This window comes from Cavia porcellus, unplaced genomic scaffold (assembly GCF_034190915.1).
Source record: "Cavia porcellus strain 051 isolate PalLab524CR breed Dunkin Hartley unplaced genomic scaffold, mCavPor4.1 scaffold_27, whole genome shotgun sequence".
Taxonomy (NCBI): Eukaryota; Metazoa; Chordata; class Mammalia; order Rodentia; family Caviidae; genus Cavia; species Cavia porcellus.
Window position 1 is genome coordinate 18,263,035 of NW_026947510.1, and position 142,106 is coordinate 18,405,140.

The following is a 142,106-nucleotide window of genomic DNA, read 5'->3' on the forward strand; positions in this document are numbered from 1 at the left end:
GGCTCTGGGCCAGTCCCCTTTCCCCTGGGCTGCTCTGGGGAATGTGGTTCTGGGCCGGCAGGACTCCGATCTTCCGGTATGGCTTTGGAGCCTCTGACCTGTAGGAGGACCTGAGACCGCCCCTGATCCCAAAATGCCCTCTTCCTGCCGTGCCTGTTCCTAGCGCAGGCACAGGTCTGGCGAAAGTGGGGAGCCCAGCCAAACTGGGGTGTCCCCCCACCCCGCCTGCCTCAGTGGGGGGCCGGATCAGCGGTCAGTGTTCATACCAAAGGCAGCATTGTGATGGGAGGCCAGACTGGCCTCTAACAGGATTGACCCTTGTTCCTTTTGTACTGGAGGGGCCCTCAGGCCACCACAGGGTATCCAAGCCAAGAGTCCTGGGCCTCCATCCAGGTGGGGACCCTGAGGCTCAGGCTGGCTGTGGTGGCTGGGCCACAGTGGCTGATGGTGACTTAAAGTTTAGAGAGGGCGGGAAAGTGATGCACCGAGGGTTCTAAGAGGGAGAGAGATGGGGTTCAGGTAGCTGCACGCATCTCCACAAGGCTCCCGGGCCCTGAGGGTGCAGACTCCGCCCCAGGAGAGGGGCTAGGGGGAGGGACACAGCTGCCCGCCCCGCCCCGCCCCGCCCACACGCCCACGTTCTCCGGCTCCCACCGCCTCGCCCGGCCCCGCCCCCGCCCCGCCCCCTCGTCCTCTGCCCCGCCCCGCGCCCCCCGCGCTTGGGGCCCGGGCTCTCGACGCCGACGGCTGCTGGACGGACTGAAGCCACCGAGTGGAGCGCACGGCGGTGAGTGTCGCGCCCCTCCCGCCCGGGACCCGCGTCCCCGCTGGGCACCCCTCTCCTCGCAGGCTGACACGCAGGGACGTCCTAAGGCTCCACCGCCCACCCGCCGGTCTCGTGGTCCGGATCCCCGCTGCGTGGGGGCTGCCGCGGGCGGGCGGGTCCCCCACCCACCAAGGCTGTCTCTTCCTCTCTTGCCCTGGGACCTAGTATGCCTCAGCCCTGTGCGGCAGGGTCCCTTGCCCCACTGGATCACGCCACGGATTCCCTGGGTCACTGCCCCGGGGGCAGGAAAGACTTGGACCTCTGCATCTGGTACTTCCCAGCTCTGATCCGCCTACCCCATCACACTCACGGCCACACATAAGTTTCAGTATGGTGTGTGTGGACGACCCAGCCCCCTCCTCCAGTCCACGATCTCTCCCACGCAGGGGCCCCAGTGCTCACACGTGCTTCCTACACACGTGCCCTGCACACCAGCGTCCCTCAGACACAAACAGCCCTCTATCAGATAACTGTGTCTTGATGGAACACGCATGCCTAACATGCACACGAGTCAGCCCCACGCCACTATCCATCACACACAGATCTCCAACACATGTGATACACGTGTTTCCCACACACGTGTATGTCTCTTACATATGCGGAGACACAAACAGCCCCACACTAAGAGTGCCTCACAACCCAGGACCTTAAACACAGTCACACACACCAGCAACTCCATGGTCCCCAGCCCTTTGGTCGTCCTGGCTATTCTGGTGGGCTGGGGAGACCCAGCCTTGGGGGAGGGCAAGGGGTGGCTGACAGGCTTTGTGCATGGTGGAGGCTCCTATCCTAGTGGGCCTGAGGGGCACTGGGGAGCACTGGTTGCAGGGGAGGGTGTGACTCCTCGCCTTCTCCACCCCTATTCTCTGCCCTCCCTGCTACGGCTTCACCCTTAGCCTAGTTTGCCTCTTTCTTGCTGTCGTGGTCTCTCCCAACTCAGCTCTGTGATGGCCACTTGGCCAGTCTGAGCCAGCAGGTGTCGCTGAGGAAGGCCAGAGAAAGAAGAGGAAAGTGTGCAGCCAGGGTGCTTGCTCCTCGAGAGGCCCCTGGAGAAGGGGGCTGACCCAGGGCCCTCCTGGAGGGAGGCCTGATGGTTTGGGTGACAGCCAGGCATGGAATGGGTTTCCTGGGACTGGGCCTGCAGTGGGAGCCAGTGCTGTTTGACACTGAGAGATTGAGACTCTGTGCCTTTGCAAAGTGGGGGTGAAGATGCCCCTTGGAGAGAGGGCTGGACAGGATGGTGCTGTTGCCGTGGGGTGCTCCCAAGGCTTCCTGCAACCTCCCCTCCCCCCATTCCAAGCCATGGGCTGGGGACAGGGTGGGCAATGGATGAAGTCAAAGCCTCTTACTCTGGAGACTCAGACCTGCCAGCCGTGGCTGTGGCTAGCCCTGCCTTTTTTGTTTGGCTCTCACTGTATTATTATTATTTTAAAAAAATCTAATTAGCTGCCAGCATTTACAAATTGACTGGATTCACATAGATGTCCAGATTTCCATCTTCTCTTGAAAAATATCATGAGTTCTGGTGGTTTGGGGTCCACATGCTTCCGTGACACCCCTTGGCTAGGGCTGCCACCCACCTCCTTGCCCCTGAGATGGGCAGGCATAGACTTTTCCTGCAGTCTCCACCCAGCCCTCTCACTGTTCTCACTTCCAGCCTGGCCTCTGTGGCTGTGTCAGTCATGGAAGTTGGACTCCTTTGGCTGCTCTGTCTACCTTGAGGGTGGGCCCAGGCTTGGTGTCCAGAGTGGTTGGGAATCTTGGTTACCTTGGGGACAGGAGCAGTGAGAGGTGTCCAGGGCCCTGGACCACAGGCATCTCTGCTGGGCCATAGGTACAAGGATCTGGAGCCCCACAGGAGGAAGGCAGGACTGAGTCTGGTGATGTTGTCTGAGTTACACCCTGTCCCCTGCTTCTCTTCCCAGATCTGCTGACCATCCTGCAAGTTAAGATCTGACACTTAGTTGGTAGATGGGGAGGGAGGCTTAGAAAGCTGGTGTGGAGGTCTTTGTCTGGAATCCTAGCACTCCAGAGGCTGAGGCAGGAGGATTGTGAGTCTGAGGCCAGCTCAGGCTGCATAGTGAGACTCTATCTCAAAGAAAAAAAGAAAGAAAGAAAGAAAGAAAAAATTTCCAGCAAAGAAGTGAGGAAGCAGGGATTTTAACCCAGGTTCTTTGAACCCTAAAGTAAGTATTGGGAGAGAGGTGAGGCTTGTGCCACTGACCTCGAGCCTGCCCCATAAACCACACACAGTGGGTGCTCAATACATGCTTGTAGCTCAGCTGGACTAAGGTCATTGAAACTGCTCAGGCAGAGAGGTTAGGATGGACTCAAGTTCAAGGTGTGAGGATTGCTTGAGGCCTGCATAGCTGTTAAGGATCCTTTTAATCAGCCAGAAAACAGGATTCTTGCCACAAGGTGGATACCCCTGAGTCCCAGGGAGTCACTGTGGCCCCAGAAACACCCAGGTTGTTCCTCCTTACATTTATTTAGAGGCTGCGGGTTAGGCACATACTTTCCATAAGCCCCCACTGGTGGTGGCAAATGAGATACCACACAGAGAGGAACTCAGGGGACCCACTGCAGTCAGAGGAACAGCTGGCTTCCACTGCATCTTGTGTTCCCCCAGGCGGCTGCTTGCTGGGTGGCATGGGGTGGGGTGGCCCTGTATTATTCTCGGACCCTCCGTTCTCCAACTGCTATATAGTGTGTGCCCAGAAGCATGTGCTTAAATGAATGGAGACCAGTCCTGGCCTCAGTGTGTGAGACCAGAGCTATTTTGGGCCTGGCAGCATGACCAGGTACAGAGGGCACATGGCCCAGGTTGGGTTGCTGTTGACCACTGTGTGCCTTGGGCCAGAGTGGGGAAGTGGGAAGGGTGGATTTTGGGAACCTACTCATGAACTCTGAGGACTTTCCCAGGATCTTCCGGCCAGGAGGAAGTCACTTGTCCATTCTGGACCAGGCATAGTCTTGGGGTCTCATAGGAGCCGCTATCTGACAGTTTGAAAGCTACTGAAGTTTTGAGCTAGGGAGTCAGGTGATGCAGTTTCCACTGAAAGACACCCTAGCTGGCAGCAAACTCAAGTCTTTGTGCCTCAGTGGAGATGTTGGCAGAACTGCCAGGCTGCCTGCTCCTTTGAGCCAGTTCTGTGCCAAGGGAAGAGGTATACCTCTTCCCTGCTCCATAATCTACAGGTAAGTGGGGGAGACAGGCCCTTTGACAGATCCTGCGATCCAAGGTTGAGTGCTGGTTGAATAGATGCTACATGACCTTACTGTGGATTATTATGCAGCTGTAAAAAAGACCTGAGGAAGCTCTCTATGGAAAGATCTTTAAGATCTACTAAAAAAGAGTGAGGAGCTGACTGGTGTGTAAAATGTGTTACCTCTTTTATAAAATCAGAATATAAATTCATGTATGCACCTGTGCATCCACAAACCCAAATGGACACACCGAGAACTAACCTCAGCGTTTCTGTTTCCCTCTGCTTGCCTAGGGAGGGGACAGAGGGCCAAAGGATAGTGAGACTTCCTGCTGGGTTCTTTGTTAGACTTTTTGGGTTTCCAAGGAGATCAAAATTATATAGTGCCAAAGTCCTTGTTGCAAAGTTTGGCCAACAGATAAAAGAAACAGCCCTGCCCTTTTTCTCTTCCCCTTTCTCCCACCCTTCTCCCGTGGGTGTGCCTGCTGGACGCAGGCCTGTGGGCTCTTCTGCAGGGGGTACCCCCTACTGATGGCCTGGTGGGAGCTGTGGGCCTCTGTTTCTTCATTCATTCAGCAGGTACTCAGTGAGCACCTCCTGAGTGCTGGGTACTGCTGTGAGTGCCAGGGAAGATGCCCTCCAGCACCATGGAGTTCCATCATCGTGGGCGACATGGACAGGGAGCAGATTAGTGCACAGTGTGATGTCTTGTGCATATGACCAGGACAGGGGCTGAGAAGGAGGGACCCATCTCTGGGCATTACTGGGGGAAGGGACAGTAAGACAGAGGCCATGGCAGAGACAAGTTCCCCAGGAGCATCTGGGGAACAGGACCCTTTCCCATGATTGTGGAAGTCCCTTGGGATGTGACTTGGAACCACTGAGGTGGGGATATTAGGGAGGAACAAGGTCTACTGAGGTCCTAAAGGTACCCCTGCTCCTGAGAAGTGGCGTGCAGGCTGGAGTGGCAGCGGAGGTCCTACTCTCAGCAGCACTGGAGGTGTGTAGCAGTCAGGTTGTGGGCCTCTAAGGAGACGGGCTGCTGGGATTCTGGCTGGGCTGTAAGCAGAGTGAGGCCAAGGCTCTGGTTTGAGGACAGTTTGATGAACACCTCACCCCATTCCTGGGAGCACAGGGGGCAAGGGAATCATGCATTTGTGGGTCCCTTTGGAGAGAGTGGAAACCTCCCTGCATTTTGTGGGTGGAGCCGGGGAGACCCTTGCAGGCATTGTGAACTGCCAGTTCCTCGGAATTCCTGGGCTGGAGTCAGCCCAGGCCTCGGACCTTCTTCTCTACACCACGATGTATGTGTGGGCTTGTTCTGGACAGGGGCTGGTACGTTGAGGGAACATTATGAACGAGGTGACTCTGTGGTCACTTCAAGGGCTGGGGGTGCTGCCCACCCAGCTCTGCAGTGCTGAGGTTGCTGGAGTCTGGGGCGATCAGCGAGGGCTTCCAGTATGAAATGGTGCTGGTACTCTGGTGGGTGGAGGAAGAGATCTAGGGATGGGAGAAAGTGTAGCTTCTCTTGGTGAATGAATTGTAGGGGAGATGGGAAAAAAGATGGGCAGGACCTTAAATATGGAGGACTGCCCCAAATGGAGGACTCCTGGTTTTCATATGAGGGCACAGTACTCTGAGCAGGAAGGGGCCCCAGCCAGACTTGTGAGGTTGGAGGACCAGGAGTAGGGTAGGACTTGGGGACAGCAGGTGGGAAGCCTTTGTGGGTGCAGAACAGGGAAACAGAGGGACCAAGAGGGGCTGCCTGCCTGTAGTCCCACTGCAGGCAACAAACAGGAACCTGGCTGGGTGTCAGCTCAGTCCACTTCCCGGGCCTGGAGTATGGGGCACTGTGGCTGCCCTGTGCTACTGTTCCCCTCCTCTGGGCACGTCGGGCACATCCTTTCCCAGGGCCATGAGGCTCAAGCCTTGCATGAGTTTGCGCTATTGCCTCACAGTTTCTGTAATCTGGGAACTGGGAATTTGGAACGTTAGAAACGTGCTTGTCTCCACTCCTACAGGGCAGTTGTCACAAAGCCAGCACTGGTCTGGGGAAAGGTTATTTCCTTCCTCCAGGGTGGGGAACCTGGCCCTGCTGAGAGGGTCTGTATTGTCCTTGGCCCGAGCGTTCCCACCCAGGTCTCAGAGCTGATGAGGAAGTGGTGCCACCCCAGGCTTGGGCTGGGGCCAGAGGGATGGTGGGAGCCCCTGGCCGGGTAGAGAGCCAGAGCAGGCATTGAGTGCCAAAGGCTGGGCCCGGCCCACCTCACCCTGGCCTCCGTGTGTTCCTCTCTGAACTGAGCACAGCCTGTGCCTCTGCTGATGGTTGGTGCCCAGGCATAGCCTGACCCATGCCTCTGAAGTTAGGGTGTATGGGAAGAATGCTGGCACCTGCCTGGGCCTCAACTCAATACTCGGGATTAGGGAGTTTCCCCTCCCAACCTGGCTTCCTGATCTGCAGAATGGACCTGGGCACAGTGTCTTCTCTGGGGGTTTGGGGAGGGATGGGGAACAAACAGGGAGCTGTACTTATACCCTGGCAGGAAACATGCTGGATTGTGTCACCTTTTACTCTGAGATGCCACTGCCTGTGTTGGGCCACACTAGGGTTTGGTTCTTCTCTCCTGTGCTTGGTTCCACATGAGCTTTCAGGCAGTTCAGGGGTAGGGGTTGTGAAATACCTTTACCCCTCAAAGGCATAACCCCACCATGCCTCCCTTGGTCCCCCCATCATGCATGTGCACACATACACATGCATAGTCATGCTTATGCACACAAACTGAATAGCCCATTCTCTGATGCTCTTTCTTCAACAGCATCCCTGGTCCTCTGTCACAGGGCAGTAGACAGGCTCTGTACCCTATCTTATCTCTGGAAGAAAATTTATTTCACTACCTTGTCTGATCTGACACCTCTGGCTTGCTATCTGATTACAGAGCTGGCAGAGGGAGGCGGGGTTGCTTCCCTTTCCGATAGCAATAGGGTGACTTCTGTCACCAGCCTCCTGCCTTCTCTGCATGCTGAGATACCTGGTATTACTTAGAAAGCTTCCACCCCTGTTTTGCTCACCCTTATTTTGAAAGGAAACCTTGATCAAAGCTCTGTCTATTTCTGGACCACTGCCTGAAATCCATAATCCCTGCATAGATAACACAGCACCCACAAAGCAACTCTTGACAGCCTGTGTCACCTTCTTTCTCCTGCCCCAGAGTTGCCCACCATTTGTTATAAAGAGGTGGCATGTATCCCAGGGATGTTAAAGGCACACCAGGGTCACACAGAGTCATTCTCTTGTGCCCTGCTACATTAAGAGGATGGAAGATCCTTTCTCACCAAGAACGAGGTTCCTCAAAGCCTGTCCCTGAAGCTGGGCATCCTGGACATGGCCGTGTCTAGTTGGCTGGGAAGGCCCCGTGGTGGGTAATCAACACCTTGTGTCTCCCAGAGACCCCTGATGTGTTTGTTGTGTGCTGCATTGGGCTCTTGTAGGCAGGGTCTTGAAGAACAGGACCCTGTTCCCGGGCATAGTCCGGTCCCTGTGCTCATGCGGCCCTGGAGTTGTCTTCTATACTGCATCCTCGCCCTTTTGAGCTACCTGGCAGCGCCCTGAGGGTCGAGGTGGAAGGGCCTGGGATCTCAGTCAGGGACAGGTCAGGGCTTGGGGCCTGAGGAAGAGGGTCGCAGGCCTGACAAGGAGAGGGCATTGTGAATGGTAAAACGTGGTGCCAAGGTGAGCGGAGGGTCACTAATGTTGCTTCTTGGGGGTTTATTCCAGTAGCACTTACAGTGAGGACACCCCAGAGCCCCTTCCTGCAGGTTCTTTGGAACTGAGTGCCTGATCTGACACTGCCACAGGAGAAAGAGACCATGCCTTAGTCAGCTTGGGTGGCTGTCACAAAATACAACAGGTTGGGTGCTTGGGTCAGCAGGTGCTTATTTCTTGTGGTTCTGAAGCTGGGAGTCCCTTTGCCAGGGAGTCCCTTTTTGCCAGGGCTACAAGTGGTGGACAGGTGACCTCTGGCTCTTTTCCTCCTTTTAGAGGGACGCTGTTTCTGTCATGGGGTTCTACTCCAGTGGCCCAGTTGGAGCCTGGTAACCATGTTCCAAAGAGTCTGCCTCCTAACATGGTTTCTTGGGACAAGACTTCAGTAGGTGAATTTGAGGGGACACAAACACTGAGTTCATAGCAGATTGGTTTAATGAAGTACTGTCCCCTAGTTGGCCCTCTTGGGCCCCCCAGGTAAAATGTGTCTACCCAGTGACACCCTCTTGGGATGGCTGGATGACCCTTCTTCGGCTTCAGATCCTACAGGGCTGATGGGGCCTCTGTCTGTAGCACTGTGGCCCAGTTTAGTCCCCACTGCTGGCCCCACCCTCAGCCTGGAACTCTTGGAGTTCCTGCCTCTAGAGATGGTCTGTGCTTTCTTGTAATTCCATCCCAACATTTGAGTGGAAAACCCTGATGGCCTAGCTTGGGAGAGACGTCCATCCTGACCAATCATAGATAGCAGTGTTCCCACCCAGGGGGTCACATGATTGTGATAGTGCTGTGTGGCCCAAGTGCTGCATACTGAGCCATTCCAGAGAATGCTGGGAGAAAGTTTAGTAATTCCTGAAATTCAAACATCATGGAGTTGAGTCAGCAATGGTGCAAGACGGTTGTTATTCTGCCTTTATTGTTATAAGAGTCAGGATTATTTTGATTGGAGGGGATCGAACACACAATTTAAGCAAAAAAATGTGTTAGCTTCAGGCAGGGCTGTATCCAGAACTGGAAAGATGCCATCAGAGCTGTGTTCCTTTAGGGTTGCTCTGTGTTTTTACATGTATTCTCGGACAGGTTCTGTCACTCAGTTGTCAGGTGGCCCCAGCAGCTCCAGGCTCATATTCTTGAGCAGCAATGGGTCCTTCCTTTCCCAGCAGCATCAGCATGGGCCCCTGTGCCTGGATCATGTAACTGTCCCTGCCTGGTCACTGTGAATGGAGAGAGAGACTTCTCATTGGCCACTCAGCAGTTCAGGTAGCCAGAAAATGGGAGAGGAGGCCTCCCCAGAGGAAATACGGGGACTTCTAGGGGGGAAGGGTTGTAGAGGTCCCCAAGTATCTCATAAGCAGCCAACTTGTTTCTTTTCCTGACCTGTCTTGCATGGAGGCATGTTCAAAGGGAACATGAGGACATTCAGGTACAAGTAGCTGCTATGTGTGGTCTATGGTAGCTCTTGATAAAATAAGGAGCCAGAGAGAAGGGGTGGGGCTCAGGGTCCCCAAATGATTTGGGCAACATTTCTTGCTCTCTGAGGGTTTGGTCCAAGCTTCTCCTTTCGTCCCTTTTGTCTGTGAACTCTGAAAATGCAGCGTGAGAAGGTCACAGAGAAGTAGTAGTAAGCTGCGAGAGGTTTAGAGGAGCTAAATCTCATTTCTTTTCCTCATTGAACACGACGTGTGGTTTGCTGGGCATGGTAGCAGGGTCCCTGTACCGTCTTTAAAGCCTCCAGATGGCTAGAAGGCTGTGGTGATCAGGCCCATCCTGCAGATGAAAGCATTGCTGTTCGGGGCATCCCAGGGTGTGCAGTGCCTGGCAACCGTGGGGCTGGATTGGATTTTGTGCCAGGTCTCTGGGAGTGCACATCTTGGTCCTGTGTGCAGATGCCCCTTTGCTTCGTCCAGGACGGCTGAGGACTGTGGGGGCCTCTGAGGTTTGGACCACAGCCTGGGCCAGACCCTGCCACTCTCTATACTCTGGCTGCCTTACTGGCAGCTCTGAGAAATTCCTAAATTTCAGGTCCGTGCAAGTAAATTAGGGCACTGGCACAGCAAAGGCCCCAGGGAGTCTCAGAGAGCCCAGCTGCCTCTCCCTTGGCCGGCGAAGCCTTCCAGATGCTGCTGCTGCAGCGGTGGAGCTGAGGGAGCTGGGTCTGCACAAGAGGTTGTCCTGCCTGTCTCTATCTCTCTATCTCTGTAGCTCCTTGGCTCTGTTTGGCATTCCATCTCTGCTTCTGTCTCTGTCTTGCTCATCTCTTTCCATCTCCCTGATGTATATCTGTCCTCGTTCCTGAGCCTTTCAGTTTCAGTCTCTTTTTGCTTGTCTCTTGTTCCTGCTCCATCTCTGGGACCTGCATCCATCAGGTTAGAGGGGACAGCAGGTCCACAGTGAAATAGGTGAGTGACAAGTGTGCTGGGCCTGAGACGGTGACATTGGCAGACTGACTGCACTGAGGTGGGGAATGGAGTGAGGCCATTGATGACTTTGGAGAGTGTGGTCTGGACAGAGGCGAGCGGGGCACAAGTAGGAGGAAGTGGTTAGGGTGCTGGAAGTCAGTCACCCAGCAGCCAGCTCAGACTGACAGAGGAGAGGTGAGAGCCACAAGGTGAGGGAAGTCTGACACAGGTATGTGTACATGCACACCCAGAGACAGATGCTGGGACATCTGTGTACACACCCATCATTGAAAAGGGCCTTGGTCTTCAAGATTGCCTCAAAATAAACTTTTTTTTTTAAAAAGGAAAAGGAACAGCAAAGCAGAAGGATTGTCTGGGCTCAGAGATGGGTGAGACCTGGACTGCACCCTTCTCAGGGTCCCTTCCCCTCCCTGGAGCGGGCCAGTCTTGCTTGAGCTCTGAGCACAGATGACTCTGTGCTGGCTCTGCACCCTGCTTGGGGTGGAGTGGGGCACTGATGTGCCTTGTCCAGGAGACCTATCAGAAGCTCAGGAGGAAGGCAGCTCTAAGGTCCCCATTCTACCACACTCCTCGGATCCTGTCCTCTTGTTCCTCCAGAGAGGCACTGAAATCCTCTACCCCGTCCCCAAAGGTACTAGTTCACGGCCTGCCAGGCATAACTGGACCACATAGCAGGTGGTGAGCAGCAGTCCAGTGAGTGAAGCTTCATCTGTATTTCCAGCTACTCCCATTACCCAGTTACCCTGCAAGCTCCACCTCCTGTGAGATCAGTGGTGATATTAGATTCCCATGACTATATGATACCTGCTGTGAACTGTGGACATGGGGCATCTCGGCTGTGAGCTCCTTACAAGAATCTAATGCGGGGGGCTGGGGATTTAGCTCAGCGGCATAAGTGCCTGTCTTGAAAAGCAGGCAGTCCGTGAGTTCGATCCCCAGTACCGATAAAAAGGAAAAAGACAAAAAAAAAAAAAAAAAAAAAGAATCTAATGCGGATGATCTGAGGTGGAGCTGAGGTGGTGCAGATACTGAGTAACATTAGTTAGCTGGGAAGGTTGATTGCAGAGACCATGATAAATCAGTCGTATACAGACTCCTATCAGAACCTCATCAGAGAGCAATGAGTGACAGTAAAGCTGCATCTGGTGACAGGATGGATGAGTTGTGTACTTCAAGTGAACAGTTGCATTTGATAGACTCTAAGCCAGAAGCAGGCACTTTAGTCTGCATGTCACCAACTCTTTTTGCAGTGTCCCCTTGTCACAGTCACAGTTTTGGTGAATGTGCAGCCAACCCGAGCTAAAATGAGTTTTAAAAAATTACCGGAGAGCTGCTTTGGAAAGGGGCAAAGATCCAATGATAAGACAGCAGAAGACTCATTTAAAACAGAAAGCAACAGAGAAAGCTACATTTAAAAGAAAATACCAAGAGTCCTTAAATTACAGGTTCATTGCACCAGGTGATTCACATCCTCCAACCTTACTTTATATAATATGTGGCTGTTGACTGGTTGTTCAGTGAAGCCATGAAACCTTCAAAACGGTTTACCCCGTGGAGACCAAGCACCCTGCATTAAAAGATGAGTCTTTGGAGTTTTTCAAAAGAAAACAAACAAAAACCCCAATGAACTCAAAGTACAGAAGCAGTTGCTGAAGGCCACCATGTCATCAAATGTGTCTGTAACAAGAGCAGCATTCTTACAGTGGGCAGCCCATTGCTAAAGATAAGAAGCTCTTTACTGTTGGTGAAGAGTTGGTACTGCCTGCTTCTGAGGATATTTGTCATGAACTTTTAGGGAAGTCTGCAGTTCAGAAGGTCGTGTGTGTGCCTCTTTTGGTCAGCACCATCACTAGATAAACGGATGAAATAGCAGAGGATTTTGAGGTACAGGGGTTAGAAAGGATGAGTCACTGTTGTGTGCTGTCCAAGCTGGGGAGTTGGCCAATGTGGACAACAAGGCAACAATGTTTCTGTTTGTGTGATACACTTTTCAGGAGGATGAACCTGATTATGCTATGTATTACTTTCTTGCCAATATCATAGCTGTAGAACTATTAAAGTTTTTGAATGATGACATATCAGGAAAACTGAGTTTGTCAGTTTGTATCTGTATAGGATCAACAGAGAGCCATGACTAGACAGATTTTTGGTTTCACTACTCAGGTCAAATGTCAGACTGTACACTGTGTTACCCATGTCAAAATGCTGATTAACCAAAAAATGTCTCTGGAAGTTAGTGTTCTCCATGATGTGATTATTAGCCACACAGAAGTACACAGCCTTAACTCACATCTATTCACACAGCTCTGTGAGGTGATGGATGCTCAGTACACACACCTTTTAACACAGAAAAGCAACATAACTTTCTAAAAGTAGATCACTGAGCAGCCTTTTGAGTTACAAGAGCCAACCCAGAGCTTACTTTTAGAACACCAGTCACCACTGGTAGCATGTTTCAGTGATACATAACTTGCTTACTCATGTGACATATTCTACCTGCTCAGTGAACTCACCTTGTCACTTCAGATGAGAATGACAGCTGTGTTCAGTTGTCCAGTAACATGGCTGCATTCAAAATCAACCTGGTATTACGGGGTGGATGAGCGAGCATTGGGACTTTTTGCTATATTTCAAACATTAGCGGAGATTTTGAAAGAGCCTGAGTCAGGACCTTCTTTCTCCCAGCTTGTGCACACTCACTCATTTCAGCTTTTAAAGAAGTTACAGCATTACTTCCCCACCACAAGAGACCCCTGAACTGGGAAGGGGTGGATTTATGACTCATTTGTAAATAAGACAGGTGAATCAACTGGTCCATGGCAGAAGAGCATCAATTGCTTGAAGTCACTGTGGCCCCAAGTGACTGTGACCTTAAAATGTTTGAGACAACTGCAAATCTCCATAGATTCTGGACTGAAGTCGAAGTGCAATATTCTGAGATTGCCACAGAAGCACGAAACAGCCCGCTTTCATATCAGCATCCATTTTGTAAAGCAGGCTTTTAGTGACAGCAACTGAAATGGAATTGTAGGGCACGCTGGCCATAAGCAGCATGCACTTGAGGTGTCACTGTCTCCCATCACCCTCAGATGGAACTGTTCCATCCCAAGCTCAGGACAGATGGACAGATGGCTCAAGCTCCACTAATTGTGCATTATGGTGAGTTACAGAATCACTTCATTATATACTACACTGCAATAATAGTAGAAATAAAGTGCATAGTAAATGTAATGTGCTTGAATCATCCTGAAACCATCCTCCCCTAGTCTGTGGAAAAATTGTTGCTATAAAAACCAGACCCTGCTGCCAAAAAAGGCTGAAGACCACTGCCGTAGGAGGGGAGGTGGGTGTATCCTTCTCAGAGGCTTTTAATTCCAAGATGTTGAATTGTATCACATACATTTTTCCAGCACTCATGGTTAGGTAGAATTTTTCTTTTAGCCTTTATTGCTGAATAACAGTGAATAAAAGCTACTAACAGTTTAAAACACTACTAAAAGCACTGTTGTCTTTTTTATTATTATTACTTATTAACTTTTAATATTATTATTAACCTTTTAATATGCTGCTGAATTCTATGGTCTACTAGTTCAGTTAGGATTTGGCATCTGGATTCTTTTCTGGTACTATCCGTACATTAGGTATCAGGATTTTCCTCATCTTTGTAAGGAGAAGGGAAGGCACCTTCTTTTTTCTGTGCCTGGAACAATTTCTTCCAATAATTTTTTATAGGGTCGAAACTACTGCAGGCTCTGGCTGGGCCAGCCTTGTCCCTGCCTCTGGACAAGCTCTTCTTCTGTTCTCGAAGCCCCAGAGGTGTGCATGACTGTTCTCCTTCCACAGATGTGGAAAGCCAGGTTGAGAGTGCCGCAGTCCCTGCGCTGTGGTCACACAGCCAGGAAGTGGCTCCACTGGGATTTGAACATGGGCCAGTCTGACTCCAGGGCCTGTGCTTTCTACACTGTTCCCCTCTGCAGGGGACATATTTGAGATGCTGGGCTGTGAGAGAACCCTGGACTTGTCCTGGGATGTTTCATGGGGACTGGGAAGAGTTCCGGCTTGAGAGTTTGCCCAGCTCTGCCTCCCCATCCTTTGGGCCGCTTGTCCGTACATCTGCTTGGCCACACATCTGGGACCTACCTGGTCTTCCTTCCTTCCCATACTGCTGTTCCCATCCAGCCAGACACCTGTCTGTTCATCCTCCAGCTTCTCACTCACTGATCTACCCACCACCCACCTGTCCACCCACCAGTTACTCATTTATCCATAGATTTACCTTCGCACCCATCTGTCCTCCATTTACTACTGACCTTCACCAATTTATCCATGATCTGTCTACCATCTACCTGTTCACTCATTCATGTCATCAGTTCACCCCATACCAGTTCACATATCCATCCACTAATCCACCTTTCATCTCTCTGACCTACCAGTCCACTCATCATCTTGTACTCACCCTAGCTGTCTACTTCCCCATTCACCCATCCATGCAGCCATCCATCCTCCTTCCATCAACTTGCCCAGCCATTCACACATCCATCCATCCATCCATCCATCCTCACACATACCACCAATCAATCCATGATGCAGTCATCCATCCACCCACCCATCTACCCATCCATCCATCCATCCATCCATCCATCCACCCACTTACTCACCTATTCACCAGTTCATCCCTTTACCCACCCTTGGAGTTTGACCCAAAAGCAGGGGGTGGATTTGAATGTTCAGAGTTTTAGGAGAAAGGGTAATGACATGAGCAAAGACGAGAGGCTGGGAACCAGGTGATTCTTCCTGTTTTGCAGAATTTGGAGGACAACAGAGGAAAATGTGCTAGGAAAGATGGATCAGGGACTAGATTCAGTGATGGTGAACTTTTTAGAGCTCTCAGCAGTGGTAAGAAACAACTGGTTGCCACTCAACACCACTGGTAGATGGTGAAAGGCTTTGGCTGCTACCTTTAGACGTTTTTACTTTATCCTTGGGCTATGTCTTTAGCCAAGGATTCACAGTTTTAGGTGTGTCTCTTATGCCTGTTAAGGCTTTTGGTTGCAAGTGACTGAAAATCTGTCCAACTTAGTTGAAGCAAAATGGGTTCCTGTTATGATGCCTAGCTTTTCCGATAGTTTCAAGTGTGATGAATCCAAGTGCCCAGTAACTGTCACTGTGTGTTTCTCTGTCTTCCATCTCTTGGCTTTACTCCAGAGACTGAGCTGGCCCAGTGCCAGAGAGCTTCTACCTGAGAACAGGATGACTTCAGGACCCTGAATGTTAATCGTCATCTTTTGTGCAGTACAGTGAGAAAGAGAGAAGTTGTTTGCCACTTACTTGCCTGAGTTGAGGCTTACTTGGCTCGGTGTCCCTCCCTGGGCTGGCATCATTCTGAGGGTTTTGGAAAGCACTGGTTAGCACTGCAGCGGGGGTGTTGTGGACCCTGGGGTGGAATCTAGGGGATGTCCTTGGAAAGATGCTGAACATGTGCTGGAAGGTGGACAGCTAGTGTCCACTACACCACTGTTTTGTTGTTTTTGGTTTTTGGTGGAGATGAGGGTGGATCATCCATAGCTCTTCACAGATTCTCATGGGGCCAGAGCTGATGGAGAGAATTTAGGGTCTTGAACAGTGGTGAAGGGCGGCAGGCCATGGGGAGGATGCTTCAGATGTCATTGGCAGGGAGGACACGGGTGTGCCCAGTCCCAGCTACGCAGAGGGTGGGGGTGCAGAGGGCCAGGTGGGAGCCTGAGCTCAGCCTTGGCTGCCTCCACAGGGGCAGGGCTGTTGCTCAGCCTTCTGCCCTGGGACCGTTTCCTCTCTGCAGAGTGGGGATGTGGGGAAAGAAAACATCAGTCCCCTCTGGTGCCAAAAGCAACATTTTGTTTTCTCAGAGGTTGATTAAAAGTCATGGGCATTAATCTTTAATTTGTCACCTGCTTGTGCTGGTAATGAGCTTAGTGATTACACAGATATTAGAAATGTGGGATCAGCTCTCACCTACCATACAACGAGACTGCTTGCTTTTTCTTTTTTCTTTCCTAGGGAGCAGTGGGAAGGGAGGGGTGGACAACCTGACTTGAAGAATTATTTTTCCCCATTCTCATGAGCTCACCCAGACTTCCAGTACTCGAAGTCTTGTGTGGGGCTGTGCTGAGTCACCACTTACTTTTTTTTGTTTTTAAAGAGCATCTTACTCTGTTGCCCAGGCTGGCCTGGAGCTTCAGGCTCAGGCGATATTCCTGCCTCAGTTTCTCAAGTAGCTGGTACTACAGGCGTGTGCCTCCATGCCCAGCTCTGGGTCGCCCCAGTGTCTCCCTCCTCCTCCTCTTGGATCTCAGGCACCACTTGCCTTCGCCTGCCCACGCTGTCTGACCCAGAGGATCAGAGTGCTCCCAAAGCCCGACCCTCAGCCCTCCCCTCCCGCTGGTCTCACTGCTGTCACAGATCACGCCATCCCGTTATTAAGACTTTCAGCCCCAGGAAATGAAGGAAATGAGGCTTCCAAGATGGAAGCCAAGCTCTGCCATCACTTGGCTTTCGATAATTTGTGACCTTCACATCCCTTCTCTTTTTCTCTTTCTCTGTCTGCCAACATCCTGCCCTCTCTGGCTTTTGTTGCCTGTTGCTAAATTACCACAGCTGTTTTTTGGTTTCCTTTGTCTTTCTTTTCTTTGAAAAGGCTCTTTTCTAGTGAAAAGGGACACATTCAGTGTGCTTTGTGGTCCCTGCATGGTGGCTGGACAGATACCTGGTAACCACTGGCTGAATGAAGCCCCACCCCTAGGAATCTGTCACAGATTTTGCTGTGACTGCTTAGGCTTGGCTTTTGGTTCTACCATTGAGATCTCTAAACAACATCTTAAGGGTTTGCCCAGGTTTTCTGCTTTCTGTGGACTGGAATCTCCCACTGGGACAGAGGGTTGGCCCTACCATCCTGTTGGGAATCTTGCATGACACCACTCTACCCGCCCTGTTTCTTCTGTCCTGTTGAGCCATGAGTGAGCCAAGGACTCTCTAGCCTCTCTCACCTCCACAGCCCGACAGATCATTTTCCATGTCTGGGTTTCGGCTTCCTCACCTGTACAACATGGCAAAATGAAACACTCATCTCCGGAAACTTGCAGGCCTGTGCCTGGGATGCTGTCAGCACTGAGGAAGTGATAATTAAATACGAACCCAATCAACAGTGAAAATCCCCCTGAGATCTTGTGCCAAGGACAAGTTTATTTTTCCTAGTGAAGTAGATGACTTCCTCTTACCAGACAAGGAGCACAGGGTCACCTGCTAATTTCCCTTTTGGCCCTGGATGCCAGGAAGCTTACTACCAAGGGAAGGTCTCAGGAGCGCCCCTTATTTCCTGTTGGTTATTCAATGCCGTTCTTTCTTCTTGTTCCTTTCCCTGCAATGTGAAGATTTCTGGCTGTATAGTTCACATGTACTGTTACTTTTTGAGTCAAATATACGTACAGTTTGCCATTTTTAAGTGCATGGTTCAGTGTTATTAAGTAAATTTAAACTGTTGTGCCACCATTGCCGTTACCTAATTTCAGAGCTTTGTGATCATCCTGAACAGCAAGTGTCCCCGTTAGAACAGTAGCACCCCACACCCAACGTCCAGCCCTGGCAGGCTCGGCTCTACCTTCTGTCTATGAACTTAACTACTGTGAGCACTCACATAAGCGGAATCATTCATATTTTGCACTTTTGATGGCTTAGGATACCATTATCGAGGTTCATCCATGTGGCACCTTGTGCCAGAATTCCCTGCCGGGCAAAGGCTGATACGATCCCATGGTTGAATGGACCATATTTTCCACATTCATTAATCCTTGACAGACGCATGGGTTGCTTTTGCCTTTCATCTATTGTGAATGATATGTAGATATTATTTGTAGTAAATCACATTCTCACTCACCTGGGTGATTGCAGTGGGTTCGAAGCAGGTTTCTGCACCACTTCTAAGCCCCGGCCCTGTGTGCTCCTGCTGGGTGTGTGTCTTTGTGTGTGGTTCAAACAGTGCTGCTGCTGTGTCCTGAAGGTGCATGTATGTTCCAGCTGTGTGATGTTTGGTGACTGATGATTCAGACCTGTATCTGCCCAGCTGCTTGGCCCTGGATGCAGGTGTGGCCACTCTCCGGTGCACCTAGGAGCTCACTCTGTGGTCTTCATTGTGAATGCAATGAGCCCTCACTGTGGAGGGCTCCCTCGGGTGCAGACTGCTGCCTGTTGCCCTTCCTCCCCAGAGTTCTCTGCCTGTGTGCACCTGTATCCCTGTCCCAGGCTGGAGGCGCATGAGAGATTTGTCACTCATTGGTCCCTCATCCTGCGATGGGGCTTATGAAACTGTAGACTGGGTGGTACTAATGAATGAGGGGTGACTGGACTGTGTGGCTAGACACGTGGCCCCTTGGAAGAGGGTGGGAGTGCCCAGCAGCTGCCACCTGTAGAAGATGCAGTTCTAAACCAGGACCCCAGGTTGTTCAGAAAGTGACTCAGGTCTGGGGGGAGGATTGTGGGACTTCCACCTCACCTATGCCCTTCTCTCTCCTTTGAGTGTAGACAAGAGCCTGGGGCCTTGGAGACCCCAGCCTGGTAGACAAGAACTGGGTAGCTTGCTAGTGCCAGCAGAGAGGGGTCCCCAGTGCCAGCCAGTGTAGAATGTCTTGCTGTTGAGTGGCCCGTCCATGGTGTGGCTGCTGGTCTGCATCTGCCCTTTGGCTGGACTTAGGGCTGGCTGGAGTGGGGAAGCTGATACTCATGTTTGGTCCCTGTACATCACCAGCATCTTCTGTGTTTATTTCCCCGCTGTCATCCTGGCTGTTTGCAAGACCATTGTTTTGATGTAGCTGCCTGCTGTTTAAAAGAGATTCCCTCCTGAATACTCAGGAAGTTTTAAAGCCATACTGGGGCCAATCTGGGGACTTTCTTCTTGCCCGATCCCATGTAGGCTGCCCAGTTAAATCAGAATTTTAGACACAGTAAATGAGTGTGTCCTGAATACTGCCTGGGGCATCCTTACACCAGACACTTACCCATTGTTATCTGAAATTCCACTGGAGCTGCACACATCCTGTATTTTTACTTGCTAGATCTGGCAAGCCTGTTCTCATCGGAATCAGAGATTATTTGAGAATCAGAGAAGGAAAAAGCATTTCTTGTCCAATGGTTGGACATAGTATGTAGTAGTTCCTGCCCTGTCCATGGTTTGGCTTCCCATGATTTAATTATTTGCAATCAATCATAACCCAAACTACACTAAGTTTTCATTTGACTGTTCTGAGAAGCATGGTGAAATCTGCAATCCCACCTGGGACTTGACTCTTGGTATGGAGTATCCCCACTGTATGTGCCACTCCATGTTAGTGACCTGGTGGCCATCTCAGCAGCTAGATGGTGGTGGTAGCACAGTGCTTGTGTCTTTGTAATCCTTAGTTTGCTTAATAGCAACAGTGATACAGCACGAGAAGAGTGACACTGGCCTTTGGATACATTAAAGAGAAATCATAAAGTGCCTCCTTGAAGTGAAAGATGAAAGTCCTCAAGAAAGAGAATAAAATTGTATGCTGAGGTCCCCAACAGCTACAGTAAAAAGTGACCCATAGTACATCTGGGCTCAGTATTCTCCACAGCTTCTGGTGCCCACTGGGCATCCAGGAATGTTTCGCTGTGAACCTGATTGTGGCCCCACTTCCAACGTGGTGGTTATCCTCAAGGCTACTTTGACCTTGTCGTCCTTGCCAGCCCAGTGAGTGTTTGCTAGGGGGCTACACTAGATGATCATGGGGGCTGATGGATAAGGGAGGTGATGTCACCCTCCTAGAGGGATGAGGGGTGTGAGTTTGTGGATGGGTTAGGGAGCAGTGATAACACTAGGAAGGGGAGCTGCACTCCGGATTCAGGAGGTCAGCATGGCTGAGCACCAGTCTGGGTGCTTTGACTCTGATGTGCCCAGGCCACCCTATCCCCCCGCCACCGTAACCTATCCAGGGTACCATTGTAGGAGCTATGAGGAGAGGTTGAGTCTTAGGGAGCACATATAGTGCTCTCAGTCCCCTGTTCCTTCTGGTATCCCTGAGGGTGCACCCTGCTGAGTATGTCCTCTGGTCCTGACCCACTGAAGGTATGGTCCTCAGAATATAACCCACTGCCCATCTTGGAACCCCTGTCCCCTCACCCAAGCAGGGGTTTGGTCCACACAGACCCAAGATGCCACAGCCCAGATGGGTGACCTCAAGCACCTTCTGGCTCTGTCTCCCCTATAGTTGCACTGTCTGCACCCGCTGCCATCAGAGCCACCCGCACTGGCCAGAGGCATGCCCAGAGGCTGCTCTTGAATGCCAGCTGAGGGTGGCCTGATGTCCTACCTAGTCACCTAAATGTTAGTTATCTGCGTGCTTCTTGGTTAGCAGGCCCCTCAGCAGTGGTGGGGAGGTGAGGAGACATCCATTGTCCTGCCTTTGATGCTCCGTGTAAAACGTTGTAGGATATGTCATCGATATAGAACAAGTCAGGTGGTGATCTGTTTAGAAATTCCAGCGTTTGTTGCCTGCAACGTTCCTAGGAAAAACCACTGTGCCTGGTTGTGTCTGGTGCTCAGTCAGGTCCCATGAGCTTCTCAGTCATACCTGGCTGGCTCTCATACTCCTGAATCCAGCCAGAACACACATGCCTCAGGAATATGGTCTCAGATCTCTCCTTCCCTTTTCCTGGTACCCATAGGCTGTACCATGAGCCCTGGTGGGTGCTCCATCCCAGCATTGCCTGCCTCTGAGCACTAATATTTCAGGGGCCTTAGCAGGAGCTTTGGGTGGCAGACTGCGCATGTGGACTGTCCCTCAAAGGCTCTGTGTTGAAGGCTTCGTCCTCTGCACAGAGGAGGGCTTTTGGGAAGGGACTGAATCCTGAGGAGGCCTCTGCCTCCTACATGAATTAATCCATTGATGGTTCACAATTGGGTTGTAGTGGAGACCAGGAGGAATGGGCTCCTGTGGCCCGTCCCACAGGGTTGGTCAAACCTCGTACTTGGTGGCCAGGGCGTCCCAGAGACCAAAGTGCAGATGTCAGGCCTTAGCATCATTTGCCTATCTTCTGGCAGAGTGTCCACAGCTCTGTGTCTCATTGGCCAAGTTTTTTCACATGTCCATTTGTAAACCAATCACTGAGGAGGGGGATGAGCATTGTGGCTAGGCTGGATGTGGTCCTGTCCTGTCCCCCTGAGCCCTCCCTAGTTACTCCCACCTGTAGGCATCCAGTGGGGACCTTCAGGATCCTGTTGTTTTTAATTTGACCCTGGGGACTAGGAGTTAATTATTTTGGCCTCTGCAGAGTCCTACTTTATTAGTTTATTTCTTCCCTGCCCTGTCCCCTATTAGACAGGCATCTATTTCTGTGCACCCATTTGTCTGTGTTATATAGTTTATCTCTTATCTTGGGGATATAGTTACTGTTTTTATGTTTAAAATTTTTTTGATACTGAGGATTGATTGGTACTTTGGCCCATCCTTTTTTATTTTTTATTTTGAGGTAGAGTCATAGTGAATTGCTAGGTTGCTCAGGGAGGACTCAAACTTGGTGACCCTCCTGCCTCAGCCTCCCAGAGTATGAGGGTCACAGGCATGCACCACCATGCCCATCCAGGTGTGTGCAGGCTGATCCCCGTGAGTGGCAATGGTGTACATTCTGCCTTTCCCACTCAGTGCTCTGGGTGGAAGCAGGTTGAGTCATGACACTTCAGGGTATCTAAGGAGTCAGAAGCCTGTATTTCTGTCTGACTGCATCCACCATATGAGGGCTGTCTGCAGCATGTCCCAGACAAGTGTCCCTGAGGTCCTGTCCATGATCTGAGGCATGGGGACTTGCCTTGTGGTTGCCGAGCCAAGGCTCAGAGAGGGCCAGGGCCTTATCGAGGGATGCACAGCAAATGAGAGACTGCGATCAGGCTCAGACCTGGTGTTCTGTATTCTTCCTGGATCTGAGATGGGGATGGCAGGGAGCCTGAGGCCTGGCATTGCCTGAGTGTGGCCAGGGTGGGGGTGACCACAGACCTAGGTGAATAGAGCAAGGGGACAGGCTTAGTGGGACAGGATGGGGGTTAGAAATCTAACCCTCCCCTTTACTTGTCCTCTCTGCCTGCCTATTGTTTACTGCCCTGCACACTACCACCTGCACCCTCCTGGGCACGGAGTCCTCAGCCATCTTTGGACTCCTGGACATGTATGGTGGCCCTTGCCTCCACCAGGAGCCTCTCCATCTGCTATCACCCCTATTGTGCTGGTTCATTCGGCTCCAGCCACTGTGGTCCCAGCTACTCCTCACTGGCTTCTGCCTGTCCTGCCGTAGGCCCTTTGTGCTGGCCCGACACCGACACAGTCTGCCCCCAGCTGGACCTTTCAGTCTCAGCTTATCATCGCCTGTCCTTGGAGAAGCCTTCCTGCCTGCCCGGCTGACATGGTCTTTCCGTGCCCAGTCCTTTCCTGTCTTCCTTCCGTTGTTTATTTCTTCCCTGTGCTGATTCGTGCCTGGTACGGATTTGCACGTGCACTGATTATCTGCCCCCCACCCCGGATTATCAGCCTTGGAAGGCAGCCAAGTAATGCTAAGAAACCCTGGTGTCTGGCGGCCCTAGGTTGATGCTGATGCTACCTGGCTACTGCTGCCGGTGGTGATACTGGCTGTCACTCCTTTGCAATCCTTGGAGCTCTGTCTTGCATGCCTGCCTGGTCTAGCTGGGAGGTAGTGTCCACTGGTGCTTCCTCTGGAAGTCACAATGGCACTGTTCTCACTTTTCCCTCTTACCTGAATCTTTTGTTTTTGAGACAGTATCTCGCTATGCAGTTTAGGTGGCCTTGAATTCACTTTGTAGCTCAGGCTGGTCTCAAACTCACAAGGATCTTCCTGTCTCAGCCTCTCAAGTGCTGGTATTACAGGTGTGTACCACCATGCCCAGTGCCTGAAGTTTTTAAAAAGCTACTTTAAAAGCTTTTTAATATGACACATTTAAAAAGCTAGATATACCACTTGCTTGTGTTTTCTTTTTTTAAAAATTGGTGATTTTAGCAAGAGAACTACTGACATTAGTACTGCCTCAGGGGTGGATGCCGAGACAGCCCTTGCCTGTGATTTCAGGATCCTGGGGTGGGGACTGGTCCCCTGGTCACCCGTGGGCTGTGGGACCTGTGACTTTTTAAGGGTGACGTGGAAGATGGGTTGAGGATAAGAAGGGGCATTTGAATGGCTTGTAGAGGATGATGAGGGCCTGGGGGAAGAAGCACTTGGAGGGTCCAGTAGAGAGCTGGCCTGGGGTAGCTTCCTCTGGCCCTGAGAGCTGGGCAGAGGCGGGTCCTGAGACAGTGGAGATATGGGTGCACTGTGTGGCCTCATAAGGCAGGACCACCTGCTCCCGGCTACCCTGGCCTCCAGGGGAAGGGAGGTGCGGGGGTGTTGGGCTGGAATGTTTCAGGGCAGAGGGGAGCAAGGCTGGTGCTGGGGCAGGTGCTGGATGTAGGGTGGGGCAGAAAGAAGGGACAGCTGACAGGGTGAGCAGGGCTGTACTGAGGGTGTCAGTGGCGGTGAGTTGTCCAGCATGTCTTTGGTGGTGCTGAGGGAGGGGGGCGGTAGTGTCCCCGGTGCAGAACGTGCAGTCCCTAGGGGTCCCACGGTTGTGGTCCTGAGCCCTACTTCTCCAGCCAGGGCTGTCATCGGAGGGTGGAAGGCTGGTTCCTGCCCAGCACCCCTGACCGTATCTCCTGACCAGCAGCCATGGGCTGGGAATTGAGGAGTCTTGGAAGGGATTGTTTTGGTGATCGTGTGTGCTGGGACATGGGAGGGACAAGGTGGGCATATCCCGCAAGGGCTGTGAGTGTCTGTGGGTGAGAGGGTGCAGCTGCAGGGAGGACTGCGGGGCTGGGTGAGATCCTGAGTGCCCTAGGAATGTTCAGATGGGTGTGTTTGTCCCTGTGTGTGTCTGCGGGCTTTGGGGTCAACCAGAGGGTCTGAGGCAGGCATGGTGGTGTTTGCCAGTAAGCCCAGTATCAGGAGGCTGAGGCAGGAGACCACTGCAGGATCCAGGCCAGCCCGCGTTACGTAGTAAATTCAAGGCCAGCCTGAACTACACTGCAAGTTCCTGTCTCAAATAGCACAGTCTGTGTGGGTCTGCCACCAAGGAGGAGTCAGGTGGCCTTGAGTGATCAGATGTGTGGTCATGTTAGGACCCCTGCAGCATCTGTGTTGGTGACCTGCCTGTGTGTGTGTCTGCCCTCCATGGTGCAGAGTTGCAAGGGCACATACTGGGCACATGCTGACCTGGGCACATGCTGACCTGGGCACATGCTGACCTGGGCACATGCCGTAGTGCTGATGGGCTTCCTTTCCATCTCCAGGAGCTTGCAGGACCATGGCACTGCTCTCGGACCCCGCAGGACTCTGGCTGGTGGTAACCTTGGCTGTGGTGATAGGCCCGAGACGGGGCATGGCAGGACCATGGCAGGACTGCACGGGTGTCCAGTGCCCACTGCTGGAGAACTGCATCGAGGAGGCGCTGGAGCCAGGTGCATGCTGCGCCACCTGTGTGAGGCATGGCTGTGCCTGTGAGGGCTACCAGTACTACGACTGTGTGCAGGGTGGCTTCGTGGATGGCCGTGTGCCTGCTGGGCAGTCCTACCTTGTGGACTTTGGCAGCACTGAGTGCTCCTGCCCACCAGGCGGTGGCAAGATCAGCTGCCAGTTCATGCTGTGCCCTGAGCTGCCGCCCAACTGCATTGAGACCGTGGTGGTGGCTGACAGCTGCCCACAGTGTGGTCAGGTGGGCTGCATCCACTCCAGCCGGAAGTACCCTGCTGGCCACACCATCCACCTTTCAGCCTGCCGGGCGTGCCACTGCCCTGACGCAGGTGGGGAACTCATCTGCTACCACCTTCCTGGCTGTCATGGGAACTTCTCAGACACTGAGGAGGGGGACCCTGAGCGACACTATGAAGATCCCTACAGTTATGACCAGGAGGTGGCTGAGGGGGAGACCGTGTCAGCGCTGGTGAGCGAGGCCCAGGCAGGGGCAGGGGGTGCCCCAGCTGCCCTGGGAGGCGGGATCCAGCTACGGTCCACCATGCAGGCAACTCCCTGGCCAGCAGCCCTCCCCCGGCCCACAGCGGCTGCTGCCTTGGGTCCGCCAGCTCCTGTGCAGGCCAAAGCTAGGAGAGTGACAGAGGACATTGAAGAGGAGCAGGAGGAGGGAGGAGAGGGGCCGGAAGAAGAGCAAACGGCGGCCACTGAGCGACTGGCAGCAGGTGGCCCCAGGGTGCTGGGTGATCTGCCTACCATGGCCCCCGCCAGGCCCAGCCTCGTTGTTCAGGAGAAGGGCGCAGAAGCCAAGGCAAGGCCTGAGGAGAACCTCATCCCGGATGCACAGGCCACCCCACGCAGCTCTGGGCAGGAGGGCCCTGCGCCCCTGCCTGGGTCAAGCCCAGCCCGTGGTGTCCCATCCTGGGCTACGTTGAGCCCTCTTGAAGGTCCTGTCAAACCCAGCACCCAACCTATCCTGGTCATGCCCCTGCACAAGGAAGCCCAGGTCCTGCCCACCCAGGAAGTACCCAAGCACCGGCTGGCTCCAGCCCATTCTCGGGCAGAGGACGAAGACCCCAACTCTGTCCATTCTGTCCCCAGGGGCAGCCCTGAAGGTAAGAAGATTTTTTCCTGCTTCCTTTACAGGTGCAGGTCACCGTCTTGGCTGTGAGCATTTCAGCAGGTCACACAGGGCTGTGTAGATCTTCCTCCCCTTCTTCCTCCCCTGGCCTGATCTGCATAGCCCCACTGGCCCCAGGGCCTTTGTATCTGCTGCACTTCTTACAGATGGCTTTTCTCTGCTCCAATTTCCTCCCAGTGTCTCCTTTCCTGGCCATCCATCTTTCTTCTTAACCCTGTTTAGATTTCTCTGAGCCCTAGCTGACTTGATGGTATGTACTTCCATAGATGCTTGTTTACTGTTAGTGTATGGTCTCCGCACTGGAAGGGAACCCGGTCTGTCACACTGAGCCCCAGGGCCTCCAGGAGTGCTGTGTACACAGTTGATGCTCCATAAATGCTGGAGGAGTGGATCTTTCAGGCTGCCTCTTCACTTAGTCACCCCTCCTCACCCAGGTTCCCTTGCTGCCCACACTTCCCAGACAGCACCTCCCCTAGAAGCTGTCTCGCCCCTCCCCCCACAGTTCTGTTTTCTTCCCATTCCCTCTCAGGGCACTCTGGGAGGTGTCTGGTTTCCAGAGGTCTGTCTCCTGTCACTTCCTCTACAAACCCTGCTTAGATGTCCAGCAGCTCAGCAGCGAGCAGGGCCTGGGAAGATGGGGTGTCCCGAGAGGGTGTGGGTCCCCTGGCTGGGGCCGTGTGGGAGGAGAGGGAAGCAGGATCTCTGGGCTTTCTCTAGTGTCCCACTGCTGTGTCCTGCTGCCCGAGCCATGTGGCCTTGGCTGCTCTCTGAGCCTGCTTGGACACTGCTGGGTGTGGACTGTGTGCAGCCTGTACCCATGCATTGCAGCAAGAGGGGCAATTTGTGGAATCCCAGCCTGGTGCTGGGTTACAGGTCCCCCCTCTCCTGTTCCAAGTTCCAGCTGCTCCCCAGCCCCAGCCCAGAGCTGCAGGGGCCTGCAGGGAGCCCTGATGAGGTGCATGTGTGCTGTGTGCCTAAAGGGGTGCAGCTGGTTGGGAAGCAGGCCTAGCTCCTGCCTTTGCACTGCGGCCTCCTGCTGCCAGGGTCATCTGGAACACTGGGCTGCTTGATCCTGGGGGCTGCTTACTCTCAGGGCCCAGGTTCACTTTTTTCTTTCCCCTGGGCTGTCTTGGGGATGAAGGCCCCTCACTGGGCCAGGGCTGTCTTAGAGAGGATCCTGACCCAGCTGCAGCTCTCAGTGTACAGAGAATAGAATGCAAGGTGGTGGTGGGGGACGGGAGCCAGATAAACATCCTTCACCCTTCTGTCTGTTTCCACTGCCTGGTATTCACCCATCATGCCTCCACCACGTGAGTACGCAGGCGGCTGGCTGCCTTGTGCCTCAGTTTCTCCATCTGTCAGCTGCAGTGAAGCCCCTGTTTTGAGGATTAAATGAGCTAGTGCATGCCGGGTGCTTGGTGTGGAGCTGAGTAATTGGAAGTGTGAGCAATTATTATCCACCATCTGTTCTTCAGAGACGTTTAGGGAGCACCCTATCTGGGCCAAGTCATGCAGGGAGCCCTGCAGACTCAGCTTCCCTGCCCCTGGGGTCTGATGGGGGTGGAGGACACTGATCTGTGAGGGTGGGTGACAGGAGGCGTCATGCGTGTGGATCTGGCTACCTGATGGAACTTCTGGATAGAGAAGTGGCATTTGGGCCTGGCTACTATTATAGAGGAGAGCTGGGGGTGGGGTGTCTCCAGTCATGATGAGACCCTGGATAGAGAAGCTGGGGCAGTGGTACCAGGGCAAACCCTGAAAGAGGCTGCAACAGGCCGGAAACGACCCCCTGTGTTGCCATGGCAGCCTGGGGCCTGGGAAAGGCGGTTTCCAGCCATCGCCCCAGGCCCTGACTTGGATTGGGGGTCTCTTGTAGGAGTGGAGCTGTGCCAGGGATCTGGGCTGCCTGGTGGGGCCAGCACTTCCAGATGTGGCCTAATGGAAGCCGCATGCCCTACTCCCTGGGCAGGGAGAGGGAGCCTGATGTGTGTTGTCACTTGGGGGTTTGGAGAGCACAGCTTTTCCTTTTGAGCTGGCAGCTCCCACCTCTACCATAGAGAGACCTTTGGGGTAGGCTAGGCGGCCCTTAGGAGGTCCTGGAGGTGGCCCCCCACCTGGACCTGGCACCTCACAACCTCTGTGTGACAGGAAAGTAAAGCAGGAGGGGACCCATTCCTGAGGTCTCCAGTTCCCAGATTCTCCAGGGCAGGGATCTCGGGCTGCTGGGATGCCCTGGAGGCTGAGAAACACCACATAGCACTGTGACTTGTGCCAGGCACTGTTGTGAGAACGGTGGTGAGTAAGCCCTTCCACCCCTACAGCAGCCCTGATTGATTTCTGGGAGTGGAAAGAGAACTTCACAGAGCTCAGGCCACTTGCCTGTGGGCACGTGGGAGCAAAGTGGTGGCACCAGGTTCCTCTGGCATCTATTCTCTGTGTCATTTCTGAGTGCTCAGGCTGCATTTGTGCTGGGCAGATGCAGACACAGAACCTGCTCTCGGGGAGCTCAAAGTCTGGCAGGTGAGATCAAGACCCCCCGCAGTCAGACAGGTGTGGCATTGGAGCTATGATCCTGCTGGGGAATGAGGCGGGCGCCCAGTGAGCCCGCTAGTGGGATGGAGGATGTCCATAGATTCTGTGCAGATGTTACACCATTTTCTGTGAGGAGGTGGGCAGGTCTGGGAACCTGTGGGAGAATCCTGGGGGGAAGTAGGATTTGGATCTCAGAGCCTCCCAGCTGCTATGAGGGAGGTGCCTGGGGAATCCAGAACGCTCAGGCAGGGTCCAGGGCATCTTCCAGGACCTACCTCTTGGTGGCAGTCACTTAGATATCACCTCCAATCCCTGTTACTTCAGGGGATGCTGAGCACTTGGGGCTGCAGCTTTATTGAGGACCAACTGGGAGCCCATTCATAAGTTACCCAAGTGAGGCAGAATGTGAAGTAGAGCCACTAGCTTGGGGACAGTCACAGATGTTCACTGTGTGCTGCTGCAGTGGTTGCCGGCCACTCTGTGTTACCATGACCATTTGTACTGTGACAGTAGAGCATTCATACTGTGACTGAGGTGGGTCCTCAGAAGGGAGAGCTGGTCCTGGTGGGGCTGGGAATGTGGTAGCCATGTTGGTGGGAATGCGGCCTATTAGACACCATCGGGGCCTGGGGATGAGGTGGGAAAAAGGCTTGCTGTGCCACTGAACGCTGAAAGCACTGCAGAAAAGCCCCTGCCCCTGGATGACATTTGTCCCCTCCATACAGTGGGCTGTCAGGGTCACCACTGGGCAGAATTCTATGATGGTTGTCCTGAGCAAATGATCAGGACCCAGCTGCCAAGCAAGTGGGCTGGCGATGATACCAAGGAGATCACAGACTAAGTCTTCCAAATGCTTCTTACTTTAAATTGATTTTTTTCAGGTGTTTTGTTCCAGTGATGAAAGGCTGACACCCACAGAACCCCTTCCTTTGCCAAGTGTGGCAGTGCATACCTGTAATCCCAGCAGCTGGGAGGCTGAGGCAAGAGGATTACTGAGAGTTCAAGGCCAGCCTGGGCTACACAGGGAGACAGGGTCCCCAAAACAGGAAGAATCCCTTTCTGTAAGGGCAGAAACAGGAGTCCCACAGCCCAAGTGTGTGTGGGCCCAACTCTGAACCCAGATCTGTTGGGGCCCTAATGTTGTGTTTCTTGCCTGGCTCCTGAACAGACACCCCAGGATGGATGCTGACCTGTTCCCTGGCTCACTGTGTGACCACTGGGCACATGGCTTAATTGCCCTGGTCCTCACAGCTTCTTGGGTAAGAGGGCTTGCACCAGCTGTGTTCTCTGTTGAAAGAAGCACATGCCCACCGATTGGGCCTGTCACACAGTAGGACTCTGCTCACAGCTGGTGCCTGGGGGCACTGCTGAGGCTGGGCCAGGCCTGGTTTCCTTGGCTTCCTGTGTCCCGGGCCTTGGAGGATCTGAGAAACCCTAGCTCCGAGCTGCGACTTCTGTTTTCAGCACGTTTGTTTGCCAGCATTGCCTAGGCTGGGCCATCCTCCAGTGGTCTCTGGCTCTCATGTCCTGCAGCACTGAGAGTCTTCAGGGAGTTTCCCTCTGGCTGATGTCAGTGCTGCTTGGGTTAGTGCTTTGCTGGGACTTCTACCCCTGTGTCCATGCTGGGAAAGGTAGCTTGGGCCAACTCACAGCCTGGCTCTCAGTGGGTGAATTCTCTCCTCTGCCTCCCCAGCTGTGTGCCCCAGGCAAGTGATGCACCCTTGCTGAGCCTCAGTTTCAGGCCTCCTAAAATGCTGGTGATAATCTCAGGATTGCTGGCCTGTGGGTGAGACTGGATCCAACCCAGAGCAGCACCCAGGGCCACAAGGCCTCTGCCTTTCTCTGCCAGAGGAGCATCACTAGGGCTGGGTTTGTGTTTTTGTTTAAATGAACAAATGTGTGTCTTTTCTGTGGGTCAGAAGCTGTCTAAAGAGCCAAGGACCAAGCCCTCTGAGGCTATGTGGGAGGTGCTGTCTTTGCTTCCTGCCTCCGCCCCCGTTTGTCCTGCAGCTGCACCACAAGTTATTCCCAGTGGGCCCTCCTTGTGTTCTGTGCTCCCTCCAGCCTCTGCCAGCAGATCAGCAAAGGCCTGAGCCAGCACCCAGTGGGCCAGGCAGGAGTGCTGTCCCCTTCCGTGTCTGCATTCCGCTGGCCTCTGTGTCACTGCACAGGGCCAGCCTGGGGTGCAAGGCGTATGAGTGTTGGTCCATGAAGCCTCGTGATGTTCCTTTTGACCCCTCCAGAAGGGCGCAGTAGCCACCATTCTGCCCGTTTCACAGTTGGGACTGAGGCCCAGGGACAGTCTCTGGCCTGTGTCAGGAAGGGCAGGGCAGGGATGCAGGAACAGGCTCAAGAGCTTAGGGCAGCCAGGGCAGTAGAGAGGTTCACAGGAAGAATCAGGACCAATGGGTGCCAGAGACAGGTGCCTTGAACCCAGGGGCAGCAGCTGCCCAGCTCTGATGATCGCCTGAGGGCTGTGGATGGCTAGTGTGACCTATAACTTTGGATTTCCCAAAAGAACTCTGGGATCTGGAATTGCACGCACAAGCTCCCAATTTGTGCATATTGGCAATTAGTTGATATTTCAAGGTGCCAGCAAAGTGTGTAATGGACACAGACTTGCCATTACAACATAGGCCTGAAGAGCGCACATCTCCACTTCTCCTGCCCTGATTATTTCATTAGATGACTGGGACTCTTCAGAGGGCCAGGACTGGATGAGGAACCAGGAGACTTAGGAGTCCTGACCTCCAGCCTGGTGTTCCTTGCTCAGGCATGGCAAGAGCTGAATCTGTGGCTGTGGCCTTAGGTAGAGAGACAGCTGTGCTGTCCCCCAGGACAGCCTCCCTGGGCAGGGAAGAGCAGGCTGAGCAGGAGTGGGTGGCTCTGGGCTGTGTGGGGTATCATGGCTAGTGCAGCTGGCAAGGGACAAGGGACCAGCTATTGTGCTACCTCCCGGGCGTAGGTGTGACCACATTTCCTGGAAGGGCAGCCCAGGCTCCTGTGCAAGGGCTGTTCATGCCAGTGTGGTGGCGTGATCAGGGCTAACAATTCCTTGTGCATCACCACATGGTCCTTGGTGTAGGGATGTAGAGAAGCTAGAGGTCTTGCCTGAGGTCACTTAGCCATGGGGCACACAGCAGGGCTCTGAGTGGGGCTCCTGGCATTCTAGACCAGCTTGTGGCCTATCAGCAGTGAATATACTGACCCTAGGGATATGGGTGTGGAGCTTGCTACCCTGGTCTCTCCCAAGCACCTCTGGCCATTGTGACCACTTCTCAGTGGCTGCTTGTCTTGCAGCCTGCAAGGGAATAGATTTATTTTAGGTCAGTGCCTGGTCAAGGTGTAGGGTACAGGTCTGGACACAGGCCCAAGTATGGAGGGAAGGTGCCAGGTGGCGTCACTGGGAGTCCGGCTTAGGAAGAGCCCCACTCTGGCCCATGGCTCCTTTTTGGGAACCCCGTACTCCCAGACTCACAGTCTTCAGACCACTACCAGCACAGGAGAGCCACACTTGGCAAATGTGCCCAGCATACCTGCTGCCCCTTCTCCAGGCAGCATTTTGGAGGCACTGCTTCCTGGGCCTGTGTAAGAAGCCAGCCTAGGCGGCAATAATCCCTGCTCCCTCTCCACCATTAGAAGAAAACAACATGTCCAGTTTCCTAATGTGATGTTAGTATCTTTATTGTTTAAATAAGTCACTACTTGTCGTATGTTAAAAGTGTGGTGATCCGAAGTTGTAGCTTCATGGCACAGCTCTTGCCAACATGTGAGAAGCCTGGGGTTTAATCCTTAGTACCACACACTAAAAACAGTGTTTACATCTCTCTCACAATTAAATCCTAGTTAAGTAGCTCTTATTAAACTGCATGCACAATGACCTGGGAATTACATTAAAGTAGAATAAATGAATGGTACACAGAATTAGGTCATAAGATTCATCCATAAATAATACTTACAAACACTCTGCCGACAAGCAGAAATCCATCCCACTTCAGTTTGCACAGAAATAGTTTCTTAGTGAAGGGGAATTTACAGAATTGCAGGAAGGTGAGGCTCGTTCCACTGCCTCTGTCAACTTCCTAGAGCAGCTGGAAGCCGGGCACTGGGGCCTGCATGGAGCCCTTTCCAGGAACTGGGGCTCTGTGATCTCAGCACCTGACACCCCCAGATACCCCCTGGCACCTGGCCCACAGCAGACAGCTAGTTGGACGGGAGGCGCTCAGCAAACAGTCCCAACCCCGTTATTGTCCAGTGTCTCCCTTGTTTGAGACGCACACACATATATATGTGTGCATATGGGAACTTAAGTACCCACGAACACGTCCTTGGTCCTCAGTATCTGCAGGGAGTTGTTTCCAAGGGCCTCCTTGAGTGCCAAACTTCAAGAATGCACAAGCCCATGTATTTGTGCACTGCCTACACATATCCTGTGAACTTTAAATCTAGTACACAGGACAGCTAGCCCTGGACAACAGGGGAGTTGGCCACATGAGGCCATATATTTTTAGCATTAAGTGGTTTTTAGTGGCATTTTTCGTGGTGTGCTGCACGGTGCTCAAACACTGACTATGTAGAGGAGTGATGAATGGGACAGCAAGGCACAGCGCTGACCCCGCTTCTTGCTCCCATTGAATGGGGACTCCTGTGGGTCAGACTTCACACACGCCCGTGCAACATGACACACTGATAGAACGTAGTGATGGCTGGTGGCAGTACTTCAACTCACACACGTGTGTGCCTGTGAAGGCAGGTGTTTATTAAGTAGTCATGTAAGTTTTCTTATTGAACTTTATAAAAGTTAAAACAATTTTTTATCAGTCCATGTTTGCAGTGCATATTGCTCACATTCCTTGTGTAACGCTGGTCTGTGTAACGCTGCGTAATGCTGATCTTGATTCCTTTTTCATCCCCTCCCCTCCTTATCCCTCTCCATCTCAATCCCCTTCCCCTATGAAAAAGCTCTGTTTCTCTACTTCCTATGTCTTGATGTCTTGCTCTTTATTTATAATTTGGCTTTTTAAAAAATTTTTTTAAGAGCGGAGTATATTTATTGAGAGAAAAAAATGCTTTTGTCTGAGAGAACGACAGAAGAGGTCCAGAGTGGGTTGCCAAAGGCTTCATCTTTTCTTTTTTGTCTTTTTCATTTTTATCGGTACCAGGGATTGAACTCACGACCGCCTGCTTGGAAGGCAGGTGCTTATGCCGCTGAGCTAAATCCCCAGCCCCTGGCTTCATCTTTTCTAGGCACTTTTATAGAGCAAAACCACGAGGTGAGATGGGTACATAGTGGGGGAAAACTGGGAACTCGCAAGGCAGGCTGGCATGAGGTGGGACAGAACTGTGGTCAACCAATAAGATTAATTGCTCAAGTAAAATTAATTAAATGACTCTTCCTGTAAGGGTTGGTTGGTGACTGCTGGCTTCCTTAAGATGATACATACATATTTAGAGTATCAATCCCTGATGTTTATCCATAGAGTGTGGTTACATTTGTGTCACTTTTTTCTGGAGATCCGGCCCACAGCAGAGGTGTCTGTCTCCTCCAAGGTTGCAAAGTATCTGGTCTTTTGCTTGGCTCCTTTGAGGTCCTAGCTCTGTCTGACTGCTTATAACATTTCTATCTAACTCATTAATCTGTAACATTGCCCTCTCTGAAGAAGTAACCCAAATTGCTGTGAGGGAGTAATGGTGATGACCTACCTGGCTTTTTCAGACTGGGGTTGTAGTTTTTGATCAGTAGTCAGGGGTGGTCTGCAGAGGGTCTATCTAAAGGTCCTCGAGAGACACCAGGCATTTTCATCTTGGGCAGTTGCACAGCTTTAAGTTTGGAAGAGACAAAGGCAAAGAAACAATTAAATGCGCCTGTGCCAAATGATAGAATTATTAGGGTAACTATGAGTACAGTTAACAAAAATTTCTACCAAGAGAATCTAGTAATGGCTTTCTATAAGGAGGATAAGGAAATTTTAGAGTCTGACATGTCACTGATTTGTTGTCTAATATATTGAACAGCTATTAAGATATTAATAGAAGGATCAGGAATGTACACACATTTAATTTTTATAATTGCGTAAGTAACCTCCTGTACTGCTATTAGAATGTCTAATGCCATCCAATTTGGTTTTATTAATTTCACTTATTTTTTAATTTTCTTTTTATTTAGGAGAGAGAGACTAGCTGTGGTGTAATGTAAGGCCCACTGAATGTAGTTAGTTAAGGCCTCAATATGCATCAGATAGCCTTTTCTCTGGACAAGAGCTGGTGGATCCTAGTGAAAGGAATCTAAAAGGAATGTGGCGTATGTTATTGGTTTCATCTGTATGATGCCTTGTGTTTAGACAAGAACAAACTTCAATCAAAGCATGTATAATCAGAGTATGTATACAAAGGCATGCATAATCAAAGCATGAGCATTAGAGTTGCCAGGTAAGTTTATAAACTGTTTCTAAGGGATAGCAGTTGAAACCGATTGGCTCTTAGGTTCCTTTATTGATGGAGTCTGACATTTTGTCATAAATCTCTATAACTAGTTATAATTATCTCTACTTTTTATGACATATGAAGAACCAGATTATTATTTTGAGCAATAAAAAACTCTTAAGTTTTTATGTATGAACAACTGTATGTACTGTATTTGAAAAAATCAGTCTCAGCCTTATTTTGAATGGTTGGCATCCTGGGTATATAAATTACAGCATTTAGACAGGGTAAAATCCCTCCGGGACTGGAATTGGGCTTTTAGGCAAAAGGAAGAGAACGTTATCCCAGTTACGGTTTAAGCAGCATATATTTTGATGACTGTTAGTGAGGTGCAAGGCCTGCAGGAAGACCAGAGTTGAGAAAGTCAGAGACGTGCCAATGTCCAGCAATTCGCTGCTTTTTATCTCTCATCATGATTACTTAGGTCTCCTCTCCAGAGACGACAGGCAGAGATGACCATCTGGCCAGAGGGAGGAGATGAGTGCTCAAGGCCGGTTAGTCCTGCTGTATACCTGGGACACAAATTTGAGTTCTGGGGTCTCCGCCTCCCAGTGCAGTTTTGTTTTCAGTGGCAGCCTTTACATTCAGAGTGTGGCTTGAGGGATCTCTTAAGGTGGTCCCTCTTAAGGTGGCCTGGGTTTTTACAGGAGTTTCGTCCCTGGATCTAGTCCTTGAGTTCTTGGAGCCCCAAGAGTCAGACTTACGGTCTGTTTCTTTTAGGGCTGCAGCAAGAGCAGCTGCTTTTTGTCTCTTGTTTTCTCTCTTTGACTTTCTCCCAGTCCTGATTATAGAATACTAAGGAGGCAGTTTTTACTAAAGTATCAAGTGAACTAGCTGGAGCGAAGGCTATCTTTTGTAACTTTTTCCAATATCTGAGGCTGACGGGGTAATACACTTCTCTATAAGAATAATTTGTCCTTCTATGGAATCAGGATCAAGGGAAGTATGTTTTATTAATATATCCAGCAAACGATCTAAGAAGTCAGAGGGGTTTTCATCTTTCTCCTGAAAAATAGCTGACAATCTAAAATATCTAGAAGGCTTGGTTTTTGCCCTTCTTAGACCTTCAAGAGTATACACTTGAAAATGTCTCCTGCTCCAATCTCCTGTCTCGCTGTTAGGCCACTTGGGGTCTTGGGTGGGAACTGCTGGTGTACCAGTGGGAAATGATAGTTCCCCTGGCTGTCAATCTTCTGGTCATTTAAAATTAACAATATGATATGCACCTCCAAAGGAAATAACAGTTTGTAATACTGTTTGTCTCGCACGAGACGTTTAAGATTAATATTACATCTTTTCAGTCTAGTTTATAGGTTTGAATAAACCCTCTAAAGATGATGTACTTATGAGTCATCTAAAATTTTTCCTAGTTCTAGCTTAGTTTGCTTTAAGTTGTGGAGAGAAAGAGACCTATGAATGAGGTCAGTCTCATAAAGATTGTAATTTTACTTAGAGCATAAATAATTATTTTTTAATGTTAAAAAAGTTTGAATATAAGATAATTTTGACCATTTTCCCTCTTTTTAGAGTATATCTCTAGACGTAAAATAGCATCGTAATTAATACTTCCCTCTGCATTCCATTTTGGCTCTAGGGGGTGGAAAGGCCGTGCACACGTGCAGAGAAATATCCAACGAGTCTTTTTCAACATGGAAGGGTTGAACATCTCCCAGGGCCTAAGAATGCATTCCAGAGGAGTAAGGGGCTTTGGCACTGAGTTGCCTATATCTCCATCCAGTGATCTCGGTGGAAGACCTCGAATGATATAGGGGAATGAAACTCCCAACGTGCTAGATATCTGGTACAAGTTCGTGTTCTCTAAAATCAAAGAATGAATTTTAGGAACAATGCAGGTTAAGAGCAGAATACATTTGTTGAGAGAAAGAAAGCTTCTGTCTGAGAGAGAGACAGAAGGAGTCCCGAGTGGGCTGCCGTATGATTTGATTTTCTTATATGCGATAGATATTTCAGCTTGTGCATCTATGATTTATTTCCCTCCACATTACGGTGGCAGGATGCAGCCATTCTCCTACAAGTTCTCAAGTGTATCTTAATGGCAGAATTGGACTCCATGGTGTATAAATGCATTTTTTTTTTACCCATCTATTGATGGACATACAGACCTCTTCCAAGATTTAGCTGTTACGACTTTTGCTGCTGTAAATATGTGGGTGCACCAACCACTGTAATGTGTTGTCTTTAACTCGGGGGAAGATTCCTAGAAGGGGAACAGCCAGGTCAAGTGAAATTTCTGATTTAATTTTCTGAGGAATCTCCATACTGATTTCCATAGTGATTGTACTAGTTTATATTCCCACCAACAGTTCCTTTTTCCCGATTTGTGTTATTTCATAAAAAGGAGCTTTTATATACTAACTATATTAAATATTTTATGTATGGCTTCAGACAGTTCCTCTCCACTCAGGAAAGCCACACTTTTGGACACATATTCCAATCACCTTTAAATTATTTATAATACCTAATACAATGCATATGCTATGTAAATACTTTTCTAGTAGATTGTTGATGGAATAGTGTTAAGAAAAATACCAGGACAGATGGAAGTACAAATATTTTTTCAAGTAGTTTTCTGTACTGAGTTGGTTGAATCCACAGATACAGAGCCAGCGGGTGTAGAGGGTTGTGCTGATGCATATATAGTGTACATACACATGTGCATGGTACACACCTACAAATAGCATGTGTGCATGCTGGAAACATTTGAATCTGGATGTTAATCTTTAAAAAAATAAAGACGTTCTCCCATAGTATTGCCACCTACCTTTACTTCACACCTAACACAGTTATTAGCTCCTTAACTTGGACCATGTTGGTTTTTCTCCACTTGTCCCGAAACTCTATTGTGTAGCTCATTTCATAAAAGTAAATAGGATCTTTAGTTTTACATAAGGGAAATAAATGTAGCGCTCAACCTGTTAGATGTCTCATACGCTGAATCTGTGTTCCCCAAAATCAAAGAATGAATTTTAAGGAGCAACAGAGTAGGCAGTTTTGTAGAGAGAGAGATAGCTCCTGAGCGAGACAGGAGGGCACACAAGTGCGTTGCCAATGAGCCCATTTTTAAAAGGAAGTTTTTATAGAACAAAGTCACGAGGTGGGTACAATGTGGGCTAAAGCTATGATCAGATTATAAATACAGCTGCTTAGGTAATAATCCATCCAATGGGGAAGCAGGTCACGTAACAAGTGTACATGGAAAGAACAAAGAATTGTTTAGGAAGGGTTGGGTCCAGAGGTTTTGGTCTTCGACTGAGGCGATTGATGTTTATCTAGACTTGATTGACAAGTGTTGCTACTTATCCCTTGGGGAAGCATGTAGGGTGGTCATTCCAGCTTTATCTTAAGGCCTGACCTCCAACTGATATGCCTCTGGCCACAGTTGTAATGCGTTTTCATCTTTTCTGTTGACTCACTCAAGGACCTAGCCCTGTCTGACTGCATATAATACTTTTTCCTAACTTAGCTGTCTATAATAGAGGTAGTATCTCGTTGAGGATGATTTAGCTATATCTTGTTTACTTTTAATAACTCCTGGGTTTGCTCCTTTCTTAGAGTTTCTATTGAGGCATAATCTGCACACTCTTGAGTGTCTTGTAACCTAGAATCATGTAAGTATGCCTTTTAATGTGTAACTATTAGACCAGCCCGGTGAGTTTATCTTCCTGGTGTAGTCCTCAGGCGCTACCTCCAGCTGCCTGAAACCATTCTGAGGTCTCAGCATGTCCCAGTGCCTCTTCCCAGCGAGATCTCATCTTCCCTCCCACTGAAACGCACTTAGCAGAAACTCAGTTAGCAGTCTCCCCTGCCGGTTGGTGAACTGATCCTGTAGAGTGGACCCACTGCAATCTCGGTTTCTTTAGCATGAGATAGGGTACTGGGGACTCATCAGAGTGCTGCACAAAGCGGTTATATCGCTGCTAACACAGTTCCTGGCAGTTAAATTGCACATTGCAATTACAGTTGCTTTTTCCTGTTCCAGTGTAGGAATAAATCAGTTAATTGATCTACTCAGGTGCTGACAGACACTCGGGTCATTTGGGGTTCGGAGCCACAGTGGGTGTAGTAGCTGGGAGTGATCCTGTGTGTGTCTTGGGAGGCCCAGGCATTCCTGGGTGCTGCCTGGGCCCCTGCAATAGACCCACGCTTCAGAGTTGGTGTTCGGTGTTAGTGGATTCTGCCACACGGTCACTGCCAGTCCCAGCAGTGGGTGCGAGTGCCAGTTGCTGTGCACCCCAATTAGTTCTGGGGGCTGCCTTGCTTTCATACTGGTCTCCCTGGTGGTTTTATGTGTCTCCTTCACAGTTAGGGTGCTGAGTGCGCTTTCATCCGGCTGTTGTCACGTGACATGTTGCTGCCGTTCACTATTCTTAGGATTAGCCTCTGCCTGGTTGCTGCCGGTCCGGTGGAGTCTCTCATGGCTTCGAGTGTCTCGCCCCATCCTGGACCTTGTCTTCCTACTCGGTGCTTTCTGATGAACCCACCACAGATGTTGTGTGAGGAGCACAAACTCCTGATTGTAGTGAACTGTTTATTCATTTTTACTGGGAACTGGGCTCAGGGCTTTTGTTCTGAGCTGTTGTTTATCCCCAGCCCTTTTCTTTTTTCTTTTATATTTTGAGACAGCCTTGCTAAGTTACTAAGTTGCCCAGGCTGGGTTCATACTTGTGATCCTCTAGCCTCAGCCTTCCAGAGTACTAGGATTGCAGGCATGCACCACCACCCCGGCTGATCTTGACTTTTATGTTAGTACATTTTATGTTCTGTGTAAGAAATCTTTGTCTTCCCTCATGTTATATTTTATTGATGTCATTATATTCTAGATGTTTTACTGCTTGACCTTTAGTGTTTAGATCTTCTGTCCATCTGGAGTTTGTTTCTGGATATAGTATAGAAATCAAAGTTCAGTTTTCAGTGTAAGAAGCACATGCTCTCCCATGGAGCGTCATGCCCTGCCCACAGCCCCAGTTTTATTTTATTTTATTATTGAATTTTTTGGAGACAGGGTCTTGCTTTGTAGTTCAGGCTGGGTTTGAACTCACTATAGTTCAGACTGGCCTCAAATTTGCAATAATCTTTTTGCCTCAGTATCTGAGTGTTGGGATTACAGGCATGCATCACTGTGCCCGACCTCACATTTTAAATTTTCAAACAGTGCACCCCTGGATGCTCTGCCCCAGCTCTGCGAGCCTGGGCAGCACCATCCCTTCCGTGTCTGAGTAGCTCAAGATGAGCCCAGACCAAGAAGTTGGTGTGTAAAATGTATAGGCCTTCTTTGGACATACTTCCATTTCTGTTTGGTGGTTTTTCGTTTGGATTTTGGCATATTACATTTTCCCTCTAGGACCTTTAGAAAACTCGCAGTCCCTGGGTGGGCATGCTGGAGGGGGCTGAGAAACCTGCCCTCCTTGGGGATCTTGGGGCCACTTTCGTAAGAGGCGGCAGGGGTGGGGCCTCCCCCACCCTGAGCACATGTCCAGAGTGTGCCTGTGGTAGGGGCAGAGGCTCCTCGAGGCCGAGCCCATCCTGTCTCACCTCTTTCTGCTCACTCTGTCTGCCACCCTTCCTCGTCTCGTGGGATCTGTGACTCTGTGACTTGGGCCCTGCTGCCTGTGCCCGGAGTGAGCGTCATCTCATAGAATGAGTCTGTCCTGTGTGTGACTTTGGGCATGTCACTGTGCTTCTCCAGGGCTCAGTTCTTCCTGCTGGGGGGAATGTGGCCAGACATCCAGCATCAGAGGTTGGGGAAATCCCAGCTGCTCACCCCAGCCTCAGCTCTTCTCAGATCTGGGTGCCTTGGTGAGGCCTGGTTCTAGGTGGCCTCTGCAGGCGAGGCAGAGTGATGGAGACCAGACATACCAGGGGGTTTATTCCAAAGCTGAGGGATAGTGCCATGGGTGCAGGCTGGCATCTAGCTAGTTATGGCCAGGGCCAAGGTCAGGTGGTCCGCAGGGGTGGCCAGCATGTCCTCTGGGACAGGATCCAGTGGTACCAAGTCTGTGAGGGGTATGCTAGGCACTGGGTGGACAGTCAGTGCCCAAATGAATGGGCAAGGTGACAGGAGAGGCCAGACAGGCAGTGGGGATTGAGAACCAGGTGCTGAGGGTGCAGGGGAGGGGCTGACTGTTGGTCCCAAGAGGATAACCCCAGGGCTGAATGGAGGACTCATTTGGGAGCCCAGCCAGCGGCTCCTGAGGCTTCTCAGCCATCCTGGCCTGTTTCTGGGATCCTAGATGACAGTTAAATTCTGGACTCTGGCTTCTATGTCCACTTCACACACCCCATAAACAGACTAGGGCACCTGGGTGGCTGAGAAAGGCCACTACCTGGGGCCATCAGGAGTCCCCCCACTCCGCAGGGCATCTCTATGCTAGCAGAAGGTATTTTTGTGCTGTTTACTCAGGGCCCTCAACATCCTGTTCAATGGGGCTCAGTGGAGGGAGGCGTCCTCATCTACCAAGTAAAGGTCCCCCCCCCCCCCGCATTCCCTAAGCTGGTATTCTTTAGGGTTCTGACACCAAGCAGAGGGGCCTGGCTGGCGGGTCATGACCCTGGGCAGGATTGTTTGGGAGACCCATTGTTCTGGGATCAAAGGGGTAGAGACAGAATCCCTGCAATTCCGGAACCTTTTTTTATAAGGGAACAGTTTTATAGGCCAGGGCTCTTGAATGGGTGAAACCTGCAGATGATAGAAACAAATGCAGAATACAAGAGGGTAAACAGAGACAAGTCAGTTCCTTCCTCTGTGGCCAGCACTGGGCCCCTTTGCAGGACAATGGCTGTGACAGGGTCCTGGGTCTCCTTCTCAGAATGCTCTATGCTGGCCACACATTCCTCCTGAGGGAGAAACAGACGCTCAGTTATGGGTACTCTGAGGTGGACTCAGTTAATTTAAGAGCATCTAACTCTTTGCAATACCTGCATGAGACTGGATGGCTCACCCTCGGTTACTGCTTTCTGGCGTGGAGACTGTCTCTGGAACCTCTGCCAGCAGAGAGCCAGCAAGCGTGGGGCCTCCTGTGTGTGCCAGGTGTCATCTCTCAGCAGGGTGGGGTTCCAGAGGGTGAAGCGCTGGGCCACAGGTTTCTTACTGTGCTTCAGTGCATTTTAAAAATTTCACAGCATGATATTTATAATGAACTGGGCGTGCAGCTCTGTGGCATTGAGCACCTTCCCAGGGTTGTGAAGCCATCACCACTAGCCAGCTCCACAAACTGAAGCTGTGCCCATCCAGCATGAGCCCCTCCCTCCCCAGCCCCTGGCACCCACATTTCTGGGCCTTCGATACGGCTTCTGCAGGAACCTTCTGTGAGGAGAGTCCTGCAGTGTTGGTGCCTGTATGTCTGGCTGGTTTCCTGAACTGGGTTCTTATTCTCTGACAGTTTTGGTTTTTAGTGTTCAGTTAGTTTTCTAGGCATGTTGTCACCTAGAGAAGCTAATCTCTTGTTTTCCAACTTCACGTGAAAGTACCCTGTGTCCCTGGGACTCGCTGCTTCCTCCAGCGTGTGCCTGTGTGACTTGGATGTGTCATCTGTGTGGGCCTGGTTGCTGGTCCCCGTCCCCTGCTGGCAGGGACTTGGCTGCTTTCCAAGGCAGGGCTGTCATGTCGGCCTGGAGACCTGGGGCATGATCCTCCTGCACCTGCAGATGACATCGCTGCCCGTGGGGATCGAGTCTCCCTCTGTGCTTCAGGAAGGGGACAGTGAGTTGTCCTTAGAGTCCAGCCTTGTGCTCTCCCACTGGAGGAGGTCCAGGTGACCTAGGGGAGGCTGAAAGGCAAAGCAGAGGTCCTTAGGCTTCTGCTGCTCAAGGGACGATAGTCCTGTCGTGCTTTGTCGATGAATTCACTCCTGTGTTCACGCTTACCAAGCCCCTCTTGTTTGCCAGGCTGTGAATCCTTCAGAGGTTATTTGGCCATTTCACAGGTGAGAAAGCAGAGGCTCAGGTGACAGATGACTTCCCAAAACCTGCAACAGTGAGTGGGTCCCTCTGGGCTCCTGTGCTTAGAGGTGACAGTGACACACATGGGTAGAAACTGCCACCTACAGGCAGGCAAGGGGGAGGGCAGGTGAAGATCTGGGACTTGTGGTCACTTCCAGAGGCTGGGCCTTGCTTTCCCCTTCTCACTCATGGGAGGGGGCCTGTCACACAGACCGTGGATATGGTGAGCTGGCAGCAAGAGGCACTGTGTACTCTGTGCCACCTGGACTTCCTGACACTCCCCGTCTGTGCTGCCCTGTGCTATCCTCCAGGACCCAGAGGTGCTGGGGCTCACTCTTGGCACCTGAGACTCTGCTGGGCTGGTGGCTGGGACAAGTGTGTCCCCCAGTAGGGATGTCGTGGAGGGAAAAGAGAGGGAGGAAGCCAGGGAGGCTTCTCTCACCCTCTGTAGTGGAGGTGGGTGTTTGGCTGCTAGCTGGGTCCCATGAACCCATGGGTAAAGGGGTGACAGTGGTGTGTGAGGCCTCTCATTGTCACACTTTGTCCTCTGCTGGCTTCTGAGTGGATCTGCGGAGCCCCTAGGTGACAGAGGGTGTTCAAGGCCAGGCCATGATGGAGGAGGCTCAGTGGTGTGGTGTGGCGAGGTTGGGTGGATGTCAGTTCAGAGACACAGGTTGAAGAATCTTGCTCTGAGGAAACAAGACCCTCCCAAAATACGAACTGCCAGGGAGACAGTGGCAGATGAGGCAGAGTACAGAGTACAGGGAGTGGAGGATTCTCCACTGTGTGGCATGCAAAGGTCCCAGGGGCAGGAACAGAAATAAAGCTTTCAGGGAGTGAATGGTGAGAGTGAGAGAACGGCTGGAGGAAGGAAACAAGGTGGGATGTCTGTGGGGTCACACACATGGGGCTTGTCAGCAAATGGGGACCTGTAGGATCATTCCTGTGCTGTACCGGAGGTGACTGGAGGACAGGAGTGGGAGCAAAGGGCCAGGGGACGGGAACCAAGCAGGGGAGAGTGTGGCCTGGGATGTGCTTTGGAAGTGGCCTTGGAGGGACCTGTGGGTCCTGAGCAGGAGAACCTGGGAGCCCAGCAGCCATCCTGGTGCAGTCCTAGAAAACTGGGGCCTTGGGAGTCCTCATGGGGTCGGTCGGGCTTTGGGGGCCCTGCCTCCCATGTCTTGGATGGTAGCGGGCAACTCCACAGATGGCATCAGAACGAGTCCCCAGTCTTGCTGCTCATGGGTGGCCTTCCTGGCTGAGAAGTCTTAGCCCAACATGAGGGAGGCCAGGGTGGGAAAGACCAGGAGAGAATGGCAGGAAGTCTGCCAAGCAGGAATGAAACCCTGCCGCTGAGCAGGGGTGGGGCAGGAAGAGGTCCCCATTTAGCATACTCAACAGCAGCACCATCTCTCAGGCTGCTGATGGTGAGATGTATCCAGGGAATCTTCAGGAATGGCTGCATCAGGGTACCCATATCACAGGTGTGGGGGTGCTGAGGCCTGGAACAGAAGGGAAGTGGAACACTGAGCCTTGGGACTTGTAATTCCCCACTTCCTGTATAAAACCAGAGACATGACAGACTCACTAGTAACCTTGGACCTGGGCCTGACTCATAGTTGAGCGCCCAGTCCATCTTCAGTAGTCATTGTTGCCTGGCGTGGACATCTACTGTGTGTCATCTGGCCGGGATTCCAGGCCCTGTTGCCACCCTGATCTCTTTAAGGAGGTCCTGAAGGAGGACTGAGGTCTGTGAATGAGAGAGCACTGAGTAGGAGCTCTGAGAATAGAAATAGGCTGTGTTGGTGCTTAGCCCCATCGCCAGAAGTATTCATGCAGAGTGTGACAAGCAGAGAGTCAGTCTGATCCGTGGCATGGCTCTCAGCAGCCACAGGGACTCAAGTCCGGAGTCTGGCAGCAGCAGATGGAAGCAGAGATGCGCCTGGCATCCAAGCCCTGCGTGCCAGGTTGAGGGTGTCAGATAGACAGCATTGGTCCTGGCTCCTGACCCCTTAACTCCAAGGTCTCAGTAGTTCACTCAACAAACACCCAAAGTGGACCCCAGAGCCCCTTCAGGGCCACGCCCCCAGTGACCTCACTTCCTGCCACCAGGCCCCACCATTTCGAGGTCCAAAAGTCTCCCAAGATGCCACTGGCTTGGACATATGGGTGTCTGGGGCACAGTTAATCTCCACGCCATCACACTGGCCCTGCTGTGCTCAGGGTGCACCCTCATTGTAATTCAGAAATCCTGTCATCTAGTTCTGTCTCTGAATCTGATCCACGGCCCTCCATCTCCTTCCTTTTTTTTTTTTTTTTAATGCTTAGAGTTTCAAAGTGTATTTTTTATGCTAGTAGAGAAAAATCTGCCCTCCTTCCCTTCCTTCCTGTCTGTTTTTCTTTCTTTCTGTCTGTCTGTCTTTCTGTCTTAAAGTTTTCTTGGGTAACCTTAAGCATTTCTTCACTTTTTGTGTGGATGTCAGAATCATCTCCACAAGTTTTGTAAGACATGCTGTTGGGCCTGTGATTAGAACTGCTTTGAAGCGTGGTCTTGGAGAACTGACATCTTTTGGGTATTGAGTTTCTTATGCAGCCACATGGTATGTATCTAGAACAAAGCCTACTGTTACACCCATTAGACAATCAAATATTTTTTCTTCACGTAAGTCAGAGGTCTTTATTGTTGATTTATTTCTAAGTTTGTGTATTTTGCAAATAGAATTTTCCTATATGATTGTTTCTGAGACACAAGAAAGCTACTAATTTGAGTATGCTGGTTTTATTTTTGGCTGTTATGTTCATTAGCATTAATTTTAATACTTTTTAAGTAGTTATTTCCTTGGGTCATCTAGGCCTTGCACATGCTAGCCAGGGCTCTGCCACCAGCAATCTGAATTTTAAGACATTCTCTCCCATCTGATCCCTCCCATTGTCTTCTTTTCCATTGTTGAGTTGGGCGTGTCTGTTGCTGATAATGCACCTTCTTTTCTCTGTCTTCCTCTTCCTGTCCTGTCCCCCCCTTTCTCTCTGTGTCCCTCTCTCCTTCCCTCCCTCTTTCGTTCATTCATTTTTACTGGGGAGTGAACTCAGGGCTATCACACTGGCTACATCCCCAGCCCTTTTTTGTTTTTCATTTTGAGATGAGATCTCAGGAAGCTGTCCATTTTGGCCTCAAATTCGTAATCCTCTTCCTCAGCCTCTTGAGTAGCTGACATTATAGGTGTGCTTCAGCCTGCCTGGCTACTGCTGCCCTGCCTCGGTGACTCAGATTAGGTTCTTCAGAAGCAAAGGCAAGGTCTCAGGAGTCGGGGGTGGAAGCTGGAGGGCCTTGGCCCTGGTCTCTGGGAGCTCTGGTTGTTCCTCAAGGCTGAGCCCTTGAGTGTGTGGTGGCTGCGCTGCTCCCAGTAGGTGCAGGGCAGTGGGGCGGTGCCCGGCTGCCACTGAGGGTCAGGATTTGACTTCCGCCCTGGAGTCCCAGGTTGTGGCCTCCTCTGCCTCTGCTGTCTCACAGGCTCCACCAAGGACCTGATCGAGTCTTGCTGCGCGGCTGGGCAGCAGTGGGCCATCGACAACGACGAGTGCACAGAGATGCCTGAGAGTGGTGCGGAGGGTGATGTGTGCAGGTGAGATTTGGGGGAGCCCCTCACCCCTCCTTTCTCCAGCAGCGCCATCTTTTCCAGCCTGCCCATTTCCCCAGATAAGGAGGTAGATTGAGTTCCAAGAGGCCCTGTGATTCCCCCCCAAGCTGCATGGTCAGGGGCACTGTCAGAAACAGACTCCATGCTTTCTAGTGCCCAGCCTGTGTGGCCCTCTTCAGGGAAATTTAATTGGAATTCTAACTCACTTTCCTATTCCTTTCCCCTTTCCACTGATTCAGGGGTACTGAGGGGCGTAAGAGCATACATCATTTGGACCCCTGGAGTTTGGGCTTTGTGGCCCTAGTGTACACTTATATCCCACGTGTGACAGGGAACTCATAACTGAATAACTGGTCACTGAATAACCATCCCTAGGATATGCCCACTTCATACATTGCTGAGCTCTGTGCCCTGTGATCCTGCAGCCCTGGCTTATCAGCTGCCTCTGTCCCTGCCCGAAGGCCTTTCTGGGGCTGGCTTTCCCTATGCCAGTCTGTCCTGGCAGTGGGCAGAGAATGGCTCTGCCTCCCCTCAGCAATCAAGGACCCACAGCTCTGAGTCCTAGGAGACTTAGGCCTGCGTCTCCTTGTTTAAGCCAAGAAACAAACCCCCATGACATACTGAGCTGGCATCTGCTCTGCCAGCCACACTGGCCTACCATGCTGGTGTCCTGGACAGCCCACTCTGCCTGTCCTCTGTGATGTGGGGACCATCATCATGGCAGAGGGCCCACAGCGGGATGGGGCAACTGGGCTGATTCCCATCTTTGCAGGACGGCCCAGAGGCACTGCTGCATTTCCTACCTGAAGGAGAAGAGCTGCGTGGCCGGTGTGCGGGGAGCCAAGGAGGGCGAGGCCTGTGGCACCGAGGACAATGATACCTGCAGTGTGTCCCTGTACAAGGCAAGTGGCCATGACCTCACTGCAGAGTGGGAGGGTCTCCTGGGACACCAGGCCTCCCACCTCCGGGGTCTCAGCACCTGTAAAGAAAACACTGTTGGATGCCTGCTGACCCAGGATGTGGAGGCCACTATCTTGGGCACTGGGATGCAGCAGTGAATATGTGATGACAGGTCTTGGTTTGTGAGTGTCCCTGTCGGGAGGACATGGGAGGAACATCATTACGTGTGCTGTCAGGAGGTGATAGTGCCACAGGTGATAGTGCTACAACAGAAGAGATAAGAGAGGAGGCATAGGTAGTGACACCATATAGGTGCAACTGGATTTCACCTGGTGGCAGCTGCCCATGGGCTCACCAAAAAGGGGACCCTTGTATAAAAGCCTGGAGGAGGTGGAGTGAGGAATGATGTCCGAGATGCTTGCCAGGCAGGATGCTTGCCAGGCAGAAAGCCTGTACGGCATCTGCAGAAGTCAGTACATTTAGCAGGATCCAGGAGTGGCAGAGAGCTTGTGTGGCTGGGTTGGGACCAATGTGGGGAGCTGAAGGAGCTGAGGTCATGCACATGATGTGGCAGGTCTTGTCCATCACTGGCAGGACTGGGCTTGGCCTGAGGTAGAGAGATGAGTGCCAGAGGGAGTTTGGAGGCTGTCATCTGGGTCTTCCTTGGCAGGGTGGGGACCTGTCTTTAAGGGACTGCTTCCCACATGAACAGGGGAGTCAGGATGGGGCAGAGGAAACAGCATGAACTGACAGTGGTAGGCAGTGGATTGTGCCACCAGGCGTGTGAGGAGACAGGCTTTGGGGATGCTGCCACACTGAGGTCTCTGGGCCCAGCAGGGAACTTTGTGGATGGAAGTGGCTTGTGCTGGAGCTCACACTCGCCTTGAGGCATCAGTTTGGTCTGGGAGCTCCACAGAAGCCTGGTTTCCTCTCTCACATAGGGCCTGGAGGTGGACAGGGACAGGGACAAGCTTCTGCCGCCTGTGTTCTGCTTAATGGTCCAGGATGGCTGTGCAGCCTCCAGGCAGAGGAAGGAGAGGGCTGGGAAGAGACTGTGTTCTCCTCAGTTGCTTTTTGTTGTGGTCAAATGCATATGACACAAAGTTGATCCCAGCATCTTGAAGTGTGTCATTCAGGGCCAGTAAGCACATGCACACCATTGTGCAACTGTCACACCGTCCTTGTCTAGACCTTGTCCTTGTCCATTTGTCCATTTTCTCAGACTGAAACTCCGTCCCTGTTCACAAAACTCCCACTCCTCCCCAGACCCTGACAGCCCTCCCCTCATCCCTCTTAATGAATTAGGCCGTTCTGGGGACCTCAAGAAGTGGAGTCACCCACTGTTGTCCTTTTGTGACTGGTTATTGCACTTAGTATAATGTCCTCCAGATTCATTTGTGTTATCACGTATGTCAGAATTCCTTTCCTGTTTTCAGGTGTTTAGGAATTGAACCCAGGACTTTTATACTACACTAAATCCCCAGTCCTTTTTGAAATTTTGAGATATGGTCTTGATAAATTTCCCAGACTGGTCTCAGACTTGTGATTCTTCCAGAGTCCTGGGTTTGCAGGCAAGGGCCATGGCACCCAGATAGAAGAGCCCATTTTTAAGAGCAGAAAGTTGGGGCTGGGGATCTAGCTCAGCGGCATAAGCGCCTGCCTTGCAAGTGTGTGGTCGCGTACCAAAAAAAAAAAAAAAAAATTGTTTTCATTAAGAGCAGAAAGTGCTTGAGCTTAGATTTCATTGGCTCGAACTTGGTTATGTGGCCATCCATCTGCAAGGGAGGCTGGGAAATGTAGTCTATTCTGGGGAGGTCAGGTGTCCACTGAAAACCAAGAAGGAGGACAATAGAGTAAGCGGTGACAGTGAGCTGTCTTTGCAGCAGAGGTTAGCACAGACAGGCTGGGGAGTTTCAGAAGACCTCTAAGAAGGGGCCTGGCTATGACTGGGGAAGAGGGGAAGGAGTCAGAGAAGCCCATGGGTCCCAAAACTGGATAATGGTGACAGGTCTCTGGAAAGGACAGCACTGGGAAGAGGATTTTGACTTTGGGTTTTGTCATTTGGGGTCCACATTTCCTGATGTTAGGAGACGTTGTCCATTGTCGGTGTCGCTCCCGGCCGGCAGGAAGAACACACGACAGGATCTGGCAGTGGCAAGGCGCTTTTATTTTCTCTCCCTTTCACAGTCTGCCCCGGGAATCCTCCCGGCCGAAGCCTCTGTTGGTCCGCTCCCCGCGGCTCCTTCCGTGCTTCTCTTCCGCAGGGTGGAGGCGCTGGCTTATATACCGATACAACCTCCAATCATATCGAAGCAGTTCGGGCGAGCTGATTGGCTAGCGTCACTGGTGACTAGGTAGACTATTCTGCTGAGCAGGCGCTTAATGCAGAGATACAGATCAGGAAGCAGGAAATAGGCGCCATCTCGGCGTGCTCGATGGGAGGGGTAATCTCAGGCTTTGCTCTTTCCTACGGGCCTCGCGACCGTCACTCAGGGTGACCTAGTGGTGCTGTGGCTCCCAACAGTCCATTTTGTGGACAAGCAAAGTGGAGTCCCATTTTTTTTCTTTATGTTAATTACTAGTCTGATCCCAGCTCTCAGCATTAGCTCCTCTGTCTAGAGAATGGAGCTAGAAATCCTTGACTTTTGGGGTGTGGGGAGGACGAGGGACAATGCCAGGAAGAGGTGCCATGTCCATGGTATGGTTTCAGTAGGTGGGAGGTTCCAGGCTGGGAGATCTCAGCCTGGAGTGTAAGCTAGCTATTGCTGCATAACAAAGCGCCCTCAGTATGCCCCTTTCCCCCCAGTTTATGACAAGCGCAGCACATCAGTCTGGTCAGCTGACCGGGACCCTTCTCAGATGATCTCTGTGGTCTAGCTTATATGGCACCATGAGTCATGAGCCATCTGTCTAACTAACCCTGCAGATTACCTTGGGCCTGGTCAGCTAGTAGCCAAGCTGAATTCTAAGAAAGGGGATGAAAGCATGCATGTTGGTCAGCTTTCTGGCACTGGGACAGAACATCTGTCATAAATGACCTATAACTTTCCACCAGACCTCACCTTTCAAAAGTTTGCTGCCCTGCAGTAACTCAAGCTGTCATGACACTGGACTTGCACACCCAGATCCAACTGTGTGTAAGCTGCCATACTGTCACTCTGCCTCTCTGTGTGGGCTGAAATACCATACTGAGAAGACGTGTACACGAGGAGGAGGGAAGAGCTGGGCCTCTGACAGCAGCCAATCTGCCACCATTGCTGAAAGAAATTAAACCTCATTTCTTTTTGGAAGTGTGAGGTGGGGTAGATCTAAGGACCCACATTTCTAGTTTTCTTTTTAATCTTCCTTAGTGGTGTGGAGCCTCCATTTTCAGGGATTCTTCATGGCCCAGATGGCTGTAAAAGCTCCAGCTATCACATCTGTGCTCCAAAAAGGAGGAAGGGGGAGAGCAAAATAGATATACTTCCAAGAAGAATGAGTTCCAGTTAAAAGCTCTCCTGAGAGCTAAGCGTGGTATTCAGTCCTTGTAATCCTAGCACTCTGAGAGGCTGAGGCAGGAAGATTGCAAATTTAAGCTCAACCTGGGCAGTTTAGCAAATTAGCAAAATCCTTTTTCAAAGTAAAAGATAAAAAGGGCTCAGGAGCTCAGTGTGAAGGCCCTAGGTCCAACCCTTGGTGCTGAACAAAACAAAATAAAACCAACTGCTATGCACTCTGCTCTGAATCCAACCTGCGGAATCTCCCTCCAGCCGTGCTGTGACTGCTGTGGCCTGGGGCTCCGTGTGCGGGCCGAGGGCCAGTCCTGTGAGTCCAACCCCAATCTGGGCTACCCCTGCAACCACGTCATGCTTTCCTGCTGTGAGGGTGAGGACCCCCTTATCGTGCCCGAGATCCGCCGGCCTCCAGAGCCTGAAGCTGCGCCGCGCAGAGGTGGGTGTTATCTTTCCTGGGCTGGAGGCTGGGGGCATTTTGGGGATGAGGGGAGCTGTGAATTTTGGGGTTCCAAGCCCAGGCTGGATTCTGCTGCTTTATGGGATGGCTTTAGGTTTGAGCTCTGCTCTAGACAGAGTTCTGTGACCTTGGACTGGACTCTGCCCTGTTGATTTGGAGATGTGGGTCTCTTCTGGTTCTCTATGTGTTACCCACTCCATCCACTGACCACCAGCCACCATCATTATCCCTCTACTTGTTCACTCCCCACCCTCCTGTCCCTGTCCATTTATGCATTGTTATTCCTCCTCGCCATGCACTTACTCATCTACCTACCCATCCACCCTCCCACCCATCCACTCAGCCACCCACCCATCCACACAGCCATCCTACTACCCGCCCAACCAACTACTCACTCACACATCCGTTCACCCATCCATTCACCTGTCTACCCCATTCACGCACTCACTCTTCACCCCTCCACTACTTATGCACCAACTTACCATACACCCATGCACTCACCCATCCATATCTTCACGCATTCACCCATCCACTGATTGACCTTCCATTCACCCCTTCATTAACCCTTCCATTTACCCATCTACCAATCATCCACCACCCATTCACCTATCTGCCTGCATGTTCATCTACTCATCCTTCCATCTATTTTATCCATTCTTTTACCTGTCCTCCATTCATCCTTTTACTCCTTCATTTATCCTGTCATCCATCCATCATCCTCAGCCACTCACCCATACATGTTTCCTCCTGCCCATCTGTCCACCCACCCATCCAGGGGGCTGCTTGAATGCTGATGTCAAGACCAGCTTATGACTAGAAGAGTCTGTTTTGAGGTGGTGTTGGGAGGAAATCCAGCTTCAGGGGATGAGGACATAGCTCAGCAGCACAGTGCCTGCCTGGCAAGTGAAAGGTCCTGAGTTCATTCCTGATACCAAAAAAAAAAAAAAAAAAAAGGTTGAGGAGAAACAGCCTCAGAGATCAAAAGGCAAGTGGGCAGGCAGGGAGCAGGTGAGATGTGTGAAAAACAGTGGCAGGGCCAGTGACAACATGTTCCTTGGAGGAATTGCTGGTCAGCCTGGCTCACAGAGGTGTTGGCAGTGGGGCCAGGCTAGCTGATGAATGTGAGCTTTGAGCTGTGGGGGTATGGCCTGGCCTTGGGGTGGTGGGGGTCCTGGGCCAGATTTGCCTCAGCCCCCTGCAGGCCCGACAAGCTGGAGCTTAATGTAAACACTGTCACATGCACCACGTTCCTCCCTAGCGACTCCATGCAGCTGTTCTGGAAGGGGGCTTGGCTGCCTGTGGATGCTGGAAGCACTGAGACCTCCAGTGGCACAGAGCTTGGAAGGGCTGCAGGCCTTGCCCCTAGTCCTGGCCCTGGCCCTCCCTGCCATGTTTCAGAGCCTTCCAAAGCTGCCCAGCCACCCTCTCTATCTCTCTCCCTGGGCTCTCCACAGTGCTGGGAGCTGGTGCTGCCGAGAGCGGTATATCCAGGGTTCTCATCCCCACCCAGTGGGACCCAGGTTTGGTGAGTAGGGATCCTTTGTGGCTAGGAGACATCTCCCTGATGTCAATGAGGCTGGGGCTCAGAATCTAATTTAGCACTTTAGCACGAGCTTCCTTGGGAACCTGGCTTGGTCCTCTTGCAAGGGACTCAGGTAATGAAGACTTGGACCCAGCTCTCATGGGTTCATTTTTAGTACTGCAAGACTATTAATTCATTTGCCCATCCATCCACTTATCCATCTATCCATCCGCCCATCTGTCCATTCATCAGTCTGTCTGTCTGTGGCCCATTCATCCATCTGGTCATCTACGCACACATACATCCCTGTATTCATTCATCCTTCTGCTCATCTGTCCATCCATCAGTCTGTCCATCCATCATCCATGCATCTATCCATGAAAGCATGCATCCATTTATCCATCTGTCTACTCATCTATCCATCAATCTGTCCATCCAACCATCCATCCAACTGCCCACCATCCATCTATTCATCCCTTTCTTCCTCCCTGCAGCCTTCCATCCATCTATCTTGCGTCTGTCCTCACTATCTGCTGGACCTGCATTGGTGTGTGGGGCTTGTGTGCCAGCCACCTGCTCAGGCCAAGCTGGCTCTGTCCTGAATTCTGCTTCCCATCCTAGTTTCAGAGCCAGAGATGGGGAACCGGGAGGCTCTGTCATTAGGCACAGAGGCTGAGCTGCCCAACAACCTGCCAGGCGATGATCAGGATGAGTGCCTGCTGCTGCCGGGTGAGCTGTGCCAGCACCTGTGCATCAACACTGTGGGCTCCTACCGCTGTGCCTGCTTTCCCGGCTTCTTGCTGCAGGATGACGGCCACACCTGCCGCCCAGGTGAGGAATGGGCAGGGTCGGGGCCTTCTGAGTCAGCGATGGTGTGGTGCCTCACCACCTGCCACTGCTGATGTTGGCACTGGTGGAAGGCAGCCATGGAGCCTCTTGAGGCTGGGCAGAGAGATTCCATCTGGAATCCCACAGTGAGAGGGTCTGCCCAGACCCTCTGTGGCTCTGTGGTGCTGTGGTGTCCAGCCCTGGCACAAGGGGCTGGATTCCTTTTTAGCCTGGGCACTCTTCCTCCTCTTCCTCTCTCCTTTCTGCCTACCTCCCCTTCACCAATCTATGCCTCAGGTAGCTGTGAGATGGCTGTTACCTGATGAGCATCTGCCCCCTGAGCCCAGTTTCCCCTCTGAGGTGTGGGAGGGGCTTCAGTGAAGCCAGCAGCAAGTGCCCAGGATGGTACCTGGGTATGAGAAGGACTGGTGCCCATGAGTACCTGAGATCTGGCGAAGACCCAAACTCCACCTCTGCTCTGTACTTTGCCCTGGCAGCCAGGATTGCGTCGCAGCCAGAGGCTCCACGGGAGTCTGCAACGGGACCTGAGCCAGCCCAGGCAGCCCCCAACACCATCCCGCTGCCTCTGCCACAGCCCAACACCTGCAAAGGTGAGCAGTGGGGACAGTGTCCCCACATGGGGCCCCCAGGTCACTGGATGCACCTGGATTGCTAGGTGCTGGCAAATAGCTCTGGCAAAGGGATGCTTCTGCTTGTGGTTCAGTGGTTGTCTGTGTGCACTGGGTGAGGAGCAGAGAACATTGCTGTTGGGGAGAGATGAGGAAAGCCTGGGGCCTGGGCGTGTGGCCCCCTAGAAAGCCAATTGGCTGCTTTCTGCATCTTCCTGTAAAATTGAGCTAGTGCATTGTTTGGTGAGCGGAAATAGAGACCAGACGCAGTCATGCTTTCCTCATTGTTCTCTTTTTGTCCCATCCCTGTTCCTTCTTTTTTGCCATGCTGGGTACTGAACCAGGGCCTCATCCTGCCTGCTGAGCTGCATCCACCCATTCATCCTGTCTGTCAGTCCATTTATCCATCCAAGCGTCCATCCATCTTTCCTCCCTCCCCTTCTTCCCCTGTGTCTCCCTGCTTTCTGTCTCTTCCTTCATGTCACTAGAGGAATGAATGGGACCTGAATGCTGCGGAGGGGTCACCCAGGAGTCCATGTAGCTGGTGACCCAGGACAGGGGTTCTTGCATCCCCGTTTGTCCGCCTCCCTTCTCCTCTGCCTCAAGATCAGAGCCAGGGTGATGGGAGCCATGTCTGACCCTTGTGTCATCTCCCCTAGACAATGGACCCTGCAGGCAGGTATGCAGTGTCATCAGGGGCTCGGCCGTGTGCTCCTGTTTCCCCGGCTATGCCATCATGGCGGACGGTGTGTCATGTGAAGGTGAGTGCCTTGGGCTACCCTGCTACCTGTGGTGGGGTCTCCGAGTGACAGGTTTGGCTGCATGGCAGAGCCCCTCCAGGATGGCCCCATGCCACCTGCATGCTGGGCCTGGGATCTTCCCATCGACTTGCTCTGCTCTTGAGAACAGTGCTGCTCAGATACGGCTGTGCACCTCATCACTGACCTTCACCCTTCCCCTACGGACTTGAGGGAACAGATCCTCGCTCAGAGGGTCCAGCAGGATGGAGAATTTGTGTTTCTGATAAGTCCTGGGCCACACTTCCACTTGCTGTGTTCTTGTGTCATCCATGTCCATGGTGGGAGTTGGTCTGTGAGCAGCACCCTGTCTGTCCGTGTTCCTGTCCTGGATGGAGAAAGGGAAGCACGGAAGTGACACCTAGCAATGGCCTTTGTCTTGTGTTGGCCTGCTGTGAGGGGCTGGTAAGGAGGCCCTAGCCAGTCTGTGGTACCAAGATGACAGAGGCAGGACGGATCTTGGTGACAGTGAGCTGCCACTGCCATTCACAAAGAGGCCCACATCCCTTTCACCTGGGCCCCACCAAGGTGGTGTGGTGTCCCGAGGTCCTCTGCGAGTCCAGCCCTGTCTCCTGCACAGTGGTGGCTTGTGTTGAGTGACATCTCAGGGACAGCCTGCACAGTCCCCAGCCTCTGCCACCTTGTGACAGACAGGAGGTGGGGCCGAGCATGCTGAGGGTCTAGGTGAAGAGGCTGGTCCTAGGCCAAAAACATGCTGTGAGCCCAGACAGGGCAGCAGACTTGCTCAGGGCGCACAGCACAGTGGCCATTGCAGCCAGGCTGCTCTCACATCTCTGTGCTGCTCGGTTCCCTGTGCTGTATCCCCTGCCATGTCCCAGGGCCCTGAGGACACATCACTCTGGAGTCACCGGCCTTGTGACCTGGCCAGCGTGCCCATCTCTCCATCCTGCCTCCTTCCAGGGCCCTGGCAGGAGGAACTGTGTGCATGGCAGAGGCTGCAGTGGGCTATCTGAAAGTGCGTGCAGCCTGCTTAGCAGGGGAGTCCAGCTCTTCTCCATAGTGTCTAAAATAATCCAGGGACTCCTCAGCCGTGGCCAGTTCAAGCATTTTTACAGCATTTCCAGCTTGTGGGCTTCTCTTGCCCTGTCCCGTTGTGTATGGGCCCCAGCCCTGCAGCACAGCACAGCACCTCCACTGTTCATTCATGCCCTCCCCTGAAGCCTTGAGTGTCCAGTCTTGTGCTATGGGTTCCTTGCTGCCTGTGGCCAAGGGATTGGTACACAGTATGGGAAGGAGGCAGACCTGGTTCTGTGGTGCCGTGTGACCCTAGGCCACCTGCCTGCCCTCTCTGAGTCTCACCTCCATCTGTCATTACTAGGGCTCAGCATTGACATCGTTGGGTTCTACAAACTCAGGCTTGGGTGTTCCCTGCACTTTTTTGGGTCTTGGCTGGCCCTCTGTCACTGGCTGCCACAGGACAGGCCCTGCCCCTCTAATGGCCCCTCTGTTTTTCCTTCCGTGGCTGCCACTAGACCAAGACGAGTGCCTGCTGGGCACTCACGATTGTAGCCGGCGCCAGTTCTGTGTGAACACCTTGGGATCCTTCTCCTGTGTCAACCACACAGTGCTCTGCGCCGAGGGCTATATCCTCAACGCGCACAGGAAGTGCGTGGGTAAGCGAGGACCCCACCTGTGCCCACCCCATCTCGCTCTGCGCCACGCCCAGCCTGCCACAAAGGTCACATGCTAAAGGCCTGTCCTTTGCATGTGAGTCCTCACACAGCTGGCCCCGTGCTCCGTGTCACACCCCCGTGTCCTGGTGTCTTGTCCCGCTTGTCCTCTGGGAGGCTGCTTTTCCCAGGGACGTGCCTGTGTGTCCAAAAGCACTCAGGGGATGTGTCCCCAGCTGGTCACTGACAGGGCAGTGGGATAGGGTGCATGGGGTCTGCAGGCAGGTGGCTTGGTGGTCTCAGACTGGTGACTTGTCTTCTCCCAGTCACAGTGTCCCCATCTGCGAAGAGGTGGCTTCTTGTCCCCTCTGATGGCTGAAAGTCATGGGTGCAGGACAGCACACAGCCTGCAGACAGCATGGTCCCCAGCGGTCACAGTGTCCTTAGGTACAGCTAGAACCTCTCCAAGGATAAATGGATGGGATTGTGGCTGACACTCCTGGCTTTGTCCCCCAGTTTGGTATTGTTTACTGAGTGATCTCAAACTCCTCTCTGAGCTTCCACAAGGATCAGAGGATGGGGACAGGGCACACCCGCCTGTGCCTGGGCTGGGTCAGCACGGGGTCCCAACTCTTCCCCCTGTGCCCTGTGCTTTGGGGTCTCCAGGGCCTCTCTGTGGGCAATGAGGAAGCCCTGGTGCCCTCTTGGTTCTTGGCCACCTGATGTTTTCACAAAGGGGACATGAATGCTTGTCTCCTCCCCTCTTCTCAGATAAACCCAAGATCACAGTGTGCAGGAAGAGGTAGAGGGAGGCATCTTTCCACTGGTGGCATCTGCATGCCCTTTCTAGAGAGGTGGAATTTGTGTCTCTAAGGGTGATGAGGAAGTGCAAAAGCGAGAGGCAGGGACCAGAGCCTGTGTTTGGGGACTGTCCAGCGCTGTGCTGTGGGCAGGTGGCCCAAGATACTGGCTGAGGTCTGGCAGATATACTTGCCTGGGCGTTCTGCCTTGGGCACAGAATGTGTCCCCTGACCTGCCTGCCAGTTAGTGGCATCTCTTCCTAGCTGGGGGGGTGGTCTGTGTATCTCTCTGGGAAGGTGGCCATGTTGAGGGTTTGTGCACCCCTCTTGTGCTCCATAAGCAGGCTGCCTAGTGGCCCAGACACAAAGCTTCGAGGCAGAGAGGGTGGGTCCCTGACAGCTTGAATGGGTGCTGGGGACACTGCAGTTGGCACAGCACCTGTGTTCATGCTCATTCTTTCTCATCCTGCACAAATGCACACATACTCTTTTGTACTCAAGTGTCCGTGTTAGTGTCCCTGCTCCCTTTCCAGCCCTGTGTACATCTGCAGACGTCTCCTGGGGCTCCCAGCTCATTAACCTGATAAGTGACAGGAAAGTGGCCTTAAAGCTGGACTGCCTGAGTTCAAATCCCACCTCTGCCACTTTCTGCTTAGAAGATGTTGAACAAGTTCAGTACAGTGATGCACCCCTATAATCTTAGCACTTGGGGAAGCTGAGGCAGGAGGCCTGCAAATTTGAACCCAGCCTGGGCAACTCATCAAGTTAGCTAAATCTAAAAACAACAACAAAGGAAAACAAAATAAAGGGGATGGGGACATAGCTCTGTGCACTCCAAAAGATTTGTTAAAAAAAATGTTAAAAGCACTTAAATCAGTTCTTTTAACTTCTTGGTTTCTAAATCTGTGAATGAAATTGTGTAGAGATGAAATGAGCTAGTCCACACAAGGAACTTGGCTAGTGTTTTGTTGTGCTAGTATTATTCTACAAATACATCACACTGAGGCAATCTCCAGAGGTAGTGAGCTCCTCATAGCTGGAGGTTTGCAAGCCAAAGAGGGACAGTATTGGGTATGACTTCTGCCAGGTACTCCCCTGTACTTTTATCATTTGCCTTTTTGTGTGTGTGCTGCAGTTTGAGGACATCTTGGCCCCTGGGAAAAGTGTTCCAGGTGGGCGGGGCTGCAGGAAGATGGGAGGAAACCACTTACCTTGTACAGGAAGTGAACTACGAGACAGGTGTAGCTGGGGGCTGGGCACTCTGGCTTTCATTCTGGCTGCTGCCTGTGACTTTAGCCTGATGGAACAGCACTGCCTGGCCCAGGTGAGCCTGGGGAAGAGGTACTGAAATACCGCTTGGCTCTGGTCTCCCCCTTCCCCACTACCCATGGTGGATCTCAGGGTTCTGCCTTCTCCATACTTCTGGAACTAGACAGCTTCCCCCACCTCATTATCCACCCAGATTATTGTCTTTGTCTAGGAGCACTCAACCACCTAGCTACTTTGCCAGCCCTTTTATTTTTTATTTTGAGGCATGAGCTCACTAAATTGCCCAGGCAGGACACTAAACTTGTGATACTCCTGTCTCGGCCTCTCTCAGTGCTGGGATTACTGGCGTGTGCCACCATGCTCTTGCCAGAGCCCCTCTGCCAGAGGGGCTCCAGCCACCAGCTACCTGCCAGAGGCCCTCACAGAGCTGTCCCTGAGAACCCTCCCCACAGGTGAACTCCACACTCCTGCTGACCCAGCTTTCCCACAGCCTCGCCTGCACTGGTCAGCACAGCACTCGTGACGGCCTCTCAATCCTGTGCTTTGTATCTGCATATCTGGCCTGAGCGCGGGGATTTATGTACGTCTTGTTCACTGGTGTGTATCCCTCTTGCCAAGATGGGTGCTTGGCATTTCGCTGGTGCTTCCTAAATCTTTGTTGAATGAAGGGGTGCATGGATAGGGGTCTTCAGCTGCGCATTTGGCTCCTCACGGTGAGTACCTCAAGGGCAGGGCCTGTGCTCCGTCCCTCCTGAAGGCTTGAGGACCTCTGGTTGCTCCTGGCAGCTGTCTATCTCCAGAGCATCCTGCAGGCCCTAATAGCCAGCCTCCCTTTCTTTGCAGACATCAACGAGTGCGTGACAGACCTGCACACGTGCAGCCGGGGCGAGCACTGTGTGAACACTCTGGGCTCCTTCCGCTGCTACAAGGCCCTCACTTGTGACCCAGGCTACGTCCTCAAGGATGGGGAGTGTGTAGGTGAGAAGGGCTGGCTGGAGCCTCGGCCCCGCCCCTCACCCCCCATCCCAAGCCTAGCCCCACCCCCACCCCCCGCGGCTTGTGAGCTTGCTTTCTTGCAAGTTCCCAGTATTTGATTTCTTGGTAATGGGAGGACCCCTCAGGTAGTGTGGAGGCAGAAGTGGAGGAGTTCAAGCTGAGTAGGGAGTCCAGGGTCTACCTCCATCTTTCCTGCTGCTCATTAGCATCTGGGTGCCACACCTTGGTTTCCATGTTTGTACCTGGGGTTGAGAGTCCAGGAAAATCACATGAGTTTTTCACTGGGAAATTCTAGCTTCTAAGGGAGAATTTTCATCCCACTGAACAAATATTTCCAGAGCTGCCCTTGTGTGCCTGGCAGGGTTGAGGACTAGAAGTACAGGATGGGGAACCGTGTCCTTCCTTCAATCATGTGGTAGGGAACATGGGGAGCACAGTAACAGATGGGGATGGCAGAATGGCCAAGGGTTGGGTGCTGCTTCAGGTGGGGGGTGCAGGGAGAGTCCCAGTGGAGGTCACACTGCAACTGGGAACCGAACAGTGGGTGGCTGTTGGGAAGGGAGTTCTGGGCCAAGGGAGCAGCAGGCCATGAGCCAGGGGGAGGAAGCAGAGTCCCAGGGGTTGGAGCCTTTGTACTACCTATGCCACCTCCTCATAAGTGTCACCAGGTAACCTTCCCTTAGGGACATAACCACTCATTCCTACCTCCCTCTGTCCTCACAAATTCGAGACAGTGAGCTGTTATAAGTACAGATCCTGGGGGCCTGACTGCCTGAGCTCTGCTCCTAGCCCAGTGCCTTGTGCCTTAGTTTACCCTGCATGATCTGGGGCTGGTGTAGCATCTATGCTCTAGGATGGTTGTGAGGGTGAAGTAAATCAGTGCATCTGGCAGCTCTCAGACCACAGGAGAGCTCAGTCCGTGTGGCTATGTCATGGTAACTCCTGGGACCTGGGCTGTGCTGGTGACATGGTACTCTGAGCTTCTGGAAATGCAGAAGAACTTTGTGACTGTCAAGGTCATGGTGTCCTGAGGACAGGGAAATGAGGGCTGGGGCTTGCCTACCTCTTACACCCAGCCTTTGTGTGCAGATGTGGACGAGTGTGCCGTGGGCTCGCACACTTGCCAGCCTGGCTCCTCATGCCAGAACACCAAGGGCTCCTTCTACTGTCAGGCCCGGCAACGCTGCATGGAGGGCTTCCTGCAGGACCCTGAGGGAAACTGTGTGGGTGAGTCAGCTGTGGGAGTGCTGGGGCTCCTAAGGGCCCCTAAGCCCAGGCAGGCCTGGCGGGCTGGCTGCTCTTGTCTGTCCAGCTGTGTGCCTAGTGCCAGCCCCAAGAGACCCTGCAGAACGGTACCTACTTTCTTAACCTGAAGTGTCTCACCTTGACTTAGTTTGTGTCCTTAGTTTACCATCTTAGCTGACTGGCCTGGCAGAATGCAACCTGGCCAACAAGACTATACGCACACATCCATGGACAGCTGTCATACTAAGTTCACAAAACAGTAACTCACATGCTTACTGAAACCTTCATTTTTAAAGAATGCTAGTGAGCCTTGCAGTGATTCCATGCTGCATTCATGGCTTGAGGCCTGCAGTTGGACAGATGCTGGCCTTCTTGCGTCCAAAAGGCCTGAGATTCTGGTGTCCTTGTTCTTCATTGGCCAGGAGGGCCTACCTGGGAGGTCATGGCCACCCCTGCCACAGGGGTGAACAGTGCAGAGAGACAATGGGGAGAGCAGGGGCAGACAGGATCAGGGGTGACCTAGGGCACGGAGCTCTTGCCTGCCCTTCCAACCTCAGGGAGGAGGCTGGGATTCAAAGGCCTCCTCAAGCTTCCAGGGGTTCTGCTGGCTAGTCTTGGGAGCCATCCCCAAGACACTGCCTTTAATGTCTCCTTGTTCAGTGACCTTACCAGTGTGTCACACAGTGCAGGGGACCCCTCGAGACCTTCAGGGTCTCTGTGGTTTGCTGTAGGACCCTTTCTAGTAGGGGTCAGGGAAAGGTGGGGAGGGGTCTGCCTGATTGGACAGTCCTGCAGTGATTCTGTTATGGGGTAACTTTTTATGCCAGGGTTCTAGATATTATAGTGGAGCTGCAGCAGCCTGACAAGGAAGTTTAGAGAGAAGCACGCAACCAAGTTTATAAAAGTACCAATAATTCACAGGCCCTTTGGTACGTAAGAAAAAAAGTAGGGGATAAAAGTATAAAGGAGAGTTTTTCTACTCATATGGCTCCTGGGGCCTCCCAGAGCAGGTGACACTGGGGCAGAGAGCTGAAGAAATGTGTGCCAAGGAAGCTGGGCAGCAAGTGCAAAGACCCTGGGGTGTTGGGTGGTGTGTAAGGGCAAGTGGGGAGGGGCTGGTTGGCAGGGTCCCACTCACTATGTAGGGTGGCGCTTTTGGGGAAGAGCAGCTATAGTTACCCACGCTCAGCTTTCATTTCTCCTTTGCCTCCAACAGATCCATCAGATGTGAGCAGAGTTTAGCCAGTGCAGCTTGTGTGGGGGGTTGGAGGCACACCCCTGGGGTTGTGGGACACAGGAGTGGGGTAGTCCTGTTCAGGGTGGCCTGGAGATGTCATGCCAGGCTCCTGGTCACTTGTGACCCTTCTACAGACATCAACGAGTGCACATCGCTACCTGAGCCCTGCCGCTCCGGCTTCAGCTGTGTCAACACGGTGGGCTCCTACAGGTGCCAGAGGGACCCACTGATGTGCAGGCATGGGTACCACGCCAATGAGGACGGGACGCAGTGTGTGGGTAAGGCGGGTGCCCCAACTCCACCTGGAAAGGTCAGGGGACAGGGTGAGCGCGTGCTCAGGGTGGCACTTCTTCTGCAGACGTGAATGAGTGTGCCACAGGTGTGCACCGCTGTGGCAGCGGCCAGGTCTGCCACAACCTGCCCGGTTCGTACCGCTGTGACTGCAAGGCTGGCTTCCAGCGGGACGCCTTCGGCCGCTCTTGCATCGGTAAGTGGAGGGCCTTGTCCCCGTTGGGTCCGCGCCCCTTGCTGGGGCATCTGGCATAGAGCGTCTCAGACTTGGGCCTCCCGCAGGCTCCTCCCTGCTGCTGGGCACCCTCCTATGTCTTCTTTGCTTCTCCGAGCCGCTGTGCCCTTTTGCCCTTTTGTCTGGTTCCCGCGATGTCTGTCCCTTCCGTCCTCATTCCCTGTCATTCTCAGCCAGGGAACCTAGATGGGCAGGGTGCTGGCTTCTGGTCAGCTCTGCCCTCCCTGCGCCGCCCACATAGTGCCCAAAAGGCCACCCCTTACCCCTCTTCACAGACGTGAATGAATGCTGGACCTCACCGAGCCGCCTGTGTCAGCACACGTGCGAGAACACGCTGGGCTCTTACCGCTGCTCCTGCGCCATGGGCTTCCGGCTGGCTGAGGACGGCAAGCACTGCGAAGGTACTGCTTCCGATCTCGCCCACGCCAGCCTGTAGTCCTGCTGACCTCTGGCCCAGCCTACCTAGCCATTGTCTGGACCTGACCTCTGGCCCCTCCCATCGTGGCAGCCTCTAACAACCTTGGTCTCTGGCCACGTCCACCCACCTCTGGCCCCGCCCCTGCTTCTATCCTCTCCATGCTTCTCTTGTGGCAGACTTTGATGAGCACTTACTGCAAGTGACTGGAGCTCCAGGCAGGAGAACTGAAGCCAAGAATGCAGGGACAGATAGGGAATTAAGAGAGGCATGAAAGTAGGTGTTGCAGCAGAACACCCACACATGCCACCAAGGGTGGAGGTCCAGGGCAGCCTTGTGTTCTTGGCTTTCCAGGAGCCAGAATCTCAGTATTTGTATAAAAACCGAGTTGTGTTTACATATTACAGATGGATTCCAACTTCAGAGAACACAGTTGCAGCCTGGCTGTGTTAGTCACTTTTGTTGCAGGGACAAAATACCTGATACCTGCAATTTAAAAGAAGAAATGTTTGTTTGGTTCACAGTTTCAGTGGGTTCAGTTCATGGCTGGTCAGCTCCAAAGTAGAAAATGGCATGGGGGGAGGACATGGAGGAGGAAAGCTGCTAACCCCATGGCAACCAGGAAGGAGAGGGAGAGAGGGAAGAAGAGAGAGAGAGAGAGAGAGAGAGAGAGAGAGAGAGAGAGAGACCACCCAAGGGCTAGAATTCATGGGCCTTGCCTCCACACAGCACATTTGGCTGTGAATTTAGTTTTAAACCATAATACCACCTGGGGTCCCCACTTCAACCCCAGGGCCAGCTAGCCCCACCCTGCCTCAACTCAGCCCTTGCCTTGTCCCAGTCCTTTTTGGGGGGTCATCTGGTTGTCTGTCACCCCCCAAAGTTGCCTGAAACTTACATTCTGCTGAGACAAGGCTCCCTGTAAGCTGGGGGCCTGAGCCTCATGCATGGACTGGGAGGGCTTCCCCTGCCGTGACCAGCGCCTGGTCTCCTTGCAGATGTGAATGAATGTGAAACCCAGCGCTGCAGCCAGGAGTGTGCCAATATCTATGGCTCCTACCAGTGCTACTGCCGTCAGGGCTACCAGCTGGCAGAAGATGGGCACACCTGCACAGGTAGGCCCCTCCTCTGCCAGGGGCAGGTTGGATGTGATGTTGGAATGTGGAGGATGTGCCTGGCACCTGATTGGTCCCTACTGGAGAAAGAAGTTATGAGTCAAATCCACAGAGCACTGGAAGGGGAGCCCTAATCTGCCACATGGCTTTAGGGATCTCACTTTTATTTTTAAAGGCCTCACGGCCTCCTTTGTAAAGTGGCTCTCTAACTCTGTGGCTGTGATGGGAACAGGCTGTCTGTGGTGGGTTATGTGGGTACATGAGGCCCATGGTGAATGGTGACCCTCTTTCTGCAGACATCGATGAGTGTGCACAGGCTGCTGGTATGCTCTGCACCTTCCGATGCCTCAATGTACCTGGGAGCTACCAGTGCGCATGCCCAGAGCAGGGCTATGCCATGATGGCCAATGGCAGGTCCTGCAAAGGTAAGCAGTGACAAGGGCTGGGTTGGGGTGGGACCTCACATAACTTGCTGAGCGCTTGGAATGCAGCATTAGTGCATGGACACAGAATGCTTTGTGCCTGGGGACAGGGAGTGGCAGCTCAGTCCCGCATAGAATCTTTGAGCTGGACTCCCTTCCCTGGGAGGAGGGCACCAGGGTACTGTGGGGGATGCTGATGAGGCAGGAGACTTCCAAGAGAGAATATGGGGCCTCAGTCAATATTCTTGAGTCTCTGCAGTGCTCTCCAGGGGTGGGGACTGGGAGGGACTGGGAGGTAGGACCCCCAGGGAGGAGGGAAGAGGGTCACAAGGGCTGGGCAGTCACCTGTCTGATTTGAAGTAGAGGGGACTGGGTGGGGCTAGGTCCTGTGTCAATTGAAGAGAGTCACATCTATATTTGTAGCCATTGGCCACCAAACTCAGAGCCTGGCAAGCCAGCAGGGCTAAGTGGAGGGGCAGGATGCAGGGAAGGCACTGGCTTTGCTTCAGAGAACTGATGCTGAACCTCCTGGTGTTCGAGAACCTGCCCCCCCCCGACAAGTTTGGGGCTGTGTCACCCCAGACAGTGGCACTGAGAGCCTGGAGGCCCGTGGGCTGGAGTAGGGGACAGAGTAGTACCCAGAAGGATATGGAGTGAGACAGTGTCTTGCAGACTTGTGGTCCCTACCAAGGACCCTGAGATCAAGTTGGGTGTCATCAAATAGAATGCAGGGTGGGACACGGAAGCGTGTGGCATGGTGCCCACCGATGAGCCCTGGCTCTGTAGGTCTTCAGGGAGTCCTCAGTGAGGACTCCAGTCCTCAAGGAGGCAGGTGTGGAGCAAAGGAATAAACTAAGTCCTGAGCCCTAGGCATACTCATGTGAATGGCAGTTCACAGCCTCTACCTTTCAGCTTGGGCTTTTTGGCTTCGAAGCCTCTGCTGTATGATCTGTACGCTCAGGGGAAGCTCAGTGGGTCAGAAATTATGACTTATATTCCTAGAATGTGATTTCTGATGTGACAGCAGCACTCGTGTGCTCCATAACAGAATGACGTGTGACCACTTCCAGGAGAATAGGTTGGAAACCCATCTGTGTTCAGGACAAGCTGTCCCCAGCCCATCGCCTCATGCACAAAGCACCGAGGGTTGAGAACCCCAGGTATCCTTGTGTCTCTGTGCTGATCATAGAGGGATAGGGGTCTTCCAAGGCCCAGCACACCCCACTCCAATTTGGCCTTGCGTATCCCAACTCCTGGACTGTGTCCTGAGTTGTTCCAGGTCTGCAGACCTTCGAAGCTGAGCATCTGTGCCTTGTGTGCTCTGGTTCTGGGCAGACCCAGACCAAACTCTGAGGTGTCAGCTCATGGGAAGAAGGACAGGAGGCTGGCCATAGGTCAGCTGTGTGCTGATTGAGACCTCACGAGCACCCCATCTTCAGGAGTCACAAACAGGACTGAAAAAGAGGAGGATGCTTGGCCTCAGCCACATCCTCTGGAATATGAACCCCGTGAGGACAGGGTTGGTCTGGCTCAGACAGTCCCGTCCAGCTCAGGGCACTGGGCCATGGTGCTGAATGAATGGAGAGGACTTGCTGCTAAATGTCCCTACACACACACACACACACACACACACACACACACACACACACACCACTGGCTCTGTGTGTCTTTAGATCTTACATTTGCAGATTCAACCATGAGTTGAGAAAAATCATAAATATAAAAATTGCATCTCCACTGCACGTATATGGGATTTTTTAAAAAAAGTTATTTCTAAACCAGCTGTGTCCAGCCTGTGGCCCACAGGCTCTGAGGGCCTGGGACAATTAGTAATGTAGCCCCATGTAGTGGTAAGCTTTTAACATTTTTCTGTGATTTTTTTGTTGTTTTCTTTCTTTTCTTTCTTCATTTTTGGTGGTAGTGCTGGGCATTGAACCCAAGTCCTTCACACTGAGTCCTTTTAAAGCATTTTTTCCATTTTTGAGATGGGGTCTTGCTAAGTTACTTAAGTTTCCAGGGGAGGCTCAGCCTTGTAGTCCTCCTGCTTCAGCCTCCAAGAGTGCTACAACTACAGGCGTGTACCACTGCCCAGCTAATTGGATGATTGTATGATTCCTTCATGTGGTGCTCACGGGCAGACTACACAGGTGACCACTGCACAGTGAAGGACCCAGAGCTGTGGTGACTCGGCCTCCTGTACCTGCCACACGCAGTCCAGTGGGATCTGGGGTGTGTCAGATGGCACACATGTGCATGTGGCTTTGCAAGTGAAATGCAGTGATGACGGTGACAGTATCTCAGCTCACACGTGTGTGTGCCTGTGAGGAGAGGTGTTTATTGTGATTAAGCAGACATGCAAGTTTTCCTAATTATTACACTTGGGCTTGCTGTGTGGTTTTATAAGATAATGGAAGCTTTGTTACTTATAAATGTTAACTCTTTTCTATATTTGCTATGTGGCCTCAGACAATTCTCCTTCACTCTGCGTGGCCCGGGCCAGCCACAAGTTTGGATGTCCAGGCTCCAAGCCACACAGTGTAATAGCTACTGACAGGGCGTTTATGTAGTATGAAGCACAGACATCCTCTAGAGACGCCTTAGAGTGGATGGCTGGGTGAGCAGAGGATGCACGGACGCTGTCACTTTATGTGAGGGGCTTGTGCATCTGCACATGCCTGAATCTTCCGGGAGCCCTGGAACCAGCTGTGGCAGATACCCAGGGGTGGCGCTGTGTATTTATATTAGCCGAAGTGTTGCTGAAAATAGAGTGTTTTCTCAGGTTAGGGCTTGGGTTAGGGTTAGAGCAGCCTATCGTGTCCCTCTGCCCCTGTGTTCTTTGTTCGCCTGCAGTAACCCCCTGGTACGGGGCAGCGTCCTGCCCTCACTTGCCTGACCTGGGCTCTCCAGGGAGTCTGCAGGGCCAAGAGCTCCTTGTCACAGGAGCCTGATGGCCCCTGTAAACAGGCCCCGGGGTGGCAGGAAAGTCCCATGATTTCCACTGCCCTTCACAAGGAGCTGGCTCCCCACAGTCCTGCCTGCCCATTCTCAGGCCAGTGCCATGATGGTGGGTGACCGAGGACACAAGCTAGGGAGCAGGCAGGGCCCCTCTCATATTGAGGAGTCAGTGGCAGATCTGTAGGAAGTCATCTCCCTCAGCCTGGGATGTGTCCCGCCATGGCCTCCAGCCATGCCCTGCCACCCACCCAGCTGTCCTAGGGAGTAGAGAAGATGACTTCTTACAATGGAGAAAATTGAGGCCTGGAGAGGGAGCAAATCCTGGCTGGGCCCTGAAGAGGGACTTGGGGGTCCACAGCCCACATTCTGGGTTGGACTGGAGGAAGTGGGGTGAGGGCAGGTCTTGTCCTAATGCACCCATGTGACTTAGGACGCATCCATGGCATCCTGAGGATGGCAGGTGATGGCAGTGGTCCCCTCTGCATGGTTGGTGGGGTCGTCATTGCGAGGTTGCTGTTAGGAGTCAGTCCAGCATCTGATAGATGCCACAAGTGACCATATCAGCTTCATTCTGCTCCTTTCATATTTTATCTAGGCTACTCAGTTAGGATGGATGTGGGTGCAGTAATCACCATACCCTTAAACCTAGCATCGCATCCTTGATCCCAGCATCACACACTCTAGATCCAGTCGCCTCTGAGAAGCCCCCTGTGAGCGCATGAGGCTTTGGGGGGACCTCTGGACAGAAGGTGACATGACAATATGGTACAGACTGGCAAAGCAGCTGTGTTCCCAAAGCCAGGATGAGCTGTAGGGCTGGGGTGTCCTGGCCTCAGGGTTCCCCTCCTCATCCCTCCTCTGCTCTCCAGACCTGGATGAGTGTGCACTGGGCACACACAACTGCTCAGAGGCTGAGACCTGCCACAACCTTCAGGGAAGTTTCCGCTGCCTGCGCTTCGAGTGCCCTCCCAACTACGTTCGGGTGTCTGAAATGTGAGTGCCTCCAACCCCAGGCGGGAACCCTGGGACCCTACACTGTGTCTATGCTGCCCCAACCAAATGACAGGAGCCTGCCTTGACCACTTTCTGCTCATGTTCCTATGCACACATGCAGATAGTGTATTAGTCACCTACTGCTGTGTAACATTTCTCCCACCACTTAGCACCGTCATATAGCGAACACTTATTAGCTCACCCTGTTTCTGAGGTTGGGGACCCTGACAGCAGTGTCACTGGCATATCCCAGGGCTGCCATGTCGTCCCTCAGGAGTCACTCACTCACATGACTCCAGGCCTTTCCAAGGGCCTGCTTGTGACCTGACAACCCCTAGTGTAGTAGGTAGGCTGGCTGAAGATTGAGTGACAGTCCTTTTACCTAAGCTAACCTTGGAGGTGACTGAAGATGGCTTTTGCTGCCAGCCACACAGCTAAGCACAATCAGAGGGATGGAGAGGCGAGGGTATGGTGGGCAGAGGAATGAGCATGCTGGAGGATGGGTGGGAGGGCGGCAAAAGTGGAGAAAGGGCTCCGGAGAAGGGAAGGTGTAAGGAAGAGGAGAAGCTGTGCCTCGTACTGTCATACCCCAGGCCCACCAGGCTATCAGGAGCCTTGTCTCACGTGAAGATGCTGGGTGGGGCTGTGTCTCTTTGGTCTGGTGGTGGGACCCGACGAGCCCCACCATCTGTCCCTACCACCTAAGCCTGCTCACAGCGGTCAGGGTCTAGCCTTGAGAGCTCCGCCAACCGGCCAGGCCCCGCCCCTTGAGCTTGGCCCACTGATCTGGCCCCACTCTACAAGCCCAGTCCACCAACAAGGCCTTAGCCTGTGAGCCCACCCAATGAACAGGCCGCGCCCCACAAACCCTACCCATCAACCAAGCTTGGGCTTGTGAGCAAGACCCACTGTAAAGGCCCCGCCCCATGAGCCCCATCCACCAACCAAGTCCCTGCCTATGAGCCTGCCCACTGAGTAGGCCCCACCCCACGAGCCCCATCCACCAACCAGGTCTCTGCCCGTGAGCCTGCCCACCCATTGATTAGGCCCTGCCCCATGAGCTCCATCCACCAACCAGGTCCCTTCTGTGAGCCTGCCTGCCCATTGATTAGGCCCCGCCCCACGAGCCCCATCCACCAACTAAGTCCCTGCCTATGAGCCGGCCCACTGAGTAGCCCCCACCCCAGGAATCCCATCCACCAACCAAGCCCCTGCCTGTGAGCCTGTCCACTGATCAGGCCCCATCTCGCTCCGCAGGAAGTGTGAGCGCACCACGTGCCATGACCTGCTGGAGTGCCAGAACTCGCCTGCACGAATCACCTACTACCAGCTCAACTTCCAGACCGGCCTGCTGGTGCCTGCGCACATCTTCCGCATCGGCCCCGCGCCGGCCTTCACGGGCGACACCATCTCGCTGACCATCACGCGAGGCAACGAGGAGGGTTACTTTGGCACACGCCGACTCAACGCCTTCACCGGAGTGGTCTCGCTGCAGCGGCCTGTGCTGGAGCCCCGGGACTTCGCCCTGGATGTGGAGATGAAGCTGTGGCGCCAGGGCTCTGTCACCACCTTCCTGGCCAAAATGCACATCTTCTTCACCGCCTTTGCGCCCTAGGATCCAGGGCTGCTTGCTCTTGAGTGCGTTGTGTGTCCCTGCCCAGTCTTGAACTCTGTAAATTGAGTCTCGCTTTTGGTTTTGGGCCTCTCCTGCACCCCGAGGGTGGGAGCTTGTTAGCAGGAGGTCCGTCTCACAAGTTTGTGGTCACCGTGGTGCCCTGCATGTGGGGACCAAGGCCGGACAATGAGTGCGGATTGGAATGCGGCGACCACATTGGGGCTTCTGGACTCAGCTGAATGACCCACTTCTACAGTTGACCCTCTGTTTCACGATCCACTGTGATTAGTTCTCTTTTTAAAAAATCATTTTAAGTTTTTAAAATAATATTGTTTTAATTATAAAAGTAGCACATGTACACTGTAAAACAAATAGTACAAAAGGGCTATAAAGGAAAAAAAATCGGCCCCCTCGTCCACTTCCTTTCTGACAAATGGCATTTGATCGTGGTGTCTGAATGAGACAGAACTGCCAGCTTGACAGGAGGGTCCTCCGTGCCGCCCAAATTCAGTCATATTCTGAAAGCCCCACCTCTGGACACACAAGATTTGGGGACATTTTAGACCTAAGCCATACTTATGTACCCTAATGCCCTGCACCAACAACTGACTCTCAAGCCAGGGCTGTCTTGGGGTTGGGAATTACCCTGTCACCTGACACTTTGTGATCTTACTTTTATTGTTCTTGCAACCCCTTTTTCTGCTTGTCCCAAATTTCTGCCTTCCACTTTCTAAAATTTGGACCTCAGGCACTGGCTTGTCTCTCCGGATGTCATTTAGGCTCCAAGAGTCATTATTGGCTGAACTAACCTTGACGCTTGGCTGTGATTGTGCGAATGAATGGTTTTTCCGCTAAAGTTCTTTCCCTGCCTACTCTGTGCCCTTGTGATTGCTAACCAATGTTTAGTGATAGATGTCCTGAAATTGCAGTCCTCCTGCCTCAGCCTCGAGAGTGCTGTGATTACAAGCAGTACCACCACATTTCCAATGTGTGAAGACTTTGGTGGCTGGTAGTTTTAAATGTGTCATAATTTTTTGATGTGTGGATCCAGGCTGCTGCTGCTACTCTCCCCTCACAGGGACCCTTACACTTTGTGGAGGGCCTTTGGCATGCACCAGAGATGTGCCTAGGGTGCTGTGGGTCCCCACTGCAGGGAATTGCACCTGTTTGAGGATTTCTTTGGATACACAGCCAAGAGGGCATTGCTGATCTCAGGGGTCTGCACCTCTATTCTGAGCTCATTGCATCAGGTGTCCCCTGGAAAGGCAGCACCTTTGGGTTGGTGACCTCACTTCCCACCAAGAGTCACAGTGCGGGGTGACTTAAGTTCTCAGTCACAGCCCTGTCCTGTGGGCTGAGGCCTGGTTTTATGGGAGTTCTGAGCTATCATGTAAACAGCGAGTAACTTCCCAATAACATTTGTTTTGCGCTTTTCTAAAAATCTTAAACTTCCTCCTTGTGGTTTTCGGAGTGAAGTTGTTCTCGCGCACGTTTTGAACTCAGCGGGTGCTGTGATCTCTGAAGGCCTGGTGGTGTCTGCCTTACTTTGCAGCTCTTTTAACAGGCAGAGATGACTTGAGATGGCCCAGCAGGAGATAGTGAGCTCCCTGGCACTGAAGGTATGTAAGCTCCTCCGGAAGTTCCTGAGCTTGGGATACAGGCCTTGAAGCTCCAGCTTTCCCGTGTGTTAGGATTTTATAAACCTGCATCCTTGCTGCAAACCAGGGAGAGTGTCTCCTTTCCTCTTTCTCTCTGGCTCTCTCCAAGTTCCAAGGTCTAACCCATCTGCACGGCAATGGCGCCCCCTGGTGGCTGCATCTGTCCAGCGACTCTGCCTGCTGCTCTGCAGGGCCAGCGATGTAGGCAGGTGGACGTGTAAAGTATTTCAGTGGCGGGCACCCTGGCCCACCTGCCACAGCTGAGGCTACCACGGAGCGCCAAGGGCGGTCACGGACAGAAGGGGCTGGAGAACAGGAGAGACGCTTCGCCCCGGCCGACCCACAGCAGTCACAAGGAGTCGCCCAGCCAAGAACAACCAGACACCGCCACAGTGAACCCCTTAGCCCACGCTTCGCGCGCCACAGTTTTGGTGATTTGCGGTCAGCTGCTGCCCATGAATATTAAATGGGAAATCCCAGACTAAGTAACTCCTAGGTTCCCACAGGGAAGAAAGGCCGTCCCTCTGGGCCTGTCCCGAAGTGACCCACGCGCATCCTATGCTACTAGGCACTGAGTGGCCGTAGGGGTGATGGGCTTTCTGGGTTGTGACAGTCCCATTGTCACAGCATCTCGGCCCTGGTGTTCAAGTGACCCCCTAAGGTACTTGATAATGCCCTGTGTAACAATAATAATGCCAGTGATTCTGTAGCCTCAGAGAGAAACAGAAAACGCCTCCTGTAGGTGAAAAGGTGCAAGTACAGTAAGAAACCACACACGCACCTTATTACAGTACAGTTAGGATCTTTCTGTTTTGTTATGGCTGTTGTCGATCTCTTTGTGGGTCCAATTTATAAATTAAATTTTTGGTTTTTGAGATAGGGTCTCACCATGTAGTCCAGGCTGGCCTCGAGCTTGCAGCCTCTGGAGTGCCTCAGCCTCTGGAGTGCTGGGATTACAGGCCTGTGGCATCACACCCGCTTAATTTGTAAATAAAACGTTAGTGTGGGTATGTATGGGAAACATAGTCTCCATATGTGCACCTTCAGGACCCACTGGGGTCTTGAAACGGGTCCCCACCGACATGGTGCCTGCTCTATACATCTACTGGTATGTCCAAAACCAAACGTCATGGCGAGGGTGAAACAGGGGCTCTCTGCCACTGCTGAGGAGGGTGCAGAAGCCACTTTGGGGGACAGCTTGGCGATTTCTCGCAGAAACAGAAAACCCAGAGATCACACCCTGAGGATTTATCCAAATTAGCTGAGCGCCAGGGTCCACTCAGAAGCCTGGCACAGATGTTTATGGTAGGTTTGTTCATAACTGCTGGAGCTCGCTAGGCACTCTTGTCCTTCAGAAGGAGAGGAGATGAACCCCTGGGGGACAGCAGGCCTTGGGTGTCACACGCAGACATGACCAGACAGGAAGGGACTCCAAACACACATTCCTTTGCGCAAGAAGCCAGACAGCAGAGACTACATCTGTGCGGCCCCCAAGAGCAGAGGCAGCTGCAAGCGGACAGGGCTTGCAACTAGGAAAAATGCTGCCCGGGGCCCGAACGGAGGGACGTAGGGCTGGGCAGCACAGGGCGGGGAGCGCAGCCAGTGGGGGAGGTCTGTGGTGGGACGAAGGCCCACAGGAACTGTCTCCACCTTTTGTTTAATTAGAAGTCTAAACCGGGTGTGGTGGTGCACATCTGTGGCAGGCAGAGGCCGGGGATACCAAGGCAGTTTAGTGGGATCCCGTCTCAAAATAAAAAGGGCTGGGATGTAGCTCAGTGCGAAGGCCGTGGATTCAATCTTCATTCCAACAAAAGTAAAGTGACGGGCAAGAGGAGTGCTGTCCGGCGGGGCACCCAGGATCCCGCACAGTGAGCGCAGCACAGTTGAACTCCGGGTTCTGGTTTGAAGGTTGCCCCCAGCCCCGTGCGTGCGCAGCGACACCTGGCGGCAGCATGTAGCATTGCTAGCGGCTGCGCAGGCGCAAGGCGGGCCGGGGCTGCCACTCGCTGGATCCCAGTGGAGAAAGGAACTCAAGTGGGGTCGATGTGGGCGCAGCGAGCCCGAGCGACATTTTTGGTTTGTGAGGGCCCCTGATTCCATCGCCAAGAGCAATGGGAGAACAGAAGGCCCGCTGCTGCCCCGCATAGGCCCTTTTTGGTGTTTTGATGACTCTCATTTCACAGAATTGGGTCTGTCTGGAAGAACTGGCAGACATACCCGAGTTGTCTGCGGCTGGCCCGGCCCGCGCGTGCACGCAAACGCAGACACAGAAGCGGGCACGCGCGTACGCAGCAGGAGGCGACGACGCCTTGTAGGTAGCCCTGGACACGAAAAAGCTCTGCTGATGACCCAGCGAGGGCTGCCCTTTGCCTCAGGCCAAGGGCACGGGTAGCCGTGGCTCTGTGTACATCTCTATGAAAGAGGGGCCGCCATGGAGCTGTCCCCGAGCTGGGCATTCCCAGGGTGACAAGCAGTCAGGATTGGTCTGCCTGGTTCACCCAACTACTTCCCTCCAGTGTATCCCTTCCAGGGAAAGTGCAGAAAAACCTCTCAGAGTCCCCAGCACCTAGCACCAGGGAAAGCCCACAGGAGGCACTGATACTCATCCTGTGGAGTGGATAAAGACCACCTTGCTGGGGCATTGGAAGCTGTTCAGGTGGTAGTGACTGTTCGTTCGAAGGTCCGTGCTGGGCAGAGCTGGGTGGCGGCGGGGGAGGGGGCAGCTGAAGGTCTGCGGTGGCAGCGGTTGGAGGGGCCCGCCGTTGGCTGTGTCCAAGGTTGGCACAGGGACAGGCTTTATCCTGTCTGCCCATTTATCAGATCGGAAGCTCAAGGCCACACTGACATGGCAGGGCCCAAGGTTTCTGCGCCTGTCCTTTCCCCACCCCAGTTCTGACCGTGTGAGAAGTACCAGAAAGGGTGAGGACAGAGGAGCCAGGATTTATGCCCGTGTCCCCCAGACCTGGCCACAAGCCCACCCTCTCCCGATGGCAGGAGCCGAAGTCCCCAGGGTAGGGCCACCAACTCCACGAAGGAAAGACAGTGGCCAGCCCAGCCTTACTTTCCCCTGTGGATGGCATCATTTTGAATGGTGTGTACCATGGGCGGAAGCCCATATGATACTTCCCCTGCCCCCTTTTCTCCCTGGGTGCCCCCTCTTTGACCCGCACAGCCTTTGCCCAGGCTGGAGGGCTAGAGAGGAAGCGTCCCAAGCCTGTGATCTAAGCACTCAGGAGGCCGATGCGGGAGTAACATTAGGAGTCTGAGACCAGCCTAGGCTGCAGTGAGACCCTGTCTCAAAAAGTCAAAGCAACAATGAAAAACAGGAGTCCTAGGGAGCGAATGCCAAGGTGGAGGTGGCCTCCAGGGCCAGGAGAGGTGACACTATTGATCAAGTGGCAGCTAACTTTTCTTCTCTCTCCTCCTTACCCAAATGGACAGCCCTGCCTACTGGACCCCAGAACATTTCTGAACCCTTCCCTGCCTTTGTTCTCTCACACCCACCCCAGACCAGATCACTCGCATTCCTGCATCACCAAACCTCGGAATGTTCTGGAACCTGACCTTTCCCCTCTCTGCTCCTCCTCTGACCCTCACACCCAGCCATGAGTCAGCACTGTGCAGGACCTCTGGATACTCTGGGTCCCACCATTGCCTGCCTCTCTTGCCTCCAGTCTGGTCATTGCCAAGGCCTCCTCCCTGCCCTGTACCCCTGCAGTGCTCACAGCCCTTTGGCCCCGGGGCCTTTGCATCTGATCTTCCACTGCTCGGAATTGGCTGGTCCTCAGCTGCTCAGAAGGAGGTGTCCCCGATCACTCTATCCCTGACCTCCCTGCCTATGGCCCTATATCCCTTACACAGTTGGCCTGCAGGCGCGCCCATGTGCTAATACTATTTCGCACCTGAGGGGATCATGAGAGTCTGGGTCCCTGGGAACCAGGTGCTGTGGTGTCCCTGTGTGCTCGGATGGGGAATAAACCTGAGCGTTCTGGAAGGGGTTTGGGGAGGGGAGAGGCTTTCATATCCGTTTCTGTACCCTACGGCTGGCTCCAGCTGAGCAGTGTAGATGCGGAAAGCTCAGCCTTGGGGTTGTCCAGGTGGCCTTGTTGCCATGGGAATGGCAGAGTGCGCAATGCCTCTGATCCCTGCTGGCAGAGACCTGGGGCTCTACTCTGGAGTCGTCGGCAACTCCAGTTTGGGGGACACAGGAGGAAGACCCTGAGGAGGGGTGTGGTCAGGGCGCAGACCCTGGTGCCCCCACTGGAGATGCAGGTGACCTGGGGACTGCAGGTATTGCGCCCGGGTCCCCAGTGTGGGTCTCCAATCCGAGCGTCCTGCCGCGGCTTTTTCCCTTGTGCCCGCCCAAGGCCACCGCCAGGGGGCGCCCGAGCCCACGTCCTCTGAGCAGGGAAGCCAGGGCCACTCCCTCCCCCTGGCACTGCACGTCCGCGGGCAGCTCCGGAGAGCTCCCTCCCTCGGCGGTCCCCGAGTTCAGTCCGGAGCCAGGCCCCGCCACCCGTGGGCCTCACGGTACCGCAGCAGCTCTCGGCGGGGGGACCCCGGCGGTCTTTTTCCGTCCCATGCCTTGGTTTCCTCCCCTGGAACCGAGGCTGCTGACAGTACCAGCTTCCCGGGGCGGGGACCAGGACAGCCGCGAGCGTCCGTCGTGGAGTGGGTGGCGCTGTCGCAGGCGTAGGACCCCTGGGCAGAGGACGCAGTGTCGCTTCCCTCCGGGTGACTGTGGCAGGGAACAGCTGGGACCACAGCACTCTCTGTCCTGGAGCAGTGGCTCCAGGCTCACTGGCCACGCTGCGCCAGGTCAGCACCGTGACCTTGGGGACAAGCGGCCGGCCGCTCTGGCCCGGGTCCCTTGCTGCAAAAAGGAGCCACGGACCCATTTCATGCACCTGGGACCATGCTCGGGGGCGAGAGTGCCATGCTCGGGGGCGAGCGTGCCATACTCGGGTGCTCAATGTGTGTGCACCGCTGTCTGTACAAGGGGACCTGGGTGGCGAGGCTCCTCAGGGATGTACCTGCACCTGCATCTGGGGACCTTTCCTTAGGCCCAGCGCTGTCTCCCCGGTCCGCGACGCTCCGAATAGCTGCGCTCATCTCTCTGGCCACACGGGGGCAGCAGAGGACGCAGCTAGGACCGAGTTGAGTTCTACAGACAGGGCCTCTCCGTCGTCTCTGTGTCACTGTCCGGTCGGTCGTACTCCTCTTCCCTGCCACCCAGAGGGAGCAGGCCACACTACTCCGTTCGAGGTGCCTCTGCCCCTGGGTGTTGCATCTCAGAAGTGAGAACGTTTGATCTAGAGGGGACACGTTGTTGGTGCTCAGGGACTTTGCGGCTTGCAATGCTGGGTGTCTGTGGAGGCACCATGTTGGTTTCTGAGTCCCAGTGTCCCCACCTGTGCCCCGGGAGCGATAAGAGATGGGCGGTGTGGCAGCCTGGTGCAAGACAGGTGACAGAATGCATGCCAGATATCTGGCATCATGCCTGTTTCCTGTAGGCAGCTGATGATAATCAATAAGGACATTGGCGATTGTGACTTGAGGGCCTCGGACCAGGAGAGATCTGCTGCTCAAATGAGCTTTGCTTGGGCAGTGCCCACTGGGAGCCAGCAGCTGTGTGCCCTGAGACTCAACCAGCTCCTGTGTCACATGGGGACATCCAGCCCAGAAGTGTGGACAAGGCCACCCACGGCAGACACAGACCTGGAGCTGGGGACACCTGCGTCTGGTTGTGGCTATGCCACAGCCTCCCCTTCCAGGGTGGCACCTCTGTGTCCTTGGTCATGCTGGACAAACGCCTGCATATCTTGGGGGCCACATTCACCAGAACCTGGTGGCCAATTGTGAGGTTTTCGGGGGCAAGAGCTGCTTTGGGCTCAGGACCTTGGCTTCTCTCTTCTCTGTGTCCCCTCTCGGCCCTGTCCCAGCAGCTCTCCTGGACTGAGTCACCCAGCAGCATTACCCGGGGGTTCTCTTGTGGTTAAGATAGCATTGACAGTGAAAGCAGCCCAGAAGAGCACTGCAGAAATAATGTCAGCATTTCCACTTTTGACAAAAAATGGGAGGCAGGTGGTTTCTTGTCCAAGCTAAGCGCATGTACCTCAGCCATAATTACTATTTGAGATAATTATGAAAAAGAATTTAAATACTCAAGGCATGCACAGGGCCAGCACAGCTCGCTTGGGCTTCTGCCTCACTTCTGCAAGTTTGGAGATTTATCCTGAGGGATGAGATGGGGGACAGGGCATTGTCCCCAGGGACACATGTAGGACTTGTGAGCTGGGCCACCCTAGGAAGCTTGCCTTCCACCTCGTTTCCCTACCTGTAAAGCAGAGCTGATTGCTGGATGTGGTGCTGTACACTCAGAAGCCGAGTCAGGTGGGGTGCAGGTTGCAGCCCAGCCTGGTCCCCTCCTCTGCCTTGTGCTTTCATAGCAAACCCCCACCCTGCTGAGCTGGAGGGGATGCGGGGTATTTGTATTTCTCCCCAGTGTGAGGATTCAGAGTGACCAGGTGGCAGGGGAGTGGTGGGGAGAGGCCGCCTTCTGGGTCCTGGTCTCTATCCCCTGTCCCTACTTAGCATAGGGGCAGGGCTGGTGTCTACTCTGTGGGTGGTCCTGATTCCCAGTTTGAGCTCAGTGGCACTGGACTGACTGCAGAGCAGGGAGCGACCTCCCCACCACGTGTAGTATGGAAGCAGCACTTGGGACAGGGACAGGGCTGCACTGGGAGACCTCGGAGGACCTTTGGCCCTGAGATTGGAGGGGGAGGTCACACCAACAGAGTACATGGGCCCAAAGAAGGGAGTGCCCCTGCCAGGGCCACACTGGAGTCCTGCACAGCTAGGTGTCCCAGTGCCCATCACGGTGGAAAAGAGGCAGGGTGTGGCCACAGTACCCCGAGGGCAAGAGGACTTGTGACTCATCAGGAGAGGATGGAGCAGGTGTCCTGAGGCATTGTCTGGCTTTGAACAGATGGGTGCCCACCGCGGGCCTTTTGTGCCCCCTGGATGCAGCAGGCGGGTTGAACAGTAGAGGAAAGCCCAATAGTAATGGGTTATCCGGGAGAAGGTGTCACATCTCCTCACATGAAGAGGTGCGTGTCTGACAGTGGGGCCGGCCTCCTGCGGCTCCTGGTTCTACCAAACCTAGATTCCTGGTTCTGTGGTCCGAGGTGGCTCGCTGGAGTTCCAGTCACTTCTGAGTTCTGAGCAGCAGGTTGGAGAAAGGTGGGAAGAAGAAAAAGGAGCAAAGGCTGGGTTTCCAGTGTCTTTCCAGGAAGGTTATTGGACGCTGCTGCGGGTTGTGTTTGCTCGTGATCCATTACCTCGAGCTTAATCAAAGAGTCGCTCCCCAGGTACAAGAGTGGTAGAGGAAGGGACCAGATTCAAACTGGCTTCCTCATGCAGGGCTCTAGGCCGGGACTCAGCATGTGCTGTGTACTCTGTGGAGGCAGCATCATAGGCCCAGGCAGCAGTGGCAGAGGAGGTGACGCATATCGTGGGAGATGGCGGTGGGGACCATGGAGCTCTAGGTGCAACCTCCGCTCACCCTCCGTTTCTCTCCCAGGTGTTCCTCCTCCTGGCTATCTATGCCTTCTCCGCTGCCACAGCTCTGGCCCAAGACTCCTCCTGGGTGATTCTCCTTCTCTTGGCTTCTGGAGTTTCAGCTCCCTCAAGATGGCAAAGTGGCTGCAGTGGCTCCACCTTCACTCAGAGGATTTCCAGGACAGTCAGCTGCAGTTCTAGGTTTTGCAGTGATTCAGGCCATTTTCTGTGCCGGTTCCTGGTACAAGAAGATGTTATGCTGAAATTGACCCCATCCTGATTTATGGGTCCCATCTTTGAGGTGAGGAGGCAGTGTCGAGATCAGTCTGAGTGAGTCAGGCATTAGCCCTGAGCTGGAGGCGTCAGGTCCTCCCAGCCAGCGTGTCACCCATGATGTCATGGGGGAGGCCAAGCCACCACAGTGCCCACTGCCGCCCAGATGCAGCCCAGCAGGGAGGGCAGTGCCACAGTCTCTCTGGAGTCCTCACCTCAGCCCACTGGGGTTCTGTCTAAAGCTTGGGTTTTAACTAATTTAGCACAGAAATTTTTAAAAATTTTATTTTATTTAAAGAAAGAAAATTTAAAAAAACAAAATAGAAAAAATGAGGAAAAAAGTAGAATACAGAATTCAAAAAAATTAACATCATAAAATCGCTGGCTGATACATTACATATTGTCATCTTAACAATAGTTGTTAAAGTTACAAAATCAAAGCATAGAAAGTGGCTAGGCACTCAAACATGGACAGTGCAAACTCTTCTGTTCAATGATCTAACAAAAACCCAGTAATATGGTCATCTATCTTACACACTATACATACCGTTATATCCTTTAAAGCACTTTCCTTCCCTTTCACTTTTACAATATCTATTATACTTTTTGGATCCCGTTACTCTGTCAGTTTTTATTATTTTTTACAGTAGACAGACAATGTAATATTTACTAATGTGAGTCTTGTTTATTTCACTAATGAGGATATTCTCAATTTGCCTCCATTTACCTATAAAGGCCTCAAGATCACCCTTTTTATAGCTGAATAGTATTCCATTGTATAAAAATACCATTTTTTCATCCATTCTGCGGTTGATGGGCATCTAGGTTGTTTCCAAGATTTAGCTATCACAAATGGTGCTGCTGTGAACATGGGTGCACATATATCACTGTGATATGAACCTAGGGCGCTGGGCAACAAAGAAACCCGCTTGTCTCCCTGGTAAGCAGCCATGAGCCTTCTGGCACACTGCTGAGAATCAGACATCCCACCCCCCTCCTCCCCCATTAGCAACTGGGAGTCAGAGGTCTGGGCATCTCTTGGGAGGACGACCACAGAAGGGGATTTCCTTCTATCATCTCTTTGAAGGCAAATACTATTATTACTGTTTTGCTTTGTTCTGATTAATTATATTGCTCTATTCAATATTCTGTTTTGATGGGTTTTATAATTTCTGTATTTGGTTTGATTTTGCTATACCTGATTGAATGGACAACTATTGTGAAGATAACGAGATATACTGTGGTAACTGTTACTGTTATCCTGGTAACCTGATGAGAACTTCTGTACCAATTTCACTGCATTGTCTCCATTGGCTTTGTTCTGTCTTGTTCTGTTGTATTTTACTACCTTCAAAATATTACAAAAATAAAAATAAGCACTGCAGTCCACCACCACCAGCCTGAGGCCCCGGTGACTTTGTTCCCGAACTGCTGCAATTCTCTTGGCCTTGCGGATCTGCTCTCCCACCTGGAATGGGGTGAGGCTGGGGGTAGTGTTCTCTGAGCGAGTCCCAGCCTGGACACTGCACTTCCCTATTTATTTTTGATCCTGGGGCTTGAATCTAGGGATTTTGTGCTGAGCTACATCCCTAGCCATTTTTATTCTTAATTTCGAGACAGAGTTTCACTACATTTTCCTGGCAGGATTAGGATTTGGGGTCCTTGTGCCTCAGTCTCCCAGAATGCCCCAGGGACCTTGAATCCTAAGTGCTGGGTTTCGCCTCACTCGCTCTCCCAGCCACTGAAGGACAGACGGACAGCCGGTCTGCTAAGGGGTGAGGGTGCCCCCCTCCACCTGTGGCTGCAGGCTGGGGTGCTGCCAGGGCCCTGCAGACACCGAGCCCTCATTTGTCCCGTGCTACCCCTCCAAGTGGGTCCGGGATGGACGCCCTGGGATGGACCCGAAGAGATCGGGCTGGAGCAGGACCCGGGCTGCAGGAGGTGGAGCGGGCGGGCGTGGGGATCACGCGCAGGCCCCCCACAGCCTCGCTGTGCCCGGGGAGGGAGGCAGGCAGGGCGTGGGCGCTGCCAAGCCGCATCGATCCGGCCCAGGCGCCGCGCTGGGGCTCAGCCAAGAGATGAGGTCATGAAGGACGGACGGACGGGACCGGGACCGGGACGGCGGCGGTGTCCCGGGATGACGTGATCGCGGGCGAGGACGCTGCCTTAAACCGCGCTCGCCTTCCTCCCCGCCCCGCCGCGTGGCTGCCTGCCGCGCCTGTGACCTTGGGCAGGAGCTGTCGTGTCGCGGGCCCTGCCCACCCCTGGGCGCTGCTTCAGTGTCGCCGAGGCCGCGATGGCCGCGGCCCCATCACTGGCCAACACCCCTTAGCTTAGGAACTCCCCGCGGGGTCCAGGCCCGCGCTGCCCCGCAGGACAGTGAATGGTGACGTCAGTCCCTGTTGCTGGGAAGCATCATCTCCTGCATCCACGTGACATGACACCCTGGGACCCCCCACAGGGCATCAGTGGGGACCCCTCGCTCAGGGCCACGCCGAGTTGCTGGGTTTCACCGCTGTGTGTGCCCGCATTTCACTGAGCCCCTCGGTACCCCTTCCTGCCCCCAGGGTCTCCGGATTAGAGGGGGCCCAAGGCACGCTGCCTTCGAAGATCTGATGGGTGCATGGTGCAGGCTTCCTTCCTGGGGCCAGAGCTCCTGTCACCTTCCCTCCTGCAATCTGACTCCTCCAGGCCACACTGGGGCCCCACCTGCCACCTCCATGCACACACTTGCCCCAGGGTCTTGGTACCTGCAACTCCTCCACCTGGGAGCCCTTCCCTGTGCCATGGCCTTTTTCTGAAGAATGAAGCCCTGTCCAGCCTCTGGACTCCATTGTCCTGTGTACGGGAACCTGGGCATAGAGCACCCGCTCACCCGCCAAGCTACCCGTGTGGCTGCTCAGACCCCAGGTCTCACAGTGACCTTGCCCCGCTGGCAGGAATCCCTTGAGTGAGTCTGACTAGGAGTAAACATTGGCTCCAGCACTGTGCTCCAAAAAGCAAGCTGCACATGGCTGTCAAAGGAAGCCCGGGGTAGGGCTGTTCATAGTAGTGAATTATGTAGACCCTGCGTGGTATACAGAAGCAATATGCCCCTAGGTCACACTACCCAAGGCATAGGTCTTATAAAGAGGGAGATGACTGCTGCTCCACCCTGAACCCTTCTGAGCTCTTAAATGTGGCAAGGAGAACCCTTGAGATCAGGAGAGAATGGGCGGGGAGTATGAGAGGGCAGCCAGTCCTGGAGACCTCACTTAATGAAGAGCAGTGGCAGGAGCTGGGCCACTCGGCACAGACAGAAACCTTCTGGGTCCTGGCCTCTGCCTTCCTGCTGCTTCACAAGGTCAGAGCCAGGGGCAGTGGGACCTGGGCTGGAAGCTTAAATAAGTGAGTTCCCGGTCCAGGGGAGTAGGAAAGACGTGATCTGGAAGGTTGATTCCCATCCATCTTCCCTCGACCAAGCTGTGGGCTCACCTACTTATTCACCCCCTTGTCAGAGTGTCCAGTCCTCCTCTCACCCACTCACCGCTCACCCATCCACCCCATCCACTCATCCATTCTCCTACCACCTATCCATCCATCCATCCATCCATCCATCCATCCATCCATCCATTTTCCCACTCAGTTGCTCATTGATTCACCCCTCCATCTGTCTATTTGTCCATCCATTTACCTGCCTATTTACCCACCATCCACTCATCTATCCATCCATATTTCCATCATACATTCTTCCACCTACTTGCCCACTCATCCACTCATCCATCCATCCTTCCTTCTACCCATTTACTGCTCAATGTCCAACCCATCCCTCCACCCCCCATCCATTCATCCACCCATCCGCCCACTCACCCATCCATCCATCCTCTCTTGCCACCCATGCATCCATCTTTTCATCTAACAGTGAATTTATCTGCCCTGGGCAGGAGCACAGGTGGAGGAGACCAGTGGGCCTTTACTCTTGGTGGGCAAGGGCATAGCATAGGCCAAGGAAAGGGGTGCTGGCCCCACTTCCTGGAGTCAGAGCCACTTGAGCCTTCTTGGTCCCCAAGTGTTGACTACTTAAAGATGTCAGGGCCTGCAAACCTTGAGCACCCTGTTGTGGCTATTTGCGGGTTGCCCAGTACCCACTTTGCCTTCTTAAGGAAGATTTCTTGATCATCCCGGCAGGATAATACAGTTTTGTAGGTAGAGTGGATTATATCATTCTAGGCTTCAGAGGTGAAGCCTCTGGGACTCAGACCTGGCCAATCAGAAAAGGGCATGCTTCTACTGGGCACAGTGATTGGAGATCAGGGTCAGTGACATGACATAGGCAGGCCAGGCCAGTCAGCTCCAGTAATGAGAGTCTGTGAGGACACCAGGGGTGGCCTTATGTTCTCTGCTGGGCTTGGGCTGAGAGGCTGCAGGGAGCTGGTGGGCATCTTGGCACTTGCCAGGAAGGCCTTCCTGGGTGTGAATGCCAGGGGTGAGAGTGCACCAGGGAGGAAAAGAATAGAATCTGTGCTCTTGGATCCTCTGGTATTGCAACTGTAGAAGAAACTGAGGCCTGGAGAGGGGACTGGACCTTTTTGTTTGGTTTGTTTGTTGAGACAGAGTCTCATGGTGTAGTCCAGGCTGGCCTTGGAATGACTAGTTAGCCCAGGCTGGCCTAGAACTCAACCAGACCCACCTACCTCAGCCTCTGATGGGCCCAGCATACGTGTTCACCAGCACGCAGTGCGCAGACTGGTGACATGCCTGGGCCTTAACCAGAAGCCTTCTGCCACAGCCCGGGCAACCCACAGCTTCAGGGCTTTAACCTGGCAAGCCGGCCTGGGGGTCCCTACGTGGCTGGCAGGGTGAAGCTGCTCCCCCACTTCCAACAGGCACCTGGTGGGTGTGGCTGAGTGCGAATTCCACATCTCAGAGTCTCCAGGCTCTGCTCCTGAGTGAAGTTTAGTCTCTCAGAGTCCTGGAGCTCCTGGAGTCTCCGGGTTTTTGGCTGGGGACAGGGAGGAAAATGACTACATTTTCCATTTTTAAACAATGGTTTGGAATGACTAGGGGGTATAGCTCAGCACCATAGAGCTCAAGGTCTTGAGTTCAAATTCTGGTACAAATAAAAAATGATTTGAAGTTTCCTCAAATGATTTGGCTCAAAAATTAATACAGAGTTGAGCATGATGTGGTGGTGCGTGCCTGTAATCCCAGGAGTCAGGAGGATTGCTGTGAGTTTGAGGTCAGCTTGGGCTACATAGAGAGTTCAAGGCCACCAGCACTACATAGCGACATCTTATCTCAAAAAAAGAGAGGGTTTATCACTAAAAAATTTTGTCATACGTGTATTGCATTGTGTAAAATACCTACAGCATTTTACAAAGAGGAATGCAGAGGCCCTGGGGGACTTGGAGTTTCGCCAAGGCCCCCAGTGCTGCCCTGGTGCGCTGGTTTGCTGTGTGACCGTGGCCAGGTGTCTTACCCTCTCTGTGGGAGGTGGTGTCTGGTGCAGTTTCTCTCTGTGAAGTTGCTTACTGTGTACCCTCTGGCACTCCTTGGGTCTTCCTGTCCCCACAGCTAGCTTATTTGGAAGGAGAGGTCATTTTGGTTTTTATAGAAAGGACGGATGAATCAGAGGCTGGATGGGCCAAGGAACTAGGCAGTCCCTGGATAGCCGTGTCCTTGCTGTGTGCTGCAAATGGGATTCCTCTTCCCTGCAAGCCCAAAGTGGAGAAAGCCAAGGGCCTCATCAGCCCTGAAAATATCAAAGCCTTCACCTTTAAGCTCACTGTGGAGCTGCTGATGTCCTGGAGGCTTTCATCAGCTGTAACTCGAACATCGCAGCCAGGGACTTTGATGCCTCTCTGGGGCTGGGACTGTAGTGTGACTTGGTGGCAGCCTTTGGGTGACCACATAAGACTCTCTAGGGTATGAGGGGCTTGCCTGCCTCAGCAGGGTGGGGCTTCTGGGTCCGGGGGTGAACCATTCACCTCTGGCTCCTGGTTGGTGGTTGTGTCTGAATGGGACTGAATGCTATTAGGGGCCCAGTCTGGGCAGCTGGGGAAAGTTTTGAAAAAGGCTGGGGCCAGCTCAGTGTGAAGGCCATGGGTTCAATCCACTCTACAAAAAAAAAAGAAAGAAAAAGAAAGAACAAGTGTGGTGATGCGTGCCTGTCATCCCTGCACCCGAGAGGCTGAGGCAGGAGGATTGCTATGAGTTTGAGCCCAAACTGGGTACATAGCGAGTTCAAGGCCAGTGTGTACTACACAGCAAGACCTTGTCTCGAAAAACAAAGCAAAACCGGTTAGACAAGCACCATACCTGATGGCTTCCAAGTCTTTCTGTGGTTCTCAGGGGGTCTCTGCTGGGTGATGTGACAGGAAGATGCAGGACAGTGGCATCTCCCAGAATCGCTGGCTGAGACTCAGTTAAGGACTGTGGGTTGCCCAGGTAGGAGGTGGCAGTGGCTTAAATAATGGTTCCCATGGAGATGGAGGGCCTAGATGGGCCCAGAGAGGGCGAGAACCAGGCCAGGAGCAGTTGAGGAGGCCAGAAGTAGACAGGGCACAAGGCTCCCCAGTACCTGTGTCCCTCCAGGAGGGCGTGGCCTTGGCAGGAGGTGAGTGGGAGTGTATGGTGGCAGCAGCCAGCCCGGGCCACTGGTCCCAACCTTTGGTCTCTTCTGCTTTGCATGGCCCTGAGTCCCAGCTGTGACCCTGTCTGACCTGCCTTTACCACCCTGTACCACCTTCTCCTCCAGGCCTGGGAGAAGGCCTGGGAAGGAACCTCCTTGCCTGACAGCTGTCCCACTTGGTCGGGTCACAGCTCGCCTGCCCATGGCCTTGGACGCCCTGCTTGTGTCCCACACACTTCCACGTGCCACACAGGCTGCACACTTACTTACTGGCCCTAGTGTGAGCACACCTCATCCTGGCCCTCCACCAGCACCTGATCTCTGAGCTCACATCAGTACACGTTTAGGTCCCCTTGGCAGCTGCCCTCAGAGACACTGGGATCCCCAGAGGCCAGAGTTGTTGGTCCCTTCATCTCTACAGAGCTCTCTTGGTGTGTGGGGAAGAGAAGGCGACTCAGTGAGGTGGGAGTGTCAAAGAAGCCACTCCTAAATCCTACACGTAAGGGAGAGCTTTGTCCAGAGCTGTTAGGGCCTAAGAGTGAGCTCCCTGTCACAGGACATATGCAAGCACAAGCTAATCCATTGATTAGCGGACAGAGAAGGTGTAGTGGGGCCTCAGCCAGAGCCCCTTAGAGCCAGGGAGGGGGAAAGAGGACTGAGGCACCACAGGGAGAGGGCAGGTGTAGGTGGGGCTGGCGGTCCTAGCAGTGCATGCTGTCTGGCCCTGGCCACCATAACTCAGCAAGATGGACAGTTTCCTTTCTCTTGCCTGATTTACTGCCTACTTTGGAGGGAGAGGCCCATTCTTTGAAATTCAAAGGGATCAGGGAGGCTGGGCAGTGGCAATACCCACAGGGTCCGGGCGTTGTCCCTGCTGGGCCCAGGGCTGCTGTTCTTGGTTCTGTGGAGAGTGTGACCCCCAGACCCCAAAGGGGGATGCTTTCAATGCAGAAGGCTGTGACCCTCAGCGGCCCTGCCTGCCATCCATCTCAGTCCAGTGAGCCTCAGCGGAGGATAGGTTCTCTGTCCCTCACGGCACCCTGCCAGCCAGTGCCCTTGAGTTGTAGTGGGTGGCTAGGGCTGTGCCCTCTACCCAGAGCTTTCCAGCTCCGTGGCAGTGAGGAGCTGCCTAAGCTCTCAGGCCTCATTTCTGTGGCTGCTTTTCTCCTTAAGGCCACAGCAGGGTGACTCTGGGTACTGGAGGGTTTCCTGTGGGCTGGGCATAACGGCACATGCCTGGGATGATCCCAGTACTTTGGGAGGCTGAGGCAGGAGAATCACAAGTTGGAGACCAACTTGGGTGATTTACAGAGACCTTGTCTCAAAATACAAAATGCAAAGGGCCAGGGATGTAGCTCTATTGCAAAATACTGCACTGAGTTTCACTCCCAGTACTGCAGAGGGAGTGTTAATGTGGGAGTGTGTCTGATGTACAGCAGATGGTGGTCAGTTAGGCAGGGGTCTGGGGTGTTGGGCAGGGCCTTGGACCAAACTGTAGCAATGTGGAGCCATGGAGGCTGTTGAGGTGTGGCATTCTTTCCCTCTTGGAAGTCACTTCTAATGTAAATCTGTGTACTTCCTCTATTGCCTCTACTTGTGGGATCAGCAGAAATAGTCTCCCTGTCAATATCTTTGTCCCTGGGGACTTTGGGACAGAACCGTGTGAGAGGGTGGGAGTGTGGGCTATGAGCTGGTCCCCATGGACCCCTGGGCCTCCTGGTTGCTCCTCTTTGAGGATCAAGCATTTGGTAGGGGGTGATGGCCTCAGCCACCTGCAGCTGCGATTCTGACTGTACCAATGGTGGACTGGAGGTAACAGGGACATTCTAGGGGACAGGGAGTCTCCAAAGCCATCCCCTGAAGTACAGGACAGATGCAGTGCTCCCCACAGGGCAGACATTCTGGGAACCAAGTACCCGGGCCCTGGAGAGCATGCAGTGGCCCCAGCCGGACACCCTTGTGGGGAATGTGCGCTGTCTGCTAGGAATGATTTGGGGGCCATAAATTTTCGGTGGCAAAGCAATCCTCTGGGTTTTCATAACGCTGAAGAGTTGAGACTTGTCTCGGAGGGGTAACAGTCTCACCCGGTGCTGCACGGGCTCCAACGATTTGTTGTTGCAAAGGTGTTTTTTTTCTCCCCTTAAGGTGGAGTCTTCACATTTCACACTCTGCTTTAACTTGTTTTATTTCACCTGGAACACATGTAAATATAGCCCCCAAGATCTGTGCATCAAGCTGCGGGGAGTGTCTTCCCTTTTCTGGAAGGGTAGGGTGTTTGTGGGACACATTGTGTGCCTGGCAGTCCTTTTGCTCTGGCCACAGTGGCCCCCAGTGAATGGTCACTGCAAGTCAGTCCCCCATGATTGGGACCAGGAGGCCCAGTGGTGGCTGGCAGGCGGTCCACCGTGCATCTCCAGCCACAATTCAGCTGCTGGCACCTGAGACTTCTCATTGTGTTCCTTTTGGGTTCAAATCTCTGGAATCTGTGTTCTGTATGCACCATCTGAAATTGGTCTCCAGTGGCCAGGAGTGGTCTCCCTGCCACTGAAGTGGTGGCTTTGAGTGCCAGCAAGATTCGAAGAGAGGATGTTTTGCATAGTTGGTCCTGACTAGGTCTGAAGTCTCCTTAAGTGCCTGAGAGCCTGGTTTCCATGCCAACAGTTGCTAAGCCACTCACAGGCATTTTCCTCTATTCCCTACAGCAGCCCCTCAAAGGATGCCTCAGGTTTAGAAGTGGCTCATTTACATGTCATTTGCATATTCTGTTCCTTTTCTGGATTCTCCTAGTGTGGCCAGCTGACAGTGAGTGCCTTGTTTTTAGGGACACAGGATGGACAAAAGGGTCCCCATTGAGCTGCACATTGGCAGAGGCCACCGAGCCTGGGGCTTGAATGACAGAGACTTATCCCCCACCAGTTCCTGAGGCTGGTGTCAGATCGAGATGTGGCCAGCATTGCTTTCTCCTTGGCTAGTGGGTGGCCGCCTTCTCCTTGTGTCTTTCTGTGGTTGTCCCTCAGTGTCTCTGGCCAAGTTCCCTCTTCTGATGATAAGACTGGTTGTCTGAGCTGAAGGGTCACTCAAATGCCACGTTTTAGCTTGATCATTTCTGCAAAGATACCAAATACATCCCATCTGAGGTCCCTCAGTTTTAGGATAGGATGGAGCTCAGCCTATCGTGAGAGGAAGCCCCAGGGTTTTGGTGAGACATGGGGCTTGGGGACAGCCTGGCCCAGAGCCTTTGAATGTTGCACTGAGATCTGGTCTTCTTGTCCCCGTACCTGCTCCAGGACACACGCCACAGTCCCCACAGGTGGAGCTCTGGGCTGGAAAGGACTTTCGAACCAGTGTGGCTGGGCTTCTAGATTGAATTGGCTCTGGGGCTTTTGGGGGTTTGGCCATTTTTGCCGGGTCTCTGTTCTGAAAGAGCCGTCTGAGGTGAGAGGTTAGGACCTGGCAGGTTATTTTAGGTTTAGTCCCAGGAAGTGAAGTGGAAGGTTAGTGGGGGGCAAGTATCTGTCATTCAAGGGGGAGGTGAGCTGGCAGCTGTGGCTGATGGAGGCTGTTGCCTGAAGGGACTGCCTGATGTCCACAGAGGTGCCCAGGACTGTCCCCAGGGATGGGGAAGAGGTCTCATTGCTGCTGGCATAAGTATCTCTGAAGCAGAACTTGGCTTTTCTGGGTTTGCTGATGTGTCTGTGTGGCAGAGGTCTGCTGTAATCCAGCTGTGACTTCCCAATGCCTACAGGATACCACTGGGGCCACACACAGGTGCTCTGGGTCACAGATGTGCAAGGCTGACTGTGGCAGCCACAGCTAGGTGAAGATGTGGGCCCGAGCATGAGAGACAGAGATGAGAAGGACCTAGTGTTTCTTCCAAGCTGGGAAGAAGTAGAAAAACGGAAAGCTACCTGCTTCAGATGCTCCTGTAGACCACAGACAGGGCAGGCATATGATAGGGACTTGCTGTTTCTACTCTGGGCACAAGTGCCCCAGCTGTGGATCAGAACCTGTGTACTGGGCAGAGGAAGACAACTAGGCAGAGGGAGCTGGGCTGAGATCAGAAGCCTGAAGTCTGGAGTCCTCCTGGCACTGGGCACATGACAGACACAATTTTCAAGCCCACATGCAATATTCCTGTTCCAGGTATGGCCCAGGAGCAGCGACTTCTAATGCATTGTCTGTCTCTGCTCATTGGCTGGCTGGTGCCTAGGCAGCCTCAGGGTCACACAAGGACTATGTAGGCTGAGCTCCTTAGCTGCCTCTTCTGGAACTATGACAAGAGTGAGAAACAGACCTTTGTTGTGGTGAATTGCTGAGATTTGGGTCTGTTTGTTCTAACAGCTAGCTTTCTCTGACTGATACAGAAAGGCGTGATCTAAAGTGTGTGGCACTTGTGTGAAAAGACGTATTGGGGTACTTCAAATGCTGCAATTCAGGTTATAAAGTGAAAAATATTGGAGGACACCCTGATGGTGACTGCCTAGAAAGCAGAGCGCTGGGTACTAAGCCTGGAGCCCCAGGATGAGCATTGGGAAGAATGAAATGGATTGGGGTGTCACAGCCAAGGAGGGTTGCATCCCCAAAGCATTGCAGGACAGGAACTGCTGACTTGGAGCAGAAGTGGTGTGTGTGTGTGTGTGTGTGTGTGTGAGAGAGAGAGAGAGAGAGAGAGAGAGAGAGAGAGAGAGAGAGAGAGAGAGAGAGAGAGAGAGAGAGAGAGAGAGAGAGAGAGAGAGAGAAAGAGAGAGAGAGAGAGAATGGGCCACTGGAAGAGACAACCACTCTGGACCATGGCCCCAACCTTGTTGTGGTTAAGCAGAGAGGAAGAGACAAGGAGAAAAGGGAGCAGATGAATAAACGAGGCTTGACAATTGAGGCTGGAGAAGAGCTGTGAGTGTGCCTGCTGCCACACAGAATTCACTGAAGGCAAATCCATCGGCCCCCTGGGTGTGCAGGGAATTATACTGATGTGGAAAAATGGTCCTGAGATAAGAGGAGTCTTTGACTTTAAACTATCCCTTAGGCCCCCATCACCCATGACCAGGAAAATGGGCTATGGAGGCATATAGGCAAGGCGGGGCCTAGAGCGGGTGCAGCTGGGTCGTGGACATATGGACAGTGTGTTCCTTGAGAGAGCAGAGCCCAAGGAAGTGGTGGGAAGGCTCCAGATTCCTGCCTCGTGAAGCATCTGCTGCTGTGCTCACCTTTTCTGAGCAGGATTCTTACGGAGATTCTTTCCCCTGTTCAGTCATCATGCCTTGTCCATGCACATGTGTGCATGTATGAGAGGGCCACACATTTTCTCTGTAGTCTGTAAGCCACTGGGCATGCAGTGGCTGGCTGGGCCATCAGATTCCCCCTTTGGGGACAGGATGAGTTTTTCTTAGGTGTGAGATGGAGGCCACTCATGGATGTGTGGTGCCCAAGGGGTGGACTGTGGCAGAGACTAACAGTGAGTGTTGAGGGCCCTGTCACATCTTTTACTTGTAGGTCCTGCATGAGAACATTTCCAGCTCCTAGCAGCCAGCGGGGGCTGTGTGATCGAGTTGTAGCCCAAGAAATGTGGATACTAGGGACAAGCTACCACCATTCCTGGGCATGGCTTAGACACTCTGCTTCAAGCTCCCCATGCTCTGTGTCTTGATTCTTGCTGGATAATACTCACCATGGTGACCTTGATGGCCATGTGTCAAAGTTGGAGGTACATGAAGGGCCCCACATTCCTGAGTGACTGTGTGGCACTGAGTCTCAGGGACACTTGGCTTGGACAGTGACATGACAGAAATAAATTTTAATCTATTGTGACTTGGGGGTTCTGTGTTAGCATGGATATCATCTGACACACACCATGCCTATTTGGCCCCTTCAAGCCTGGATGACCTCTCATTCATAGTCTCCTGTGGAAAACTCATGGCTGGTCTCCTTGCTGATGGGCTGTCACAAACCCTTCCCACAGCCTGAAGGCCTAAAGACCAGCCTGCTCCGGCCTTGTAACTCTTTCTCCTCTTTCTCTGTCCTTTGTCCTCCAGTTAGTTCCTCAGTGAGTTTATAGTGTCTTCTCTCTCAGGATCTTCATTCTGATCCTCCTAGAAATCTCTGGCATCTTTTAGTCTTCTTGCTGTGCTATAATCAAATTCTTGGGGCTGGGTGTGTTATAAAGAAAAGAGTTCATGGGTTTTTTTCCCCCAAAATTATTTTATTTTGAGACAGGGTCTTGCTATGTAGTCCAGACTGGCTTTGAACTCACTATGTGGGTCAAACTGGCCTTAAACTCATAGAGATCCTCCTACCCTCCTGGGTGCTAAGATTATGGGCATGCAGCACCATGCTAGCAGCTGTTTTTAAAAGCCTGCTCTTGCTATTGAGTGGAGGAAGGACTGTGGAGTAACATGGGAGGTAGGGTGAACCAAGAGCCCTGAAAGAACGGGTGGTGCCTGGGACAGGCTGCACAGCAATGGAGACAATGGAGAGTCAGGGGTTGGGGAAAATTAGAAAACAAAATCAGTGAGTCTGTGATGACGTGGGGAGTGTCACGGGAGGAGACAAAGGTGACCTCCTAGAACTGTGTCCTGGAGCTGCAGGTGGCCAGGGGTACTGTTCGATGTGATGGGGAAGAGAGATACATGAACAAGTTTGTAGTTGGGTTTGGACATGAAAGATTCATGTTGCTTCAAGGGGAGAAGAAAAGAGGTGTCTGGACTTGTAGGTCTAAAGTACGAAGAAGGATCTGCTTTCTCCTCTCCCTTCGTGATTTCGCTCACAAATGTCTTCAGGCACCTCATACATACCTGGACCTGGGGACACACACACAGAGGCCTGTCCTTAGTGCCTAATGCATGTGGCCCCCTGTGTGTCCCCTTGGTTGTGTCTTAGCAGGGATATGTTTAACTGCCGTGATGAGACCCCATCTGACTGGCTTAAGCAACACAGAACGGGTCCAGTGGGAATCACGGGAAGGCAGAGAGTTATTTCTTCTGCTTTCCACCCAGTAAGGTGTTCCAGGGTTGGAAGGGGAACACTATCACTCCAGGACCTCTGTGCTGAGTCTGAAGTGGCTGCTTCTGTGCTCCCCTTCTCCTCCAGTCAGCGAAGAAGAGCAAGGGGTGAGGCAAAAGCGAGCCCCAACCTGTCTTGGAATGAAAGTGCTGCTTATCTCTTTGCTCACCTCTCATTGGCTAGGATGGAATCAAATGCCCATGTTAGCTGCAAGGGAAGCTGGGAGATGTAGTCTCTGGAAATCAGGGCAGCCTTGTTCCTAGAGAACCTGAGAGTTCCTTACTGTGGGGGACAAGTGGAGGGTGGAGATGGATGGAGGACCCCTGGACTCTGCCTCTTGTATGGCATGGAAACCTCCTGGGAAATAGTGACTGTTACCCAAACTGACAAAGATTAAATTTCTGTGACAATAGGACTAATAAATAAATAAATAAATAAATAAATAAAATCCAGGTGTGGTGGTGTTACACACCTGTAATCTTAGCACTCAGGAGGCTGAGGCACAAGCATCAGCCTGGGCTATATAGTGAGTTTAAGGCCAGCCTGAAGAATGTAGTGAGACGCTTTCTCAAAAGAAAATAAAAAAACAAATAAATATTAGAGATACAAAGAGTTGTTTAAAAGCTTTCTGGAACATCTGAGGTAGTGGACTGAACATTATCACATTTCCTCAGGGCAGTTACTTTGCAAATGGGAAGCCAAAATAGAATTGTGCTTGGTGTGCGTTGTGTGCATGGGTGTGCATGCATATGTTGGCTTTGTGGGCACTTGTGAGTATTTCATAGCTATGTGCACATGTCTCTCTCTCTCTCTCTCTCTCTCTCTCTCTGTCTGACATCCAATCTGGTGGTGCACAGCACCCTCCCTCCCTGCCCCACTCTGAGAGTTGAGAGCTGTTTTGTTTTTCGCCCTTTTCATATTCAAATGCCAGGCTGGCCAAGCCTCCCCTGGGCACCTGGGCTGATTGTGTATTGTGGAGCTGGTGAGTGTGAGCTCATTACTCTGCTTGTGATGGTAATTCCTGCCCAGCCGGGCCCTGGGCCATCTGCTTCAGTGTGCTCCCCCACCTCATCCCACTGAACTGCACCTACGCCCGGGTGCCCCGCCACTCATTCAACTCCCAAATGCCAAGTAAGAATGATAACCACTGCCTAGAGTTCAGATAGTGCTAAGCCCTCCACGCTCCAATCTGTGGAAGGAGAACCCAAGGCAGAGGTCTATATCTCAGGGTAGACAGTCACTAAATGGGAGGATTTCCCCAGGTATCTGTCCCCTGGGCACTGTACTCAGACCATCTACCACAGTGCCCACCCCTAGCTCCCAGGGAGTGTGCAGAGGCCAGTGCTGGGTCCATATGAGCTCCCCAGGTACAGGCCAGAAAGTAGGGTGCTGGGAGTCTTCCTGGCTTTAACCTTGGCCTAATGTTGGGCACTGACTGCATTCTGGTCCCCTGCCATGGGGCCTCTGCTTCAGCTCTGTCTGTAGGCTCTGAGGACTGGGGCCCTCCTTGGGCACAGGCTGTGGGCCACACAGGAGAAGCAGAGACGAGGACCAAGAGGCTGGTCTATGTCCTGTCCCTGGCAGCCAAGGTTGGGATGGAAGGACAGGCCGGTGGGGCTCTGGAATCAGCCACTTCTCTCCCCTCTCTGCCAACTGCCAAGCTCCTGAACCTCTTGGAGAGTTTCTTTATCTGAGAAATGGGCCAACAGCAGCACAAGAAAAAATAGCGTTTCAGCTGGGTGTGGTAGTTTATGCTTGTAACCCCCGAACTCTGGGAGACTGAGGCAAGAGGATTACAAGTTCTAGCCAGGATGGGCAATTTAGTGAGATTTTGTCTCAAAATAAAAAAGGGCTAGGGATGTAGCTCAGTTCAAAACCCCTGGGTTCAATGGTTCAATCTACAATACTGCCAAAAATGCCAGAAAACACCCCTACCCCCCAAACAGGCATTTCGCCAAAAGGCAACTTGATCTCTTATACATTAAAGTCCTGCTTTTCTTGGTGGCATCCTGGGAACCTCCTCCTTTTGTGCTTGGGAATCTTGCTTAGCCTCAGTTTCCCCATCATGAAAAGTGAATGGCACAGGCCTCTGAGGATGCAATGAGACACAGGTCTCCGCGACGGACAGTCTAGTCCTGGGTCCCCTACCTGTCTGCTCTACTAAGCTTGAGGCTTGCTTGCCAGGGAAGAGCCTGGCTGGCAGGGTGTGGAGATCCTGTTACTGCCTGGGGTGATTCTGATCTCAAACAATGGGAATCACATTAAGCTCGGCCACAGCCCAGAGATTGCCATCTGTCCAAACAGGGGGAGAAGTGGCCTCTGCCTGTGTCTGAAGCATTGCATAGATCACATGCTCCCTCCCAAATTTTCACTCAGCAGCTTGCCCAGGCCAGGCCTCTCTGCCTCAGTTTCCCCATTTATACAAGGGTCTCAAGTTCTTTGTTTCAGTTCAAAAGCACTGAGCTGTTCCTCTCAGACCTGTGCTTTGTGAGCCAAGGTCCCAAAGCCTGGAAGTTTGGTGGCGGGGATGGAGTGTTCTTTTGCCTCTTGGTAAAGACTTGCAAATTCCGGCCTTCCTCACAGGGCCATGGGCTGTTGGAGGTCAAGGCTGTGCCTGTTGTGTTCACTGCCTTGTGCCCAGGGTCCAGCACATGTGGGTCTGCCCGGAGACTGCTACTGAATGAATGAGTGAATGACCAGTCCCCTCCTGTCTCCTAAAGGAGACGCTGTGGTTACAGGACTTCCTTTGGCCAATGGAAAGTGGCCGATGGGATGGTGGTGCCTCTTCCGTGCCGGACACCTTTCTCTTGTGCTTTTAGGATGCTGAGCCACCTGGAGGGGGCTGACATACCAGGCCGAAGCCACCAGTCAGTGCCTCTGGAATCTTTGGCTCAGCTGAGTGGTGCTTCATGAATGAGTCCTGAAAAGCCCCCCTAGGACCTGCCTATCTGCCAACCCACAAAGCAGAAGAAACCAATAAATCATCGCAGGCTGCTGAGGTGGGCTTCACTGCTCAACAATAGATAATTGATAACAGCCAGTTTTCCTGACTGGAAGTGCAGGTGTCAGAAACAATTGTGGGATGAGTTTGTCTTTGGAAGAATGTGCAGAACCCCACGGTAGCTATGTGTCTTTCAAAGGGAGATCACAGACCTGCTTATTCATTCCTTCATTTGGACCAGTTTTCTGCCCATCCCATTGCTGTAAGCTGAGAATCCTGAGATGGTCCTCGGCCTCAGCCTCCACCCTTAAAAGTGCTCCCTAATTCATGAGGGAAACAGAAAAACGGTCAGCTGTGAGGGTGGGGGAGGATGGTTATGACACCAGCTCATAAAATAAACAAAGCAAGCATCATGCATACCAAGTCCTGGCATGTTGCATAGGATCAATCTCCTTTATATCTCAAACAGCCCCAGAAGGCAGAGCTTGTGATTTCATTCCCATTTTAGAGATGAGGAAACTGAGGCACAGGGGTAAGGAGATGTTCCTTGGGTCGGAAAATGGGTCAGTGGTGGATCTCAGAGCAGTTAGAAGAGCCCAGAGAAGGGCATGGGTATCTTGTCAGAGGGCAGCAGACAGCTTTTCTGTTGAGACACTTTGACTTGGCCTTTGAAGGGTGCACAGGAGTCTGCTAGGCAGAGATGTAGCATAGCCCTGAAAGAAAAGGAGGAAGCCCGAGTCTGCCAGCCAGAAGTGTTATAGGAGAATCGTGAAGTCTGTCTTGTCCCCGGACAGGGGCCCAGGCAAGGACAAAGATAATAGTCTGAGACAGCAGGATTGCTGGGCCTAGAGAGCTGCATGTAGGCTGAGAAACTGTCTCTGTGAATTACAGCCAGGACCCCTGTGAGGGGCAGCCCCATCCTGGGGAGGCCTGCAGACAGGCTGTGGGCACAGGGGCTGGGTGCTGCATCCTGCCCAGAAGAGCAGCTTGGCGGGATGCAGCTTAGGAGGCCAGTGTCTCTTCCATACTCAGCATGCAGTCGCTCACCACTTTGAGATAGGATTAGCGACTCCGGCTCCAAACTGGGACACTCCGAGGGGAATGTGGGTGCGGCCAACAGCTTCCCATGGCGTGAGCACCAAGCAGGACCTCAGATATACACGGTGCTTACCTGAGGTCAGCGAGGAGCACTCATCAGTCCTCAGAGGAACCTCATGAAGGAGGCTGCCATCACTCTCTGCTCTGGAGTTTTTCCTGCTGGCACCACTGAGGCACAAAGAAGACTGACACTCTCACATAAACTCCATCTAACTGGCAGCAGATCTGCAGAGGATGTGCCAGGTACTCCGTCACAGATGGAGAAACTGAGGCTCCAGGTGACTCAACCAAGGTCCAACTAATCATCGTGCATTCTGGCCTGCGGCTCCTGTTCTTTCTGCTGGGTTTTCAGATTCAGTTTCAATTACAATCTGTTATTTTCCTTTCCTTTATTTTCAAGCATGCATTCCATTCCTTCTCCCCATCCCTTCAGTTCCACTTCTTCCTTTCTCAGTTCAGTTCAGCTTCTTTCTATTTCTTCTTTTTGCTGCTGTTTGTTTTTAGAGGCAGGTTTTGCTATGTAGTCTGGGCTGGTCTTGAACTCACTATATAATACAGTCCAATCTAGCCTTGAAATCACTGTGACCCTCCTGCCTCAGCCTCCTGAGTGCTGGGATTTTCAGCTATGCACTACCATATTCATCTGATCAGGGCACACCATTTACCCTACTTCAACATGCTCCCCTGGAATATGGATGGAGGAGGAGGGCAGGGACCCCCTCCAGGCTGCTATGGGATGGAAGGAGTGAGTGATCCAAAGGCATCAGGCAGTGTGGAGTGCAGATGAGAAATGGTGTCACGTTTATTCTTTTTTTAGGGTGATCATGAGAAAAGACTCAGAGAGGAGAGAAAACCTGCCATGGATGGGGGTCCTCCTGAGCATGCAGTCTCCAGCCAGCTCCAGATCTCCAGATCTCCAGATCTCAAAGTACTTGCCCAGGACCTGAGGTTGCCTGGCAGGCAGGAACCTGGGGCCGGGAGGGAGGGTTAGCTGTAGACAGGCCTGGCCCGAATGGGTCCTGGGAACAGACCGGCCATTGTACTTGGATGGGAGCCCCATGGGGTGAGGGACCTGTGCCCAGGTACCTGCTGGGAACCAGGCTGATGCCAGAAGGTGGGGAGCCAGCCTGGAGCCCACAGAGTCCAGGGCCATGGTGGACTGTGGCGCCTGGCCAACCCCAAGTCTCCCCAGCTGGGCGCCACCACTGAGATTTTTGCTTCGTGAGTAAGCTTTGCTACAATTTATTTCACGCTTGTCTTAATTTAAAATTTATTTTTTCATTTAATTTTTCTTTGGATCTGAGCTGTGTTTACATGGTTCAAAAATCAAAAAGCTTAATTAGCATTTTGGGGAGAGTCTCCCCCCACCCCACCTCATGGCTATGACTACTATACTATGCCTTTGGATCACTCACTCCTTCCATCCCATAGCCTTCATATATGTGGCATCTTTTCCCCATTTCACTACAATCTGTAGCATGCTGCCCTGAAACACACTTTTTCATTTAATATTATTCTTACATCAACTTTTCTTTCTTTTTTTTTTTTTTTTTGGTCTTTTTCCTTTTTATTGGTACCAGGGATCAAACTCACGACTGACTGCTTACAAGACAGGCGCTTATGCCGCTGAGCTAAATCCCCAGCCCCACATCAACTTTTCTATGTAAGCGAATTTAAATAAAAGAGAACGTTTCCTTTAAACAGAAGGTAACTCTGACAATAAGTATACAGAGATGGGGCGTGGCTGCTAATTTCCAATGGGGTCTTGTGGACTGTAGGGCCCTAAGCTCATCGCTTTCTCTCTCTTTGTGCTAGAGAAATGTGTGAATGTTAGAACAAAACTCAACATACTGCTGAAACTTTTGCAGGGAAGTAACCACAGGACTGCGAAGATTTGGACAGCAAGTATCCTTCCCTTGGTGGAACTCGGTGTTTGTCATGTACCACTGCCATCCCAGCAGCTACCTAAACTCACACTTTGGGGGAAACCTCATCCAGTCCTCCACCTATGTGCTTTCCTTGTGTTAGTGTCTTCTTCAGTTTCATTCATCACTGATTTGTAATTTTCACTGTAGAGATTTTTTACTTTCTGGAGTCAGCTTATTGCTAGTGTGTGTGTGTGTGTGTGTGTGTGTGTGAGAGAGAGAGAGAGAGAGAGAGAGAGAGAGAGAGAGAGCAATTGCTTTCATGACTTTGCTCTTAGCAAACTGGTTATTAATGTCTAGAAATCTACTGATTTTGATGTTGATTTTGTATTCCGCTATATTACTGAATTCACTTATTAATCCTAATAGTCTCCTAATGGAATCTTTTGGTACTTTTGTGTGTAGGATCATCTCCCCTTTCCCAGTTGCTCCAGCTAAAACCTCTATTCCTGTAGTGAATCCAAGCAAGTAAGCATGGACCCTTTTCTCATTCCTGACGTTAGTGGAAGTGAGACAGATGAGAAGCGCCCGACTCTAAATTTTTGTATATCAGAGGGAGTGGTCAGTAGCTGTCTGCCCCTTCTCCTCATTTCTTTTTGGTCTCCCAATGGAGTTGAACACTTTGCTTTAGTGTCTTCTCTATCAAACTGCTCTTTTCCACTCCAGCATGAGTGCAACCAGCCAGGCAGTGTGAAGCCCCCTTCCCAACTGCAGCCACTTCAGCTAACATATCTGTCCTTCTTTTTTGTCTTTTTGAAACAAGGCTTTACTATGCTGTTCAGGCTGGCCTTGAGCTCAGTTTGTAGCCCAGGCTGGTCTGGAACTTGCAGTGATCCTCCTGCCTCAGCCTCCTGAGTGCTGGGATTCCAGGTGTGGGCCATCATGTCCAGCTCACATAGTTGCCTTTTTGAAGGAGGGAGAGGCCACCCTAGAGTAACCAAAATCAGGAGGGGAGGGATCTGGGATCTTTATTTGCATGATCAACATTCACAGAAAGCTTTCAGTCTTCACCCTCACTGAAACAGGCCTGCAAGGTGCTGTATAAGCAGTATTCTCAAGCCACTTGTTAGGTACAAGTGACCCTGGGAAGTGGTGGCCAGCAGCAGTAGACACCAGCTTCCAAAGGAGATGGCCTATGGTGTCCGGCAGAAGCTGGCATTAGATGGTGCTGGCTGGCAGCAGCAGAGGCCAGCAGCTGACTGTGTCAACTGTGGACATCCAGCATTAGCTGGTGTCCTCTGGTGACATCCAGGTGCTACAGAGCTGTACTTTGCCAATTCACAGTTTCCATTGGGATTGAGTCAGAGAACCCTAGGCCAATTTGTGACACCAATACTTTCTGTTTTTCCCCCATTCAACATGGTATTTGTGGGTGTTTGCCATAATGTTTTCATTTTGTTGAAGTATGATTCTTGTACACCTAATCTGTTCAGGTATTTTTACAGTAAGGTAAACTTTTGGAACTATTGGTCTTTTTTGCTATGTTTCCTCTTGTAACTTCTTTTTGAAGCACTGAGGATAGAACCCAGAGCCTCATATGTGCTAGGCAAGTGCCACCATAGCTATACTCTCAGCTATTAATTTCTTACACGGTCTGTATATTATTTTCCTCCTTCTAGTTTGTTTTGTTGTTTTTTTTCTAATTTCTTGTAATAGTTCACTAGTTTCTTTTCAGCCTGTCTTGTTTTGAATATTAAAAATCTTATATCAATCCTTAATTACTGCATTAGCTTCTACCAAAAGTTTTGATATAAAGGTAAGCATAGTGGGTCACATCTGTAATCCCATCACTTGGGAGGCTGAGGCAGGAGGATCACCGTGAATCTGAGGCCAGCCTGGGCTACACTGTGAGTCCAAGACCAGCCTGTACTATGTAGTGAGACTGTTTCAAAGAAAAGTTTTGATATGTAATATTCTCATATTCATCTTTCAGTTAAGCCTTCTTTTACTTTTCACTGGAATTTCTTTGACTTATTGGTTCTTTGGAACTGTATTCCTTAATTTCCAATAAATAAGAATTCCTGATCAAATTAAGGTAGAAATTAAGAATTTTCTCCTAAAGTTATTAATTTCCCCTTAATTTTATTGCAGTCAGAGACTGAAAATCTGTGATATGTTTTAAAACTTGCTAAGCCTAAAATATGAACAATATTTTTGGTCAACACTCCATGTATGCTTGAAAAAAGGAGGTATTTTTTATTTGTGGGTTCAGTGTTCTGTACAGATTCAGTCAAGACTGTTCAGTAATTTGAAAAATCTTATCTGTATTTAGTGCTTCTTTGGGTCTATTTGCTCTGTCATTCAGAGACACACAATTTGTAAATATGATTATGAATTTGTCTTTTCATCCTGTAGCTCTATTTTTGCTTTATGTATTTTTGAGGCCAGGTTATTAGGAGTGTCCAAATGTAGGATTGATGTTTACTCCTGGTAAATTGTATCTTTTAGGAGTATCACTTTGTATCTCTACTAATACTTTTTTGCTTTGATGTCTGCTTTGCCTGATATTAAGATCACACACGCACTGACTTTCCGTTTCATTATTTGTGTATATACAGCATCCTTAAATTCATTCTCTGAGGTTGGGTGCATTCAGGATGATATGGCTGAAGATTTTTCTTCTTCTTCTTCTTTTTTGTTTTGCAGTAGAGGTAACTTTTGCAGACAGAATATAGTTTTTATAGTTATGGCTTTAAAAACCCAGTCCTACATTTTTTTTCCCAAGCACTGATGATGAACTCAGGGCCTTTGCACTCAGCTACATCTCCAGCACTTGTTGAAATGTTTTTATTTTGAGGTTAGGTTTAAGCTTGGGATCCTTACGCTTCAACCTCCCAGAATTCTGAGATTGTGGATGAGTGCCACCATGCCCAGCTTCTCCTTACAACTGGAGGTTTTCAGCCAATTTACATTTCTAAAATGTAATTGTTGCTATACTTGGGTTTAACACTAGTGTCTTAGGAAGTGTTTCTTGTTGTCCAGTCTGTGCCATTTCTCTTATTCTCTCCTGTGTGCTCTTTGTGGAAGGAATTCCTGTGGTTTGGCTTTAGGTTCCCTCAGGTTGTGTCTTAGGTACTTTTTTTCTGATTTTGGGTGCCAGAATTTTCCTTTTAACACCTTTATATTTATTTGTTCTTTATTATTCCACTTTCCTCCGTAAGCCTTTAATTTACATACAGTGATCATTCTGGAGATTCTTTTTAAAATGAATCCTTGTCAAAGTCTATATTAATTCATTTCACCTTTGTAAATAGTGCGTGGACTTTGGCGCATTTGAGTTCAGAGTTTCCTCCTGAAGTTAGTGCTGTTTTCTGTTATTTATTTTAATTTCGTATATATTTTTAACTATAGTTTCATTCAGATTTCCTTTTGGTAGTTTGTACCTATTGGCAATTTGTCTGTTTTCCCTAAACTGTTTAATTTAGCACCATAAAGCTGTAGACAGTATTTCCTTATAGTTCACTTAATTATCTCAGAGTGGCCCCTTTCATTTCTGATCCTGCTCAATCTAGCTGATTGATTTAGTTGATTTTTTCAAAGTACCAAGTCTTGGTTTCACTGGCTTTTGCTAGTTGTTCGCTTTCAGTTGATTTCTGCTCTGCTTTGTATTATCTTCTTTCTTTGTATTTGGTATGCTTTTCATTTCTTACTTTGTAAGATGAAAACAGATTATTGATTTAAGACTTTTCTGATACACTGTTTAAAACTTTAAATGTTTTAAAGAGCTAAGAATTAATTTATCTCTCTCCCATAAACCTCAGTATGGTTTTATAAATTCAGATGAAAATACTTTCTAACTTTGTTTACTATTCCTTCTTTGGTTTATTGGTTTATTTGGGAGTGTGGTATTTTAATTTCCAGATAGGTGTGTGTGTGTGTGTGTGTGTGTGTGTGTGTATGTGTGCGTGCGCGTGTGTGTACACGCACATGCATGTGTGCCTGTCTCAAATTTCCCTCTGTTGTTGATTTTTAATTTAATTTTTGTGATGAGAATACATATTTTGTGTGATTTCAATTTTTAAAATGTTTTGAGACTTGTTTTACAGCTTACCATGGGGTGTGTCCTGAAGAATGTGCCTTTTGGCCTGGGGACGAATGTATATTCTGCAGTGGGTGAGTGGAGTGTTGGCTTGCAGTATTTTCATGTCTTCTGTTGTTAATCTTCTTGCTAGCTCTATCCATGAATGAAAATAAGGGTTTTAACCCAGTATTATTGTTAAATTGTCACTGTCTCATTATTTCTGTTCACTTTTCTATGTGCATTTTAGGGTTCTACTGTTAGACGCAAATACAGTTATTATGGTTACCTCTTCCTAATGGGTCCTGCCCATCTCGCATCATTAAAGATGTTAGTGAAGTTTTGTTTCTAACTCTCTCTGTTCAGTAATCTGTTTGTAGGTGAGCTTTTGCTTCATGTATTTTGAAGGCCTCATTAGCTGCCTATAGATTTATAATTGTTGATCTTTTTAATGTGGCTGCCCATCTCATCATTCTGACAGTGTCTCCTGACCGAGGCCCATTTTATCTGCGTGATATCACTGTAGCCTCTCTAGTTCTCCACAGTTATTGTTTGGACAAGATATGTCTTCCCCTGTCTTTTTCTAAGGATTTGTGTCATTGCCTTTAAGGTTTATTTACTGTTGACAGTTTACAGTTGGATCTCTAACCCTGCCTGACAATCTCTGCCTTTAGTTAGATGTTTGAGCATTCATATAATTGTTAAAGTAGCTGGCTTTACATTTGCCATTTTGCTATTACGTTCTGCCTCCTTTTTGGTTTCTCCTTTTTTTCCCCTTGATTGCTTTTCTTTATGCTAAGTAGATATTTTTTAGTGCATCATTTTAATTTTTCTGATGATTCTCTGATTTTTTAAAGGTATTTTCTAAGTTGTGACTTAAAGGAGTTTAGTATGCATCTTAATGTCATAACTCCCTTCTAATTAATATTTAATACTGGTAAAATAGTAAAACTTTGCCCAATATAACTATTTCTTTCTACTTTATTTGTGATTTATTTCCATATATTTTATATATAGTTTGGGTAAAAATTTCCATATATTTTACATTTACATTTAACATTTTGCACATGTTATAAGCCAATCAATGATGTAATGATTGCCTTATGCTTTAGTATGTATTTTATAGATATTAAAAGAGGAAATGAGATATATGTATTATAGTCTTTCATTATGTTATACATCTATCACTTTAGTTACTCTCTGGAGTGTTTCCTTTCAGCTTAAAAGGCTCTTACAGATCTTCATTTAAGGCAAGCTGGCCAATAACATTTGTGTAGGATGTTTTCATTTCACTTTCATTTTGGTGGCTAGTTTTGTAGGGTATAGAAATTTGAGGTGCCTGGATTTTCCTTTTGTCACCTGAATTTGGTCTCCCCGTGCCTGATGGTCTCCACTGTTTCTGATGAGAAGTCAGGCATTATCTTACTGGCTTTCCCCTGAACAAAACCTTCTCTTCCTGTCTGTAAGATTTTAACTTTTCTTTGCTTTAAGTGTTTTATGGTGTCACTGTATGTGGGGTAGGTTGTTGAGCTTCTTGAATGTGTAGTATAAAATTTGTTACTTAGGAAGTTTTGGCTATTAAATCTTCAAATTCTTTTTTGTTCTTGATTCTTTCCGCATCTTTGGAATCCTCATTGCATATATATATATATTGGCATGCTTCTTTTTTCTCCCAGAGGTCTTTGAGGCTGTCATTTTTCTTTAATCTTGTTTATTCTCAGTTTTTCAGCCTGAATAATTTCTCACTGTGTCTTCAAGTTTACTGATTGTTTCATCTGCCATCTTAAATCTACTGTTGACCTCTTCCAGTGAATTTTCTTTCCATTTCAGCAATTGTACTCTTCAACTCCAGAATTTCACTTTATATTGTTAAAAAAGTTTACATCCCTTCTATAATATACTTTGCTGATCATGGCTACCATATGTTCCTTTGGTTCTCTAAATATGAGTTCATTGTTTGAGCATTTTATAGCAGTTTCTTTGAACTATTTCTCTGTCAACTCCAGTATCAAAGGCCTTCAGCTTAAAACATTGAATACTATTTTTCTCTGAACATTGGTGGTATTTTACTATTTCTTTTAGTGCCTTATGAGTTTTTTGAAAATTGGACTTTTTAGATAATATATTATGGTAGCTTTGGGTTAGTCAGCTTTGAATCATTATAATAAGTAACTTGAGGCAATTACCTCTTAGGAAGAGAAGAGACTTATTTTGGCCCACAGCTGTGGAGGTTCAAGCTGTAATATGTTGGCCCAGTTTTCTCAGGGCTTGCATTGAGGCAGACAGGTGGTGGAGAAAGTGAGGCAGAGCCTTGCCAGCCTTTCACATCATGGCAGAGGAAAGAGGAAGAAGAAGGGCTGGGGTCCCACTGTTCCATTCACAAGAATTCCCCCAGAAGGCTCAAGGCTTCCCAAGAGCCCCGCTTCTGAAAGGTTTCCATCTTCTCAGGAGTCACCTAGAGACCTTTGGAAAGTCTTCTAGATCCGGATGACAGCACTCTGTAATCTGTTTTTTCACCTTGGCAGTTGTGGTTGACATTTTGTTTGCTTTTCTGCTTGGTAACTTTTCTGGTCAAAGTGTGAAATCTTATGTCCCCTACACGGTGATAATTCTGCCAAAGTTTTTATTCTTCTTTTTACTTTAAATCTAACTTCCTAAATTTCATTCCTGTGTATGACTGGCTTAAATGTCCTCCAGTGATTGGACAGAAAGTGTGGTTGAACACTTTTCAAAATATAGCTTTTATCTTCTGCTGTGTGTGTGTGTGTGTGTGTGTGTGTGTGTGTGTGTGTGTAGTGGAGGGCATTCAAAGCCCAGGATGTGTTCAAGTCGATGTTGGCTTTTACTTTCTCCTGGAGCATTTCATGTCTTCCACAGCTGCACAGAGACTTCAGGTTGGCCAGGGGATGGGAACAACATAGGTCTTCTCTGTTCTCTGTTTCACGTATGCAGCCTCCACAATCACAGCACTGGATGACAGAGCCATCAGTGATGCCTCTTGCCCCATTTCTGAGATTGGAAGGGTTTTCTCTTTTTCATCCTGGTTTCCCAATGAAGGGTCTTCATTTTCTTCCTTGGAAGTCATCCTGCTGATGTTGGTGGGGGTGTGAACAAAGGATATCCATGTAACCAGTGCTTGTACTGCATGCTAGCTAAGCCACTCTTCCTGCCTGTGGCTCCTTAGATCTGAGACCTCTCCTATTGTCCACTCCAAAGACTAAAGCTCTCATCTGCCTGCAAGCAAAAGGGGCGGGGCTCAGGATGGTCAGCACCCGGAAGTTGGTATCCCTGCCCAGCTGGGGAAGGGCATACTGCTCCAATGTGAAGGTTTTCAGCTGCTCTCCACTCCACTCGCACTGTCTGCTGTATCTGGACCTTCCAGGACTGGGACTCTTGGGGTTTGTGAGGGAACTGATCCTGTCTACCGTCTTCTTCATTAGACACTTTGGATTGTATGGTAGTTTATCTGTCCCATATGTATAGGTATGTGTGAGTGGGTGGGTTGCACTGGGGACTGAAAACCGAGGACTTCACACTGGGCTATGTAATTATCTTTGTTTAAAAAATTATTTTGGGATAAGGTCTTATGATTTACTTACTATTTACTTACTGGGTAAATTGCCCAGACTATTCGAACTTGTGATCTTCCTGCCTCAGCTTCCTGTTTGAATTCGCTTCTACATACTTTTCATGTCTCCAAAAATTGTTGTAGTCTCTTGGCTGTTCTCTTTGTGTTGGAGATTAGAGATGTGCACTGGGATCTTTTGAATCCATCTTTAATGACCCTAACTACTTTGTTCTTTGCAGGATGATTTCATCTTCAACTCCCACATACTCCTGACAATTATCTCTGGATCCATTTGGAATGTTTCAGGTAGAGCCTAGAACTAAGTATAGGATTTGGAGGAAAGTTTGATAAGCCAGGCTAGCGGAGAATGTTACTGCTTATCCTATGAGTATTAGATCTCTATTAATATAACCCACACGCACAGTTAACTGTTTGATTTGATGCTTCTGAGTTAGTATGAATAAAAATGGGGCAGGAGCAGCACTGTCTGGGGAACTTCGGAGGAGATGGGGGAAGGGAAAACTCCAGGATTAGTTTCCAATTTGTTACCAGAAAGAGGTTCATTCCCCTGGAACTGTCCAGGGAGGCTTAGCCAGGAGCGACAGTTCTACCAAGCAGGTGGGGACTCAGGACCTGGCTGCTCCTGGAAGAAGCATGGAGGAGAACTGGGGCCCTGAATGAGGATGTAGGAGGCTGAGGAACTAGATTCCTTGAAAGCCGGAGATTCGGCATACTCCTGTGGAAGGAATTCCATGTGACTTGGCTTGAACACCCCTCAGGTTGTGTCTTAGTCACTTTCTGTCTCTCTCTCTAAGTCACCAAAGCTTTAACAGTTCCAGCATTACTAAAAGGTCCAAGTATCCCCTGAGAGTTCTTTTTTTTTTTTTAGTTAAACACCACCAAGATACAATGGCACAGGATAAATATTTCCATTCCAAAGAGCAAGGAATGGAGAAATGGAAACTTCTCCTTTTTCTCCAATTTTAGAGGCCCCCACTTTATAAAAGTTTCCTTTCTTTTGAAACTCAGAATTTTTGAAATCACTCAGCTGTGCTATTTGCTCTTGATTCTCAATGTAGAACTGGCTAAAAGTCCCAGTACTCATCCCAAAGCCTGAATATTGTGTTGCCTTGAAATTTCCTTTGCTAGATTAATTAGTCTGCTGCCCTTAATCTCAGTCTCCTGAAAGGTTTCAGCACACAAATAAAATTAAGGCACATTTAATTTTAAAATTAAGGCACAGAGCATAGCATACATTGTCTTGAGTCCAAGTGCCAGTTGTGTCCTTGTTCCCGAGCCTGGTCTTTGCCCCGCCTACCTTCTCATCAGCATTTTAATCTTCTGATCTCCAGTCAGAATCTGCCATCAAGCTTGGTTTATAGCAGTCTAAATGTGCTTCTCCAGCTAGAATCTTCATACCTTCTCAAATTCCCCCTGCAAACCACTTCCAGTGAGTTCTGAACCACATGCCTAGGTAATAACACAAGAGCAACCTCACCTTTCTGCTACCAAAATGGCCCCTTGTTGCTGGGACAAAATATCTGACAGGCACAGGTTAAGAGGAGGAGTTTATTTTGGTTCACAGGTCAGTCGCTGGTCAGCTGGTTTCGGGGTTAGACAACAGGACTGAGAGGCATGGTGGAAGGAAATCTGCCTAGGGCATAGCATCCAGGAAATGGGGAGGAGCTGGGGAGGGAGATGACCCTTCTTATCTGCATCCTCAGTAACCTGCCTTTTCTGACCACAACCTACCCCTTGAAAACAAGTTAGCTCTAAGTTCCCATCGTTCAGTCACCTTCCCAAAGCCCAGCCTATGAGTGAAGGAGGCTCACGGGGAACATCTAGATAGAAACCAGAAGAGGATGTCAATTAGGGCCCTAAGTGCTATTTGAGGCCCAGGACAGGGAAGAGAATTTTTAGTAGAAGGCAAAAAGAAAAGGTCTCAAATTTGCTCTCTCAGAGCAGTAACTGCATCATCCTATTACCCAGCCCCTCTGCCTCCTGAGCTCAATTCCAGCTACCCTAGCCTCTCTTGGATCCTTGCACATGTAGGGCTGGTCTAGTATTTGGGACTTTACACCTGCTTCTCACTCCCTGGAATGTTCTGTCTCAAGTTCTTCACAGGTCTTGTGTGAGCTGAGTTTCTGTCAATGTAGCAAAACACCTGAGACAATAAACTTTAAAAAGAAGAAAGGTTTATTTTGGCTCATAGTTTAGGAGGTTGCAAGACATAGCTAGTTGTCTGTGTTGTTGGGAAGGGGGCAAAAGGGAAGAGGTCAGGGTCCCACAGTGCTCTTCAGGACTGGCCCTTAGTGATTTAAAACCTACCACTAGGCCTCTTGAAGGCTCCACCACCCCCAGAGTGCCAAGGTCTGAGTTGAGCCTTTCACATATGTGAGTTTGGGGAAAATTTAAGATGCAAAGTGTAGCAGGTTACACCTCAAATATCACCTGCTCAGGGATGCTTTCCTGCTTCCTTCATTCTCTACCACAGCAACATCTGCCTTTTACCTTTTTTTATTTCTCTAATTCTCACCTGCAATTATTTAAATTCTGTTTGTTTTATTTTGCCCCACTCCCTCCAGCACACTGCTTCATGAAAGGACACAGTTAAGTGCAGGGACCACATGTCCTTGCTTCTCACGGAGGCCAGCAAGGATAACAGGCAACTCAGGAGCACAGATAGTGAAATGCATAAATGCATGAGCAAGTGACTGAGCAAAATGCCCACAGTCTCGGAGCTCCATGGTATTAAACTCTATGGCTGAGCGTGAGGCCAAGGAGAGGTATTTGGACCTCTGCCATGGCCAGAAACTGGGATCCATTGGGCAGGTGAGCATGGGCTGCACCCGGTTACCCAGCAGAGCTTTCCCAGGATTACCATGTGCTGGGATGAAGTAGAATGGACTCAGTTTCCTGTTGCTTGAGAAATAGAATACACAGCTCCATTCTATATCCTATGTGAAAAAACAGGTCCTCCAGTTAGGAATGACACAGGGTGAGAGAAAGTGCTATGAGCAAGTACAAGGTAAAAAATGTACACACGGTCTTTAGGCTATCACATGCACATATAATTGTGTGACCATGCTGTACATCATATTCTATGTGTCCACTCATAGTCACTGTATTCTATATAGAGATATAGTGCAGGTTATACTTCCATAGCCATGCCAGAGGGATTTATCTCACGATGCTCCCAAGGCTCAAAAATCCGTAGTTGCTAAATGTGGTGTAGTATGTGTTTACACAGAAAAGGCACACAGCCTCCTGGTTACTTTAAAGTATCTAACTCAATGTCAATGCCATGGAAATAGCGTTTTGTGTCTACCAATTTTTAATGTTTATTAGCACATGTTCATAGTACATAATGATCACATCCCTCATAGAGATTGGCCCATGTACATAACGTATCTTGATCCTTTTTCATCCCCTCTCCCTCTCTTCCATTCCCCTCCCTCTGCTGAAATAATAGTTATGCAGTATTACTCAGGGAATAAGAGCAAGAAAAAAAGTTTGTACCTGTTTAGTACAGATTCAATTTTTAAAAAATATTTTAAATATAAGGTTGTTGAACCCCCAGACTCAGAACCCTTGGATGGAGAAGGCTAACTGATTGTGCATATTATATGATATGTGTAATGTAAGGAGTTACAGCACAATATGTGATATGGTGAGCTACATAGTGATCATATGGAACACTGCATGGTACGTTCTATATTTATTCATATGCAGTTCTGTCTGGCAGGCAGACTTAAAACCATCTTCTGGGGAGATATAGGAAGTGCCTCTGGTGTCCCAAGAATAAGACATGGCATGGTCCTGGCTCTGGTCCCCTGACTTTCACTGTGGATCTTGGACACTCAGCTCTTCCTCTGTACAAAGGAGGCAAAGACTTGCTTCGGTAGATGTGGAGAAAATATATGAAAAAGGGCGAGAACCTAAGACTTAACAAGTGTCTACTTGGTGTTGTTTAATTTTCATGCACATCACAATGAGGTGAAGCTGTACTGCAGAATCCAGCATTGTTTTCCACTTGCGATGGCCCCTAAAAGTGTACCATTGACCCTCCATGTCCACAGGGACCGGTTCCAGGGCCACTTTGGATACCAGAACCTGCAGAAGCTCAGTCCTTTCTACAGAATGAGGCAGTATTTATTTGTACCCTGTGCCCCTCGCCCTGTATACTTTAAATTGCTGCTAGATTACTTTTAATGCTTAATACAATGTAAGTGCTGCCCAAATAGCTGTTCTGCTGCATTGTTTGGGGAATAATGATGTGGAAAATTCTGTGTAAATAGCTGTTATGCTGCATTGTGTAGTGGGTAATGACAATGAAAAGAGTCTGTGCATGTTCTCTTGTAGATGCAGTTTGATTTAGAGGAATATTTTTGATCCCTGGGTGGCCAAGGTGCCTGAGGATGTGGAAGGAGACTGTGTGCAGGATCCAGACCATGGCATGGAGTACAACGTTGCACTCTCTTCCCCACCCAGCACCCGCTGTTACCAGAAGGATCTATAAAGCACAATCACAAAATCACTGTGGAGTCTCAAAATAAAAGTGACCACATCTCCTTCATGTTTTCCAACTTGACTTCCAGCCCCTTGTCCCTGCTCATATCCAGGGTGCTTTCTCACACAGGGCTCCCCCTCTCAGGGTCTGAGTGTGGACCCACGTAATTGCAGTGGTTGGAGAGCCTCTGAACTGTCTTTCTCTATAACGTGTCTTGCTCTTTACTTCCACATCACTTCACTTCTTGAACAATCAGGGCCATTTGTCCTTAAGATCCATGTGCACTTTGGAATGCAAGCATGTGTGTGTGGGTGAGTGACCGCTCATATGCATCCTTCTGGGAGTTTTGGTAGAGGATGTGAGGGGTATTGGATGATTCAGCCCTGGCCCACGGATGGTGTGCCCAGCCCAGGGATGGAGTCTACTTCTGACTTGTTCTTGGAAGCCCTTATTTCCTGCGTCTCCAGAGCTGACCTCTGTAGGAGACCTAAAAACAGCATCTGTAACTCCTGGGATTTATCTGGCATTATTTATGGTGATGTCTGTGTGACAGGGAGACTTCTGGCCAGGAACTGCTGCTGGTGTCACGTCCCTAACCTGGCTGACATCGGAACGCCCTGGGGGAGCATTTCTCCAGGAAGGGATGGTGGGTCAGGAGCCCAGTGGTGTCTTTCAAAGTGATAATAAAGATATCAGAAGGGCGATCTATCAGGCTCCGACACCACCAGGCCAAGCCGGGGCTAGGCAGATGGTGCGGAGGAGCAGGCTGGGGCTGGGAACCAGGTGTTCCGTTTCCTGAAAATAGACATGTCAGGTCTCCGGGCTGTCAGGAGCCCCCTCATTAGCATGTCAGCCGCCACAGAGCCCCTGCACTCTGACATCTCACTCAGCTGTGGCCCCTGGCAGAAGACTCAGATCCAGAGCCATCAACCTGGCACCCAGGCTTGAGTTTCACAGAGGGGAGGAGGAAGAGAGGGCTGCAGTGGTCCCTTGTTTCCCTTTGCAGATAGGGAAACTGAGGCCCAGAGAAGGGAAGGGCTGCAAGCGATGGTGTTGACTCAGTGGCAGAGACTTGGCTAGGTTTCTGCTCAAGGGAACCTGGGATGTCTGTGTTGTCAGTAAGGATGCCCTTGTCCCTAGTTCAAGGGCATGCTCAGCTCTCCTGAGCTGCACAAGTGGCTCTCTCCACTTTGTCACAACTGTGCGGCACTGCTGTGCGGACTCCCCTATAAAACATCTACTTTCTCCACTTACCAAAGGGAAGTGTGACAGACTACCTTGAGAAAGAAAATCCCACCCCATAGATGAGGGCTAACAGTGCAGATGGACTCCAGGACACATGAAGAGAGGCTGTTGTCCATGCCCCGCTCTATCTTCTTGGTTAATAAAGATAAGAGGCAGACACCAAATGGGGACTTTGTCTAAGCAGCGATGGCACAGAAGAGAAGATCACAGAAGCAGCCTCATCAAGTGTCCCTGTCACATAGTGTCTAGGTGCTGTTCTGTGTCACCTCATGGAGAAGCCAGGCCGGTTCAAAAGTCCTGCCAGCAGCAGTCTGTGGGGTGCTAGTGACCCCCCCACCTGCATGCACCTGTGATGTTGGGAGAAGGGCCTGCCCTTTCTGGCCTCAGTTTCCCCATCTGTGCAGTAGGAACAGCAGTCCTCCTTGTCTAGGTGGATTGTGAGATGTGGTTAAGAGCTCAGCTGTCTAACAGATGGATCACTGCACATGTGGCCCATAGTTGGGACTTACTACATAGAACTTCTTCACTTCTAATAAGAGCTCTGTTGACATAAAAGGGCCTAGGCATTAGCAAGTGCTAGCACTGGAACATAGGAAGTGCTTTACCACCTAAGGCCACGTACCCACCACCAGGTGGTCTTGTGTGGCCCTTTCACTGGCCAGAAAACCAATTGGAGGCTTGGCCCCTATGTCGTTCCTTCAAGCAACAGGGTATACTCATTGCAGCCTGGGAGCCTGAGGCTTCTGGCTGGCGCCAGGCAGTGCTGGGACCGTACCTTGCCTGGGGACCTGAGAGACAGAGGCCCAGGCAGAATCGTCTTGCCTAGGGCCACCCCACCTTGATGCCAATGTCCATACGGCCTGCTGCCAATTTCAGATTTAGGGAGATGAATTTCCAGCCTTGGGAGGAGAGAAAGCCTGTCTCAGAGCCCTTGGGGGAGAAGATGTGTAATTATTTTAGGCCGATTGAGTGCCTCTAACAAAAAGAAAGAGGGAGGAGGAGGGAACAATTAGCCCCGCTTTGCAGGCCGCTGTTATTTCTCTTGCAGGGAGCGCTGCAGCCCGAGACGCTGTAATTAGGCCTTGGTAATAACAGGCTCCGTATCTCCTGCACCCTGTCAGGGAGAAGAATCCATCTTATCGGTAATTGTAGGGTTGGTGGGTTCTGAATGTCTCTTTCCGCTAGCCCGGGCCTTTCCCGGGGGGAGCTGGCAGGGCTTCCTGAGCTGATGATGCCGATGCTGGGCCGGGGTGTGGGGAGAGGTGGTCTGTGAGGGGTTTCCCGTGTCCTGGCCCAAGCCTTCAGCCTCTGCTGTAGCTACCAGCACTTTGTTTTGTACCCTCCTCTCATCTCTTCTCACACAGCCTGAAAACATACACCAAAACTCCAAGTCACACCACCACCCTCCTTTGCTCTGCACCCACTGTGGCTTCCACCGTCCTTTCCACAGCCTCTCCTGTGCTTATTCTGCCCTGGCCCCAGGCCTCTCTGCTGTTTCCTGAGCCTGTGCTGCTGTGCTGTCACCACAAGGCCTTTGCACGTGCTGTTTCTGCTCTTGCCTTGCATCTCCTTCAGGGCTGACTTGGATGCTGTGCTGAGGCTCTGGCATTTGCTCATCTCCGTCTTGTCTGTCTTCTTCCCAGTGCATTGCCTCCTCACTCACTACGGACCTTACTCTTTGCTCTCTGCCCTCCACACAAGGCTGTCAGTTTTAGTCTGGTTTGTCACAGATGTACCTCCAATGGCTAAAATAGCACCGGTCACACTAGGTACTCATTAAAGGAAACGCTGGCTTGACTTCAGCCCCTGAATCTTGCTTGTCAGTGTGGCTTCCCACAAGCTCCCTCTGCTGCAGGAAGCTCACCTGGAGCCTGCTGTGGCTTCCCTGGCCTGCCGAAGTATAGAAGTATAACGGTGGCACCTTTAGTGCTCTGCTTGGCCCATCTATTGAACCCCCTGGGGTTGGGACTCATCTTCTAGGTCTCTAGGGACCTGCCATGACCCTGGGTCCTCCCAGCAGTAGAGAAGGGTGTGAATGATCCTGGCAGAGCCATGGCTGGCCCTAAGTGAATCCAGTGTTCCCTGGCCTGATAGAGAGCCCCACAAGATAGGGATTCTTTCCATCTTCCCCATTTTACAAAGGTGGAAGATCTTTTAACCGATAAAGAGTTCAAAATTTGACAGCATGCCATGGTTTGAATAAGGTGCATTGCCACGAAACTCAGGGTGAAATTGGGACCCTGTGTAACAGCATTTCAAGAATGTGAGATCTTCAGGAGATGAGTAGATCTCCAAGATAGATTCACACAGTTCTCCTGAGAGTGGGGAGGTCACTGCCAGAGTGGGTGGTGCTTGGACTATGGCCTTCAACACCTTTGCTTTCCCTCTGCTCTGTCATGAGCCATCTCAAGATCCCTGCTGACCTTAACTTCTGGTCCCCTAGAAGTGTCCACTAGAGTCTCCTTGTCTTTTACCCCGTGTCAAGGGTCTAGTGCAGTGTCAAGAGTGTGACCAAGACATTGCACATCCTGATGGCCAAATGCAGTGTGGAGTAGGTCTCCATTTTCTGCCATCTCTTCATTTTTGGGAGCCTTCAGTTTTTGTTTATATTTATAGAACTTACTCAGATTTAATTTCATCATATTCAGATTAAGCATTAAAAGATGCATGTACACTTATAAACATGAGTACTACTGAAGAGACGGGGAAGACAGCTTGATATACTTCCTTCTGCACCTGGGCACCAAGGAGCACCTCAGGCAGGCTGAGTTTCCAGGAAGAAGAGCACCCGCTCCGGGCCAGATCTCATGGCTGACTTCTGCACTTAGAGGAGTGTCCTTGGGCAAGGTTCTCAATTCCTCCACCGCAGCTTTCTCCTCTCTAAAGAGAGGATGATGATGATGTTACCAACCCAGGTGCATTTTGCCAGCTGTGCAGTACACTTGCCATGTTGAGTTTTGCAAAAAAGTTTTATTCAAGAGGTGGCAGGATCAGCAGAGAGGAGAGCAAGTCACAAATTCTTATCCTGGAGGGTAGGAAATGGTGTACTGGTGGGCCGGAACCTGGGGAGGGGCTTTGCTGTTGTTGGTGGGGCCTAGGATCTGCCCCAGGCTCTCTTCTGCTAGAAAACTCCACCCCACCCCAAGGTGGAGATTTTCAAAGTCTAAAAATCTCTAAGAGGAGGTAAGTAAGAGGGTGAAGTGGGCTAAGTCGGGGTTTATCTAGGAGCCGAGTGTGGGTGGAGGGGCTGAATCCACAGGGCTTACTTGGGATTCTCTGGCTTTCAGTACCAGCCTGATTCCACGGGACTGCGGTGGGGATTAGCTGAGATCCCGTATGGAGTGCTTCCCACACAGTCGCCCCTCGGCAGTCGCAGGCAGTCGCGTCTCCTGGGAGAATATTTGTTCCTGGAAGGGAGGCTCAAAAGCTGGCCATGTCCAAAAGCCAGAAACGGTGTGCTTAGGAAAGCTGCTGGGCCTAAGTCCCTTCTGTGGTCGGTGCTCATGTGTGCCAGAGCTGCGGGGAAGCAGCCCAGGTTGTCACTCCCATGGCAGGGGACTGTGCTGTGGCTGGGTGGGCAGGCTCATGGGACACGCCTGTGCTTTGTCCCTAAAGAAGGCAGCAAGAGGCTCTGGGAGTCTGCTCTGCAAATCTGTGTGACTTCTAGTTCACCTTCTGTCCAAATTGCTGGCCCTAATACCTGGCTTATGTGGACAATTTTCACTTAACCAATCAGCGAAGAGAATACACAAGGATCATCTAGATGCCTGTTTCAAAAGCACAAACACAGGAGACCGGTCCCAGCCCAGTCCCGTGGGAGCCATGGGTTTTACTGATCCCAGGTTCTTCCCCTGCTTCACTGCCAACTTACAGCCCAGCTCTTAGAGTATCTAAGAGACATCACCTGGCCAGTTAGGCCTCCGTGAGAACTTAATGACTGTCATCATCCGGGTTCAATCATTCCTAGGCTTGTGGCGGTAGTACCTGTGAAATACTTCTCCCAGAAGTTTAAGGTCAGAAAAAATAAAAGAGCTCCGATGTGACAGAAAGGAAAGGCCTCCTCTAACAGATTAGGGCAAAAACAGCAGCAGAGTTGTTTGCCAAGTGCACACCAGGGGGCCTTGAAGTGAAACCAAATGCTGCCCCTGTCTTCACACCTTTCTGACAGTGTCGTGCTGCTGGGTGTAGGTGTCAAAGCCATTAACCACCTCCGCTTTCTCTTCAGTGAAAGAAGGACCACATAAACAAAACCAAAGGCTGAAAGATAATAGGCAGTATGACACACACACACACACACACACACACACACACACACACTTCCTCAGTGTTTCAAATCTTTTCCACAAATGCAGAAGGGGTTTGGCATAATTTGACAAGAGCAAAATCACAGACACATACAACACTTAGGCTTTTGGGTTTTTAATTGTTTGGAGTCTCTCAGTTGAGGAGCCTCAACTCTCAGTTGGTAACCTCCTTTCCCCCCTCATTAATGTGTTATAAATAATTTTTAATTAGCCAAAAGGGCACCCAATGACATTCATTTGGAAAAAGTTTCTTGTGCTTTTCTCACAAATATGATTGGACCAAAATTCCAAAATTGCTTACTGAGTGTATTTACAATAACAAACACTTGGTGAAGAATGCCTTTGAAAACCGGCTCACCATCAAGGATTTGCATGCTGGTTTTCTCATGGGCATGGGTAGAATTGGACAACGCAAGAAATGTCTGTGACATCATCAGAGCCTGTCAATATTCTGGCCATGTGTGTTTGGGATGTATGGAACATAGCTGTTAGGAAGGCACTCATGTTAATCAATCCATGATTCCAGCAGGTCCGCCCATCCTTCTAGCCAAACTCCTTGTCCATGGGCCATCAAAGTCTGGTTCTTTCTTTCCCAGTAATTTTCAAAGGCTGCGAAATCACCTTGATCTTCCTCATTTCTCCTGGAAACAGGCATGCCAAGTCTCCGTGCCATGAAGAGATCTGGACAATACTCTGCTCCAATGTCTTCTGAAAGGGGGGTGACTCTGACATGTCTGGGGTGAGCTAGAGTGTTCTGGAGTCCATGTGGTCACTGGTACAGCAGTGGCCCTCTGCACCTCCCAGAAGAGTCCCACAGGGATTTGCAGGCTGCACCCTTGGACTTTCTGACCCAGCTATTCAGAGGGGGCCTGCAGTCCTTTGAAGCTCCTCCTCCGCTTCCCAGGGGACCCTCTGCTGCAGGCTGGGGGACCACACTTGGATCAGCAGCTGCTTCTGCCTATATTCCCTTCAGTGCTGGGTGTGCTTCACCCATGAAAGTCCTGGGGGATGGGGCTGTCATATGTCTGCACCTTGACAGGGTGATTCATAGCGTGGTGGGTCGAGGAATAGAGATACACAAACATTTGTGGAATGTTATCAATGCAGTTTTCACAGAGGCTCAGCCCGAAATGAAATCGGCACAGTAGCGGGGAAACAGTAATGCTGGATTTCAACACAAACTCAGGTATCTAGATCTTAACTCCTAGAGTTTGATGATGCTTCCTGACGTCTGGGAAGACAGCCTACAAGTTCTTTAGGACCTGGCTCTTCCTGGCTTCCATTTATATGTGTGTGCATATGCTATTTATTCCTTTCTTCAAAAATCAAGATTTTTTTCACATTCCATAAAATTCCTCACTTTAAATTGTGCCGTTCAAGTGTTTTTAGCACATTCATGAGTTTGTGTGAGCATTGCCACAGCCAGCACACTGTCAGCCCTGAATACAGCGCTGTGCCTGTTAGCAATGCTCCTCGCTCCTCCTGGGAGACACTGATCTCTTTTTGTCTCTATTTGCTCCTGAACATTTCATATAGATGGAATTATACAGTGAGGCCTTGACAGGCTTCTATTTAGCTTAACGTTTTCAAGGTTCATCTCCATTGCAGCATGTGCAGACCTCATTTCTTTTCTTGTCTGTATATTTCATCGTGTCCGTAGAACTCACCTGCTGTACTCTCTTCACCTGTCCATCGGTTGATGGATATTTATCTTGTTTCTACCCTTGCAAACAGTTCTATTAAGAACAAATAGTTCTTTTGTATGAGCATATGTCTTCAGTGCTTGAGTGTATTTCTAGAAGTGGAATTCACAGATCATTGTCAACCTTACCGTTTAACTTTTGAGTAGTGGCCATTCCCTTTCCCTTTTGATGCAGTTGTATTGGGATTGTTTCCTTAATTCCATTTTTGGTTGTTCATTGCTAATTTGTAAAAACATAACAGATTTTTGTATATTGACCTTGTTTGCTTCAACGTAGCCTAACTTGTTTATTAGCTCTATTTTTTTTGTGGATCAAATGAAATTTAGAATTAACCTGTTAAGATCCCCAAATAAATGTATTAAGATTTTGATTAGAATTGTATCATATCTACAGATAGTCATTGCAATGTTAAATATTTCTAAATTGATTATAAAATATTTTCCCTTAGGTCATCTTTAATATACTTTAGTAAAATATAAATTTTCTGTGCATGAATTTTGCATAGAATTTCTTAGATTTATTCCTAGGTTGTTTGTATATTTTTTTCCTGATATTCTCAATGTGTCAGTGAATTCAAAGGTTTTTTATTGATATGTTGATCTACTGATTAGTCAATAACTTTTCTAAATACTTTGTGTTTAGTAATTTATTTATGGGTGTTTTGAGTTCCCATGCATGAAGAATTATTTCAAGTTTTTTGAAGATAGGGAGAAAGAAAGAGCCAAAGTTGTCATCAATTTAAATAGAAAGACATTTGTTTACTGAGAGCATTGCATTGAACTTTACATACCTGCAAGCCACAGGAGCAGGTATGGTCCTATTTGTTCTCTTACTGAGAACCTTGTAATGTGTTTGATAGGCACAAATGCTTATGTTCTCTGTGTATGGAAGCGGACTATGGAGGGATGGGAAAGAAGAACATGAAAAGGCCTGAGTTTCTGCCAGTAAAAGCTGAGAGGGCACAGTTATTGATGTTGGACCGGCAGTGTAATGGCACCTTGCAATGGGTGATTCTTTTTGTGTCTGCACTCAAACAGGAAGAGACTTTGCTTCAAAGCTGTTGAAAAAAGAAATCTATCTTTGAGAATGGAGATTTTAGAGGCTATAGACCACAGGCATGGTTGATTAAGGGAGAAGACATGATCCCCTCTTTTATTTATTTATTGGTTGCACTGCTGGGGATTGAACCCAGGGCCTTCATATTGAGGCACGCTTTAGCCCTTTTTATTTTTTACTTTGAGACAGGACTCAATAAGTTGCCCAAACTAGACTTGAACTTGCAGTCCTACTGCCTCATCCTTCCCAAGTGTGGGATTACAGGCAAGCCCCACTGCACCTGCCTAATCTTCCCGCTTGAAGCCAAGACCAGAACATGGAGAATCAGGAGTGAAGGCCTGGAGCAAGGATGGTGGAATGACTATCTCACGGATCTCCAGGACGTGCCGCTCATGGACATTCCAGTCTCCCACTCACCAGGCTGCATCATGTCCAGCATCACCCTGAGAACTTTACTTCTGGGCTTATTTTTTTCTTTTGCATTTACTTTTTATTTAGTTATTTTTAATGTTAAAAACAACCAGCAAACAAAGCTAAAATGATACAGAATTTCAAAAAAAATAGGAGAATATTAAGACCAGTTCATATATTGCATATTATCTTAAAAGTTCAGATTATAAGATTTAGGCATGAAAAATATTGAACAATCAATGAAAACACAAACTGCTCTTTTTGATAAACTAACAGGTTAGAAGTATAGTTATCTATCATATATATATATATGCATACACACAAATATGTACACATATATACATAAAATATTTTCCCTTCTTTCTTTTCTCCTTTCCCTTATCCCAGTTGTTCTTTTCTTTTGAGTACTTTCTTTCACTTTCATTTTTACAATACCTATTGTAAATGTTGGATCTTAACAGTCTTTTTACACTATAGAGACAATACAATATTTACACATGCAGGTCTGATTTATTTCACTTACGAGTATGGTTTCAAGTTACAGCCATTTACCTATAAAAGTCTCAAGTTTATCTTTCTTTATGGCTAAGGAATACTCCATTGTTTAAAAATATTACATCACTTCATCCACTCTGTGGTTGATGGATGTTTGGGTTATTTCCAAGATTTAGCTATTACAAATTGTGCTGCTATAAATATGGGTGCACATATATCGCTGTGGCATGACATTTTCAGTTCTTCTGAGAAAATACCCAAAAGGGGAATAGCTGGATTGAATGGAACCTCCAGTCCTTGTTTTTTGAGGAATCTTCACACTGATTTCAAGAGATTGCACCAGTCTACACTACTACCAACAGTGCAAAAAGTTTTTTTTTTTTTTCCCTTAGTCCTGCCAACTTTTGTTATAGGTTAATTTCTTGGTGACAGCCATTCTTTCTGGAGTGCGATGGAATCTCAGTGTTTTAATTTGCATTTGTTGAATGACCAGTGACGTAGAACATTTCTTCATGTATTTCTCTGTAATTTGTATTTCTTCCTCTGAGAAACGTGTGTTCATCTCAGATGCTTATTTTTGGATTGGGTCATTGAATTTTGGGGCCTGACCTTTTTCAATTCTTTATATGTTCTAGATCTAAATCCTTTGTCTGAGGGATTGTTGGCTAACTTTTTACCCAATTTTGTGCATTTTCTTTTCATTATGTTGATTTCTTTTGATGTGAAAAAACTTTTTCATAAGATGAGATCCCAGTTGTTGATTCTTTGAAGTACTTCCCATGTGATTTGCATTTTGTTCATGAACACTTGGCCTACCCCTATGCCTTCAAGATTTCTACCTACCTTGTCTTCCAGTAGATCTAGTGTTTCTGTCTTAACATTTAGATCTTTGATCCATTTTGAATTTATGGTAATAGGCATGGGTCTAGTTTTAGTCTGGCATGTGGAAAGCCAATTTTTCCAGCACTATTTATTAAAGAAGCTGTCTTTCTTCTAGTGAAAATGTTTGATCCTTTTGTCAAAGATAAGGTGGTTGAGTGTCTTTGTAATTGTGTCTGCATGTTCTAATCTGTTTCACTGAACCTCAAGTCTGTTTTATTGCCAGTGCCATGCTGATTTTATTAAAGTAGCTTTGTAGTATAATTTCAAGTTATGGATTGTGATGCCTCCTGCTTTGGTTTTGCTGCCCAGGATTACCTTTGCTATTCTAGGTCTCTTCTGTTTCCAAATGAATTTTAGGAATGTTATCTCTAGTCCTGTGAGGTATGCTAATAGTGTTTTGATTGGGATTGTATTAAATGTGTATAACAGTTTTTGGAGTATGGCCATTTTCACAATGTTGGTTCTTGCTATCCAATAGCAAGGAATATCTTTCCATTTTCTGACATTCTCTTCAATCTACTTTATCAGAGTACTATAGTTTTCAATATATAGATCTTTTACATCATTTGTTGGATTGATTACTAAGTATTTCATTTATTTTGATGTGATTGTGAAAGGTATCATTTCCTTAATTTTTCTCTCAGTGAGTTTATTGTTTGTGTACAGGAATATTCCTGTGTTTTGGGTGTTGGCTTTGTATCCGGCTATACTGCTGAATGTGCTTATTAAGTTATTTATTTATTTATTTTTTTATTATCGGTACCGGGGATCGAACTCACAACTGCCTGCTTGCAAGGCAGGCGCTTATGCCACTGAGCTAAATCCCCAGCCCTAGTAGTCTTATTTTAAAAAATTTTTTATTTTTGGCACCTGGGATCAAACACATGACCTTTCACTTGCCAGGCAGGCGCTTACACCACTGAGCTAAATCTCCAGCCCCTCTAGCAGTGTTTTGATGGAGGTTTTGAGGTCTTCCATGTAGAACATCATATCATTTTCAAACGATAATTTAACATCTTTCTTTCATGTGTTTATTCTTTTTCTCTGTCTCTTGTCTAATTGCTCTAACATTTCCAGAACTATATTGAATAAGAGTGTGATAGTGAACATCCTTGCCTCGTTCCTGATTTTAGAGTGAAAGCTTTCAGTTTTTGCCCATTTAGTGTGATGTTGGCTGATGATTTGTCATAGATTCTTTTATTAGATTGAGGTAGCGACCATGTATTCTGATTTTCTGTAGGGTATTTTTTTCATCATGAATGAGTACTGGAGTTTATCAAAAGCTTTTTCTGTATCTATTGTGATGATCATGTGATTTTTGTCTTTGGATTTATTTATGTGGTATATTACATTTATCAATTTGCATATGTTGAACCATCCCTACATTGCTAGATTGAATCCCACTTGGTCATGGTGTATAATCTTCTTGATGATTTGCTGCATTCTGTTTGCTAGTATTTTATTGAGAATTTTTGTATCAATGTTCATTGGGGAGATTGGCTTGTAGGTCTTTTTGGTTGAGTCTTTCTCTGGTTTTGGTATCAGAGTAATACTTGTCTCCAAGAATGAGTTAGAGAGTTGCTTCCCTTTCAGTTTCATTAAACAGTTTGAGGAGTATTGGTGTGAAATCTTCTCTAAATTTCTTGTAGAATTTAGTTGTGAATCCATTAGGACCTGGGTTTTCCTTTGTTGGTAAGTTTTTAATCACATTTCCAGTTTCAGTAATTGATATTGGGTTATTCAAAATTTTTATATATTCTCAACCCAGCTTTGGTAATTCATATATTTCTAGAAATCTGTTCAGTTCTGTTTTCCAGCCTATGCGAGTAAAGATTTTCAAAGTAGGTATTGAGGATCTTCTGTATTTCCACAGGATCTATAGTAATCTCACCCTTTTCATTCCTCATGGCATTACTTTGAGTTATTTTTATTTCCTTTTTTGATGAGGTTGGTTAGGGGTTTATCAATTTTGTTTATTCTTTTGAAGAACCAACTCTTTGATTCATTAATTCTTTGTACTGTTTTCTTAGTCTCAGTTGCATTAATTTCTGCTCTGATCTTTATAATTTCCTTCCTTCTACGATCTTTGGTCTTGACTTGCTCTCTTTTTCTAGAAGCTTGAGGCACAACATTAGGTTGTGCATTTGTGCTTATTCTGTTTCCCCGATGTGAGAATTCATTGCTCTGAGTTCTCCCTTAGGACCCCTTTCATGGCATCTCCGAACTCATTTCACCCTCCCCACAACTCTCCGTCCTCTTGCTGCTACCCCTGTGTGCAAGGGGAAGACGTGGAGGCTTGGAGAGGTAGGAGAGTGGAGTTGCCTGCTGGTAGACGCAGAGCAGAAGCAGACTCTGGCACCTTGGCCGTCAGGGGCTATGGTCTGTGTGACTTTCCAGCCTCAGAGAGCGAATGTGCAACAGGGGATGCCCTGGAGAGCAAGGAGAATTCCCGCTGATTGTCCAGGTCTTGGTTCCTTGCTCTCTTGATTCTTCTGAAAAGTTGCTTTAAGTTGCATTTTTGTTGTTGCAATGGAAGGATGTGATGTTAGCATAAGGACAGGACAGAATTCTTTGTCTCTGCTGCTCCAGCATAGGATGGGATTCTACACCTGGCTGAGGCTGAGGGTATTTTCTGAGAATATTTACTGTGTTGCAGAGATAAATCCAGTTCATGTTTATTTCTGTGTCAGAGAGTACCAGTATTTTAAATGTGAAATTGAATAGCACACTCCTGAATGCTCCACAGGTCACAGAAGAAATCAAGGAAGAAATAAAACAATTCCTAGAATAAAACAACAAAGCCAGTACAACATACCTGTGAGACACAAAGATTTATTGCTGTAAATGCTCAAATTAGAAAAACATACTGAACTCAAATAAATAATCTAATGATGTGCCAAAAGAAACTAGAAGAGCAAGAATGGTCCACACCCAAACCTAACAGGAGGAAAATCATTAAGGTCAGAGGGGGAAATAAATGAAGTTAAAACTAAAAAAAAAAATTACAAAAAAGTCAGTGAAGACCAGGTTCTTTGAAAGAATGAACAACATAGACAAACCCTTAGCCAAATTTACCAAAAGAAGGAAAGAAAAGACTCACAAAACAAAGCAGAAATGAAAAAGATGAAGTCATAACAGACACTAACATAATCTAGAAGATCAATAGTAACTACTATGAAATATTATATTCCAACAAAACGGATAATGTCAAAGAAATGGGCAGATTCCTAGACACGTACGTTCTACTAAAACTGAACCAACGAGATACAAAAAATCTGAACAATCCAATAAGACAATAAAACTGAAATATGAATAAAATAATCCAAGTAAGAAAAGCCTAAGGATGTGACAAATTCAGGAAACAACACTGTCAACATTTATGCACTCTCAAAACTGATACATAGATGTAATACAGTCTCGATCAAAATACCAACAACCTTCCTTACAGAACTGGTGAAACAATTCCTAAAATTCATACGGAGCCAGAATAGTAAAAACAATGCTGGGCAACAAGAGCAAAGCACAAGGCCTTGCAACTGTGGATTTATATTACACAATTAACCTGAAGTGGTAGAAAAGGCATGCTGTTGGAAAAACAGAGAAACCAACAAAGGACAGTGGACATGGGGATCGCGAAATAGGACAGAGGGTACAGAGTCAACCCTAGACACAGTCATCCCCCTGATGTTTTGTTAAAGAGGCCAAAACATACACTGGCAGGAAGAGAGCCTCTTTAGCAGGGTGCTGGGAACGCTGGCTTTCCACACACACAAGACTGAGTCTGGATGTATGTTTCTCACCACATACAAAACTAAAACCAGAATGATCCAAAGATCTAAGCGTTAAAACAGAAACTTGTAAGCCCCTGGAAGATTAAAATAGGCAAAAGTTTCAAAGTCACAGGTGTAGGCAAGGATCTGCTGAAGAGGACCTCAGTTGAATAAGGAATAATACCCGTGGGATCACATCAGCTTAAAAAGCTTCTGGACAGAAAAGAAAGCAGTGAACAGAGTCAGAGACAACCTACAGAATGGGAAAACATCTTTGTCAGCAACTAATGTCTGAATATATAAATAACTCAAAAATTAGACCCCCTGAATAAAAGACCCACTCATAAAATGGGCACCTGAAATGAATAGATACTTATAAAAATACCAATATAGAAATGAAAATATATTCAACGCCACTGACTATTAGAGAAATGCAAATTAAAAAAACACTGAGGTTCTATTTGACCCCAGAAAGAATGGCCATCATTAAGAAATGAGTAACAAATGCTGGTGAGTCTATGTAGACAAAGGGACCCTTCTATATTGTCGGTGGGAATGTAAATTAGTACAATCACTATGGAAATCAGTATGGAGACTCCTCTAAAAACTGAAAGTAGAAATTCTATTTGACCCAGCTGTTATACCTCTAGACATCTTCCCAAAATGGTTAAAGACACAGTGATCCCTGTATACCCATTTGTATAGCAGTACAGTTCATAGTAGCTAAGTCTTGGAAGTGACTTATATGATCATTAACAGATGAATGCATAAAGAAAATGTGATATTTATGCTGCATGAAGTATTACTCTGCCATGAAAAGGGATAACCTTGATTCACTTTTAGGAAAATGGATGCACTTGAATCCATAATGTTAAGTGAAATAAACCATTTAAACATTGAATGGTGCCTCCTATATGAGAAAACTAAAGTATAAATAGATTAAAGAGCAAAATAAAAGATAGACAGTAGAAAGCAGATAGATTTTTTTTTGGCAAATAAGAAGAGCACTTAGAGATGTTGGGGGGAGAAAGGGAAGAAGACATAAAAAGAATTAAATACATAATGTACAGAATCCAGTATATATATATATATATATATATATATATATATATATATATGATACATCCTAATAGTCATGCATGGGTGCTTTTATGATTTCTGCTTTATAGCCGAGAAGGTCGTGGTGCAGGCGGGATATGTCTTGGCTGTGGCATCTGAAACCGGCCCTCTCAACTCCAAATTCAGGCACATGCAGTGTGAGAGGCTCCATGCTGCCAAATCTTCATTTTAGTGGCATTATCCAGCTGCTGCTTGGTTATCTCCAGCGACCAGGAGCTCAGCACAGTGCCAGCCTTGCCCCTCCTGTGCCACCCATATTGAGCCATGCCCCCCTGTTCTGAGTCCCTTGGTGCCCTCCGTGGCAGACCTTCTCTGTGTCTGCCGCTGTCCATCCCTCTTCTCGAAGCTGCCGGCCACGGCTGTCTGGCTGCAATCTCACTTTGAAATCTGGGGCCTTCCATCAACTCCAAACGTCACCGACCAGGAGATGCGCTTTTCTTTGACTTCTGTGGGGGAAAGAAAACCTTCCGCTTATTACATTCTGACATAATGTTTCCTTTTGAAGATACTGACATAATGCTTATCTTGAAATTCATTTGGAATTTTTATTTTATTGTCGCTGAAAGACCGCTTGAGGCAGAGATGCTATCCTATCTCACTCTGGTGCATAAAAACACGAATGGAAGAGAGGTATGTTGGTTAGTTAGTTCTAACACCTTTCCACTTTCAGAATCTGTTCGGAACAACTTTCGACTGTGTTTTTCAAGCCTCGGATGCTCCACACAGATGCTGTCCTCGACGCGGGTGGAGTGGCAGCGGTTTTAAAAGAACACACTGCCGTTACCTCTGGGACTTTCCTCCAGACCTCTGAGGACCTTGTGCACATTTCCACACTGCCACCTTCCTCCCTGGTGTGTCATGGCCGGCTGTCTTGTATGTAGCAGTAACAGAAGGTGACAGCTTCGTCTGTGTGGGGATCTTCCTTTTGGGGGACAATGGTGGCATTCAGTTATCAGTCTACGAGCAAATGTGATTCTTCCTCTTGAGATAAACACCTTCTTCACGGATGTCTCCTGCTCCCTGTTGCCAGGTCACTTTTACATGCACAGTGGCTTTTCGCTGTGTCAGATTGTATTGTAATCTTGTTAAATCCTGCATGTGCCCTTCCACCAACAGTGGTCTGTGTGAGCTGGGGCGTGGCTGCTCATCTATCAGTGAGGAGACCCCACTGGGTGGAAGAGAGATCCATACTGGGGACAGAGTTTGACTCTGGCAGTACATCTCACAGGTATTTTTACCATTTGTCTTGAGACAGTAGCCCAGGGTGGCCTCAAATTCACAGTGATCCTCCTGTTTAAGCCTGCTGAGTGCTGGGATTACAGGTGTGTATGGTCACCTCTTGGTCTCTGAGCATCTTCTACACATCTGTGCATGGTCCCCTCATCATTCTCCACCAGACACAGCTGTGAACAAGCCATGCTACAGCCTGGCAGTGTCCAACTCTGTGTCTTTCTACCTTTCTTCACTGTGTCCTCTGTACCTCTATTTATAATCAGCTCAGCTCAATTTGGGAAGTTTGGAAGAACGTGGTTTCTTCCTCCACTGCCGAGTTTCCCTGATCCCTGGACAGGTGTAGGGAAGCTCCTGGGGCTTAGAGCTCAGACCCGCTGTCCCCTTCAGGTGAGTTTCTCCATTGCTTCCTTTCCACTCCTGAAGTCAGATGCACAAGGAATATCCCCTCTTGCAGCCCATCTCAGGCCAAGCCAACACAGTGCTCTGGTGGTAATATTATAGTGAAATCAGAACAAGAATTCATCATGAAAGAGTGCAGATGTCATTACATAAATGCTCGGGGAGGATTTCTATGGAAGGGAGATTGAGTAACAGCATATATAGTTTTTTGTGGGGAGGGGATACTGGGAACTGAACTCAGGACCTTGCCTTTGCCAGGCAAGCTCTATTACGTCCCCAGCCCTGAAAGGGAGATTGAAAGCTGTCCAATGATAGAGCTTACTTAGTAATGAGCACATTTGGACTTAGGAGAAATGAGTACTGTACCCGAATAGTGCAACGTCTTGAAGTAGAGGCTGGGTTGTATTCCTGCATGACACTGCATCCCTACACACAGAGCCGATGCAAGTGTGGGCGGCCCCAGGCCATTTGCTTCTCACTGGAGGCTGTGGGTGAATTTCTTGTGAAAATCCTGGGACACAGCAGGCACCATCATCTTTTTTTAAATGGAAAATGGGAATGTTCTAGACACTGGTAACCAGGGGTAAGACTGTTAGACAGGGCAGATATCTAACATGCCAGGACCCTGTGGCCACCTGGGAGTAACTTATTCTGCCAACTGAGATGCTCTCAATTTGTTTTGGGATAATAGCCCATAAGCTCATCATAAACTGAAAATATTATAAACCATAAATGCGTTCAATGGCTGGGCATGATGGTGTGAACTGTCATACCAGCATCTTGGGAGGCTGAGGCAGGACAATTGCAGCTAGCTTGGACTACATAGTAGGTTCAAGTCCAGCCTGAGCTGCACAGAGACACCCTGTCTAAAAGAAAAGGAAAAGAAAAGAAAAGAAAAGAAAGAAAGAAAAGAAAGAAAGAAAAGAACGTTATGACATGAGGTTACTGGGTATCCTTGCTTAACAACACAGTACATCACAGAGCTGGTTGTCTCCCTCAAGATCCCTACAGCTCCTGCCCTTCCCAGCATCACTGGAGAGAGGACCAGGCCCCCTATTGCCAGCCCAGCAAAGTACCAAATGCAGTGCATGGTTTCTACTGAACATGGGTCATTTTTGCACCACCAGAAAATGGAAAAATCCTGAGTTGAACTATCACGAGTCAGGGCTCTTCTGTCCTGGTGGACATGGACACTCTGCAATGCCTCTGTGTCCCCAGGAAGCTCCAGAAGAGCCTGACTGCCACGGGGACCAGGGCTGACCGCAGAGCTTTGCTGCCTGGGCCTCAGCATCTCCCCTGATAAGTGGGCTTTGGCACATGGGTACCATCTCCTCTTCTCCTCCACAGGCTCCACGGGTTTTCCCAACTCCTGCCCTTCCTGGCCCTGCTTGCTTCCAGAAGCTTCTGGGGTTGACCTCTCATTGTACCTGAGCTTCCACACCCCACTCAGGCCTGTGTCCCCCATAACCTCACATCTCCAGCATCTCTGAGGCCCCCACACACTGTGTGTGCCCCCCAAGTCTGGGGAGGACAGGGAAAAGAGGTGAAGACTGGGTGGGTGCCAAGTTTGTGTCCCCTCTGATCTGTGCCATGCAGCAGTGCTGCCAGAGCTCCAACTGTGCCCCCCAACTCACTCCTGGCTCTGTGGCTGAGGCAGTGTACCCCAAACCCTCTCTCAGCTCTGCTTACCCAACCCCTGTTTGAGCCCACACAACTCTGATCTCTTGCTGGGCTCCTGGGGCCTCGGTGGCACGGATCACCCATTACCCACCACCCATTGCTCCTTGCCCTGCTCGCTGGGACAGTTGATTCTTTCTATGCTGTTTCTTGAGGCACAACAATGACTCCCCAGCAGTAATATTGAGGGAAAGACTGTCGGAGCCTGTTGGGAATGACTTCCCTAGAAGGGACATGCATAAGAAAACCTTTTTTGGGCTTTACTTCCTTTTTGCTTAACTGCTGCCATGAAAGGATGTAATATTGGGAGCCCTATGGCTGTCTTGTGACCAGGACGGGAGGTATCCCAGGGTGAGCATGGGAAATCAGAACCACTCCTGTCCTCAGCAACATCAGCGGAGCCTCGAACAAGCCTGCACCCGGAACTACGGGTGCAGCCAACACTAAAGTACTAGACAACACTTCCTAGTTGGTGGTGACAAATGGGATTCAGTGCTATGAGTTATGATTTCCCCAGCCCTGGGGCAGGTGGACAGGCTGCATGACTGGACCTTTCAGCCTGGCAGCTCCTGTCTTCCAGTGTAGTCCGGGGTAAGCCAGGGTGCTGGCTGAGAGCTTGTACAAGGCGAGGAGCTGAATGTCCCTCTGCAGACACCTGTACCTATCTCCTGCGATGCCCACCCTGGCAGCCACCTGGTGACCTCACTTCCCTGCACACCACACCCTACTGCCTGCATGTGTTTGCACTTACATTTTCTCTGCCTCAGTGCACAGTCTGCTCATCTTTTTCTCGAAAATTCCTACTCTCCCTGCAAAACCCAGTCAGAGACTAGATGTTACTTCTGGGAAACCGCTCCTGGTCTCCAAGTCTCTGCTCCAGCACAGTGAGCCAGTGAAGGAGCATGTGAACGAGCAAATGCCTCTCCTCTCCTTAGCTGCCAGGTGGGAGAGGCTGCAGGGCGTCGTCACCTGCATGTAGGGCACAGCCTGGGGCGCTGCTGGCATAAGGCAGATGTGTAGCGTTGGGCAGGTGGAGACCTGCTGCCCCTCTGCTGCTAGCTTCCTGTGATCGCCCCCTCTCCTTCCTCTGCTAGGCCCCTGACAGCTGAGTTACCTGGTCTCATCCATCCCCTTGCAGATATTCTGGGGGCCGGGGGATGCTGGGGGCGGGTGGTGAGACAGGGTGGCCCTGGCACTCCGTGAAAGTTAATTAACCTTGCTTCCGCCAATCTCTTTGAAGATAGAAAAGGGAAAAGAGAACCCACACTCACTGCTTATCAGGAGGGGCATCACTCAGGAACTGGCTTCCGCTCTGTGGAGGCTGGGTGTGCACCACTCCACCCTGTACCTGTTTGTGTAGGATGCCTGACTTCTAGACCCAGGCAGGCCATCTGCTGCACTGTACAAGCCAAGAGCCTTTCTGTTCTCTTGGGGGTGGGGGTGAGGATGGGGGATGAACCCCCCCTCCCCCGCCCCCCAGCAGGAGCTGGGTTAGCTTGCAGAGTCCTGGCTGGAGCCTGCATTAGGTCCTGGAGGGCCAGCAGAATGTGCTTTGGCCGTGGCAGGCGCTCAACATGCAGTCTGCCTCCCCAGCTTGGATAGAACAGACTGTCCATGCAGCCCAGGAGAGCCAGATCTGTTCCTGTGCCATCTTCCAGCTGCTCTCTGGGGACCACCCAGCCAGTCCCAGTGGCCACAGGGCAAACTCCTGCTCTGAACCACAGGAGCAGCTGAGGGCCAGGGGTGTGGGATGCCAACCTCCCGCTTTGCCCCTGCAGGAGAATCCTGGACCCTCTAGCCAGGGCTCAGAGAGTGGGGCTCCCGCTGTCCATCCCAGCTGGGCTGGAAGAGGAAGGGATGGCCGGCAGGCGCGCAGGTGAGGCTTGGCAGAGGGAAGGTCTGGGAGCTTTTATAGGGCTCCCACAGCTTGGCAGGGGCTGGCTCGAGGTGGGAGCTGCTTCCTTCTTGGGGACTCCACCTGCGCTCCCATCCTGGCACTTTTACCAGGCAGCAGGTGGCCTCCAAAATAACTGGTTTATAGCTCCAGGTGGACAATCCTGGGGGCCTTTCCTGGGCTCCACATGAAAGGCCAGAGGTGCCCTTATTGCCCACCACCTGGACCCTGGCTCTCGACCTGGGCCATCCTGGGGCCCTTCTTTCATCCCATCCCTGAACACACACCCCGTGCCAGGAGGGAGATGGATTCTGAGGGCCCCATGGACACTGGTCCATGCAGGTACCAGGCCTGGGTACCAGGGTAGGACACTGCAGGATTAGGGGACTCTCTGCACCCCTCATCAAGACTGCTGCAGAGATTAAAAGCCATACAGACGGCAGTGTTGTGGCCATAGCCTCGAGGGATCCAGGGATCAACCCTGTGCAAGCTGCTTGGGCGAGGGGGCCAGGGACGCCATCCTCTGTGGGGAGACAGGATGCCACTTGCTCCTTTGCCCCATCGACAGGGACTGGCAGCTACCTGTGGCAGGCAAGGGTCTGAGTGGAGTGTCCCCTGAGGAGGTGTCACAGCAAGGGGACGCTGGTGATGGGGGCCACATCTAGTTTTTACTAAGTGCTTGCTTACCTTTGCTTGAAGTGTTTTACCTGTGTGATACTCCCTACTCGGGGTAGGGGCTGATGTTTTCTCAGTTTTAGGGTAAGGAGCTGGGCAGAGGTCAGCTTCAGCCTAAGGATGCAACATGCAGCTAGAAAGTTTCAGACCTAGGGTGTGAACCAGGTTGTGGCTCCCGGGCCCTTCCTTTTAACCTGGGAAACTTGTTACCTTCTGTGTGACCTTTAGGTAGTAAGCACTGGTCTGGTTTCAGGCTGGCAGGATGCGCCCAGAGGTGCTGGCGCTGGAAACTGGGACTGTTGCTTCCCATGTTCATCCTTTGAGCATGCAGTAGGTGTGGATGGTGATGATTCTGGAGAAAAAGGGAACCAGCAGTGCTTCACAGCCCTGGGTGCTGCCCGGCCTGGGCCTCCCCTCCCCGGGAAGGCTGCTCTGCAAGGTCTGGCCTGCAGGACTTTTCTTTTCCTCTTTTCTTTTCTTCATGACACATACTTTTCAGAGTGCATATGTGCATTTTTGCAGGCAACGAGAGGCCCGCCATTTCCTTCCTCTGCCAGGGTTTATCCCCCAGGATCAGTGAATCTTCTTCTTGTGTAGCCTGAGCTCCTCTTTCTTTGGGGTTCACTGTGGACCATGCCCTCCAGAGTGTGGTCCCTGAGCATTATCATCCTGAGTTGTAGAAACATGGTCTTTATTCGTTTCCTGGAGTGTGTTTGTACAGTATGTGGAACAGAAAGGCAGTGAGGCCTAGGGTTCTGTGTTCAAGAGTCATGCTTGACTGTGAGTCAGGGTGCCTCATGGCGGGGTTAGGAGGCATCCACCCTAGGTAGGGAGGAAGTGAAGGCTGAGTCAGGATCCCTGAGGGCAACCTCTGTTTGTTTATCACCTGTGTGATCTGAGAAGCCACAGTTAGAAGGATGGGGGAATGAGGGGCACTGGACTCCAGCATCTGGGATGTGAGTCTCACCTGAGGACTGGGATCCACAAAGCTGTGGTCAGCCTGCACTTTGAGGAGATGGCCCCATGAACTCATGCTGCAGTGTGCCACAGGGGTGGTTGCAGTTGCCAAATTCACAGTGCTGGTGATTGACAGAGCTAGGATGCACACACATTGTCATCTGGGAGTGACATAGTGTGTTCTGCTCAGAACTCAAGCCAGGCTGCAGTCCTGCTGTCTGCCTAACACCCTGGGTGACTCCCACCTATTCAGGAAAAGTCTGAGTCCTCACCTTGGCCCCAGCCATGTGGCCACCATTTTCTGTCTCAGAGCCTTTGTTCGTTCTGCCATTCTGCATAGCTACTCAGCTCTCTTTAGCCTGCAGGCTCTTGCTCAGATTCCACACCCCCTGAGAGGCCTTCCCTGACTACTCTTGTAGGAAGCACACCCACTTCTGCCCTATTCCCTAGACCTAGGTCACATGTATCCCTGCACACTTGAGATGGAGCTGTAGGTGGAAAATGTACATCTATTTCAAAGATACAGAATGAAAATCAAGGTACCATGACTCCATAACAGTTTTTACATGGGTGAAATGTTGCATGATAGTATTTGGATCTATTGGGCAAAATACTATAACCAGGAGGCCATGAAATTAACTTTAATTTCATTTGTTCTGTTTGGCTTCGGTCGATGTAGCTACGAAAAACTTTAGAAGCCAGAGTGCAGCTTGGTGCCTGAGCACTTGCCTACTGTTTTATTTGAGTGTGTGTGTGTGTGTGTGTGTGTGTGTGTGGTACCAGGGATCAACTCATGACCTCACGCTTGCCAGGCAGGCACTCATGCTGCTGAGCTAAATCACCGGCCCGCACTTGCCTATTTTGCATGAGGCCCTGTGTTCCATCCCAGGCACCAAAAACCAAAACAGAAGAAGTCAGCTTTAGAAGAATTGGCTGTCACCCTGGGTTTGTCTTAGTTGCTTTTCTCTTGTTTCTAAGACAGAATACTCAATACCCAAAGTCCAGGGGAGAAAGGGTTAGTGTAGCTCACGGTTTCGGTCCATAGTAGATTGGCTCAAAGGCAGGGAGGGTGGCACATGGTAGAGGGACATTGCAGAGAAGAACTAGTCCTAGCTATTAGAAGGCAAAAGGCAGCAAGCAACAAGTGACAATACTCAATCCCTTGTATCTTATTCAGGCTATGCCCCCTTGGGGCGGTAGCTCTAGTGTACATGGTGGGGCAGCCTTAATCCTAGCATCAGATCCTGAATCAATCCCAGAATCACATCCTTGATCTCAGTTATTACACACTGTAGCTCCAGTCACCTCTGCAAAGCCCCACATCTGACCACACGAAGCTTTGTGGGGGCATCTAGGTACAAGCCATAACAGGAGTCATCTGTGGCTGGAATTTTTTTTACAGTACTGGAAATGAAACTCAGGCTTGTGCAGGCTAGGCAAGCACTCTGTTACTGTGCTGGACCTCCACCCCCTTTTATTTTTTATTTTGAGACAGGATCTTGCTAAATTGCCCAGGTTGACCTCACACTTGGGACTCTCTTGCCTCAGCCTCCCAAGTAGCTGAGACTACAGGTGTGCAGTGCCATCCCCAGCTCCATGGTGACTGAAGGAGGAGCTGACTCTGCGGCCAGCATGATTAGAAGCCTTGTTCTTCTGAGGTGTGTGAACTCAGGGCTGCTGATGAAGGAGGAGCACTGGCTGTGTGATGCAGTGGCTGTGCAACAATGGGAGGAGTGAGGTTTGGATTTGAGTACAGAGATTGCCTCGGTTTCCCAATCTTAGAGGCTGGGGGCAGTGTCTAGGGGCTCAGGTGGACCAGATAGAGGGATCTGTGGGCTTGCAGAGCAGTGAGGTGAAGGACAGGGGAGGGAGAAGCAGAGAGGGGCTGCAGGATTTTGGAGGCAGAGAAGGTGGGTCCCCGTGGAAGGGACACTCCTCCCAGGTGGCCACCAGCAGAGGGCTCCTGGGGCCTGGCTACCCTGAGTCGACTTGTCTGCTGTGGCCACCTCTCTGGGTCAGCTCATCCTGGACCTGCAGGGAAAAGACCCTGTGTCCCTGTGGGTGGAGTGAAGTGGGAGCTTTGGCTGGCCAGGGTCACTTGCACACTTTCCTCAGCTTTGGCCTTGAGAGCCTGCAAGCATCTGGAGGTGTAAGCACAGTGTACCTCTGCCCATCTCTGCTCTCTTGCAAGGCAGCTCAGAGGAGGCAGAGGGCAGAGTGTCCCTAGATTGGTCTGTGACTGGAGCAGGCTTTGGAAAGTGGGTATGAATCCCAGACCTTGCAGGTGGCCCAGGCCGCCCAGGGCCAGCTTGCTGGGTGTGTCCCCTTCTTTCCTGGGGGAGCTGCCAGGCAGGGGGTGGAGGGGCAGGCCCACCATGGGGACTGGGGCGTTGGTTCTGGAAGGATCCTTCCATGCACACCCCATAACACAGCAGGGCTGGTACAGCCAGCCAGGAGCAATCTCACACCTGTAGGTAATTACCAAGGGATCTGCCTCCTGGGGATTATTTTTTATCTTAATCTTTCATATGGTTCCAAATAAATGGAGAGGGAGCCCAGGAAAGCCTGGAAGTGAGCAGCCAGGGGTGGCTGGTACTCCAAGAAGTTGCCACCTCACTGTCACTCTGTCAAGGACCCTACCTGGGGTGTCCATGTGGCTCCCCTGGGAAAGGTGGAACTCTGCACTCTGCTGAGAGGGAGGAATAGCTGGGTAGAGTGGTGTGGGGGACACAGTGGACGTTGGGGCTGCATGTGGCTGAGACAGGGTGCGTCTGAGTATGAGTGTGTGTGAGCAAGTACGTGTGTGTGTGTGTATGTAGGTGTGGCTCAGTTGTTGGGGGTGGCTGACAGTGTCCTGTGCACAGCCATGCACATGGCTGCGTGTTCCTGTGCTGGGAGGTGCTGGCCTGCCATGCTGAGGTATAGTGTAGTTCTGGGGGTGGGGAAATGGGGTGGAGCTGTAGGCCAGTGTCTACACCCTGTAGTGACTCAGGACTGTGACAGGAGGGGACAGCTGTGCATGTGCAAAGGTGTATGTGTGTGTGTGGCTGGGTGTGTGCACTGATGCTATTTAGTCCTGTGCCCTGCACAGTAGGGTGGTCAAGTGGCTGTGAGCACCGGCAGTCTGGCTGATTGTGTGCCTGAGACTGTCTACCAGGGGGTGCTAATAAAGCTGTGCTCTGGTTTGTAGTGTTTGCCCATCATGGTGGTGTAAAAGACCCCGGGTTGATTCTAGGCTTCCCATGCTGTGCTTCCGGGACCTCCTGGAGGGAGCAGTGCTGCCAGCAAGAACTCTGGCTGTCAGAAGCCCTGAGACTTCCTGCATCTTGGGCTGGGCCTCCGCAGGAGCAGCTGAAGGGGAAATTCAGAGTGACTTGGGCTGTTTGGGTGCAGGGGCCAGATATCGGGGTATCCATGGGAGTATGTCAGTGGGGGTGGATATGCATTGAGTAGTCACACAGAGATGGTCCCATCTTTGTTCTTTCCCTGGCTTTCTGTTATCTGTCCTTGTCAATGTGGGTGTGACCCTGTTTTGTGCCAGGTCTTGAGTTGGCACTGGGGACTCAGACACATCTGCCTGTCCAGAGGAAGTGCAGAACATTGTACACATAGACAGAGAGGCTCTTCCTGGAACCCAGGATTGGTGGCTTGATGCCTGCTTCTGAGAGGGCTTTCCAGAGCCTCGTGAGCCTCAGTTTCTGCTGTGTGAATAAGAGAGGTGTCTATAGTGACCTGTGTCTTGCAGGGTGGAACACCTGCCTCTGTTCTGTCCTTCTGAGCTAAGGTGCCAGGGCAGGACCCCGATGGTGGGACACTGTGGCCAGTAATTGGGGAGTGGCGCAGGTTGTTGGATCAGATGTCTTTAAAGTCTGACTGCAGTGCTGTGAGGTGGACGGGATGCAGACACATGTGTCAAGGGAGCCACAAGGCAGGAAGACATGGTTGCATACACGGCTGCCCCCAGCCTGCTTTGTCTCAGGTTTCTAATAAGAGATCCCTGAGGTGGGAACATGACTGCTTGCTAACAGTCACATCAGATCTGTTCAGAAAGGCTGGCTGCCAGGTAGGGTCTGGAAAGACAGGGGAGGGCGTGGTCCTGGTGTTTTCCCTCAGTCTTCAAGGAAAGCAGGACTCAGTGTGCTTTGCATACTGCAGGGGTCGGGGCCCCTTGGACAGGACCAGGGCAACAACCAAGGGGGTCCGCATGCACCCTGATGTGCCATGCTTTGACTTCTGAGTTTTTGACTGTGCAGTGCTGGGAAAGTTATATGAAGTCAGCAAAAACTGTACTTTAAAATTTGAATTTGTCCACCTGTGACCATTCTGTGTTTCATTTTCAGTGTGGTAGTCAGTAAAGTACATGAAATGGTTCATATTTTAGTGTAAAGTGGGCTTTGCATTAGGAATTTTCCCAGTTATAGGCCAATGTCTGTGTTCCCAGTACCACATTTAAGGTTGGCAGGGCTGAGCGGTGATGTTTGGGAAGGGCAAGGGGACACTTGACTGGCTGTGATGTTTGGGAAGGGTTAGTTGTGTGAAAGGCATCTTTGACTTAAGGACCTTTTCATCTTACAATGAGCTCATCGGGACCTCACTTCCTGATAAGCCAAGGAGCTTCTGGATTCTAAGTCTTCCTTCCAGGCTTACCCAAGGGACATCTGCACTGTGGAGCTGGACACTCAGATTTTTGCGGCATTCTGGGACACTGGTCTGAACAGTTGCAAGTTTTAGGGACCCCAAACACCTTAGAGACTTAGAGGCGACTGGTGGAATGTGAGATGGATACTGGGAAATCACTCCACCCTGCAGGCTCCTTGACCTGCAAAATAAGGGGTGTTAGGATGGCACCTGTGGAGTGGGAGCAACAGAACATAGTCACAAACAGTAGCCACGCTGTGTGATGCAGAGAAGGCACAGGTGAATGTCGCAGGAAGTGACTCTTGCCACACCTAGTCGGCTGGCACCTTGCCACTGAGGAGGTGCCTGGGCCTGGAGAGTGATGGGAGTGTAGCTCGCGGTACTTGCAGCAGAAGTCCCTTTTGTGCCAGCATCTGTCCCTTTGGTGCTGGTGGTACCACCAGCTTTCCCCATCCTGTTAGTAAGGGCCCTGGAAGCAGCTGGCTTCCACCTGGGGGCAGCAGTATCGCTACCCTCTTCAGGGCCAAGTCAATCCTCAGGTCTCCATCCTAATCCAAGTCATGCGGCCATCCCTTAGGTCATCCTTCTGGTCCACTTCTGGAATGACATTATAAGGACTAGACCTGGGAACAGGAAGGGAGTGGGGTATCTGAGACAGGCTGAGCAGAAATGCGCTCAGGAGGTAGGGAGCCAGTCCTGGAGCCTCGACTCACCCTGACACTGAGGGAGCCTCAGCATCATCAAAGCTTCCCGGGCCATGCAGCAGCCCATGTACCCCAGAACCAGTGCTAACTTGCCTCTGGCTCACCGGCTAGGCACCTGGTGGCAGAGGGGGCTGCCTTAGGCCACCTCCACCGTGACAGATCAGTCGTTTGCCTCAATGAATGGACACTTTGTCTGGATGTATAGTCACCTTTGGTCTTCCCTGCTTCTTCCCCAGCCATCATCTGTGTCCCCCAGATGTATCATCTAGTCTCAGTCCTGTGATGATGTCATCCACACCCAGGAAGGCTCAGTTCAGGCACAGCAGGTACTCCTGGGATGCTCTGTGCTTTACATGTCCCCATGTCACTGAAGCAGTCCTTGATGAAACAAGGAATGGTGTGTAGACACCTGACTGGGTGACCAGTGTGTGGGGCAGGCTGAATGACCTCCAGACTGCTGTGCGTGCTCTGACCTGGTGACAGTGTGGTACTGCTTCCCACACACGTGAGCCTGGGACTCAGGCTAGAAATGGGCATGGATCTTCCCACTCTTGCTGTTTGCTTCCTCTCCCCACAGCCCGGTACTAACCTGGGTTAGGGGTGTTGGTCCTCAAGGGAGAACTGTTTCAGCCAGAGATGCAAAAATAGTTCCCTTCATCTGTAGGCTGAAACTGCCCTCAACTGCCTGTACCACTGACCCAGCAGGCAAAGAAGAGATTTCCTGCTGGCAGGTGTGTTGATAGTGGTGATCAGAGAGAGGAGGCAGGTGGCAAGAGGGGAGTATACAGGAACTTGGGTTCTCTTGGCAACCCTCTGTGCCCAGCCTGTGTCTTGGGCTTACCAGAAAGTCATGGCTTCCTGGGTTTGGCAGAGCCATAGATAACTTACGGACTTCTGGGAAGCAGCCATCAAGCTGGGAACCAAACTTAGGTTGAAGCAGAACAGGATGGAATGGGGAGAGGAAGCAGGAAACTGAATACAGCAAGGTCCACATGACTAATCCAGAAATAGGCTGTAGAATCCATGTGTCTTGCTTTTGCATAGTAATTCTCATATCCAGATGCTCCCTGACTTCATGACTTGCAATTGTTCAGGCTCATGGCTGTGCTAACACAAGATATATTCAGTAGAAATTGTACTTCATATTTTGAGTTTTGATATTCTCTCCAGCCCAGTGATACATGGTCCTGTTCTCTCTGAGATGCCGGGCAAAGCAGAAGGCCAGCAAGCTCAGTCAGCTTGTGGTCACCAGGGAGCTGACCCAGCACTCAGACAGGGACAGGGGTGCCATGTTGTGATACTTCCAGCTTGTGAGGAACCTGTCAGCTCACATATCCATCATCAGCAGAGGGCATTTGTATGTTATTTCCAAGTACAGTTGGCTGACAGTGATACGCCTGTATCTCAGCTTTACGCTGCTGTCAGAAAGGGCATGTGACTTGGCTGCAGAGATCAGATGGTGTAGGAGGCATGGGTCTCTTCCGTGGGGACAGGGACCGTGCCCTTGGCTGGCGAGGTGTGAGTACAGTGTCAGTGTCCTGTCTATTCAGAAGTGACATATAGTTGAGACAGGTGTGTGGGGTGTGCTTTCTAGTGAGTTCAGTTTACCTGGGATTGGAAGGCATGGGGCATGTGGCTCCCCAGGGCTCCAGTGCAGGGGTCAGATGCAGTGGCCCAGGTAGATATGGCAGCTTCACAGGCCTCTGCATGGGCTCCTGTTTCATAAGAGGTAAACCCCACTGCATCCCAAACCCCTCTGCTTCTCCTGGATGGGATTTGTGTCAGGTCGAGTTGGATAAACACCCCTAAGTCATGGCCAGATTGCTTTTGTTTCCCTGGAAGTTCCATGTGGAAACCGTAACCTTTGAGGTGATTGGGTCTCCAGTGAAGGAGGGTTAGAGTGAGCCTGTAGCAGAGGCCACAGAGCTCCCTGTCCCTTTTGCCCTGAAGCACAGGAGGGAAGGCTTGAGTATGCAGGAGGAACCGCTGAACCCACAGCACCTTGACCTTGACCTTCACCCCTCCAGCATCTTGGGGAACCCATTGCTGTTTATAAGCCACTTGCCATGGCATTTTGTGATGCCTCGGCAAGGACAAGGCATTTGTGCATGAAGATCCCAAAGCCGACACAGGCCATGGTTGTCTAGGAAGCTGCATTTAGGGAAGCTACATCCTTACAGAGCACTGAGAGGCCCCGGATCCAGGCCAGAGAGCTGAGTCAGAAGACTTGGGTCCCTCCTGCTGGGCCTCAGATTCTCAGTGGGCTGTACCCTAGAAAGGCTAAGCTGAGCAAGAGCCCTGATGGCTCTGATCAGTTTGAGAGATGACAATGATATTGGAACAGCAACAAAACCAGATGAGCAGCTTTTTTTTTTTTTTTTTTAATTCCAAAGACCTAAAAGTAATGTTTGTTGGGAGTGGGAGACATGGCATGCCTGGAGGTCACAGGTGAGTTTTGGTGCCTGTCTGGATGCATCACCGACTCTTCAGGCCAGCCCTATGGTCTGGGAACTCAGAGATGGGGAAACTGAGGGCCAGTGAAGCCAGGCTTCTAGTCAACAAACCACCCTGATTGGCTGCTCCACCTGCTCCTGTCTATGTCTACTCTCTTGGGGAGGGTTGTGGAGGGCCCAGCCTAGCCTCATGCTAGTACCTGCTTCTTGTGGCTGTGCAGGCACCCACTGGTCCTGTGCCCAACCTCCACTCCAGGTGGTCCTGCCAATTCCCTGATAATGTGGCTTCCTTTCCTTTCTTATTCCCTCAGGCTGGGCCCATCTCCCACCTTCTTTTGAATATTCATACAATATTTCTGCTTCTCCTCCAGGGTAGGACCAAGTTCCTTCAGGAGGACTTTTTGTAGTAGAAAACAGAGTCAAGCATAGAATTTGATTAATACGGTTGAAACTTGGTGCTTTCTTAGAAATGTTGTCTCACTGATGGTGCCAGTTTGTTTTCACTTAAGCCCTGAAGTGCTTTTCAGTTGACTTCCACAGCTTGGAAAGTTTACTTTTGGTTCTTTCATCCCGGTTAGGCTCAGGGACACCAGGAAGGCCTCTTGGAGGGGCTGGTCCAGGGCCACAGCCACCACCAGCATCCACAGCACACATTGCCCACCCACCACCTTCTGCAAGCTCGATGTCTCCACCAGCAGTGCCTGAAATTCTTGAAATTTCACATCAGGAAACAAAGGCTCAGTGTCACAGTGGGACTTGCCCAAGGTGACTTGGCCAGAGGGGAGCTGAGCTGAAGACATCCTTCTCAATGGCTTACAGTACCACAAGTATGTGTAGAGCCCTCATGGCAGCCTCCTGAACTGGGCCCTGATCAGCATGCGATGCTGAGGGTATGGCCTGGGTGGTCACCTGTGGTTGAAAGGTGGCTGTATTGGAACTCACTTGTGTGGGAGGCTCCAGAAATGCTGTCTCC

General features: G+C 50.5%; 1 protein-coding gene and 1 long non-coding RNA gene across 3 annotated transcripts; both read left to right on the forward strand.

Moving 5' to 3' along the window:
• Positions 1 to 657: 657 nt before the first annotated feature.
• Positions 658 to 70,767, forward strand: Fbln2 (fibulin 2). 2 transcript variants are annotated; one of them, XM_063237957.1, is made up of 18 exons: positions 658 to 787; positions 24,585 to 25,877; positions 46,389 to 46,500; positions 47,288 to 47,417; positions 51,165 to 51,345; positions 53,510 to 53,719; positions 54,214 to 54,327; positions 55,005 to 55,106; positions 56,636 to 56,776; positions 59,686 to 59,820; positions 60,928 to 61,065; positions 62,455 to 62,598; positions 62,679 to 62,807; positions 63,122 to 63,247; positions 64,260 to 64,376; positions 64,673 to 64,801; positions 68,623 to 68,746; positions 70,004 to 70,767. In XM_063237957.1, exons 2-18 carry the CDS (start codon positions 24,599 to 24,601, stop codon positions 70,359 to 70,361), a joined length of 3,669 nt encoding a protein of 1,222 aa, XP_063094027.1. In that variant the 5' UTR covers positions 658 to 787; positions 24,585 to 24,598; the 3' UTR covers positions 70,362 to 70,767. The 2 variants fall into 2 exon arrangements, with proteins under 2 accessions (XP_063094027.1, XP_063094026.1); XM_063237956.1 differs by lacking the exon at positions 56,636 to 56,776 and having other exon boundaries at positions 681 to 787.
• Positions 70,768 to 76,446: 5,679 nt separating this feature from the next.
• Positions 76,447 to 81,247, forward strand: LOC134473503 (uncharacterized). The gene is made up of 2 exons (XR_010043753.1): positions 76,447 to 76,837; positions 79,602 to 81,247. It is a non-coding gene; the product is annotated as an uncharacterized LOC134473503 (long non-coding RNA).
• The last annotated feature ends 60,859 nt before the right edge of the window (positions 81,248 to 142,106 follow it).

What these genes read in the sequence shown, in the direction of transcription:
- Fbln2 (XM_063237957.1), top strand. Translation starts at nt 24,599, where the DNA reads ATGGCACTGCTCTCGGACCCCGCAGGACTCTGGCTGGTGGTAACCTTG. An exon ending in GGACGGTGTGTCATGTGAAG is followed by an intron (nt 55,107 to 56,635) that starts GTGAGTGCCTTG and finishes GGCTGCCACTAG; the next exon opens with ACCAAGACGAGTGCCTGCTG. An exon ending in GGACGGGACGCAGTGTGTGG is followed by an intron (nt 62,599 to 62,678) that starts GTAAGGCGGGTG and finishes CTTCTTCTGCAG; the next exon opens with ACGTGAATGAGTGTGCCACA.